The 107,230-nt window shown below is 42.8% G+C and overlaps 1 protein-coding gene across 4 annotated transcripts; it reads left to right on the forward strand.

Moving 5' to 3' along the window:
• The first annotated feature begins 2,476 nt into the window (after positions 1 to 2,476).
• HUS1 (HUS1 checkpoint clamp component) lies at positions 2,477 to 74,710 on the forward strand. 4 transcript variants are annotated; one of them, XM_073630623.1, is made up of 10 exons: positions 2,477 to 2,658; positions 2,893 to 3,020; positions 18,490 to 18,666; positions 28,791 to 28,973; positions 30,921 to 31,028; positions 31,926 to 32,000; positions 44,319 to 44,418; positions 53,562 to 53,681; positions 58,641 to 58,772; positions 74,424 to 74,710. In XM_073630623.1, the coding sequence occupies exons 1-10, from the start codon at positions 2,607 to 2,609 to the stop codon at positions 74,504 to 74,506; spliced, it is 1,158 nt and encodes a 385-aa protein (XP_073486724.1). In that variant the 5' UTR covers positions 2,477 to 2,606; the 3' UTR covers positions 74,507 to 74,710. The 4 variants fall into 4 exon arrangements, with proteins under 4 accessions (XP_073486724.1, XP_073486725.1, XP_073486726.1 ...); XM_073630624.1 differs by lacking the exon at positions 53,562 to 53,681; XM_073630625.1 differs by lacking the exon at positions 28,791 to 28,973.
• Positions 74,711 to 107,230: the final 32,520 nt, after the last annotated feature.

The following is a 107,230-nucleotide window of genomic DNA, read 5'->3' on the forward strand; positions in this document are numbered from 1 at the left end:
CCCAACTTTTTGAGATGGGAATGAGGGACACCTATCAGCAAAAGTATGCAGGCATTGGACACACCCCTTGCCACGCCCCCTTAAAGGAGAATTGTACAAAAACAAGATTGGTTAAACCCACAAGTGCTTTTTTTTACCACTACTATTCCTTTATATTGGCTTTTGGAATTTACAAATGCAGCAATTTAGAAATCAGATTAAATGTTTAGCGCCGGGAAACACTTTTTTATAGATAAAAAGTGCATTTTATATACATTGTTATAGATCAGACCAAAATGAGGGACAGATGGGGAGGAATGAGGGACATTGCTCCAAATCAGGGACAGTTGGGAGCTATGGCCATGTATGACTCAGATCAGTGTTGCCAACCGCCCGTTAATTTACGGGCAGCCCGTAAAAAGCACCCCATTTTCGGGGCGCCCGTGAATGCCCGTTACGGGCAGCCGGTGCCCGTAAAAAATATGGCTGCGGGCCGGCCATGCAACTGCGCATGCGCCGTTCCGAAGCCTGCAGGACTCGGGAGAGATCGTACGAGCTCGGCAGGCCGGCGCATGCGCAGTAATGTAATGACGCCGCCTGGCGCCATTTTTAAACAGAAGCCGCCGGCCGCCGCTCGTTCTTCAGTTCTCGGCGGTTCAGCGGGGCGAGCAGGAGGAGCCATGTTACCGGGTCCTGCTTCGGCTGGACGTCAGTGAGGGACAGAAGTGACAGCCTCTGACCATCTCCTGTGCCCGCAGCCTCTGCTCTGACCATCTCCTGTGCCCACAGCACAGCCTCTGCTCTGACCATCTCCTGTGCCCACAGCACAGCCTCTGCTCTGACCATCTCCTGTGCCCACAGCACAGCCTCTGCTCTGACCATCTCCTGTGCCCACAGCACAGCCTCTGCTCTGACCATCTCCTGTGCCCACACAGCCTCTGCTCTGACCATCTCCTGTGCCCACACAGCCTCTGCTCTGACCATCTCCTGTGCCCACACAGCCTCTGCTCTGACCATCTCCTGTGCCCACACAGCCTCTGACCATCTCCTGTGCCCACACAGCCTCTGACCATCTCCTGTGCCCGCAGCCTCTGACCATCTCCTGTGCCCGCAGCCTCTGACCATCTCCTGCCCAGTGCCCGCAGCCTCTGACCATCCCCTGCCCGCAGCCTCTGACCATCTCCTGTGCCCGCAGCCTCTGACCATCTCCTGCCCAGTGCCCGCAGCCTCTGACCATCCCCTGCCCACAGCCTCTGACCATCCCCTGCCCGCAGCCTCTGACCATCTCCTGCCCAGTGCCCACAGCCTCTGACCATCTCCTGCCCGCAGCCTCTGACCATCTCCTGCCCGCAGCCTCTGACCATCTCCTGCCCGCAGCCTCTGACCTATTCCTACATCATGTCTGCAGTCTCTGAGGGGGAGTTGGGAAAGGAGTCAAGAGTGGGAGCGCCACCGGGATCATGGGGTCACGGGAGAAGTCAGTTGTGTGTGGACTGTGGAGAGGAGACCATAGGAAAACCAGAACCACCAAGCTGGAGCCATCTGACTGAGCCCTGCACGATGCACCTGAGAGGTCAGTGACAGCACCGACAAGTCAGTCTAGGGGGGTTGCTGATATAAGGGGGAGTGAATACAATAATGTAAGGGGCACTGATAAAAAGGTTTCCCCCTAAATTAGTAACTCCCCTTACCTTAGTGTATTCACTCTGCGGAAGGTGGCCTCTGGTCACCAGAGTGCCCACCACATCAGAGTTTCTGGCATTCCACTTTAAATCAAAGTCTTCAGGATTGCCCCTTACAGTGCAAAGGGGAACTCAATCTGCGGACCCTGATGTAATTGGGAACTCTGATGTAAAGGGAACACAGTGGACTCTGATATAAGGTGGTCTCTGGTCACCAGAGCCTCCCCTTACATCAGAGTTCCCCCTTAGATCATGATCTGCAGCGTTCCCCTTTACATAAGAGTTCCCTTTCACTGTAAGGGGGATCCCTGCAGACTCTGATGTAAGGAGGGAACCTAGTGCTAGCTGGGTTATAGTAACCTAACCTTCATGTCAATGGAGAAATATGTTTTTTAACTTTTGTTTAGCTTAAACACATTGCTAATAGCACTAGCTATATGTTTATAGTTCAAATATGTATCCTTGCACTGTTTAGCACTGAAAACAGTAACTTTAGGTACTTTTTTGCACCGCCAGTAAAAAATGCGGATCTGTCAGTAATTTTCATGATTTTTGCCAGAAAAAAAGTGGTGCCGTTTGTAAATTTTGTCATCCTGACAGTAAATTTCACTTCAGTGGGTTGGCAACACTGACTCAGATACACATTGAGAGCCAGCACAGTACTACTACCTCTCATACCCTTTGTATCATATACTACAACTCTCTATAGCAGCTCTTACCAATACCCCATCTCCAGCATCCCTATCATATGGCGCTTCACAGGATTCCTATTCCCTCTACTGCTCACACAGGATAACAGGAGACCACGTGGTCTCTGCTGAACTTGGTCACACGGCAGTGACGTCATCTCCACTTGCCGCTCACGCAAACCTTAGCATTGTTTTGGATGTAGTGAAATGTACTGGCGGACAGATACCTGTGGAAGAAGAAGGGGTTAATGCCGCCATGAGGTTCCGCTGCAAGATCGTAGATGTCAGCTGCCTGAACCACTTCACACGTGTGTATCCATTGCTGGGACCTAGAGTGACTTGTTCTCCCTAGTAATCTATGAGGAGCCCTGCAGCTTCTATTGCAGATCCCCTCACTTGTTGAATATATGGCGATGTCTCATACTGATTACTAATATGTGGGATCTATAGGAAGGAGATGAAGGGAATGCGCTCATTATGTGTAGAAAGAAGAGCAGTGTGTTGTGAGGATTTTCATTTCCCTTTCACTCTTTCCTGTACAGGGGTTGTGAACACCATTACGAAGCTGACCAAGTCCTGCACCTTACGACTTACACCGGACAACCTTTACTTCATTCTCACTGACAAGGTGGCTAATGGAGGCGTCAGCATGTGGTGTGAGCTTTGCCAGGTAATCCGCAAACAAAATATTTTCACCTGAAGGACTCTGCTATTTACTTTTACTCTTACCCAATGAAAGTTTCGCTTTAACTTGATGCAGATCTCAGAGGTTTGCTGATTTGTCAGAACATCGCTGCTTTTCTTATTCAACATCAAGCAAGTCTGATGGATTTTAAAATACTGTATTTCACTATATAAGCTCTGTGTACTGTTCCATGCAAAACAATGTACCGCTGTGACATTCAAAAATATTTACGTAATCAGACCGCCAGGAAGGTTAATGGCCATTTTTTGCGATACGACACTGCATCCCTTTAACTGACAACTGCGCAGTGACTTCTAGATTGTAAGCTCTAACGAGAAGGGCCCTCTGATCCCTCCTGTATTGATTTGTATTGTAAGTGTACTGTCTGCCCCATGTTGTAAAGCGCTGCGCAAACTGTTGGCGCTATATAAATCCTGTATAATAATAATGCGACGCTGTACCTAAATAAAATTGATGTGCTTTTTTTCCCACAAATAGAGCTTTATTTTATAGTTTTTATTTTATGCGCTATAAACAAAAACAAAGAAAAGCGTCAATTTAAAAAAAACAAAAAAAAAAAACAATATTTTTTTTACTTTTTGCTATCGTAAATATCCCAATTTAAAAAAAAAAAAAAAATTCTTCCTCAGTTTAGGCCAATATGTATTCTTCTACATATTTTTGGTAAAAAAAAAAAGCAATAAGCCTATATTGATTGGTTTGCGCAAAGGTTATAGCATCTACAAAATAGTGAATAGATTTATGGCATTTTTTATTATACATTTTTTTTTTTTTTTTTTTACTAGTAATGGCAGTGATGGGACTGCGGCAGACAGATCAGACACTTTTTTTTTTTTTTTTTTTTTTTTTTGGACCAGTGACATTTATATAGCGATCGGTGCTATAAAAATTCACTGATTACTGTATAAATGACACTGGCAGGGAAGGTGGTTAACTAGGGATCAACCGATTATCGATGCGGCTGATACTCACTTTTTTAGAAGTATCGGTCAAAAAACATACCAATAATGCTTCAAGGGGTTTTACCGGGGTGATGCATGAAGCTGTACCATTCTTTAGAGTGGACGGTCGGCTTTATTGTAATAACAACCGATGCGGCTAAGCAGCTGCTCAGCTGTTATTACAAGCAGCGGGAGGGGAAGTTTCCCTCCTGCCACCGCCTTCCGCCGCTCGCCTGGTCTCTCCCGTCCCACTGGGAGGCCCGAGCAACCAGCCGACACGGCTGCCGGCTGGCCGAAGACCCAAACAATGCCGATGCTTCATTCGGGTCTCAGCTCTAGTAATCCGGAAGCAATGTCATGACATCACTTTCCGGATTACTGGTAACTTAAAGGCGCCAGTTTTTAAAAATAAAGTATTCAAAAACGCAGATCTTGATGTTTTGAATATTTTTAAGTGCAGAGGAGGGGTTTGGGGTGTTATAGACCCCCGATCCCTCGATCAAGAGTACCTGTCGCCTATTACTGTCGCAAGGGATGTTTACATTCCTTGTGACAGCAATAACTGTGAAAAAAGACAAAACAAATTTAAGATGACAGTGTAAAAAATCTTTTTTTAAATGTAAAAAATATTGGCAGTGAGGTGGCCGAAATATCGGTATCGCGTCGGCATCGAAAAAACCATATCGGTCGATCCCTAGGGTCAACACAGTTGGTGATCAAGGAGTTAAATGTGTTCCCTGGGAGGTGTTTCTAACTGGGGGGATGGGGCTGACTAGGCGTACAGAGAGATTGCTGTTCCTAATCACTAAAAACAGACAATCACTCTGTACTTCCCTGTCAGGACGGGGATCTGTTTATTTACTTTGACAGATCCCCACTCTGGCTCTCTGTGGAGCGATTTGGGGAGGCCGCGGACATCGCGGCCGCCAACCACACGCATCAGCTCCCCATGCCGTGCAGCGGGCGTGCCTGCTATAGCTGTAAAAGGGACCGCCGTACTGGTTCGGCAATTCGTGGGAAAAAAAGCTGACCTGTCACAGTATAATGATGGCAAGCAAGCGGTTAAAGTGATACTAAAGTGTCAGTTTTTTTATTTTCTTTCTTTAACCACTTTCAGCGCGGTCATGCAACACTGTACCCAAATGAAATTTTATGATTTTCTTCACACAAATAGAGCTTTCTTTTGGTAGTATTTAATCATCACTGGGTTTTTTATTTTTTTGCTAATAAAAAAAAATAAATAAACCAAAAATTTGGGGGGGGGGGAAGTTTCTTAGTTTCTGTCAAAAAGTTTTGTAAATAAGTAATTTTTCTCCTTAACTGATGTGCGCTGATCAGGGTGGATTTGAATCAAGTAAATTTTAAAGAGCTGATGTCATCTCTGTCTCGCAGCAACTCCTCCTCTGACCCGCTGTTGACTCACCGACAGTCCCATTCACTTAAATGGAATGGCTGGCGATGCAGCAGTGACACAACAAGGTGAGGGATGTGGCAGCAGCAGGTGAGTGGATGCCCGCTAACAGGCGCTGCCATGATGGATCTGAAATGACAGGTGCTCTTCAAATGTAAGGACTCATTCTTGCTGGTAGTTAGAATCTTTTAATATTTGCAAACAAAATGAAGGTGGATGTTCAGGGTAATATGAGCAGGAGGTATACACCTCCTCTTTTATTGTATAAAAGAGCCTGTATTTTTCAATAAAAGAGATTCCTGGTTGAACTTCCATACAGCCTGCCCGGTGTTTGTTCTGAGCTACACAACTGGATTAGAACGGCACATAGCTGTAGTTCTAGTCCCGGAGCATCGGATGACCGAACCATCAGATGTTGCGATCTGCAATCTGATTCTATAGCTGCAGAGGAGTGTCAGGAGAGTGGAACCGAGCGAGCAAGGGCTCGTTACATTGGTTGGCAGCTGTGGGATTTGCTCTCCAGTTACTGGGACACTCCAAACCAGCCTGCAGGAGAGCCATGCTGAAAGACTTACTTGAGAGCCGTGGAGGGAATGGTGGGATCGTGCTTCCTTGCCGTGAACACATCCAAACCATCACCTGGATCCAAGGTCCAGATAGCAGGAGAGGAGAGATACCAGCCACCATGGATGAGGAATTCAGAAGGAGGTTGCGAGACATGCAGATACAGCACAGAGGACCAGTATCAGAGCAGGTCCTGCTAGGATGGTTTGATTCTATCCGCTGCGAACTCTGGAAGGAAGCCCTAGCCCGTGAGCAGCGAAACCAGGGAAAAGTTCTCCCCTCCATCCATGTAAGGTACTGGTCACAGTATGAAGTGCGAATGCTGTTATTGGGGGAACAGCCGAACCAGGAGTGGACAGCCGAGTTAAGCAGGCTGATCCAGGCAGAAATGCGGTTGGACGAGAGCTACAGAGCCCTCCAGTGGTATGTAGCCCAAGTGTGCCCGTGGACAGCGGATGACAGCCCCACGGAAGGCTTTGACTATGATGGCCTGGGATTGTTATACTGGAGGCTGTCCAGGGACACTGACTTTGGGAGTGATCGGGAGTGGCGTTTGGAGGAAATAATGGAGCACAGAGAGCGAAGACTGAATGTCTCAGAAGTGCACTGGGCACAGGAAGATTTGGAGTTTCTGGCCGTTCAGGAATGGGAGCTTGAGATTGCCTACAGACAGCTGCTAGACTCTGCTTAGCAGCAGGGTAGGGCTCCCTTTGCCTGGGACCATCAGGAAATACCAGTTGACAACTCTGAAATCCTAGCTGAAGAGTTGACAATGTGGCAGAGTAACAGTGTGCTTTGCCAACCTGCCCCCGCAGCTATGGAGGCGGAGGTCTTATGGCGGATGCAGCAAGTGCTGACTGACCTTGATGATCCTGTTTCTGCATGGGATGATCTTGGATGGAGGAATGTGCCTGTCCAGCATCATGCTAGAGAATCGGCATTGGAAAATCTGAAGATTGCCATCCCCAAACCTGAAGTGCTGACAACAGGGCAGAGCTCTGCTAACCTCTGCCCAGCACTGATAGCATCTCTGGGTTCCACGGAGAGGAGATGGTGAACCTTTATCCCCAGACACCAGTTGCAGAGAAAGAGGATTTGATAGACTTTTCTGCTGAGGAAGAACAACCTGGTGAGCCTCCAGCAGAAGAAGAGCTGTTATTAGGGCCAAACTTCACTGTGCTCTGCCCTACACCCACGGCGGTTCCGTAGGCTCAGGGTGAGAAGGAGGTGGTCACTTCCCAGCAGCAGATCAGGATACAGGGGTAGAAGGGAGAGGAGGTGTTTGTCGTCCCTCCCCAACAGGGAGAAGGAAGTGGTCTTTCCTCCCCAGCAAAGATCCGTGCACCTGGGAGACAGTACCACAGACATATCGTCCCAACATCCAGATGAGGGAATGGAAAAGGAAGCAGCCAGCTCACCTCCCCAATGGCAGCTACACAGTTTGGGAGTGGAGGAAGCCAGCCTCCTGCCCCAACAGTTAGCTGGAGCAGATGGTGTGGGGTTTCCAGCAGAAGGGCCGAATACTGCTGGACTCTGCCCTCAACTAACAGAGGATGGATTTCCTGTGAAGGTGGATGGGACTTCAGTCTCCACCTGTATACCCCAGGGATGCTGGGCAGTCGGCCCAGATCCCCAACAGCATGACGGAGTGAGCCCAGACACCCTGTCCTCTCTCCAGCGGCAGAAAGGACTCCAGGGAGAAGGGCCAGTCCAGGCCTCTCCCCAGCGGCAGATATGTTCTCTGAGAGAGGCAGAGGTTGGCTGGGTGAGTAATGCTTTGTTTGGAACAATTTGTTTGGGGTACTGTGTGGGTACAGGCATTAGAGGACTGGAACTACTGACTAACTTCAGAGTCAACCCGTCTGGGGTCTCCTCCTGTGTTAGTCTCCTGCCGAAAGGGGAGAAATGTGACAGACCTAGCCGGGAGAGAGACTTTTGGAATGGATTGAATGCTTGCCTCTTGCCGATCAATTGCGGGCCCTGGCATTTGGGGGGATGGTGCTCTTTGTGAGCTGTAGGCCTGGGGACCCTTGAGGTGGTATTACTGTCTGGGGACCCTGGATTTGCCATATCAGAAATAGTGGCTGAGTCATAATGCTGGGACAAATACTGTTAGGAGATGCTGATGTCAATTCCAGCCACCTGTCTGTCTGTTGCCTGCTAGAATGTGTATTGTAAATAAGTCTCTAGTATGGGATCTAAGAGTCATTAGATCCCCATTGTTGTTTGTGTTAATTAACTCTGCTATTGTGATAATGTTGATTGGGTTTTCTGAGCTACAAGACGGCCAGTCTGGCCTAAAGGTCATGACTGAGTCATCTAGGCTGTCTAAAGGGATTAGTTAATTAGCCCATGTTAATTAGGTTTCTGGTCACAGTTGTATGTTCAGAGTAATATGAGCAGGAGGTATACACCTCCTCTTTTATTGTGTAAAAGAGCCTGTATTCCTTGCAATAAAAGAGATTCCTAGTTAAACTTACATACAGCCTGCCTGGTGTTTGTTCTGAGCTACACAACTGGATTAGAACGGCACATAGCTGTAGTTCTAGTCCAGGAGCATCAGATGACCGAACCATCAGATGTTGCAATCTGATTCTATAGCTGCAGAGGAGTGTCGGGAGAGTGGAACCGAGCGAGCAGGGGCTCGTTACAATCCTATTTAGAATAATAAGCTGTCAGGTTAGTAAAACGGCGATATCCGAACCGATTCAATCATACAGTTTGTAGTGTACATAGATTTGCAAAAAAAATGGGATAAAGGAATATTCCTGAACTTTGTTTTATCTTATGGTTACTGTGAAATGCAGTGCATTTTATCTCAGCTTGCAGAGCTTGGATTCATTGAATGAGTTTACCAAAAATGTTAATATTGCAGAATATACAGCTTCATGCTACATAACTAAGCTCCATTTGAAGCTCAATAAACTAAATTATATTAATGTATCTTAAATAGAAAACTATCTTTAGATGGATTTTTACTCCAAAAGCATTTTATTAAAATCCGATTTTAAATTTAAAAAAAAAATCTGATTTAACCACTTCAGCCCTGGAAGGATTTACCCCTTAATGACCAGGTCATTTTTTTTGTGTTAATTTAGCTGACAATTGTGCGGTCGTGCAACGATGTAACACAAATAAAATTGGTGTCTTTTTTTTCCCACAAATAGAGCTTTCTTTTGGTGGTATTTGCTCACCTCTGCGGTTTTAATTTTTTGCACTATAAACAAAAAAAAGACCGAAATTTTGAAAAAAAAACTATTTTTTTATTTTCTGCTATAAAACATACCTAATAAAAAATTTAAAAAATCAAATTTCTTCATTAATTTAGGCCAATTTGTATTCTGCTACATATTTTTGGTAAAAAAAAAAACCCAATAAGCGTATATTGATTGGTTTGTGCAAAAATTATAGCGTTTACAAAATGGGATAGATTTATGGCATTTTTATTATTATTTATTATTATTATTATTATTATTATTTTTTTTTACTAGTAATGGCGGTGATCAGCGATTTTTAGTTGGACTACATTGCGGCAGACAGATCGGACACCTAACTGACATTTTTGACACTTTTTTTGGGAACCAGTGACATTATTACAGTGATCAGTGTTAAATATATGCACTGACAGTGTACTAATGGCACTGGCCGGGAAGGGGTTAACATCAGGGGCGATCAAGGGGTTAAATGTGTTCCCTGGGTGTGTTTACTAACTGTATGGGGGATGGACTGCCTGGGACAACACACAGATCTGTCTTCCTGCATAGCAGAAAGGCAGGATATCTGTGTCATCCCCTGACAGAATGGAGATCTGCCTTGTTTACTTTGGCAGATCCCCGTTCTGTCTCTGTGGGGAATGATCGTGGGCGGCCGGCGGACCCGCTGATTGGCTCCGCCACTGGCCAGTTGGCGCGTGCGTGCCCACAGAAAGCAGTGTATGAGCCTGACGTATACCTACAGCGATTTGTGCAGCCGGGACAACCTTTTTTATTTTTTTTTTTAAATCGTAGATTTTTATCCACCCTGGCGCTGATGGGTAATGATAGGAGGCACTGATGGGCACAGAGTGGCATCAGTGATGGGCACTGTTGGGGCTGCATTGTAATCAGGGCACTGATTACCTTTATACGTCTTCCCTGTGAGGAGATGCTGCTGATCAGCTCTCCTGACCTCACACTCTCTGTGTGAGGCGAGGGGCGCTGATAAACAGCACTTCCTTGTTTACATGTGATCAGTTGTGATTGGACACAGCTGATCACATGGGTAAAGAGCCGCGGCTCTTTGCTGAGATCAGGGTTGCACCGTGTCCCAGGGCGGGCGTTCGATCATGGCTAAACTGGGCACTGTCATATGACATTGTCCCAGAACGAGAGCGGACGGGAAGTATTTAAAAATAACAAACATGTTATACTTACCTGCTCTGTACAGTGGTTTTGCACAGAGCAGCCCAGATCCTCCTCTTCTCGGGTCCCTCATCGGTGCTTTTGGCCCCCTGCCAAGTGCCCCCACAGCAAACACAGCTATGGGGGCACCCGAGCTGTAACTGTGTGTGTCCATTTAGACATGGAACTACAGTTTGGCCCCGCCCCCCCCCCCCCCCCTCTCCTCATTGGCTCACTGACTTTGAAAGTAAAAGTAGCCACGCTGCCGTCTCAGCCAATAAAGAGGGAGAGTCCCAGGCAGGCAAGACACTCCTGCATCATCGCTGGATTGAGATGGGGCTCAGGTAAGTTTTGGGGGGGGCTGCTGCACACACAAGTTTTTTTATCTTCATGCATAGAATGCATGAAGATGTAAAACCTTCTGCCTTTACAACCACTTTAACTGTAAGGAAGTATGTCCTATGATTTGCAGACAGCTGGATCCTGGAAAAATCCTCACTGCAGGGAAGCTCTATCCTCTTCCTGGCTCTGAACTTTGCAAAACTTAACCACTTGCTGACTGTGCTATAGCCAAAAGACGGCTACGGTTTTGTACTGAGCGGCCCCGAACATTTTCTTCTGGGGTCCCCTGCCAGCGATCTTGGCTTTTCTTCTTCTTGGAGTGCCCCCAGGGCAAGCAGCGGGAGCATTTGTGCAGGCTCGATCCCAAGCTGGGCTGTGTTTATTCATAGACACCCAGAGCACATCACTGGCCCATCCCCCTTGCTCCTTTCTCACAGGATTTTACTGACAGCAGCAGGAGCCAATGGTTTATGAGCTTTCCGTGAGAAGAGAAAGGGAAGAATAGCTGTTGCAGACAGGCACAGCACTGGATTGGGATCAGGCTCGGGTAAGTACAGTATTTGGGCGAGGGGAGCAAATCAGAGACAGGAAAAGGATGGGGTATCCCATCACATACTGTATCTGTATATATATTTCCACATTGAATTTCAATTATTACTAGCCTATTCCTATTAATCTGAAAGACGTTGAAGTTCGTAAACTTTGTAAAGACCCACACACAATTACTTCCTTGAATTCTGTGACATCTAATCCCTATGCCCTGTGAATATGCACTGCAGTGTCACACATTTCACAGATCCTGCATTCTGAACTACAGAGGTGCTGAGATAAGTAGTTTTTGTGGCAGTCAGTACAGGAATCATTGCTTGCAGGCAATCGGAATGGGCAAACGGTTTGACGCAAGCATAAGTTCGGAGCGAACTTTGGTTGTTTGAACGTTCGGCGAGCAACAAACATTATGCGTTGTTCGTGGCAAATTCGAAAGCCGCGGAACTCCATTAAAGTCTATGGGACACTAACATGAAAAACCAAAAGTGCTAATTTTAAAAGCTTTTATATGCAAGTTATTGTCCTAAAAAGTGTTCGGGGACCTGGGTCCTGCCCCAGGGGACATGTATCAATGCAAAAAAAAGTTTTAAAAACAGACATTTTTTCGGGAGCAGTGATTTTAATAATGTTTAACCCCTTCCCGCCGACCGTACGCAGATATGCGTACTCGGCTTTCGGGGGTTATACCGGGATGATGCCCGCAGCTGCAGGCATCATCCCGGTACTGTTGTTTAGAGCCGGCGATTGGCTACCCGTCTATAACAACCAATACGGCTAAAAGCCGCTCGGCTGTTATACCGGAGCAGCGGGAGGGGATGTCTCCCCCCCCCCCCCCCCCCGCCGCTCTTACCGAGCCTCCCGGTCGATCCGGAGGCTCGGTGACCAATCCGATGCCTCCGGCGGCTGGGGGTGGGCTGGAACGAAGCTGTGGGCGGCTTCGTTCCAGCCTCCAAATTGTAAACGCGGAAGCGACGTCATGACGTCACTTCCCGTTTACTCGGCTGCCAATGGCGCCGGTTTTTAAAAAGTACACAGTATTCAGAATCGACGTTTTCGGCGATCTGAATGCTTTGAAGTGTAAAGGAGGGATCGGGGGTCTTTTAGACCCCCGATCTCTCCATAAAGAGTACCTGTCACCACCTATTACTGTCACAAGGGATGTTTACATTCCTTGTGACAGCAATAAAAGTCATCAAAACTTTTTTTTTTTTTTTAACACAATTTATGAATGTAAAAGTAAATAAAATAAATAAGAAAAAAAAAAAATTTTAAAGCGCCCCTGTCCCCGCGAGCTCGCGCAGCAAAGAAAACGCATACCGAATTCGCGCACGCATATGTAAACGGTGTTCAAATCACACATGTGAGGTATCGCCGCGATCGTCAGAGTGAGAGCAATAATTCTAGCACTAGACCTCCTCTGTAACTCTAACCTGGTAACCATAAAAAAAATTTAAAGCGTCGCATATGGAAATTCTTAGGTACCATAGTTTGTCGCCATTCCACGAGTGCGTGCAATTATAAAGCGTGACATGTTTGGTATCTATTTACTCGGCGTAACATCATCTTTCACATTATACAAAAAAATTGGTAACTTTACTGTTTGGATTTTTTAAAATTCATGAAAGTGTCCCTTTTCCAAAAATTTGCGTTTAAAACACCGCTGCACAAATACCGTGTGATATAAAATATTGCAACGATCTCCATTTTATTCTCTAGATTCTCTGCTAAAAAAATATACATAATGTTTGGGGGTTCTAAGTAATTTTCTAGCAAAAAATACGGATTTTAACTTGTAAACACCAAATTTCGAAAATAGGCTTAGTCGTGAAAGGGTTAAAATGAAACAATAAAAATAAAATATTCCTTTAAATATTGTGCCTGGGGAGTATCTATAGTCTGCCTGTAAAGTGTCGCAGTTTTCCTGTGTTTAGAACAGTACCACAGAAAAATTACATTTCTAAAGGGAAAAAAAGTCATTTAAAACTGTTCACGGCTGTAATGAATTGTGGGGTTTTGGCAATATAGATAAAACTCGTTGAAAAAAACGTCATGGGTCTCCCCCCCAGTCCATTACCAGGCCCTTTGGGTCTGGTATGAATATTAAGGGGAACCCCGAACCAGAAATGGAAAAAAAAAAAAAAAATTGTGTGACCCTTCAGGTCTGGTCCGGATATTAAATTATCTGAGCACGCAACCTGGCAGGCCACAGGAAAAGAAGGGAGGGGGCGAGAGAGCGCCCCCCTCCACCCTCCTGAACCGTACCAGCCCACATGCCCTCAACATGAGGAGGATGCTTTGGGGTCCCCATGTTGATAGGGACAAGGGCCTTATCCCCACAACCCTTTCCCGGTGGTTGTGGCGTCAGAGGGGGCAGGGTCACCAGTTTACACCTCAGCTATATAACAGCTGTCACCGAGAAGAAGCATCACTCTGTAGGAGCCTCCAATGGAGGAGGAACTGTTGGGGCTTTTTTTTTTTTTTTTTGTTAGGATCTGTCAGGCGGCGTGAGATGGATCTACATCGCGGGATATTTTTATTTTTTAATAAAGAACTTGTCCCAAAGTGTCTCCTGTCTTTCGTAAAACTGCGCCACTTTACAGGCATACTATAGACACCAACAAGACCTGGGGAATGCCCAGGAAAAAATCCAAGCCTACTTACCACCAGCTCACAGACAACCAATTAACCTGTCTAACAGTATGCGTTAAAAACAGGGGTTTAGTCCACACGCATTTGCAAACGCATGCATAAGCCACAGAGCCTCGTCATGGCACCCTGATATCTGTGGTTCTAACACTAAAAATTTGAGTGTCCCCACAGTGGAGGCACATGCATTCTATAGACACCCCCCAGGCACGATATTTAAAGGAATATTTCATTTTTATTGTTTCACTTTAAGCATTAATAAAATTACTGCTCCCTAAAAAAACGGACGTTTTTAAAACTTTTTTTTGCATTGATATATGTCCCCCGGGGCAGGACCCGGGTCCCCAAACCCTTTTTATGACAATAACTTGCATATTAGCCTTTAAAATTAGCACTTTTGATTTTTCATGTTCTTGTCCCATAGACTTTAACGGTTTTCGTATGAATTTTTTGCCTGTTCACAAGTTCTGGTGCAAACCGGGGGGTGTTCGGCTCATCCTTAGCAGGCAGCAAGGTACCATGGGATATGCAGTCCTTAGAAATAGAAAGCGAGCAGCAGAGGAGTAGCTGCAAAGCATGCCAGGGAGTCCACGGAGTTGTGGAATGAGATGGCCAGCAGGCAGGCAGCACTCACAACATGAAAGGAGATTTATCAACAAGGCTCATATTGGATTGTCAAAAATAACTACTGATTGTAATGTTATAACAATGCTAATGTGATAACTAGAAAGTGTATGCTGTGACTATGCAATGCCTTCAAAGCCCAACTCCGAGCTCTGTCTAGGTCAGGAAATGTTAGTGGCAGAATCACAAAATTAAAAAAAAGTCTGAAAAAAGAAAGTGATGCAGCCACCACATCTAAGGACTGATACAGTTCTATAGTTTACAGTATGTTTTGGCTCTTAGGTTTAGATACACTTGAAATTATGCCAGAAATGTGTAATGATGCTGGGCCTCAATCCTATAAGAGAAGCTGGAGCAGTGAGTCTGCAGGTGACAGCAATTGAGATCAGGGTTGTTTTTCAGCTGGAGCTGCTGATTTATTTTTAATATGATGCAGGCAACAGATTTTTACTGTAACTGTCCTAACTTGGATTGGGGTTTAACCCTTTAACCACCACCTACAAGGGTTACAGGAGAACAGAACTGATTGCAGCACACCATGTCAGCAATCTTTACCGCTACTGCGTTCCCTTAGGCTATAAGCTTGTGGTTCTACAGCGACCATGAACCTTGGTCAGAGTGGTACCCGAGACTCTGCAAGTTCATGAATGGCTTTGATCAGGGTCTGACAAGCTGCTGATCACCTCTATTAATGAAAAATGTGGATGCTCCCTCTCCGCCATATAATGCCCGTCCCCTGCTCTCCACCTTCCACTTTCTCTTTTCTGCTACCCATTCTGTGATCCCCAGCTGCTGCCTCTGATATAAGGTGCATCCTTTCTCTATGCTGGTCTCATCAGCCGCTTTCTTTCAGGAGTGTGAGCAGGAGATCGGTGAACATGGTAAGTGTGTTTTGTGAATGGATAGGTAGTTTATTGATGCTATTGGAGGTATGGGCAGACGGCTACACTGGCAGTCTGCAGGAGCCTGAGATTGCACCCGTGATCTGCTGATTTCTGCTGGTTTACAGGTTGTTAATAAAAATAAAAAATAAATACACTTTACAAAGGTGAACTTCTCCTTGTAAAAGGGGAATATAATCACCATTCATAAATACATAAGTGTGCCGTGAACCTGGTGTTGATTTATTCACTTTGAGATTTTTACAGAGGAAAAGGGGGCATGCTTTACAGCTGGAGGAAAAGACATTTCACCTCCATATACGGAAAGGTTTCTTCACAGTAAGTGCTGTGAAAATGTGGAATAGAATCCTTCAGGAACTAGTTCTGGCCAGCTCAGTAGCTTGTTTTAAAAAAATGTGTATGTAATCCGACCAGATGTGCTACCGGCACATGTGAGTTTAACCATGTTTTTAACTTTTTTAATAAAATTAAATGACATACTATACCATGATGGCTATACATATGTCTTTATGAGCACTGAATAGAGCAAGAGATACTAATACATTGCTTGGAAAGGCTTATTGGACCCATCGCAAATGGATTATCCTTAACCCTTTCATGACTAAGCCTATTTTTGAAATTTGGTGTTTACAAGTTAAAATCCATTTTTTTTGCTAGAAAATTACTTAGAGTTTCCAAACATTATATATATATATTTTTTTAGCAGAGAATAAAATGGCGATTGTTGCAATATTTTATATCACACGGTATTTGTGCAGCTGTGTTTTAAACACAAATTTTTGGAAAAGGGACACTTTCATGAATTTAAAAAAAATCCAAACAGTAAAGTTACCCCAATTTTTTTGTATAATGTGAAAGATGATGTTACGCCGAGTAAATAGATACCAAACATGTCACCCTTTTATAATTGCACGCACTCGTGGAATGGCGTCAAACTACGGTACCTATGAATTTCCATAGGCGACGCTTTACATTTTTTTTTACGGTTACCAGGTTTGAGTTATAGGAGGTCTAGGGCTAGAATTATTGCTCTCGCTCTGACGATTGCGGCGATACCTCACATGTGTGATTTGAACACCGTTTACATATGCGGGCGCGACTTCCGGATGCGTTTTCTTCACTGCGCGAGCTGACGGGGACGCTTTAAAAAAAAAAAAAAATTTTTTTAATTTATTTTATATTTTTTTTTATACTTGTAAATTGTGTTTAAAAAAAAAAAACACTTTTTTTTTAATTTTATTGCTGTCACAAGGAATGTAAACATCCCTTGTGACAGTAATAGGTGGTGACAGGTACTTTTTATGGAGGGATTGGGGGTCTAAAAGACCCCCGATCCCTCCTCTGCACTTCACAGTATTCAGATCGCTGAAAATGGCGATTCTGAACACTGTATATTTTTTTTTAAACCGGCACCATTGGCAGCCGAGTAAATGGGAAGTGACATCATGACATCGCTTCCGCGTTTACATTGATAAGGCTGGAACGAAGCCACCCACAGCTTCATTCCAGCCCGCCCCCAGCCGCCGAAGGCGGCCGATTGGACACCGGGCTTCCCGATCGCACGGGAGGCCCGGTAAGAGCGGCGGGAGGGTGGGGACGTCCCCTCCCGCTCCTCCGGTATAACAGCCGAGCAGCTTTTAGCCGCATCGGTTGTTATATACGGGTAGCCGATCGCCGGCTCGAAACAACGGTACCAGGATGATGCCTGCAGCTGCGGGCATCATCCCGGTATAACCCCGGAAAGCCGAGTACGCAGATGTGCGTACTGTCGACGGGAAGGGGTTTTAATGAACCAAAGGCGTTTATTCTTATTACATCTGGTGAGTGGCCATTGCATGAGGTGGTGGTGAAGTCACGGTAAGTGATGAATAAGGAGCACAATATACTAAAAAGGAACGTCATTGCACAGAAGTGATCACTCACTGAAGACATCCAGTGTACTGTGGTGTTTTTACATATGTCAAGGGCATTTATATATTTTTTTGCACTATGTAGTACATATGCATGTTGATATGTGATATTTTGTTAGTAATATTGGCACATTGCTTAGTATTAATATTTTTTTTGATATTTTGTAGCACTAGCACTTTAAGTAGCTTTTGGTAGCACCTAACGTCATTGCACAGAAGTAATCACCCACTGAGGACATCTAGTGGGTTGTAGTGTTTATGCATATGTTGAGGACATTTTTTGCAGCATTTAGTATATATATGCATGGTGATATGTGATATTTGATGGTCACTAAGTAATATTGGCACATTGCACATTTTTTAATACTTTATCATATTTTGTTTTTTAGCACTTTAAACAGTTTTTTGAAATATTATTTTGTCACTACTAACACTATGTGGACAGTATATTTTTGACACAATATTAATTGATACAGAAAAGCACGCTACATAGGATAGATATCCTATTTTTGCATATTTCAGCAGTGGTATCATCACAGAAGTAAGCGCAATCCACTTTTATACTATTTTTTTTTTTTTAAAAAGCTGGTTGCATTCCTAGATGCACAAAATATAGCTGGCTACTAGCATTTATAGCTAATAACACCAGGGCTAGTTGATCCAGGGGAAATACGATTGCCCCCTGAGGGATCAGAAAGGAATTTCTTACCCTATGGAGCAAATTGGATCATTCTTTTTTGTTTTCGCCTTCCTCTGGATCAGCTGTGGTTCTAGATTGCATATATGTTTTCTATTAGTGTGTTTTTTAGGTTTTTTTTTTTTTTTTTTTTTTTTTTTTTTTTTTTTTTTTCACATTGGTATTTTTATTTTTAATTTTTTTTAATTTTTAAGCTTCCTAACTAATTATGTAAATATCTGCTGAATTTACAGCAACTGCCAGCAGTCATTTTGACAGCAGGGAATTGTGGGCAACTGCATAGAGGGAAGCGGCAGCGGGGCAAAGGGACAGGACATGCTACACATGCCCTGTGTATTTTGATTATTATTTTTTTGGGCACGTGCAGCACTCCCACTGTCAACAACTTATTAAACCTTAAAGTAAGCTCTCATTGTTTGCAGAAGCTTGTCAGGCAATGGTTAAAATTCACTTCTTTTCCTTTTTCAGGCAAATTTCTTTGACGAATATCAAATGGAAGGAGTATCCCAGGAGCAAAATGAGATTTATTTGGAACTGGTACCTGAAAATGTTTCTCGAGCTTTAAAAACAGCGCAGAATGCCAAGGCTGTAAAAATCAAGCTTACAAATAAGCATTGCCCTTGTCTCACAGTGGCAGTAGAGCTGGTAAGCAAACTAACTTGCTTTCAAGGTATTTACTGTTTTAAATGTACTGAATATAGGTTATGACTGCATTCTGACTTTTAATGCCATGTTTGTTGGAGGCAGCCATCTTTCAGAGCTTTGTTTCCTGATATTGGAGCTACCGCTGAAGACAAGTAGGGTAATTATCAATACACAGCAGGAGAGGCAGGGGAAGCACAGATCCACAAAATATAATGAAGCAAAAGCTGAGAGTTCTCTGCACAACAGGTCCATAGGTACTGTTTTCTCAATTCCAGCAAGCCCTTAGGAAAACAGTCCTGCTACTAGTAATAGCATCAACAAATGTGAGTCCTAGTAGCAGCCTAGCTGCTGCAGTCAGAGGTGCAGTGTCTTGGATGATGTCACACAACATTTATACAGATGTTCGGCTACAGAAAGGAGTGTCTAAACAGAGTAACATGTCAGGGAGTGCACTGCTGTTTAAGGCAAATGGTCCTTCTTACTTGCAATAAAAGTAAAAAGTTAAAGCCTCAACGAAAATGTGAGCTGAGAGGTGAAGAGAATTCATTTTTAAGATAGTGGATGGAGGGGTTCGCCAGTGACTTTATATAAAACAAGCACATTAAATCTTTTTTAATCTTTATTCAGTCTAAAAAGAAAAAAACAAATTAATAACAGGGCACTTACCTGTCCAGGGATCCAGTGCAGTCCTCGCCCGAGCCGGCTCTTCGGCTGTCTTCGGGTACAGGCGCTCGCATGTTTACTTCGGGAAGCTGGCCGTGACTGCTTGTGGCCTCACAGCTGGCTTCTCACTGCGCATGCACGAGCTGCTCTGCGCTTTGTGAATGGTCCTGCAGCTTTCTGGGACCTGTGGCGTGTCCCAGAAGGCTGAAGGGGGGGGGTCTGAACTTGCAAAACCAGGTACACACTCCTCCACAACAAAAAGAAAGTGCCAAAAGTGATAGAGGAGGGAGAAGACAGCAGACAAGTGGAACTTTCCCTTCTGGGTGAAGTTACGCTTTAAGTTAAACGTCAAGAGGTGACAGATTTAGGCAAGCATTGATGTGGGGGACACATAAAATTTGCATGCAGTGGAGTCACAGTGGTGATTGATTTTTGTTGTTTGTTGTTTTTTATGGGGAGGAATAAAGGGACACTGCACAGTCACTTAAGAGAGGATTTTATCAAAGCGGACCTTTACCCTAAATGTCATGTTGTGCTACCCTTCCTCCTCTCCCCTCTGTCCCTAACAAATGGACATTTATTTATGTGTTTATTTTATTGCATTTAAACTTTTATAAAGCAACACTTCCACATTTCTCGCCATGGGGAGATTTTTTCTCTCTGCCCCCTGCATGTGCGCTAATGTGCTGCAGGGCTTTAACCCTGAGAGAGACCCGGGGCATTTCTGCGCATGTGCCAGTTTCCCCAGCCACCTGCGCACACACGTAGGGTTTCCCATGCATGAGCCAAACCTTCTGTGTGCTTGCACATGGGTGGAAAACTAGACAGTACTATGCCAGGATTTAAAGGCCGGGCAGAGCCTGTGGCCACAGAATTAGAAATCTTTGTGTAATATAGTTCATACATGTGTATTTCAACTGCTTGTCTAGAGTTCAGCTTTAAGCCATCTTGTTTAGATACGTTATGGCGGTTTAAATTGCCTTTATAACTGCAACACAAATAAATATCAGGTCTAAGCTTAAAAGCTATTTAAGTGGAAATTTTGGTCAACAAACAAAAGTTTAGCCTTAATACAACTAATTGTCTGCACAGTCATGTTCATTTTAGCTTATGAGCTATTTTGAGATGCGCAGTACTGCTTTGTGGCCTTCTTGTCCAACATCAGTGCTTGACCTCACAAATGCTCTTCTGGAAGAATGGTCAAACATTCCCATAGACACATTCCTAAATCTTGTGGACAGTCTTCCCAGAAGAATTGAAGCTACAAAAGGTGGGCCAACTAAATATTGAACCCTATGGACAAAGGCTGGGATGGCATTAAAGTTCATGTGCGTGTAAAGGCAGGCGTCACAATGTTTTTGGTACTATAGTGTAGGATTTTATCAACGTTTTTTGGCAGGGGAGTTTTCTGGCTGGAAAAAAAGCCCAGAACCTAGTAGGTTTTAAGAGGAGTTTTTTCAGCTGTAAAAATGCTAAACTCAGAAGAATGCAGCCATTTATAAAAAAAAAAAAAAAAAAAAAATACCCGTTTAGAATCACTTTAACCACTTGTCGACCGCTGCACGCCAATATATGTCGGCACAATGGCAGCTGTAGGCAAATGGGCGTACCTGTATGTCCCCTTTAATTGGCGGGGCTAGTGGGCACGTGTGCGCCCGCCACGTACAGCATGACCGTGCCTGCGGGACCCGCAGACTCAATATCCGCCGGTGTCCCGGCGATTGTGTAATGGAGCCGCAGAATGGAGAAATGCCTATGTAAACAAGGCATTTTCCCGTTCTTCCTAGTGACATGACAGAGATCACTGCTCCCTGTCAGGAGCAATGATCGCTGTCATGTGAGTTGAAGCCCATCACTCCCTAGGACACGCTTAACCCCTTGATTGCCCCCTACTGTTTAACCCCTTTACTGCCAGTGTCATTTATACAGTAATCAGTGCATTTTGATAGCACCGATCGCTGTATAAATGACGATGGTCCCAAAATAGTGTCAAAAGTGTATGCCATAATGTCGCAGTCACAATAAAAATCGCAGATCGCCACCATTACTAAAAAAAAAAAAAAAAATGTAAAATTCCATAAAACTATCCCCTATTTTGTAGCTGCTATAACTTTAGCGCAAACCAATCAATATACGCTTGTTGCAATTTTTTTTTACCAAAAATATGTAGAAGACTACATATCGGCCTAAACTGAGGAAACATTTTTTTTTTTATATATATTTTTGGGGGATATTTATTATAGCAAAAAGTAAAAAATATTGCTTTTTTTTTCAAAATTGTTGCTCTCTTTTTTTTGTTTATAGCGCAAATAATAAAAACCTCAGATGTGATCAAATACCACCAAAAGAAAGCTCTATTTGTGGGAAGAAAAGGACATCAATTTTGTTTGGGTGCAGTGAGGTATGACCGCGCAATTATCAGTTAAAGCGATGCAGTGCCGAATCCCAAAAAGTGCTCTGGTCAGGAAGAGGGAGTAAAATCTTCTGGGGTAGAAGTGGTTAATGTTACATGAGTGTACAATAACTATACTTCTAGAAGCCATTTATCAAATTCGGTCTCCATGGATAGAAATAAGTCCGCTTTATTGTCAGATTATTGGTATAAAGCAAGTACATCCAGTATAGAAGGATGGGAGCATGTAACAATAAAACTACTGTATAGGTAAAATACATCAGAAAGTAGGTAAATAAACCAGAGGGAAAAAAATCAAGAGACTTTCTAGAATTGGTGAAGAACAGGGGAGAAAAAAGACAGCGTTAAATGAGGGAAATAGAGCTATAGTGGAAAAAGAGGAAATATAATGCTAGGATAAGGCGAGAACGAAAAAATTTAAGGGGGAAGGTGGAAAGGGAGTTGAAGGCCACTGAGGGGAATGTAATTAACTATTGTAACTGAATGGGGGGAGACTACAACAGCTGTACAGTTGCCGAGTTAGGCAAGCTATACCCAGTCACCTCCTGCTAGCAACCTCCAATCCCCAGAGAATAGGAACACGTGCCAGGTTCTCAATGCTTTATAAAAGATATCCAGGGTGTTTTATTTGTGAATGGATTAAGTCTTCTGTCCTCTTCCTGTTTTAGCTTTAACACCGGAATGATGGCCGGGTGGGGGCTTTCCCATTCTGAGTGGACATCATAACATTTAGAATGAGGCGCAGCGCGGCAATCTGTGGTGCAGGATGCCCCTTGGACACGCCACATCACTGATCTCAGTAAAGAGCTTATGACATAGGGTCTTTACCATGTGATCAGCTGTGTCTGATCACAGCTGATCACAGTGTAAATAGGAAATGCCGGTTATAGGGATTCCTCTCCTCGCACTGACAGCACTTGAGGAGATGAGAACCGATAAGCAGCTTTTCTCAAAGGTGAGATCTGCCTCATCAGTTCCGCCTTTCAGTGCCCATTAGTGATGCATGTCATTACCCATCAGTGCTGCCTATCATGGTGCACATTGGCACCAATGACAAAGTCAGTCAGAGGCTGATGGAGTGTCCTAAAGAACGATTTTAGGGACTTGGGAGCTAAATTGAGGAAAAGGACCTCCAAGGTAGTATTCTCAGAAATATTGCCAGTACCTCGAGCCACACCAGGAAGGCAGAGGGAGATTAGGGATATAAACAAGTGGCTGAGGGGTTTGGGTTCCTGGAGAACTGGGCCGACTTCTCAGTCGGTCACCAGTTCTATAGAAGGGACGGACTGCACCTAAATGAGGAGGGTGCAGATCTGCTAGGAGTGCAGATGGACGAAAAGTTAGAGGGGCTTTTAAACTAGGCGACGGGGGGGAGGGTCCAGAGGTAGAGATAGTCAGCGCAGAACATATTCCAGAAGGTAGTATTGGGGGCATTAGCGGTAGGTTGACAAAAGCACATAAACCCAAGGTAAATATAGTAACAAGTCCTATTTGCCTTCTCAGAACACCCAATAAGAGGACAGTATATGACCGGTCTAAACTACGTGTCATGTTCACAAATGCCAAGAGCCTGGCGGACAAGATGGGAGACCTAGAGATACTGTTGTACGAGGAGGATTTACAGTTGCAATAAAAAGTATGTGAACCCTTTTGGAATGATATGGATTTCTGCACAAATTGGTCATAAAATGTGATCTGATCTTCATCTAAGTCACACCAATAGACGATCACAGTCTGCTTAAACTAATAATACACAAAGAATTAAATTTTACCATGTTTTTTTTGAACACACCATGTAAACATTTACAGTGCAGGTGGAAAAAAAATGTGAACCCTTGGATTTAATAACTGGTTGAACCTCCTTTGGCAGCAATAACTTCAACCAAACGTTTCCTGTAGTTGCAGATCAGACGTGCACAACGGTCAGGAGTAATTCTTGACCATTCCTCTTTACAGAACTGTTTCAGTTCAGCAATATTCTTGGGATGTCTGGTGTGAATCGCTTTCTTGAGGTCATGCCACAGCATCTCAATCGGGTGGAGGTCAGGACTCTGACTGGGCCACTCCAGAAGGCGTATTTTCTTCTGTTTAAGCCATTCTGTTGTTGATTTACGTCTATGCTTTGGGTTGTTGTCCTGTTGCAACACCCATCTTCTGTTGAGCTTCACCTGGTGGACAGATGGCCTTAAATTCTCCTGCAAATTGCCTTGATAAACTTGGGAATTCATTTTTCCTTCGATGATAGCAATCCGTCCAGGCCCTGATGCAGCAAAGCAGCCCCAAACCATGATGCCCCCACCACCATACTTCACAGTTGGGATGAGGTTTTGATGTTGGTGTGCTGTGCCTCTTTTTCTCCACACATAGTGTTGTGTGTTTCTTCCAACAACTCAACTTTGGTTTCATCTGTCCACAGAATATTTTGCCAGTACTGCTGTGGAACAGCCAGGTGCTCTTGTGCAAACTGTAAACGTGCAGCAATTTTTTTTTTGGTCAGCAGTGGATTCCTCTGTGGTATTCGCCCATGAAATCCATTCTTGTTTAGTGTTTTACGTATCGTAGATTCGCTAACAGGGATGTTAGCATATGCCAGAGTCTTTACCTGACACTCTCTAGGATTCTTCTTCACTCACTGAGCAGTCTGCGCTGTGCTCTTGCAGTCGTCTTTACAGGACGCCCACTCCTAGGGAGAGTAGCAGCAGTGCTGAACTTTCTCCATTTATAGACAATTTGTCTTCATGGACTGATGAACAGCAAGGCTTTTGGAGATACTTTTATAACCCTTTCCAGCTTTATGCAAATCAACAATTCGTAATTGTAGGTCTTCTGAGAGCACTTTTGTGCAAGGCATTCTTCACATCAGGCAGTAAAAGAAAAACCAGAACTGGTGTGTGTTTTTTTTTTTTTTTTTATAGGGAAGGGCAGCTGTAACCAACACCTCCAATCTCATCTCATTGATTGGACTCCAGTTGGCTGACAACTCACTCCAATTAGCTCTTGGAGATCTCATTAGTCTAGGGGTTCACATACTTTTTCCACATGCACTGTGAATGCTTACATGGTGTGTTCAATAAAAACATGGTAACATTTAATTCTTTGTGTGTTATTAGTTTAAGCAGACTGTGATTGCCTATTGTTGTGACTTGGATGAAGATCAGATTTTATGACCAATTTGTGCAGAAATCCATAATTTCAAAAGGGTTCACATACTTTTTATTGCAACTATAGATTTTGTGGGAATTCCAGAGACTTGTTTCAACAACTCTCATGATTGGCTGGCAACCATTCAAGGGTTAATTATGTGGGGGTCTTGTGAGCCAAAGATGGACTGATGCCTCTGTGAGGTGAAACAAATATAGATAAGCTGCAAACACTAACCACCTTTCATTGCGTGCATAAACCAAAAAATATAAATAAACGTGCCTGCACTGAAAAAACAGATATATCCCAATAGTTGGGAGGTGCATATATAGTGTAAAACTATACTACAAAATTTCAATATGAAAAAAAAAAAAAAAAAAATGCTAGTAATATATAAATTATAGAATGAATACAATCCTTATATAAAAGTATTCCATAAAGTGTAACATGCAAAAAAACAATATATATATGTGGTTATAAATATAAGATCAAAGTGCAAAATCAAGTGTCAACATTTAAAAAGTTCAATTCATTGATATCAACACATAAAGTGCAAGTAAGTGGTGTCCACAAAAAACAGTGTTCCTCATGCTCCTCCTTAATGGTGTTCACAATCCAGCATGCTTCAGTGCTCTCCTGTGACCCCCACTTGTGCTTGCGCTCACCTCTGAGCGTGTGACACGGTAATTAAACGGTGTCTAAACACGCATTGGAGCCACCCCTTGGGCTCATACAGGGTATGCAGGTATAAACTCCACCACTCTCAGATGTCATCAGATAGTCTCACATACAAGAAAGAAAAAGCTCCATAGTGTGATACAGTAGGGATTTATTTAAAATATATTAAAACTTCCCTCCAGAAGGGTACTCACAATATGTAGGTGCGTGAGTGCACCAATCTTTCCAGAGAGTGTTTGTATAAAACAAGCATTTGTATGGCGTGCAGTGTGTTGTTCCTCATCTACCTCTGTTGCTGACAGCTCCGTCCTACCCCTCCCCAACGCGTATTCGGCACAGGGATCACGTGCCTTCCTCTGCTGGATTGTGAACACCATTAAGGAGGAGCATGAGGAACACTGTTTTTTGTGGACACCACTTACTTGCACTTTATGTGTTGATATCAATGAATTGAACTTTTTAAATGTGGACACTTGATTTTGCACTTTGATCTTATATTTATAACCACATTATATATATATATATATATATATATATATATATATATATATATATATATATATATATATATATATATATATATATTGTTTTTTTGCATGTTGCACTTTATGGGATACTTTTATATAAGGATTGTATTCACTCTATAATTTATATATTACTAGCATTTTTTTTTTTTTTTTTTTATATTGAAATTTAGTAGTATAGTTTTACACTATATATGCACCTCCCAACTATTGGGATATATCTGTTTTTTCAGCGAAAACCATTCAAGGGTATTCCCTTTATCGCAGGAATAGAGAGGGTAAAGAAGGGGGGTGATGCCTGTATATCAAGAATAATGTACAAGTTAATGTGAGAGATGACATCACTAAGGGAGCTTCGGAGGAGGTGGAATCCTTATGGGTAGAGCTCCAAAGGGATTAAACTAAGGAGAAAATAATACTGGGAGTATGCTATAGGCCCCCTAACCTGAGGGAGGAGGGGGAGATGGAACCTCCTATTACAATTTGGATTAGCAGCAAGTATGGGAAGTGTCGTCATAATGGGGGATTTTAATTATCCAGACAGACTGGGTGGAAGGAACTGCGCATTCGTCTAAGACTCGCCAGTTCCTAAATGTTTTGCAGGACAATTTCATGGGTCAGATGGTAGACGTACCAACTAGAAACAAAGCGTTACTAGACCTACTGATTACCAACAATACAGACCTGATCACGGATGTGGAAATAAGGGGCACTTTAGAAAACAGCGATCACAGGTCAATTCGCTTCAGTATAAATCACACAAATAGAAAACATAAGGAGAATACAAAGACACTGAATTTCAAAAGAGTCAACTTCCCTAAACTACGAACCTTGCTAGAAGATATAAATTTGGATAAAATCTTCTTAACAAAGAACATGGAGGAGAGATGGGTTTTCTTTAAGGGCATATTAAGGGCATTAGCCAGTGCATCCCATTGGGAAATACATTTAAAAGCACAAACAGAAGTCCTGGATGGCTTAACTCCAATGTAAAAATGCATATAAAAGCAAAGGAGAAGGCCTACAAGAAATACAAGGCTGAGGGATCATCATCAGCATTCAGACTTTACAAAGAATGCAACAAGAAATCTAAGGGTGCAATTAGGGCGGCTAAGATAGAACACAAAAAACACATAGCTGAAGAGAGCAAAAAAAAATAAATAAATACTGACAGTAGCAGTAATGAGAAGGGAAGTAAAAATTGTGCAAAGTGAATGGTAATGTGAAAACTATCAAAAGGGGGTGTGCATGAAAATAACACAAGTGAGTGTGCAAGGAAGGGAAAAAGAGTGGGAGAGAAATTGATGAGTGTGTGTGTATCATGTGATCGAAGGAAAAGTGCATGATGTTACCAGGTATCTAAATCTGCGGCATCAAGAGCCGATGTGCACATAAATCAAAATTAAATGTAGGTAAAAATGTTGTTCTGTGTGATCTGACAAAACATAGATAATATATAATAGTTTCATACTCACTCCTACAAATAGAGAGGAGAGTCTGGCCGTCCAAGGAAGAGGTATGAGGGGATCACAACCGGATCAACCCTCATTATATAGTGTCCTTAATTAGTACTAAATTAGCGATAGGTGTTGTTACTTCCGCCCCCCAGCCCTGGTGTGTGGAGGAAGGCTGTGGCCGCCATTGACAGGCCTCGTGTGGCTCCCTCGGCGTCCCTCAAGGCCAAGCCCCGACCACTGTCGTCACCTCCCCGGTAAAAAACGTGACGTCACGACGTCGCACGCACACGCGAACCAGCACGCGTGCGCACATCTGTCTTTTTGGAACAATAGTGAGAACCTATTTTTGAACTGGTGTTTTTTCATGATGCTGCCTGTGGACCTGGTTGGGGATTCTTCATATATGGTGACTGTTGAGGAAAAAATTCTCTTCTGTCCACCCACCTACTATGGAATAATAAGGTTGTCACATAGTTAATATAATGGACACCTACCCTCCTCTCCCATTCTCTCTCTGAAATATGTTCATGAGCTGAGATCGGGATGAGCTATAATTGACTAATATTTAACTTGAATATTGATATACTCCATCCAGCCATATATGTGAAGATCCCCTATTAATACCCCTGTGTTCTGTGTTGTGTTCTGTGTTTTGTGCTTTGTTCTCTGCTTTTCGATTGGATGGCCGGAATCCACTAGTTTAATTATTTTTGGACTTAATTCACTGTTCCCCTATGGTCCCCTATCAGCTGATTTCTACTTAGGGTAGACTAGGGGAACCTGTGTTCATTATAATCTAGATAAAATTCCCTTTATCTCCCTTCTGACTGGCTATTTTGTTGCATTCGCTTTGATACAACTTTATCCCAATTGAATGCCTTTCCTCTGTCAAGAGTCAGGGATAATCTCTGCTACTTATTGGGTTAAACTTTGACTGCTCATCTGAGTGTGTTTGTTTGTGCACGGGTGAATGATACCAATAATGAACCAAGCGCTATGGGATATCTTCCAGATGTAATTGATTGATAACTGATTAACTGGTGATTTAAACCTGGCAGATGCATATTATACATTAGTTATACCAACACAGTTATCTTATCAACATCATTATTATAAATTCTACATGATGGATACACCTAACCTGTAATAGATCATTACAACACTTTCTGACCGCCCTATATATAGATAAATCCAATCATCAATTAACATGGGTTTGTCCATGAGCTAACGCTCTGATAATTGTCGTAGGTTCTGGCCCCACCTCCCTTGTGGTATGTTGGTGGGGAGGCAACTATACATGTGACTCCTTGCAAGCCACATCAAGTGGATTCCTGTTCCCCTCTTTCCGGGGTGCTGCTACATGTGGGCACACTGGATGGCCTGGCTGCTATGTGGGGAGGCTCTGATCGAGGGGTACATCCAAACTCAGTGGTAATTATGTACATTATGTTACTCAACAAACTTGCCTATGCTATAACTCTTTAAAATGAACTGGATATGTCATAATTTTTCTTTTTCTTTAGCAAACTCATCCTCTGAAGAGACCCCAAACTTCATGGGTCGAAACGCGTCAGTATTGTTGTGCAATGGCTTTATCACATGCTATATATAACCTCTATGTTTGCTATTGTCTGTATTTGGTATGGGTATTTCCCCACTTGAGCTCACAATTTATATTGGTATATTGTTATACTTATTTATCACTTTTTAATAAAAATTCCAATGTTTTATATCAATGTTTGGCTCATATCTATAGTTAGCTGCCAAAAACCCCCGCTGGGGGACTCCTTTCCATGATGTGGAAAAATCTAAAATAATGCATTTGGGTGGCAAAAATCTGAATACAATCTACTCACTGGGGGGAGAACCTCTGGGGGAATCAAGGATGGAAAAGGACCTGGGGGTCCTAGTAGATGATAGGCTCAGCAATGGCATGCAATTCCAAGCTGCTGCTAACAAAGCAAACAGAATATTGACATGCATTAAAAGGGGAATTGACTCAAGAGATTATTATTTTATTTATTTCAGGTACTTATATAGCGCCGTCAATTTACGCAGCGCTTTACATATACATTGTACATTCACATCAGTCCCTACCCTCAAGGAGCTTACAATCTACGGTCCCTAACTCACATTCATACATACTAGGGACAATTTAGACAGGATCCAATTAACCTACCAGCATGTCTTTGGAGTGTGGGAGGAAACCGGAGTACCCGGAGGAAACCCACGCAGGCACAGGGAGAACATGCAAACTCCAGGCAGGTAGTGTCGTGGTTGGGATTCGAACCAGCGACCCTTCTTACTGCTAGGCGAGAGTGCTACCACTACACCACTGTGCCACCCAAGAGATAAAGTGATAATTCTCCCACTTTACAAGACTCTGGTCCGGCCTCACCTGGAGTATGCTGTCCAGTTCTGGGCAGCAGTCCTCAGGAAGGTTGTACTGGAAATGGAGCAAGTACAGAGAAGGGCAACAAAACTAATAAAGGGACTAGAGGATATTAGTTATGAAGAAAGGTTGCGAGCACTGAACTTATTCTCTCAGGAGAAGAGATGCTTGAAAAGGGGATATGATTTCAATTTACAAATACCATACTGGTGACCCCACAATAGGGATAACACTTTTCAGCGGCAGGGATTTTAATAAGACATGTGGCCACTCATTTAAAATTAGAAGAAAAGAGGTTTAACCTTATACTGCATAGAGGGAGGGTTCTTTACTGTAGGAGCGGCAAGGAGGTGGAATTCCCTTCCACAGGCGGGGAGCATCGATGGTTTCAAAAAACTATTAGATAAGCACCTGAATGACCACAACATACAGGGATATACAATGTACTACTGACATATAATCACACATATAGGTTGGACTTGATGGACTTGTGTCTCCTTTTTTTTTTTTTTTTTTTTCAACCTCACCTACTATGTAACTATGTTTAGCAAAAAATAAAAAATCCAGTGGTGAATAAATACCACCAAAAGCAAAGCTCTATCTCTTAAAAAAAAAAAAAAGAACATTTTTAGTTTGGGTACAGTGTTGCATGACTGCGCAATTGTCATTCAAAGTGCGTCGGTGCTGAAAATTGACCTGGGCAGGAAGGGGGTGAAAGTGCCTAGTATTGAAGTGGTTATACCACATTTGGACAGACAAGGTGGTAATGTTTAATTCATTCGCTTTTTAAGTTTATATTTAAAGCAAAGAACACAGAAGAAACCAATGGCAATTCCTAAAATTGCATCTACATCTAGTAAGTAATTGCAAAAACAATTTTTACGTTAACCAAAGTTCAGAATGCTCTCAGGCTTTAAAAGTCATCTAATGTTATAAATATTGTGAAATTGTTTAATTTTCCATTTTTTTTTTTTCTGTCTTTGTAGCCTTCTTTATCACTCAACAGTCGTATTGTTACACATGACATTCCTGTAAGTGTCATTCCCAGAAGGCTGTGGAATGACTTTAAAGAACCTACTGTACCAGACTTTGATGTGAGTACCTTTTTTAGGTTTTCTTACTGTTACTTTATTTAAATTTCATGCTTTCTTTTATCAATTTACTGTGATTTAAATAATCTAACTGGTCTTCTGTTCGCATGTTCTCCACATTGTCCCAGAAGGCCTCATCTGATGGTAGCTTCACATGAAAAGTTCCTTCAAGCCTTGAGCTTTAGGTGATCCCCAGTTTTTTTTTTTTGGCTTGTTAGCATTGTTTGCTGTATTATCCACACGTTCAATAGACTGCTCCTGGACATACCAATATCTCTGAATCCTGTGTCCCTGAATTAATGTTAAACAAATAGGATTTTTTGTACTCCTTTCTTTTCTTTGAGTTCATTGAGGCACACAGGTCCTACTCCTTGTATAATTGTTACAAAGCTGAGTCATGTTGGGAGTAGAAGGTGTTGTATCAGATTAGTCACGTTTTTTTTTTTTTTTTTTTTTTTTTTTTTTTTGCCATTGTCTAAATCTTCCTATAGTCCATTGACACGATGCGCCACTGACATCGATGATGACCCTAACTTTTTCTTCAGTTTGCATTGCGGTATGTTGTAAAAAAATGCAGCAGGACCACAGTTTTAGGCTGTTGAGGTGCTGTAAAACTCATTCATTTTGAATGGGCTACCTAACTAGAAGCAGTACACCCCAACGCACAGAGGCATGGCTATTGTGTGGCACCCTGGAAGTGTCAGGTCGCCGTACTTGAGGCCCTCAGTTGATTTCAAGTTGACGACCACAAATCTAATCCAACTTAGTATGTACTAAACAAAACAACAAAAAATTAACAAAGTTGGACTTTAGGTTTTGAAAGGCATTTAAATGAAACCATTTTTAATGCTATATTTTACTGTATTGACTACATTAATATTTTGGTTTTCATCTACTTAGGTAAGCATATATTTGCCAGCAATAAAAACTATGAAGAGTGTTGTTGAGAGAATGAAGAATTTAAGCAATTTTATAGTAAGTTCTGCTCACTTGGTGATGATTTTCAGTTTTAGGAATTGGAATACAAGCATATTGTTTGTTTGAAAAAGGGTATACATCCATCAGTCGAAAAAAAAAAATGCAAAAATTGCTATTTTTTTTACAAATATTAACACTATTTTTATGCTTTTAAGACTACATCTAGATCTATTTATGAAGCAGCCTACTGAGTCCTCTAGAAGCAGTTCATTTGGAAGACTAAAGCCAGCCATAGATGGATCGCAGTTTGATCGGTTGAGCAGGGACTGGCCAAATTTCAATCCATCTATGGGCAGGCTGGTTACACCGAAGTCAATCGAGCGGTCAATCAGCCTGTTAAACTTCCACTTGACCAGTGCTGCCAGCTATAGCCCACAGTGCTGATGAGTGTATTTTGATGGTGGGAAAGTATACCCGTTGTCAGAATGCAATGACAAGTGAACTTTTAGTTTAACCACTTCCCGTCCACAGTATATTTATAAACGTCCTTGGATGGGAAGGGTGGTATCCTAGTCATCGCTGCAGCTATGATCAAGATATCCTCATTTAGGGCCAGTGATTCTGCACAAACTAAAAGTGGCTAACAAGCTACTGGGTTACCTTTACAGGCGACGGACGGGGGTCCCACCCTCCTCCTGCAGCTTTAACTGGGCTATCCAGTGCGATCAGAGAGCCCGGTAAGGATGCGACTGGCGGCATCCAGCTCTAGGCACAGTGAGAGAAACGGATGTTGTTCCTCCCACTGTGTGATGTCACTAACAGAATGCAATGAGGATTTAGTCACTACCTGTTTCAGGTCTTTGTTTACCTGGAAGCAGCCAATCAGACTGATCTGTGTCTGATCAGCTGCATTGGAGGCCAGAGGAGACCGCAGTACTCTCCATAAAGAGGACCTGTCACGCCCCATGCTATTGGAAGGGATGTGATTGTAACAGCAATAAAGTTGGGGGGAAAAAAAAGTTATAGTTAAAAAATAAAAATTAAATAAAAAAAAAATAAACTGCCCCTGTTCCCCTGTGCTTATGCACATTTACGAACATGCATGTAGGTCCCACCCACGTATGTAAACAGCGATTGCACCACACGGGAGGTATCGCCACAAACGTCAGAGCGAGAGCAATAAGTTTAGTGCCAGACCTCCTGTGTAACTTTCAAACTGGTAATTTTAAAAGCCTTTTAAAGTGTTGCCTATGGACATTTTTAGGTACCGTAATTTGGCACCGTTCTACAGGCGGACCCAATTTTAAAGCATGACATGTTTGGTATCTACTTGGCGTAACATAATTTTTTTTTTATTCTACCAAACGGTGTGGTATTATGTGTTTTTGTGTATTAAAATTGATTAAAGTGTATTTTTTCAAAAATAATTGCTTTTCAAAAACTGCTGCACAAATGTCGTGTGACATAAAAATATGCAATGCCCACCATTTTATTCTCTAGGGCCTCTGCTAACAAAAAAAAATGTTTTATAATGATTGTGGTTCTAAGTTGTTTTCTAGCAAAATAAGATGTTTTTTTACATGTAGGAGAGGAGTGCCAGAATTGGCCCAGACTGGAAGTGGTTAAATCGGCCAAATACATTCCCGATGCATCTAAACAAAATATGTTTAAAGTATTACAGTTTATTTTCTTTATGAACAGCCTCAGCCTGCTACACCTAGAGTAGTAAAGCCTGTGTCCTGTCGACATGCTGCAAAATGAGACATTTGCTCTTCATAGGGAGACAGTGCTCTCCTTTGAAAGTGTCCAACACATTCCCTGTTGATAGCAGAATTAGGCTAATCATACATTATACAATTTTCTTGTACAATTTTCCTTCAGATTTACTGAAACCATATAATATAAAGGTCAAACCTAAACATTTTAAATTTGTGTGTAATTGGGCAGGCCCTTGCACTACATACCATAGTTGAAGATAAATCTAAAGCAAACTGAACAAGAAAATTGTATAATGTAGTGGTCTGACTTAGCAGGGGTGTGAGACCATTCTTTCTACACAGAGTGTAAGGGTTCTAGTCCTACACTGTAGCATGCTGGCAGGGAATATGCTTTTTCTATCTTAATTGATCTGAGAAATGTATTTTTATAATTGTTTATTTAATTTACAAAGATAAGTGAAAATTCACTTTGCAAAGTAAATTCCTTTAAATGCTCTTATATCTAAAGTGCTGCGCAAACTGTTGCTGCTTCAGTGCCTTGAAAAAGTATTCATACCCCTTGAAATGTTCCACATTTTGTTATGTTACAACCAAAAACGTAAATGTATTTTATTGGGATTTTATGTGATAGACCAACACAAAGTGGCACATAATTGTAAAGTGGAAGGAAAATTATAAATGGTTTTCCAATTTTTTTCAAAAAAAAATCTGAAAAGTATGGCGTGCATTTTATTCAGCTGCCTTTACTCTGATACCCCTAACTAAAATCTAGTGGAACCAATTGTCTTCAGAAGTTGCCTAATTAGTAAATAGAGTCCACCTGTGTGTGTGTGTGTAATTTAATCTCAGCATAAATACAGCTGTTCTCCGAAGCCCCCAGAGGTTTGTTAGAGAACCTTAGTGAACAAACAGCATCATGAAAGCCAACGAACACACCAGACAGGTCAGGGATGAAGTTGTGGAGAAGTTTAAAGCAGGGTTAGGTTATAAAAAAAAATCCCAAACTTTGAACATCTCACGGAGCACTGTTCAATCCATCATCCGAAAATGCAAAGCGTATGGCACAACTGCAAACCTACCAAGACACGGCCATCCACCTAAACTGAAAGGCCAGACAAGTAGAGCATTAATAAGAGAAGCAGCCAAGAGGCCCATGGTAACTCTGGAGGAGCTGCAGAGATCCACAGCTCTGGTGGGAGATTCTGTCCACAGGACAACTATTAGTCGTGCACTCCACAAATCTGGTCTTTATGGAAGAGTGGCAAGAAGAAAGCCATTGTTATAAGAAAGCCATAAGAAGTCCTGTTTGCAGTTTGCTAGAAGCCATGTGGGGGACGTAGCAAACATGGTGAAGGTGCTCTGGTCAGATGAGACCAAAATTTAACTTTCTTTCTCGAACATCACAGGACACAGAGCCACAGTAATTACTGATGGGTTATATAGGTATCACTGGTGATTGGACACTGGCACACCCTATCAGGAAGTTCAACCCCCTATATAATCCCTCCCCCTTGCAGGGATACCTCAGTTTTTTACGCCAGTGTCTTAGGTGATGGACGTGTAAAGATGTCCTGTGCTGAGCTCCAAAGGGAATATCCTGATATCCTATACTGGGGCAAGCCAGGCGAACCGGATCCATTCAAAGTGTCTTTTAATGGCCGAATTGAATGGTACCCGGGCCTCGTGTCCGAAGAAACGAGGTTTTACCCGTAATGCTTCTCTTTTTAGAGAGCTGGACCCCGCAGATCAGAAAATGGCTTTAAACTTCCTAGTTTCTGGCGAGGTGCTTTACGGTCCCAGAACTGATGGATCCCCCTACTGATGGGGGCCCCAGTCTCTGACTGTTTTTTCAAACGGAGCCCACCGTGAGAGGTGAAGATTGGGTCTGTGTAAACAGCACCCTGCGGCTGGATAAGGTAAGAGGAGATTCCACAGAATTTTTGAGTTCTAGTGGCTTTTCTCCTTTAAGGTAAATGCATGCTATGCCTATTGTGGCCACCGGGGGCTGCAAGAGCACAAACCTACACATGCTGATAGGTCTGTCTCAGGTGTTGTAATCGCTGTTTATGTCCCAGCGTATCAAGCAGGCTGCAAACGGGTAAGGTGGAAAGGGGGATTTCTCATGTTTGAATGTTCCCCCCCAGGCTAGAGAGGGGCCGCAGGGGTCTAGAAAGTGGTTATACCACCCGGACTCTGCGGCCTAATGGCCACCATCTCTGAATCTAGCCGTTCAGGCAGATCTTGTACCAGTCCCTCCCCCCCCCCCCCCGCCCCCCCCCCCCCCCCCCCCCCCCCCCCCCGCTCCCAGCCTTCCTCCAGAGACATGACAGGAGAGTCGGCCAGCGCGGGAAGCGCCTGTTTTTTTCAAAACTCAAAGGGGGGGCGGTAGAGGGGGAGGGGCGGGACGTCAGCACTGAGTGCTTAGACTCCCCACTCAGGCCAGCTGCAGGCTATTAGAGGCACTCTGTACAGGTGCACTCAGCCTTCTGAGAGACACAGAGCTGACGGTCGCATGTAAGGTGGGACACAGGCATTCTCCTAGGCAGCATTTACTGAAGTAACACCAGACTGAGCATTGGGTAGCAAGGCTTTTAGCCAGACTACATCGCTCAGCGGGCAGTGTTCATTTGTATACCTCACACCTTGTTGCTTTGCACTATGGGTAGAAGAGGTTCAAGCACCCCAGGAACCAGAGACACTAGGGGATCTCGTTCAGGTTCTGAGGGCCCCCTGTCGGCAGCATCCTCCCCCCTAAAGATGGGCCAGGGACGGCTAGCCAGGGAGAGCCATCGGGGTCAGGGGCTACACCTGCTTCTGGCACTTCAGCCCCTGTATATATTACACAAGAGGTTTTTTCCTCAACCATTAATGGTCTAGAGGAAAGATTAATGGCTGTGATTACGTCTTCACTCAGTGGAAGAAAACGCACTAGGCTTTCCTCTGTTCCCCAAGACCCTCAGACAGAGGAGCTCTGGGATAAAGGAGACAAATCCCTTTCAGAGGATCGGGATGGGATGGATGATTCCTCTTCGGAGGATTCAGGTGGAGAGGGACCCTCTGCGACTTCCCAAGAGGAGAAAGTCTTAGTGCAGGTCCTCACTGGATTGGTCCGCTCCACATTTAAGTTGCCCATACCTGAAACTGCTAAAGAATCCTCTTCTGCTTTGGGGTCACTGAAACCTTTCCAAGCAGCACATGCTTTTCCTGTTCATACTTTACTTGAAAAGCTTATTTGTTCTGAGTGGGATCACCCAGACAAACCTTTTTTTCCGCCGAGAAAGTTTTCAACACTTTATCCGATGGAAGAAAAGTTTATTAAAATGTGGGGAATACCGGTTATTGATGCCGCCATTTCCTCCGTAAATAATAGCCTGACTTGTCCTGTAGACAATGCTCAGATGCTCAGGGATCCTGTAGATAAAAGGATGGAATCCCTATTGAAGGATGGTTTCTCCTTAGCAGGATCAGTGGCCCAACCTGCAGTAGCAGCGATTGGAGTCTGTCAATACTTAAGAGACCTTGTTAAGCAGGTCATCAAAGTATTACTTGAACAGCAGGCCTAGGGGTTTGCTAACCTTCCAGTGGCCTTATGCTTTGTGGTTGACGCCATTAGAGATTCTATCGTGCAAACCTCCCGTCTTTCACTGGGGTTGGTGCATATACGTAGAATCCTATGGTTGAAAAATTGGTCAGCTGAAGCACCATGTAAGAAGCTACTGGCTGGGTTTCCATTTCGTGGTGCAAGGTTGTTTGGAGAGGACTTGGATAACTATATCAAGAGAATCTCTTGTGGGAAAAGCACTCTCTTACCTGTCAAGAAGAAGAGTAAGCGTCCCTCTTTCAAACGGACTCTTTCTCCAGCGCCGGGGGCTTCAGCCTCCAGGCAGTCTCGACGGCCGCCTCCATCGGGGTCCAGAAACAAGAGTCAACCCCATGGACAAAAGAGGTCCTGGGGAAAGAAGCCTACTAGGCAAAACACTAAGACCTCTGCATGAGGGGGCGCCCCTGCTCACTCGAGTGGGGGAAGACTGCGACAGTTCTCAGAGCTCTGGCAGGAGGACTTCCAGGACAGATGGGTAATCTCCACGGTAACCTTAGGGTACAAGCTGGAGTTTCAGGAATTCCCCTCTCCTCGGTTCCTCAGATCAGGTGTTCCAGAGACCCAGAGAAGTACCAGTCGCTCCTTCTAGCGTTAGGGTGACTTTTGTCGCAGGAGGTCATTATGATAGTTCCCGCAAAGGACCAGGGATTGGGCTTCTATTCCAACCCTTTTACGGTCCAAAAGCCAAATGGGGATGTCAGGCCCATTCTGGACTTAAGGGATCTGAACCGATTCCTAAGGATTCAATCCTTCTGCATGGAATCAATTTGAACAGTAGTTCCCACCCTGCAGGGAGGAGAATTTCTGGCATCAATAGACATCAGAGATGCATATCTGCATGTGCCCATTTTTCCTGCTCATCAGAAGTTTCTGCGCTTCGAGGTAGGAGGGCGCCATTTCCAGTTTGTGGCTCTGCCTTTCGGGATAGCCACTGCATCTCGAGTGTTCACAAAAATCTTGGCTCCTCCTCTGGCCAGATTAAGGGCTCAGGGTATAGCTGTCATAGCATACCTAGACGACCTGCTCTTGATAGACCGGTCGGTAGCCTCTTTGAATGGAAACTTGAGGACCACAGTCAGGTATCTAGAACACCTGGGTTGGATCCTCAACTTAGAAAAGTCTTTCCTAAAACCAGTAAGAAGACTGGAGTATTTAGGTCTGATTATAGATACAAGCCAGGAGAAGATATTTCTACCCCAGGCAAAGATCACTGCTTTGAGAGAGCTGATTCTGACAGTAAGGACCAAGAAGGGTCCCTCAGTCCGCCTTTGTATGAGGCTACTAGGGAAGATGGTGTCTTCATTCGAAGCAGTTCCCTATGCTCAGTTTCACTCAAGAATGCTGCAACACAGTATTCTGTTGACCTGGAACAAGAAGGTTCAGGCATTAGACTTTCCGATGCGCCTGTCGCATGCGGTGCGTCAGAGCCTCAATTGGTGACTCATACCCGAGAACCTGCAGAAGGGGAAATCCTTTCTACCGGTTACCTGGACGGTGGTAACAACAGATGCCAGTCTGTCAGGTTGGGGAGCAGTTCTGGAACAGGCTGCGGTCCAAGGGATATGGTCCAAGACAGAGAGGACCTTACCCATCAACATTCTGGAGATCCGGGCGATACATTTAGCTCTAAAAGCCTGGACTATCAGGCTACAGGGTTGTCCGGTCAGGATCCAGTCCGACAATGCCACAGCAGTGGCTTATATCAATCATCAGGGAGGCACCCAGAGCCGAGCTGCTCAAAAGGAGGTGAACCAGATCTTAGTCTGGGCAGAGATGCATGTGCCATGCATATCGGCAGTTTTCATCCCGGGAATAGAGAATTGGCAGGCGGACTATCTAAGCCGCCAGCAGTTACTTCCAGGGGAATGGTCTCTGCATCCCGACGTCTTTTGGGCCATATGCCAAAGATGGGGGGTTCCAGATGTAGATCTCTTTGCATCCCGATTCTACACAAAGATAGACAGATTTGTGGCAAGGACAAAAGATCCTCTTGCATGCGGGACGGATGCGTTGGTGATTCCGTGACATCGGTTCTCACTGATTTATGCATTCCCGCCTATTCTGCTACTACCACGACTCCTTCGCAGGATCAGGTAGGAAAGGAAGTCGGTACTTCTGGTGGCCCCCGCTTGGCCCAGAAGGACTTGGTATGCAGAAATAGTAAGGATGACGGTGGGTTCCCCGTGGACCCTACCGGTACGCCCAGACCTGTTATCTCAAGGTCCAGTGTTCCATCCTGCCTTACAAACGCTAAATTTGACGGTTTGGCTATTGAGACCCACGTTCTGAAGAGTCGTGGGCTCTCGGGTCCTGTCATATCTACCTTGATTAATGCAAGGAAGCCAGCTTCCAGGATGATTTATCATAGAGTCTGGAAAGCTTATATAACCTGGTGTGAATCCAGAGGTTGGCATCCCAGGAAATATGTCATAGGTAGAATTCTTGATTTTCTACAATTAGGATTAGAGATGAAGCTGGCCTTGAGTACCATCAAGGGCCAGGTCTCTGCTTTATCAGTATTATTTCAGCGGCCACTTGCTTCGCATTCTTTGGTCCGAAATTTTATGCAGGGGGTGATGCGTCTTAATCCTCCGGTTAAAGCGCCCCTAAACCCCTGGGACTTGAACTTGGTCCTGGCTGTGTTACAAAGACAGCCTTTTGAACCAATAAGTCAGATTCCTTTGGTCTTGTTGACAAGGAAGTTAATTTTTCTGGTGGCCATCTCTTCTGCTAGAAGAGTATCAGAATTAGCAGCTCTTTTCTGTAAGAAGCCTTATTTGATTATACACAAGGATAGAGTGGTACTACGCCCTCATCCTAGTTTTTTACCGAAGGTGGTTTCTGATTTTCATTTAAACCAAGACATTGTTCTGCCTTCCTTTTTTCCAGATCCCTGTTCTCCGGAAGAGAGATCTCTACATTCGTTGGATGTAGTAAGAGCAGTTAAGGCCTATCTAGGGGCAACTACTCAGATCCGCAAGACGGATGTTTTGTTTGTGCTGCCAGAGGGTCCCAATAGAGGACAGGCAGCGTCAAAAGCTACCATTGCTAAATGGATTCGACAGTTGATCATTCAAGCTTACGGTTTGAAACAGAAGATTCCTCCGTTTCAGATCAGGGCACATTCCACAAGGGCTTTTGGTGCTTCTTGGGCAGTGCATCACCGGGCCTCTATGGCTCAAATCTGCAAGGCCGCAACCTGGTCTTCAGTTCATACATTCACCAGATTCTATCAGGTGGATGTGAGAAGGCATGAGGATATCGCCTTTGGGCGTAGTGTGCTGCAGGCAGCGGTACAGGGTCCTCAGGTCTGATTGCACCCTACTTGGTCGTGGTTCCCCCCCCTCAGGTAGCATTGCTCTGGGACATCCCATCAGTAATTACTGTGGCTCTGTGTCCCGTGATGTTCGAGAAAGAAAATAGGATTTTTTAAAACAGCTTACCTGTAAAATCCTTTTCTTTCGAAGGACATCACGGGACACAGAGGTCCCGCCCCTCTTCTAATACACTATATTGCTTGGCTACAAAACTGAGGTATCCCTGCAAGGGGGAGGGATTATATAGGGGGTTGAACTTCCTGATAGGGTGTGCCAGTGTCCAATCACCAGTGATACCTATATAACCCATCAGTAATTACTGTGGCTCTGTGTCCCGTGATGTCCTTCGAAAGAAAAGGATTTTACAGGTAAGCTGTTTTAAAAAATCCTATTTTTTGGCCTAAAAGTAAAACACTATGAGGTTAATTTACTAATGCTAGACAGGGCGAAATTAGTCACAATTCTGCAGAGAAACCAATCAGCTTCCAGGTTTTATTGCTAAAGCCTAATCAAACAAGCTGAGGTTAAAAGCTGATTGGTTTCTTTGCAGAACTGTGACTAATTTTGCCCTCTAAACCCCTATGTCTGGTGGAAAACTAACGCTGCACATCACCCTGAACACACCAACCCCACCATGAGATGGTGATGGAAGCATCATGTTGTGGGGATGCTTTTCTTTAACAGAGACAGGGAAGCTGGTCAGAGTTGATGGAAAGATGGATGGAGCCAAATACAGGGCAATCTTAGAAGATATCCTGTTAATGTTACATAGTAGGTGAGGTTGAAAAAGAAACAAGTCCAGCCTATGTGTGTGATTATATGTCAGTATTGCATTGTATATCCCTGTATGTTGCGGTCGTTCAGGTGCTTATCTAATAGTTTTTTTAAACTATCAATGCTCCCCGCTGAGACCACTGTAGGGAATTCCACATCCTTGCCGCTCTTACAGTAAAGAACCCTCTACATAGTTTAAGGTTAAACCTCTTTTCTTCTAATTTTAATGAGTGGCCACGTGTCTTGTTAAACTCCCTTCCGCGAAAAAGTTTTATCCCTATTGTGGGGTCACCAGTACTGTATTCATAAATTGAAATCATATCCCCTCTCAAGCATCTCTTCTCCAGAGAGAATAAGTTGTGCTCGCAACCTTTCCTCATAACTAATATCCTTCCAGACCCTTTATTAGCTTATTTGCCCTTCTTTGTACTCTCTCCATTTCCAGTACATTCTTCCCAAGGACTGGTGCCCAGAACAGGACAGCATACTCTAGATGCGGCCGGACCAGAGTCTTGTAGAGTGGGAGAATTATCATTTTATCTCTGGAGTTGAACCCCTTTTTAATGCATGCCAATATTGTGTTTGCTTTGTTAGCAGCAGCTTGGCATTGCATGCCATTGCTGAGCCTATCATTTACTAGGACCCCCAGGTCCTTTTACATCCTAGATTCCCCCAGAGGTTCTCCCCCCAGTGTATAGATTGCATTCATATCTTTGCCATCCAAATGCATTATTTTACATTTTTCTACATTAAACCTCATTTGCCATGTAGTTGCCCACCCCATTAATTTGTTCAGATCTTTTTGCAAGGTTTCCACATCCTGCGGAGAAGCTATTGCCCTGCTTAGCTTAGTATTGTCTGCAAATACAGAGATTGAACTGTTTACCCCATCCTCCAGGTCGTTTATGAACAAAATAAATAGGATTGGTCCCAGCACAGAACCCTGGGGGACCCCACTACCCACCTCTGACCATTCCGAGAACTCCCCATTTATCACCACCCTCTGAACTCGCCCTTGTAGACAGTTTTCAATCCATGTAAGAAGGTTAATAGATTGGTTTGGCAAGAATGATTCTTTATGAATCCATGCTGATTACTGCTAACGATACCGTTATCGTTACTAAAATCTTGTGTATAGTCCCTTATCATCCCCTCCAAGAGTTTGCATACTATTGATGTTAGGCCAACTGGTCTGTAATTCCCAGGGATGTATTTTGGGCCCTTTTTAAATATTGGTGCTACATTGGCTTTTCTCCAATCACCTGGTACCATTGCAGTCAGACTGTCAGTATAAATTAAGAACAATGGTCTGGCAATTACCTGACTGAGTTCCCTAAGTACCCTTGGATGCAAGCCATCTTGTCCCGGTGATTTATTATTGTTAGGTTTCCCAAGTCTAATTTTAATTCTGTCCTCTGTTAACCATGGAGGTGCTTCCTGTGATGTGCCATGAGGATAAACACTGCGGTTTTGGTTACTGAAGCCCCAGATTCCCTCGTGAAGACCGAGGAGAAGAATAAATTCATTACCTTTGCCATCTCCCCATCCTTTGTAACCAAATGTCCTTCCTCATTCTTTATGGGGGCAATATGGTCTGTCCTCTATTTTTTTACTGTTTACATACTTAAAGAATTTCTTGGGATTTTTTTTGCTCTCCTCCGCTATATGTCTTTCGTGTTCTATCTTAGCTGCCCTAATTGCACCCTTACATTTCTTGTTGCATTCTTTATAAAGTTTGAATGCTAATGATGATCCCTCAACCTAGTATTTTTTGAAGGCCTTCTCCTTTGCTTTTGTATGCATTTTTACATCCAAGTTAAGCCATCCAAGACTTTTGTTCGCTTTTTTAAATTTATTACCCAATGGGGTGGATTGGCTAATGCCCTTATTTAATATGCGCTTAAACAAACCCATCTCTCCTCCTTGTTCTTTGTTCCTAAGATTTTATCCCAATTCATGCCTTTTAACAAGGTTCGTAGTTTAGGGAAGTTGACTCTTTTGAAATTCAGTGTCTTTTGTATTCCCCTTATGTTTCCTATTTGTGTGATTTATACTGAAGCCAATTTACCTGTGATCGCTGTTTCCTAAATTGCCCTGTATTTCCACATCGGTGATCAGGTCTGTATTGTTGGTAATTGGTAGACCCAGTAACTCTTTATTTCTATTTGGTGCGTCTACCATCTGAACCATGAAATTGTCCTGCAAGACATTTAGGAACTGGCGAGCCTTAGACAAATGCGTGGTTCCCTCTGCCCAGTCTATGTCTGGATAAGTAAAATACCCCATTATGATAACACTTCCCATTCTTGCTGCTAGGTACACCTTCCAGCAGGACAATGACCCTGAAAATACAGCCAGAGCTACAAAGGAATGGTTTAGATCAAAGTATATTCCTGTGTTTAGAATGACCCAGTCAAAGTCCAGACCTAAATCCAATTGAGAATATGTGGCAACACTCGAAAATTGCAAAATTGCTGTTCAGACACTCTCCATCCAATCTGACAGAGCTTGAGCTATTTTGCAAAGAAGAATGGGCAGAAAGTTCATACTCTATAGATGTGCAAAGCTGGTAGAGACATACCCAAAAAAAAAACTTGCAGCTGGGGGGGGGGGGGGGGTGCTGAATACAAATGCATGCCAAACTTTACACATATTTATTTGTAAAAAAATTGTAAACCATTTATCATTTTTTTTTTTTCTTTTAACTCACAATTATGTGCCACTTTGTGTTGGTCTATCAAATAAAATCCCAATAAAGAAAATGTTACGTTTTTGATTGTAACATGACAAAATGTGGAAAATTTGCACTTGGTGCACTTGGTATGAATACTTTTTCAAGGCACTGTATATAAATCCTGAATAATAATGTTCTTTAGTAAATTAACCCCAGTATGTGATCCTACTTAGAAATTGCAGTACTGGTTATCGCAGGTTACAATATTTGTTATATTTGTATTTTCCAAAGGTAATTGAGGCAAATAGAAATGGAGAAATGAACCTAAAAATAGAAACTGACTTGGTATCTGTTTCAACTCACTTCAAAGATTTAGGAAATCCTCCTTGGGGTAAGTGATTTAATATTAATCTTCTCTCTTTCAGACAATGTACACTGTTTCTTTCTTGTGGAGATGGGAAAGTACTATTAAATATTCATCCGAACTTCATTAAAGGATAATTCAACAAAAAGCTTTATGTGCAGAGTGACTAGGGGAAAAAAGTAAAAAAGCCAATTATCCCTGTTACTCCATTGCCTTGGTCTACGGATTTGACAGTTCTGCCGTAAACCCCGATGCCTAGTATGAAGATTACTTGATTCAAGTCAATGGAGAAACTATGTTCCGGCAACTCATACTAGTTATGGAGGAAGAACAGTGTCAGATTTAATCTGTCCGCAGCATTGCAAGGGGATAAAGATTCATTTTAGGTTTGCTTTAAAGTGGTTGTAAATGCATCACCTTTTTTTACCTTAATACATTCCCTGCATTAGGGTACAAAATGTCCTAGTAAATGTATTGCTTCCCCTCCCTGTTTACTTGTCTTTTTTGATCCAGCACTGTTTCTGGCTACGCCGGGGCTGGTCTGTGTTCCTTTCTTCACAGAACACAGAGGCAGCAGCTGGAGCCATTGGTTCCTGCTGCTGTCATTCAAATCCTGTAAGAAGGGAGTGGGGGCCACGCAAACAGCCCAGCTTTGGAGCAAGCCCACAGGTTTACCCCCATAGCAAGCTGTTTGCTATGGGGGCACAAACGGAAGAAGAGCAGCCAAGAGGGACGTCAGAGGATGAGGTTCGAGGCTGCTCTGTGCAATTCTATTGCACAGAGCAGGTAAGTATAACATGTTTATGAATTTAGAAAAAAAAAGCCTTTACTACTGCTTTTGAGTGATTCCCTTTTTTTAAGAAAAAGCCCCCAGACTTCTAAAAACTTTATGTAGCTGTATATTTTATTTTATTTTTTATTTTTTTTTTAGAAATCACTTAAATTGTAAAAGAATGGAAACATGTATAAAGAAAGACATGGCACTTTGTGCAGATACATATACACAAATCAACCCCAGCCCTATCTTCTAAGTAATTATTCAATAGGCAATTATTTCTTCAAAGCATATCACTTATTTATTTAAATTCATGAATCCCCGGCAATGTTTTAAAATTGCACAGGGATAGCAACATTTTGTCCCAGAGTTGCCCCAGCACCATTTTAGCATAGTGTCTGGTCCTAGTTTGTGTTGCCTCTGCAGGCTTTCAGTGATAGCCAACGTCTAGCACTAAGGTCAGGAGCTGAAGTGATCAGTTCCTGGTCTTCCGATCCTGCTGCACTGTTCTCCAAGAAGAGCACATGTTGCAAGTCACTGTGATCACAATGCTTCCATATTGTCTTGACATTGGTAGAGTGGTAATTAATTGACTGTCCTTAGTCTGGCCCAAGGTTCATTAACCACTTCAGCCCCGGAAGCTTTTACCCCCTTAATGACCAGAGCATTTTTTTAAATATGGCACTGCGTCCCTTTAACTGAAAATTGCACGGTCATGCGACGCTGTACCCAAACAAAATTCTCATCCTTTTCCCACAAATAAAGCTTTCTTTTGGTGGTATTTGATCACCTCTGCGTTTTTTATTTTTTGCGCTATAGACAAAAAAGGACCGACAATTTTGAAAAAAACACAATATTTTTCACTTTTTGCTATAATAAATATCCCCAAAAAATATATTAAAAAAATTCTTCCCCCGTTTAGGCTATGTATTCTTCTACATCTTTTTGGGAAAAAAAATTGCAATAAGCGTATATTGATTGGTTTGTGCAAAAGTTCTAGCGTCTACAAAACAGGGGATAGATTTATGACAGTTTTATTATAAAAATTTTTTTATTAGTAATGTCGGTGATCTGCGATTTTTTTTTTTTTTTTTTTTTTTTCTTTTTTTTTTTTTTTTTTTTATCAGGACTGCGACATTGTGGCAGACAGATCGGACACTTTTGACATTTATACAGCGATCAGAGTTAAAAATAGCCACCGATTACTGTATAAATGTCACTGGCAGGGAAGGGGTTAAACGCTAGGGGGCGATCAAGGGGTTAAGTGTGTTCCCTCAGCGTGTTCTAACTGTAGGGGGGATGGGCTACCATTGATATGACAGAGATCACTGTTCCCGATGACGGGGAACAGAAGATCCCTGTCATGTCACTAGGCAGAACAGGGAAATGCCTTGTTTACATATGCATTTGCTTGTTCTTCCCCTCCTCTCCGAGTTCGTGGGCCGCTGGAAGACATTGAGTCCATGGGACCCATGAGCACGCTCCGGCGGCGCGCTATTTTGCTTTTGCGATTAAGGTGCTGTATAACAAATGTGTATAACAAACAGCTGTACCCATTTTTACATAGTTACATAGTTAGTCAGGTTGAATAAAGACACAAGTCCATCCAGTTCAACCATAAAAAAAAAAACCCCCCCCCCCAAAAAAAAACACCCAAAAAAATATCGTACAATCCAATATACCCAATTCTATACCCACAGTTGATCCAGAGGAAGGCAAAAAACTCCAGCAGAGCATGCTCCAATTTGCTACAGCAGGGGAAAAAATTCCTTCCTGATCCCCCCCAAGAGGCAATCGGATTTTCCCTGGATCAACTTTAACTATAAATACTAGTACCCAGTTATATTATGTACATTTAGGAAAGTATCCAGGCCTTTCTTAAAGCAATCTACTGAGCTGGCCAGAACCACCTCTGGAGGGAGTCTATTACACATTTTCACAGCTCTTACTGTGAAGAAACCTTTCCGTATTTGGAGATGAATTCTCTTTTCCTCCAGTCGTAAAGAGTGCCCCCTTGTCCTCTGTGTTGACCGTAAAGTGAATAACTCAACACCAAGTTCACTATATGGACCCCTTATATATTTGAACATGTTGATCATATCTCCCTTATTCTCCTCTTCTCAAGAGTGAATAAATTCAGTTCCTCTAATCTTTCCTCATAGCTGAGCTCCCCCATGCCGCTTATCAGTTTGGTTGCCCTTCTCTGCACTTTCTCCAGTTCCCCGATTATCCTTTTTGAGAGCTGGTGCCCAAAACTGAACTGCATATTCCAGATGAGGTCTTACTAATGATTTGAACAGGGGCAAAATGATATCTCTCTCTCTGGAGTCCATACCTCTCTTAATACAAGAAAGGACGTTGCTCGCTTTGCAAACCGTAGCTTGGCATTGCATGCTATTATTGAGCTTATGATCTACCAAAACCCCCAGATCCTTCTCCACTACGGACTCCCCCTAGTATGTATGATGCATGCATATTCTTAGCCCCCAAGTGCATAACTTTACATTTCTCAACATTAAACCTCATCTGCCACATAGACGCCCAATCTGACAGTGCATTGAGGTCGGCTTGTAAATTGGAGACATCCTGTAAGGACATTATTCCACTGCATAGCTTGGTGTCATCTGCAAAGACAGAAATGTTACTTTTGATCCCAGACCCAATATCATTTATGAAGATATTAAAGAGTAAGGGTCCCAGCACTGAACCTTGGGGTACACCACTGATAACCCTAGACCATTCAGAGTAAGAATCATTAACCACTACTCTCTGAATATCTATTTACAAACTGATATTTCCAAGCCTATAGACTTTAACTTACACATGAGCCGTGTGTGCCGAACTGTACCGAACGCTTTTTCAAAATCCAAGTATACCACGTCCACAGCCACCCCTCTGTCCAAGGTTTTACTTACCTCTTCATAAAAAGAAATCAGATTTGTCTGACAACTTCTGTCTTTCATGAATCCATGCTGTCTGTTGCTTAAAATGTTTTTTTCCAGCAAGAACTCATCTATGTGGTCTTTTATTAAATGCTCCAGTATCTTCCCGACTATAGAAGTTAAACTAACAGGTCTATAGTTACTTTTGGTATAGACTTTGATCCCTTTTTAAATATAGACACCACGTTCGCCCTGCGCCAATCCAGTGGTACTATTCCCGTCATTAATGAGTCCCTAAAAATATGATACAATGGCTTTGAAATTACAGAGCTCAATTCTTTTAGGATCCATGGGTGGATGCCATCGGGTCCAGGTGCTTTATCCACCTTTATTCTGTCTAAATATTTCTGGACCATATCACTTTTGAGCCATTGTGGATCATTTGGGGCTGTGTCAATACCACCCCCATTATGGACATGAGTCCCCCCATGCTCTTTTGTATACACAGAGCTGAAGAAAGTAATAAATTAGCCTTCTCCTTGTCCCCAGTCACCCACTCTAGATTATTTTGTAAAGGGCCTACATGCTCAGACCTGATCTTTTTACTATTAATATATTTGAAGAATTTTTGGGGGTTTATCCTACTATTTTTTGCGATCTGTTGTTCATTTTGAATTTTTGCATCCTTGCTGTCCTTTTTACGTATTCTGTTAAATTCTTTGTAGCATTTAAATTACACTAGTGTTCCTTCATTTTTATATTTTTTAAAAGCTCTTTTCTTATTGTTTATAGCTTTTCTAACTTTGACCGTGAGCCACATAGGTTTTATTTTTAGCCTTTTAAACTTATTGCCCATGGGAATATACTTTGCAGTGAGGTCCCAAACCGTCTTTTTGAAGAATTCCCATTTCTGTTCTGTGTTTATCAATGCAAATATTCCCTCCCAGTCTAAGTCCTGGAGAGCAGCCCTCATCCTTGGAAAATTTGCTCTCTTGAAGTTAAGTGTTTTTATGTTTCCCGTATGTATTTCTTGTTTACAGCTAACATCAATTGAGATCATGTTATGATCACTGCAACCCAGGTGTTCCTTTATCTGAACATTAGTAATAAGCTCTGCATGGTTTGAGATTACCAGGTCCAACAGATCTTCATTCCTAGTTGGGGCCTCAATAAACTGGACCATAAAATTGTCCTGTACTAGGTTTATAAATTTTTGCCCTTTAACTGTCCCAGCAGTGCCATTACTCCAGTCAATTTCTGGGTAGTTAAAATCCCCCATTATTATCACCGCCCCAGCCCTTGCAGCCCTTTCCATCTTTGCAAGGAGCTGAGTCTCCACCTCCTCGTTAACATTGGGTGGTCTATAACAAACTCCAATGATTAACTTTGAACTACGCACATCTATATGCAGTTCCACCCATAATGCTTCAGACTCATCACACTCTCCATCAATCAGGTCCTCTTTCACACTTGCTTTGAGATCACTTCTCACATACAGACAGACCCCCGCCACCCTTCCTTTTTACCCTGTCTCTCCGAAAGAGTGCATAGCCAGGAATATTAATAGCCCAGTCATGTGAGGATTGAAGCCAAGTTTCAGCAATACCAATTACATCATAGTTCACCTCATGCACCAGAGCTTCCAACTCACCTATTTTGCTTGGCAGACTTCTGGCATTGGTGAACAAACACTTTAATGCATTATTACATTTTGCTCTGGTGTTTTTCATATAATTTTTAGTAGTACAAATGGCACTACAGTTTCCAATTGCTGTTTGCAACATGGGAAATTTCTTGTCACCTGCCATAACCCTCACCCCATCTATCCCCATTCCACCCTCCATTAATGTCTGACCCCTAAACTGACCTGTCTTCTTGATGTAATTCTAGTTCACCCTCCCCCCTCAATCCTAGTTTAAATAGTCCTCCGGCCTTCCCATAAACCTCTCCCCCAGCACAGCGGACCCCCTTCCATTCAAGTGCAAACCATCTTTAGCATATAAGGTGGAACCCCAATGAAAAGTCAGCCTAGTGCTCTAGAAACCCAAATCCCTCCTCCCTACACCAGGTCTTTAGCCATGCATTCAGCTCTCTAATCGCCCCCTGCCTTTCCTGTGTTGCGCATGGACCAGGCAATATTTCAGAGAATATCACCTTGGAGGTCCTTCCCTTCAACTTGCAGCCTAGTTTTTTAAATTGATTCTTAAGGAGCCTCCACCTTCAATGTATACTGTCATTGGTTTCAACGTGGACCAAGACAGCTGGGTCATACCCAGCCCCTCCCAGCAATTTATCCACCCGGTCCACCACATGCCAAACCTTAGCACCAGGGAGACGGCAAACCATTCGGTTGAGGCGATCCTGGCAACAAATTATTCTATCAGGCCTTCTGATTATAGAATCCCCTATTACCACCAACTGTCTAAGCATACCTGCACTCCCCTCACCACTTCTACTAGATGGGCTGCTCTCCCGGCTGTTAGGGGTAGCAGTGACATCTAGGGCTGCCACCTCTGTGTTTGCCACCTCCACATCTTCACCCAACTTGGCAAATTTGTTTTGATGCACAAACACAGGACTGGCCTTCCTATTCTGCGAGCCCCTTCCACTCTCTCTAACTACATTAACCCATCTTCCTATCTGATAATCCTGACTTGCCCCTCCACATCAACCCTACTGACCACCTGCTCAGCGAGCAGAGGACCCCCTTCAAGGTTGTCCTTTCTGCCCAGTGTTGCAACTTGCTCCTCCAGATCTCTAATGCGAGCTTCCAGAAGGGCAACCTGCTCACATCTGTCACAGCGGTATCCATCCTGGAGCTGTTGCACCAATTTAGCATACATGTGGCACACTGTGCACAGAGCAAAACCTTCAACCCTGCTAGCACTCATTTCCCAGTTACAATACAATTACTTAAGGGAAGTTTAAGATGTTACTTACAGATTAGACGACTCCTGTTTTAACTCCTGTTTTCAACTCCTGGTTTTTAACTCTCCACTTTAGTTAGAAATTCCACTTGTGTTCACAAAATCCACATGCAAGCCACCATCAGCTGGGAGCAAGCTCCAGGGGAGTTTGTATAGACACTTTTATACACCTGTGAACAATTAACCACTCCCCTTAATTAGCAGAAAAAAAAAGGTGTTTAAAAAGTGTCAGAAAAAAGGAGGGAAAATAATATTTTAAAAACTGATTAGCAAAGGGGAAAAAAAAACCCAAAAACACCTGCAAGCAGAAGCAGTCAAAAGCACAGCTCCTGGTTTTTAACTCTCCACTTTAGTTCAAAATTCCACTTGTGTTCACAAAATCCACATGCAAGCCACTATCAGCTGGGAGCAAGCTCAGAGCATTTCTCTGAAATGATACAATAATATAGCATTGAAGGCTGAATAAAATTAATTGATTATAAAGTAGATTCAGTAATTGTAAATGATATGATATATGAAACAATAAATCTACAGTAATGTACTACATTACTGTTCTGCCTTGGCTCATAAAGAACTACAGGGTGAAGCCATGATTAAGAAATCAGAACATGTAGCATGTAAAGGTTGCAGAAGCCTAGGAATTCATGAAAGTGCTAAAAATAGATGAAGGAAATGTGGTTATAGAACGGCTTTAAAAATTTCAACACATATTTCAGTGTCTGTTTTGTAGGTGGATTAAAATATAGGAGTGAAGCCTGAGGGAGAAAACAGTTCTGTCTTTTTCATGTCGTTTCCTTGATTCATAAGATTATGACATGTGCAATGATAGGTGTGTATAACTAAATTAATATTTTCAGTGAATAACTGCTTAAAGAGGAAGTAAACCCTCAGCAAAAAAACAAAAAAACCCTGCAAGACAAAGGCATAATTAGCTAGTATGCATAGCATACTAGCTAATTATGTATTACTTCAGATCGAAGCCCCCGCACCGGTCCACTTCTCTACCTCCAACCGCCGGTATGTTGTTCCGGAATGACTTCCGGGTATAGCGGCTCCGGCGCTGTGATTAGCCTCGAGCCACGATGAAGTCGGCACAGTACAACTGAAGCAACAGCGTATAGCGACATTGCTTCAGTTGTCTTAAGTGCGCATGTGCCGCATGACGTCGGCACATGCAAATACAGGGATATCTCCTAAACCATGCAGGTTTAGGAGATATCCTTGTTGGCTACTGGTAAGCCTTAATATAGGCTTATCTGTAGCATAAAGTTGTAAACAAGGGTTTACAACCACTTTAAACTTAAATGATTAAACATTTTCTGTAGCTGATGACTGGAGTGACACATTGCCGTGGAGAAATTTGGCCCACTCTTCGGTGCCAAACTGCATACCGCTGTAACATTTGCCTTAAAGCCCAAATTTAATTTAATGGATAATTATTCAGATAAATATGGCATTAATATTAACTCCTATTGATTTAGTTTTACATCCACTTTCCTTAATGTGGTTACATAGTCAGTCAGGTTGAAAAACGACACAACTCCATCTAGTTCAACCAATAAAAGGGGGAAAAAAAAAAAGCTGTGGAGGGGCGGGGATTGGCCGTCTCAGCAGCTCACTGTGAGGCTGAGACGGGTATCAGTCCAGGCACCTAGCGGATCCAGACTTTATTGTCGTGATGATGCAGTGCTTAGACTGATTTCTGTGACGCCAGCAGAGAGCGGACTTCAGACCGCTCTTTGCTGAAAACTGGTCACAGGAGCGTAAAACGTATTGCACTCCTGTGATCCATAGGAGAAACCCAGCCAAACGAGCTATGGCTGGGCTTCTCCTTTAACCACTTGCGACCCTGCCACAATACATTTACTGCAGCAGGCTCAGTCACGTATATATAAGTATTTATACGTGATTCTGCCTTTCCAGGTTAGGAGCGCACAGCACACCCGGTGGGGTGCGCAGCATGCTCCTCCTGTGACTGCTACTGTTACCGGTAACTGGATATCATGTAATCGCTATGATTGGTCATAGCGATCACATGATACAAGTGTAAACAAGCTGTCATGAACGGCTTTCTATTCATGAACAGCAAATTGTTCTGTCCTGGCATTTTACGGTCCTCAAGGGATATGCTATTGGTAGATAAGAACTGATCAATTTTCAAATATACATACCATAGTTTGTAGATGCTATAATTTTTACACAAACCAATTAACATACACTTATTGGAATTTTTTATTTTTAACAAAAACATGTAACAATACATTTTGATCTAAATCTATGAAGAAATAGAATTTTATTGGATATGTTTTATAACAAAGTAGAATAGTAGTTACTATGTGGGTTATAGGCCACCTTCAGGTGATGGACACTGGCACACCCTAAGACAGGAAGTCCACTCCCTGTATAACCCCTCCCACTACTTGGAGTACCTCAGTTTTTTTGCCAGTGTCTTAGGTGTTGGTCATGAGTAAAGACGTGCTGTGCGAGGTTTTGCCTGTAACGCTTCCCTTTTTAGAGAGCTGGACCCCGGGATCCAGAGCTTTGGTTTTTTCAGCCTTAAAGTTTTACTGGTGGGGTGCTTTACAGGTCCAGGAGTGTGGGTTCCCCGAGGGTCCCTGGTTCCTGAAGGTTTGGTAACAGAGCCCACCGTGAGGGGTGAAGATTGGGTCTGTCGGTTTTACCACAGAAAACCCTGCAACGGGAAAGGTAAGTGGAGACTTCTAAAAATTAAAAAAAAATACAAAAATCTTATGAAATGTCTCCTTTAAAAAAGTAAATGTTGTCATGCCTAAGAGTCGCCACTGTGGGCTGTATAGAGCACGTACCTTGCCATGCTTTCCTCCGCTGTGCAGCAGAAACAGCAGGCTTCCCTCCGGCGAGCAGCTCAGACCTCCGGTAAGATTGGGGGGGGGGGGGGGGGGGGTCTTCACTGAATCAACCCCCACCTGGTCCAAGCTTCCCCTCTTCTTAGAAAGAGGGAAGCCAAAAAAACGATCGGCTATGCCGCTCCGTTTGTTTCACCGCCCCTGCACAGCGGAAGGTCTCGGATCTTCTCCTCGCCATTTCCCTCCCCACACAAAAGCCGATCCCATTAGATCGGAGGCCCTCTTTCAAAAAAAAAGAGGGGGGCGTGATGTGACGGAAGGGGGCTGAGCTTAGCGCGGCGTTGGCGTCCTGCAACGTCCGCGGGCGTTTGTTTAACAGCTCCATTTTTGCTGGCTGCAGATGGCAGAGGGACAAAGAGCAAAAAGGGGCATGTAAGAGGTTGGTGACACAGGAATTCCCTTGGTACATTTACTAAAAGCATCAGGCTGAGCGTTAATAGCAGTGGCAGTGGCTGGACTTTTGCTCAAGCAGTGGATGCAATTTCTTCTGGTAGTACCTCTGCATTTGTGCATCAGGCTATAGTCAGAAGAGGGCATTGAAACAACCTCAAAAAAGAGCTAAAAGGGTCTCCCTCAAGCTCTGGAAAGCCTACTCAACTCTACAATGGCATCCTCCCCTGAAAGGGGGTGGCTGGTCAGAGTGAGCATCGGGGCCATAAAATGTTTTCAATTGTTTTCAACACTGCAGCCCCTGTCTATTTTACTAAAGAGATTTTTTCCCCAGCCATAAAAAGTGTGAAAAAAAAAGGTTAGCGGCTTTAATCACATCCCAGTGTGGGACGAAATGCGGCAGGTTCCCTTTCATTACCCAGGACCCTCAAACTGAGGAACTAGGGGCTGGAAAAGATGAATTTCCCTCTGGGGACCGTGGTGAGGCTGATGACTCCTCTTCTGAGGAGTCAAATGCGGGGGGATCAGCTTCACAATCTGTAAGATTGATGGTGCAATTTTTTACTGATGGTCCGCTCCACATTTATGTACCCTTAACTGAGTGTTTGGGTTCGCTAAAGCCTCCTCAAGCTGTGCATGCCTTTCCTGTCTATTCATTGCTGGAAAAGCCTTTTGCATCTCCGTGGGATCACCCAGATAAGCATTTTTCCCTCCTAAAAAGTTTTTTCACACTTTATCCTATAGAGAAAAAAAAATTCAGGTGGGGATACTAGCAATTGATGCTGCTATATCCTCTGTGAATAAAAGTTTGACTTGTCCGGCAGACAATGCTCAAATGCTTAGGGATCCAACGGGTAAAAAGTTGGAATTCCTATTAAACACTTTTTTTTTTTTTCTCTGGCAGGTTGTGATTCAGCCTGCGCTGACAGTAATTGGTCAATCCTTGAGAGACCAGTTTAAACAGGTGCTCAAGGTTATCCTGTTCAGCAGGCCCATGATCTGGAAAGCTACTAGCAGCTTTATGTTTGCAATAGTCACTATAACCCTTTCATGACTAAGCCTATTTTTGAAATTTGGTGTTTACAAGTTAAAATCCGTATTTTTGGCTAGAAAATGACTTAGAACCCCCAAACATTATATATATTTTTTTAGCAGAGAATCTAGAGAATAAAATGGCGATTATTGCAATATTTTTTATCACACGGTATTTGTGCAGCGGTGTTTTAAACGCAAATTTTTGGAAAAGTGACACTTTCATGAATTTTAAAAAATCCAAACAGTAAAGTTACCCCAATTTTTTTGTATAATGTGAAAGATGATGTTACGCCGAGTAAATAGATACCAAACATGTCACCCTTTATAATTGCACGTACTTGTGGAATGGCGACGAACTACGGTACCTTTGAATTTCCATAGGCGACAATTTAAAAATTTTTTTACGGTTACCAGGTTTGAGCTACAGAGGAGGTCTAGGGCTAGAATTATTGCTCTCGCTCTGACGATCGTGGCGATACGTCACATGTGTGGTTTGAACACCGTTTACATATGCGGGCGCGACTTCCGTATGCGTTTTCTTCGCTGCGCGAGCTCGCGGGGACAGGGGCACTTTAAAAAAAATTTTTTTTATTTTTTTTTATTTAATTTATTTATTTTTGTACTTTATAAATTGTGTTTAAAATTTTTTTTTTTTTTTTTACTTGCTGTCACAAGCAATGTAAACATCCCTTGTGACAGTAATATGTGGTGACAGGTACTCTTTATGGAGGGATCGGGGGTCTAAAAGACCCCCCCATCCCTCCTTTACACTTCAAAGTATTCAGATCGCCGAAAACGGCGATTCTGAATACTGTGTACTTTTTTAAATTCGGCGCCATTGGCAGCCGAGTAAACGGGAAGTGACGTCATGACGTCGCTTCCGCATTTACAAGAAGAAGGCTGGAACGAAGCCGCTCGCAGCTTCGTTCCAGTCCGCCCCCAGCCGCCGAAGGCAGCCGAACGGACACCGGGCCTCCCGATCGCACGGGAGGCCCCGTAACAGCGGCGGGAGGCGGCGGGATGTCCCCTCCCGCTCCTCCGGTATAACAGCCGAGCGGCTTTTAGCCGCATCGGTTGTTATACTCGGGTAGCCGATCGCCCGCTGAAAACAACGGTACCGGGATGATGCCTGCAGCTGCGGGCATCATCCCGGTATAACCCCGGAAAGCCGAGTATGCATATGTGCGTTCGGTCGGCGGGAAGGGGATAAAGGATTCTATTCCTCAGGCTTCGTGCCTTTCACTAAGCCCCATGCAAGAAGCTCCTGGCTAGTCTTCCTTTTTGCGGTGAAACGGCTGTTTGTGAATGATTTGGGTAATACATCCAAAGAATTTCTAGTGGAAAAAGTACCCCTTTGCCATTTTAAGAAAAGGAGTAAACGTATTTAATTTTAACAAGCGCCTTCTCCAGTGCCAGGGGCATCAGCCTCCAGGCGGTCATGACGGCCTCCGCCGTCAAGTTCAAGAGGTAATCCTCAGGGTCAACCCCAGGGACAAAAGAAGCCTTGGGGGAGGAAACCTACAAAATACTAAAGCCTCCTTATGAGGAGGCGCCCCCGCTCGCTCGAGTAGGGGGAATACTCCTGCAGTTCTCAAGGATCTGGCAGGAAGATTGTGGAGACAGATGGGGGACTTCCTCAATAGCTCCAGGGTACAAACTGAAATTCCAAGAGTTCCCATCTCCTCGTTTTCTCAGATCAAAAGAAAAAGAAGAGAAAAAAGTCTTTCTTTCAAGCATTGGACCATCTTTTGGCAAAAACTGATCATGGTGGTCCCCATGCAAGAGCAGGGGTTGGGGGTTTTTTTCAAACCTTTTTTCACGGTGCCAAAACCGAATGGAGATGTCAAACCCATTCTGGATCTCAAAAATCTAAATCGGTTCCTGAATATCCGCTCTTTTTTCGCATGGAGTCAATCCAATCGGTTGTCTCCATCCTACAAGGAGGAGAACTTCTGCCGTCAATCGACATCAAGGATGCATACCTCCATGTGCCCACTTCCCCGCTCACCAGTAATATCTACTTTTTAAGGTAGAAAATCTTCATTTTCAGTTTGTAGCTCTGCTTTTCGGTCTAGCTACTGCACCTTGAGTGTTTACAAAGCTTCTGGCCCCTCCTCTAGCCTGTTTAAGGGCCCAAAAATAAATAGAGATTATCGTTTACCTAGAAGATCTGCTCTTGATAGACCAGTCGGTAGCCCGCTTAGACCAAAGTATGGTCACCACATTCAACTACCTGAAATACCTAGGTTGGATTCTCAACCTAGAGAAATTGTCCTTAAAACCATGAAGAAGTCTAAAATACTTGGGTCTGATCATAGATACGCCCAGAAAAGGGTATTCTTGCCCCAGGCAAAGATCAGCGCCATAAATGAACTGATTCAGGTGGTCAAAGCAAGATAAATCCTTCTATTTAGCTTTGCATGAGGTTGTTGTGAAAGATGGCTTCATTCGTTCCTTATGCTCAGTTTCATTCAAGACTGCTGCAAAACAGTATCCTATCGGCTTGGAACAAGAAGGTTCAAGATCTAGATTTCCCAGTGTGTCTGACTCCAAAGGAGCCTCAGTTTATGGTTAATAACCAAAAATCTGCAATGGGGAAAATCCTTACTACAGTTACCTGGGAAGTGGTACCAACATACGCCAGCCTTTTTTGGGTTAGGGAGCAGTCCTGGAAGAGGCAGCTGTCCAAGAGAGGAATCCAGATCAGAAATGACCTTGTCCATCAACATTCTAGAGATTGGGGCAAAGCTCTTGGTCCTGAGGGCCTAAACGTTCAGTTTACGGAATTGTCCTGTCAGGATAGAATCCGACAGTGCCACAGCAATGGCCTATATCAATCACCAAGGGGGCACAAGAAGTTGTGCGGCCCTCCAGCTCACGTATTTTAGTTGTAGATAGAACAGGTAAAGGCTAGAATCTCAGGTTTTTACTTTTTTGGAAGTTTTCCTGTTCTGACAAAAGTGGCATCAAGACCACAGACAAAAATAAAAACCTGGTTATTAAAAATAAATAAAATAGAAAAGGTTAGAACCCCGCCAGATTGTTTTGTCTGTGTTTCTTTTAAAGATTTTCCTTCATTTCCTGTCCAGATGACATCAATGATTGGACAGCAATGAAAAACCCGACTTATACTCTTTACCTACTTTTATACAAAACAAAAATAAATGAAAAAAGTTTTGGCTAGGGTAAAACTGTAAAAGTTTGGGGTTTATCTGTTAATATCATAAAAGCGGGCAAGGGAGGTTTTTACAGCTATATATTGACATCAGTAAAGTAGTTTATTATAAAGTCATAATTAACAATAAAAATACTGAATAACTTAACGGTTCCAAATCTCTATTTCTTTCTATTGCAGTCTCGGATGACGTTTCACAGAATAGCACTCCGGAACGAGACCCAGATCTCATGTCAGAAGCCAGATTTGACATTAAAAAACTATTGCAGTTTCTTGCAGGGCAGCAAGTAAATCCTAACAAAGCTATATGTAGTAAGTTATGTTTTCAAAATGTATACAGTCGTGCTCAAAGGTTTGCATACCCTGGCAGAAATTGTGAAATTTTGGCATTAATATTGAAAATATGACCAATCATGCCAAAAACTGTCTTTTTTATTTAAGGATAGCAATCACATGAAGCCATTTATTATCACATAGATTTTTGGATTCTATTTAAATCATAAATTATAGTTACATAGTACAGTAGGTGACCGCGATATTGTGTCAATCTCGCCACTGTTATTGGCAAGATTTGACACCTGCGAGCCCCGTCGCAGGAGCCAGCGCCGAGCTGGCTTGCTCATCGGGAAAGGAAAACTGCGTTTTTTTCCTTTCCCGATGAGCGACAAGCATTGCTGACAGGTGTCTGGTATGAATCATGAGGGGGAACGCCACGCCAAATTTAAAAAAAAAAAATGGCATGGGTTCCCCTCCAGGGGCATACCAGGCCCTTATCCGAGCACGCAGCCCGGCAGGTCAGAAAAGGGGGTGGGGACGAGTGCCCCCACCCCAAAGCACCTTGTCCCCATGTTGATGAGGACAAGGGCCTCTTCCCGACAACCCTGGCTGTTGGTTGTCGGGATCTGCGGGCGGAGGGCTTATCGGAATCCAGGAGCCCCCTTTAATAAGGGGGCCCCCAGGTGCTTTGGGGTGGGGGGGCCGCAGGGCGCCCCCCTGCCCCAAAGAGCCCACCCCCTATTTTGAGGGTTTGCGGCCTGGTACGGTTCAGGAGGGGGGGGGGGGGGCGCTCGCTCGTCCCCACCCCCTTTTCTGACCGGCCGGGCTGCATGCTCAGATAAGGGTCTGGTATGGCTTTTGGGGGGACCCCCACGCCGTTTTTTGGCGTAGGGGGTTCCCCTTAAAATCTATACCAGACCTAAGGGCCTGGTATGCCCCTGGAGGGAAACCCATTCTGGTTTTTTATTTAAAATTTGGCGCAGCATTCCCCCTCATGATTCATACCAGACACCTGTCAGCAATGCTTGTCGCTCATGGGGAAAGGAAAAAATGCAGTTTTCCTATCCCGATGAGTGAGCCAGCGCGAGATGTGCAGTACCCTGTTGCCGAGAACCAGCGCGATGGGATCACGCTGGAAACACATTCTCGCGGTCAGGTACTGTAGGTGAGTTTGAAAAAAGACACAAGTCCATCAAGTCCAGCCTATGTGTGTGTTTTTATGTCAGTATTACATTGTATATCCCTGTATGTTGTGGTTATCTAATAATTTCTTGAACTATCGATGCTCCCCCTGCTGAAACCAGCGCCTGTGGAAGGGAATTCCACATCCTTCCCGCACTTACAGTAAAGAACCCTCTACGCAGTTTAAGGTTAAACCTCTTTTCTTCTAATTTTAATGAGTAGCCACGTGTCTTATTAAACTCCCTTCCGCTGAAATGTTTTATCCCTATTGTGGGGTCACCAGTACGGTATTTGTAAATTGAAATTGTATCCCCTCACCCAAGCGTCTCTTCTCCAGGAAGAATTAGTTCAGTGCTCGTAACCTTTCTTCGCAACTAATATCCTCCAGTCCTTTATTAGTTTTGTTGCTCTTCTCTGTACTCGCTCTATTTCCAGTACATCCTTCCTGAGCACTGGTGCCCAGAACTGGACAGCATATTCCAGGGGCGGCTGCACCAGAGTCTTGTAGAGTGGGAGAATTACTGCTTTATCTCTTGAGGTAATCCCATTTTTAATGCATGCCAATATTTTGTTTGCTTTGTAAGCAGTAGCTTGGCATTGCATGCCCTTGCTGAGCCTATCATCTACTAGGACCCCCAGCTCCTTTTCCATCCTTGATTCCCCCAGTGGTTCTCCTCCCAGTGAGTAGATTGCATTCATATTTTTGCCACCCAGATGCATTATTTTACATTTTTCCACATAAAACTTAATTTGCCATGTAGTTGCCCACCCCAATAATTTGTTCAGGTCTACTTGCAAGGTTTCCACATCCTGCAGAGAAGTTATTGCCCTGTTTAGCTTAGCATCGTCCACAAATACAGAGATTGAGCTGTTCACCCCATCCTCCAAGTCGTTTATGAATAAATTAAATAGGATTGGTCCCAGCACAGAACCCTGGGGGACCCCACTTTCCACCCCTGACCATTCCGAGTACTCCCCGTTTATCACTACCCTCTGAACTCGTCCTTGTAGCCAGTTTTCAATCCATGTACTCACTCTATGGTCCATGCCAACTGACCTTACTTTGTACAGTAAACAGTTTGATGGGGAACTGTGTCAAATGCTTCTGCAAAATCCAGATACACCACGTCTACAGGCCTTCCTTTATCTAGATGGCAGCTCACCTCCTCATAGAAGGTTAATAGATTGGTTTGGTAAGAATGATTCTTCATGAATCCATGCTGATTACTGCTAATGATACTGTTGCCATTACTAAAATCTTGTATATATTCCCTTATCGCCCCCCCCAAGAGCTTGTGTACAATTGATGTTAGGCTAACTGGTCCCAGGGAGTTCCCAGGGATATATTTTGGCCTTTTTTTAAATATTGGTGCTATATTGTCTTTTCTCCAATCAGCTGGTACCATTCCAGTGAGTAGACTGTCAGTAAAAATTATGAACAATGGTCTGACAATTACTTGACTGAGTTCCCTAAGGACCCTTGGGTGCAAGCCACCTGGTCCCGGTGACTTATTAATGTTACGTTTTTCAAGTCTGTTTCTAATTCTGTCCTCTGTTAGCCATGAGGGTGCTTCCTGAGATGTGTCATGAGGATAAACACTGCAGTTTTGGTTACTGAAGCCCCCCGATTCCCCCGTGAAGACTGAGGAGAAGAATAAATTCAATACCTTCACCATCTCACTATCCTTTGTAACCAGATTCCCTTCCTCATTCTTTATGGGGCCAATATGGTTTGTCCTCCCTCTTTTACTGTTTATATACTTAAATAATTTTTTGGGGGTTTTTTGCTCTCCTCCGCTATGTGTCTTTCGTGTTCTATCTTAGCCGCTCTAATTGCACCCTTATATTTCTTGTATTCTTTGTAAAGTCTGAATGCTGATGATGATCCTTCAGCCTTGTATTTTTTGAAGGCCTTCTCCTTTGCGTTTATATGCACTTTTACATTGGACTTAAGCCATCCAGGACTTCTGTTCGCTCTTTTAAATTTATTACCCAATGGGATGCACTGGCTAATGCCCTTATTTAATATGCTCCTAAAGCAAACTCATCTCTGCGCCATGTTCTTTGTTCCTAAGATTTTATCCCAATTTTTATATAGGAGCACAATTCAACGATACTTGAACAAAAAAGAGCTGCATGGTTGAGCTGCCAGAAGGAAGCCTTTACTGCGCCAATGCCACACAAAAAAAAAAAATGAGGCATGTCAAGGTGTTGTTGGGCATATTGTAACCGGGCTTTTTTGTGGCACTTTTTCAGTAAAGGCTTCTTTCTGGCAACTTTACCATGTGGCTCCTTTTTGTTCAAGTATCATCGTATTGTGCTACTTAAAAACAAGCAGGCTGTATTTCTCCTGAGGTTACCTGTGGGTTTTTCTTTGCATCCTGAAAAGTTCCTGTGGCAGTTGTGGCTGAAAACTTTCTTGATCTACCTGACCTTGGCTTGCTATCAAGAGATCGCCAAATTTTCCACTTATTAAGTGATTGAACAGTACTGACTGGCATATTCAAGGCTTTGGATATCTTTTTATATCCTTTTCCATCTTTGTAAAGTTTCATTACCTTGTTACGCAGGTCTTTTGACTGTTCTTTTCTACCTCCTCATGGCTCAGTGTCTAGCCTGCTTAGTGCATCCATGTGAGCGCTAACAAACTTATTGACTATTTATACATGCACACTGTGACAGACTCACCCAGGATAGAGGCTTTTGGAGGGGACTGAATGTGAGCCTCTTGCCTACAGATTATGGGCCCTGGCATTTGGGGTACCCTTGAGGTGTTGTTACTTTGGCTTCGGGTTCTTGTCCCCCAGGACACACAGACTCTGGGGACCCTGTATTTGCCATAGTAGCAATAGAGACTGAGTCATACTGTTGGGACTCATACTGTGAGAAGATGCTAATGCCATCAACTCCACTCACCTGTCTGATGTCAGCTATAATGTGGTTAATGTAAATGAGTTTAGTCTCACAGGTTCTAAGGGTATTCTACTCATTGTTGTTCTAATTAACCCTGTGTTGATGTTTATGGTAATGTGTGTTGAATAGTCAATGTGCTAGGAGACGTAGTCACCTAGGCTGTATAAAGGATTAGATAATTAGCTCATAGTTACATAGTTACATAGTAGGTGAGGTTGAAAAAAGACACAAGTCCATCAAGTCCAACCTATGTGTGTGATTATGTGTCAGTATTACATTACATATCCCTGTATATTGCGGTCATTCAGGTGATTATCTAATAGTTTCTTGAAGCTATCAATGCTCCCCGCTGAGACCACCGCCTGTGGAAGGGAATTCCACATCCTTGCCGCTCTTACAGTAAAGAACCCTCTACGTAGTTTAAGGTTAAACCTCTTTTCTTCTAATTGTAATGAGTGGCCACGAGTCTTATTAAACTCTCTTCTGCGAAAAAGTTTTATCCCTATTGTGGGGTCACCAGTACAGTATTTGTAAATTGAAATCATATCCCCTCTCAAGCGTCTCTTCTCCAGAGAGAATAAGTTCAGTGCTCGCAACCTTTCCTCATAACTAAGATCCTCCAGACCCTTTATTAGCTTTGTTGCCCTTCTTTGTACTCGCTCCATTTCCAGTACATCCCTCCTGAGGACTAGTGCCCAGAACTGGACAGCATACTCCAGGTGCGGCCGGACCAGAGTCTTGTAGAGCGGGAGAATTATTGTTTTATCTCTGCATTTGATCCCCCTTTTAATGCATGCCAATATTCTGTTTGCTTTATTAGCAGCAGCTTGGCATTGCATGCCATTGCTGAGCCTATCATCTACTAGGACCCCCAGGTCCTTTTCCATCCTAGATTCCCCCAGAGGTTCTCCCCCCAGTGTATAGATTGCATTCATATTTTTGCCACCCAAATGCATTATTTTACATTTTTCTACATTGAACCTCATTTGCCATGTAGTCGCCCACCCCATTAATTTGTTCAGGTCTTTTTGCAAGATTTCCACATCCTGCGGAGAAGTTATTGCCCTGCTTAGCTTAGTATCGTCTGCAAATACAGAGATTGAACTGTTTATCCCATCCTCCAGGTCGTTTATGAACGAATTAAATAGGATTGGTCCCAGCACAGAACCCTGGGGAACCCCACTACCCACCCCTGACCATTCTGAGTACTCCCCATTTATCACCACCCTCTGAACACGCCCTTGTAGCCAGTTTTCAATCCATGTACTCACCCTATGGTCCATGCCAACGCACCTTATTTTGTACAGTAAACGTTTATGGGGAACTGTGTCAAATGCTTTTGCAAAATCCAGATACACCACGTCTACGGGCCTTCCTTTATCTATATGGCAACTCACCTCCTCATAGAAGGTTAATAGATTGGTTTGGCAAGAGCGATTCTTCATGAATCCATGCTGATTACTGCTAATGATATCATTCTTATTACTAAAATCTTGTATATAGTCCCTTATCATCCCCTCCAAGAGTTTACATACTATTGATGTTAGGCTAACTGGTCTGTAATTCCCAGGGATGTTTTTTGGGCCCTTTTTAAATATTGGTGCTACATTGGCTTTTCTCCAATCAGCTGGTACCATTCCAGTCAATAGACTGTCTGTAAAAATTAGGAACAACGGTCTGGCAATCACCTGACTGAGTTCCCTAAGTACCCTCGGATGCAAGCCATCTGGTCCCGGTGATTTATTAATGTTAAGTTTCTCAAGTCTAATTTTAATTCCGTCCTCTGTTAACCATGTAGGTGCTTCCTGTGTTGTGTCATGAGGATAAACACTGCAGTTTTGGTTACTGAAGCCCCCCGATTCACTCGTGAAGACTGAGGAGAAGAATAAATTCAATACCTTTGCCATCTCCCCATCCTTTGTAACCAGATGTCCTTCCTCATTCTTTATGGGGCCAATATGGTCTGTCCTCCCTTTTTTACTGTTTACATACTTAAAGAATTTCTTGGGATTTTTTTTTTGCTCTCCTCCGCTATGTGTCTTTCATGTTCTATCTTAGCCATCCTAATTGCACCCTTACATTTCTTATTGCATTCTTTATAAATTCTGAATGCTGAGGATGACCCCTCAAGCTTGTATTTTTTGAAGGCCTTCTCCTTTGCTTTTATATGCATTTTTACATTGGAGTTAAGCCATCCAGGATGTTTGTTCGCTCTTTTAAATTTATTACCCAATGGGATACATTGGCTAATGCCCTTATTTAATATGCTCTTAAAGCAAACCCATCTCTCCTCCGTATTCTTTGTTCCTAATATTTTATCCCAATTTATGCCTTTTAGCAAGGTTTGTAGTTTAGGGAAGTTGGCTCTTTTGAAATTCAGTGTCTTTGTGTTCCCTTCATGTTTCCTATTTGTGTGATTTATACTGAAACGAATTGACCTGTGATCGCTGTTACCTAAATTGCCCCGTATTTCCACATCTGTTATCAGGTCTGTATTGTTGGTAATCAGGAGATCTAGTAATGTTTTATTTCTAGTTGGTGCGTCTACCATCTGACCCATAAAATTGTCCTGCAAGACACTAAGGAACTGGCGAGCCTTAAATGAATGCGCGGTTCCCTCCGCCCAGTCTATGTCTGGATAATTAAAATCCCCCATTATGATAACACTTCCCATCCTTGCTGCTAATCCAATTTGTGATAGGAGATCCGTCTCCACTTCCTCCCTCAGGTTAGGGGGCCTATAGCATACCCCCAGTATTATTTTCCCCTTAGCTTCATCCCTTTGGAGCTCTACCCATAAAGATTCCACCTCCTCCCTAGCCCCCTCAGTGATGTCAGCTCTCACATTCACTTGTACATTATTCTTGATATATAGGTTAATTAGGTTACAGTTGTATTGTTAGAGGAGGTTCCAACGGCATATAAAGTCTTGTGATTTTGATTCTAAATAAAGTTAGTCCATGTTAGCAACAAGCAAGTGTCGCCTTGTTTTGTGCTCAGAGAGGTTGGAATATCTGATATCTGTATCCAGACTACAAGGAAGTGGTATACTAACGGAAGCACTCAAGCGGAGTGTGGGACGTTCTGTGACACACACTAATTGTGATTTAAAAAGCCACAAATGTGGGAAAGTAACCTTTAATTGGCATTTTAACCTGTGTGTGCCACCTTCTGTGTCTGTACCAAGGCCAAACATTCCAGGGTGTGTAAACTTTTTATCTGGGCCATTTGGGTGATTTCTGTTTATCATTATTATTTAAAAAGGATCCAAAAAACGATGTGATAATAAATGGCTTCATGTGATTGCTATCCTTAAAGAAGTTTTTTGGCATGATCAGTCATATTTTCAATATTGATGCCAAAATTTCACAATTTCTGCCAGGGTATACAGACTTTTGAGAACAACGGTATAGGAGCCTATTCTGTGTTTTTTTTGTTTTTTTTTTAACCTGTGTGCCTTATCCGTTTGTTCCTTTTCTGCCATCTGTTTACCGCCTCAAAATTCTTAAACGAGTTAGTGCAAAATACTGTGACTGATTGGTTGCTCTAAGTTACAGCATTCTGCAATGTCATATGACCCTTAGGCTCGGTTCACACTAGGACGACTTGTCAGGCGATCTAGTCGCCTGACAAGTAGCGCCCCGTTCTGTACAATGGAACCGTTCTAAGGGGAGCGACGCAAGTCGCTCTGACTTAGAAAAAGGTTCCTGTACTACTTTGGGGGCGACTTGGGGCGACTTGCATAGACTTCTATACAGAAGTCGTTTTGCAAGTCGCCCAGGCAGTCGTGTGCAGGTCGCCTCAGTGAGGCGACCTGCACGTCGTGCCGCCCCTAGTGTGAACCGAGCCTTAACCTCATTTAAATGCATTAAACTGAAATCCAACTGACAACTGTGGTTTGCAGTGCTTCTCAGTGTAGCACTATACTATGCACTGCCTCATTAAATAAGCCTGTTGGTTAGATTTACCAAAACTGGTGCACATGGAATCTGATGCAGCTGTGCATAGATAGAAACCAATCAGCCTCTAGGTTTTATTGTCAGCTTGATTGAACAAGCTGAAGTGAGAAGCTGGTTACTATGGACAGCTGCACCAGATTCTGTGTGCACCAGTTTTAGTAAATCTCCCCCCGTATACATGCAATTTAACAGTTATGACTTATTGTATATAGATTACATAAACCATATACTAGAAAATAAAAGAAGCTTTGTTCTGCATGAGAGGCCCTAGCACTTGTGATAAAACAGGTAGTTGCTTTGAGTGACTGAGGCACCAGAAGACCAAAAAGTATATTCGTATGTAGAGTAGTATTAAGGCTAGGTTTCCACTATCGTGACCCCAAAGTCGCGCCATTTACATTGTGACTTTGCAATGCGATTTTTGTTTCAATGTCATGCGACCATGCAAGAACAAGTCGCACCGAAGTCGGAACAAAGTAGTGCAAAAACCTTTTTTGGCGTCGCTGCGACTTGAGTCACACCAATTAGAACGAGGACCATTGAAATATGGACTTTGACTTGTCATGCGACTTCACATGCGTCAAGTTGTACAACAACTCGCAGTAGTGGAAACAAAGCCTAAATAAGTATTCTTGGCTTAAAGTGGTTCTAAAGCCTTAAGGTTTTTCACCCTAATGGATTCTATGTATTAAGGTGAAAAACCTTCTGTGCTGCTGTGCCCCCCTCCCTTCTGATTCAGCGATGTGCATGAGAGCAGTGGCTCCCGCCGCTGTCTCCCTCCTCATTGGGCAGATTGATAGCAGCGGGAGCCATTGGCTCCCACTGCTGTTAATCATATGCTGTGACACAGGGGTGGGGGCGAGTCTAGTTGTCTGTGTCAATGGACACAGCAACTGGGCTCAGGAGCGAGCATTCACAGGTGCCCTCATGGAAAGTGGCTTTCCATAGGGGCAGCAGCCAAAAAGGAGGGGCCCGAAGTGCTGGCAGGGGACCCCAGAAGAATAGGATCAGGGCTACCTGCTCACAGAGCAGGTAAGTATAGACATGTTTGTTATTTTAATTTAAAAAAACCACAAAAATTTAATATCACTTTAATGCAATAAGAGAAACTTACCCCAGTATAATTATTAAAATTCTTATCCCAGCACTTGCAGTTTGCAACTTTCAGTGCTGCTGGCTACTGCTCTCCCAGTGCTGCTTCCCTGAACTTCTGGTTTTCATTAGAAAGAGTTAACAGTAGGCCGTGCAGCCTAGAGCCAGTCTGTTATCTTGGAGAAGGGAGGAGGAGGGAAGAGCAAGGGATTGCCTTGCCATCTTTGGGGCTGTGTGTGTTTATTGATGCGCACAATGTAGGAAGACACAGCTCTAGTATCTACATGCAAGGGTGGCGCCAAAGGATGCTGCAAGAAAAAAGGAGCCAACCTAAAATGGGAAACCTAAGGCAGCAGTTATGGCACCAGCTTACACTATAGCATTAGCACTGATCACTGTATGATGTCAGTGTTCTTTCCCACCCAGTTAGTGTCAGATTTTCCGCCGCACTGTCACAGTCCCACTATAGGTTGCTGATCACCGCCATTACTAAAAAAATAAATACAAATTCCATCATATATACCAAAGCTTGTAGATGCTATAATTTTCACGCAGACTAATCACTTATACACTTATTGGGATTTTTGTTTTCACCAAAGACATGTAACAGAATACATTTTGGCCTTAATTTATGAAGAAATTTGTTTATTTACATTTTTATTGTATCTGCTTTATCGCAAAAAGTAAAATTTCTCAAGTTATCTTCCAGGACGGCACACCTGAGAGATGAGAGGCTCCTCCCCACAGGAAACACAATCAATCAACAGCTGTTTTAAGTCCACACCCTTCCCCTTGATCCTCAGTTTTTGATTGTGTTTCTCCCTACACAGCAAAACTCTTTGTTTTTTTCCAAATGACCCGAAGCCTGGGGCTGGTGGTCTCCCCCTGGGAGCCGGACTAAATGCCTGGGAAGCCTCTGGGTCTGGCCGGATATATTTATCCTTCCTTGGGGGGTTCCCATATCCTTTCCTCAGGGGGGGGCAGCAGAAACTGGAAGAGCCCTCCTGAGAGCTGAAGGCCCCTGGGTACAGTGGTGTCCCCAGAACTTCAGGGGCCTTTATCCTGTCTCCCCCCTTACCTGTCCGGGCGTCCGTTCAGACAGGGGTGCTGGCCGTCGGTTCTTTCCAGGGGGATCGTATCCTCTGACTCCTGGGCCCCTGGTAGCTCGCGTGGGCTGCTGGGGAGGGCGCCGCCTGAATGACCCGGTTTCTAACCCAGGAGGGAAGGCTGAGAGTCAGCAGGAGCAGGCGCCCACATCCTTCTTACGAGGAGGCACCAGTTCACTATGGTGGATGTCTGCCTAAACCACCTCAGATGAGAATGAGGAACGTACGGCATTGCTCCCCCCCCCCCCCCCCCATGTGTGTATATACTGACTGGTACAGTGCAGGACACAGCCTAACCTTGCAGCTCCCTACGGGGACAGCAGTTGGGGGGGGGGGGGGCACTTTGGCGGCTATCCTCCTTGCGTGTGGACCATAAGGGTGGAAAAGCAAGCCTGGTGGCTGTGGCAAAAGGGGAAGACTACAACGGTGAGTACTTTCCTTTACCTTGGGAATTTTAGCTGCAAAATCCCCAATTCCAGCCAGATGGTTTCTGGGCATTTGAGATAATCTCCCCTGGGGTCTGGATTCAAATAGCCCAGAAGCTTTTGCTAAAAACACCAGCTACAGCTCCCTCTTACATCAGAGATGCTGTATGGTGGTGCAGAGGAGCAAGTGTGCCTAAACCACCTCAGATGGGAAAGAGGTAGGTAAGGCATTTCTTCCCCTTCCCCCTGTATTTACTGAGTGGTGCAGTGCAGGACCTGGGGTCTGCATAACAAAATAGCCCAGAAGCTACTGCTAAAACTACCAGCCACAGCTCCGTTTTATAGCAGATATACTGTGGTTATCACAACAGTAGGTTGCCAGCCTCTCCCTACATGCCCGGTTGTGGTACATTAGTAGCGGTGAATATAGCAAAGGGGGGGACCTGGTAGAACAAAGAGTTCCTTACTGGCCAGGTATACCACTGAACAATTTATTAATGGTGCAATGGTTGAAGGATTCAGGAGTAAGCTCCCCTGGTCAGCAGGTGCACTAGGTTATATGGCCCTATTAGCCCAGCTGCTAGGAATCTGAAGTTGCTCCAAAAAGCTGACCTAACTTTCAACAATGTGGCAGGGACCAAGCTTCTGTGTGACACAGTAGAGGTTCCCTTGTGACAGATCCTCCTCTTGGGGGTTGCTTGCTATGGGTAACTTTTCATAAGCTCCAACCTCCCACTCCACCTTTACACTGTGGTTATATTATAGTGCAGGAGGTAAGAAAAACCTTTTTGTTGGTTTGGGCTACAGTCCACTCAGTGACAGATCTAAAGGCGATTTACCATAAATCGCTTCCTATATGCTTTAATTAAGGATTTTCTTTGCAAACATATGCAAGAGCTAGATAGCTACATGATTGCTTGTTTAAGGCCTGCAGGTGGCTATTTACCTCCAGGCTAAATTGGTAACCACCCTTTCTAGAGGTCTTAAATTGGTCTCTAGGGCTGGGCTCATTGAGACTTTAGTTACTGATCAGCCCCACCTGTGTATGAGCTGGCTAGCATTTGCTCAGTCTATGAAGGTAAGGTAGAACAGCTACTATAGTAAGGTGTCCAACCATTTTAGGATTTGTTCCTTCACTGGTAGTGAAGGGTTAGTATCTACAGCCAAGGCTATGCCTATGAAATAAATTGCCCCTGTTTGGTTATTTCATAAAGGGATACACCATGACTCCTTCTTGGCTGCTCACCAGTAGTCCTTAGTAGTGAAGGTTTGTCCTTGCTGGGGTGTTTGGTGGCACAACAAAAATACACATTGAGATTTGTGACATCTCTGCTCATAAGGGGTATATTGCTGTACATCAGAAATGCACTGCACTGAAGCTTTTTTGGTGTCCTTTATACTACAGATCAGAAAATTACAACAGGGAAGGTGGTCTGTACTTTCTGGTTTTGTGCCGCACGGCAGAAATGCACATAATTGAGTCTGGTGATGACATCTTTGCTCATATCTGTTATATTGCTGCACATAAGACCTACACAAGATTGAGGTCTGTCTGTGGGGTTTTTTTGTGTCCTGTATTACTACCTTATTGGTTGCTTATCAGAAAGGCAGCAGGAAAGATTGATGGTCCTGATTTGTTGGGCTCCATAACAGAAGTAAAAATTGAACCTGTGCCAGGGGTAGTACACATACTGCTTTTGGTAATCGGTGCAGCACCACAAAGTGACGTTGTGCCAATTAAGACAGTGCTATTAACGGCAATGGCTGCCGATTTTAGGCATGCGATTTGACATGTTGAGTCGCATGCCAAATTACTTGAATATGGATGTGCTATCTCTAAGAATTGTTGTTGCACATCGGACATATACAAGATTGAAGGTTGTCTGTCCTTTATGTCTTACACATATACTGCCTTATTGGCTGCATATCAGAAAGGACACAGCAGTGAAGGTTACTTGTCTTTTTCTGATTTGTTTTTGCTGCTCAGCAGGGAGACACATTGAGGATGGTGGCATCTCTGCTCAGTATTGGTATATTGCTACACATCAGACGTACACAAAGATTGAACATTGTTTGTGTCCTGTATGTCCTATATTTACTGCCTTATCATCCGTATATATGAAAGGCACAGCAGTAAGTGGTGTTTCTCATTGATCTTCCTTGCTGTTTCTTAGGGATACACAGCAGGGGGTTGTTGGCTGCACTCCTCCAGGGAGCCACAGCATGGGGACCCCTTGCTTGTTCGACCTGAAAATTGCTTTTCCTGCGACCTGTGTAATCTTGAGGTCTGTGAGCAGGGACGGCTGGAGTCGCACAGTCACGAATGGTACCCTTTGAAGCCATAGTATATGACTTCTCATGCGTCTTGCAGTCCCAAGTTGCAGGTTGGGTCGCACGGGTGTGGGAACCCTAAGCTTATCTGTCCCTTCTGGTTGAGGTTTTGCTACGCAGCAGGAATACTCATTGTGGAGTTGTTGCCTTATTTTGCAGTAGACCAGAAAGATTGCAGCTGTAAAGGCTGTCTGTTGTTTCTCTGTTTTTATGTTGCTGCACAGCAGAAATACTCAACATTGAAGCTTGTTGGTGCTTTCTGTTTCAGATTGCCTTACCTTATGGCACTTCAGAAAAACACAATGCTGTAGGTTGCTTGTGTTCTTTCTGTGTTGGTTCTGTGTAACTGCACTACAGAACTGCTTAACAGAAAGGATTGTCTTTTATAACTGTACTTGGTGGTTCATCATAAATTCACAACATAGAAGTTTGGGTCTTTCTGTCTTATCTTTACGGCCTTGTTTTGCTGTACATCAGTAAAACACCACTGTAAAGGGGGTTCCCGTTCTTTCTGTATTTACCAGTTATGACCTAGCTAGCTGCACTTCAGAAATGCGCAGCATTTAGGGTTTTTGTGTCTTAATGCTTACATATTGGCTGCACATCAGAAAACCAGACTGTGAGGATGGTTTGTCTACATGGAGGTTCAGATTTGGGTCTCTTCCCATATTTGATATGTTGGTTTAGCTAGTCACACAACATTGTTGTCTATGCTTGTGTCCTTTCTGTCTAAATCTATTGTGCTATGTCCACAATCTATGGTCTTTTTATTTGTGATATTAATTATACATGTATCACCTTTTTGTATTTCAGCCTTCTCTTCCGTGGAAGGGCCAGGAGTTCTGGCTGCAGACGTCACACGTCAGAAAGCCTCGACCCCTTACATTCAGGGATGCCAGAGCCATTTCCTAGGGTTGAAGCCCAGTAGGGTTATGGGTCACCGGAGGAAGGCGATAATGAATCGCCCTGTTTAATAAGAACTTAGGAAGTTCTGTTCAGAGGAGTATTATGGCCTGAAGATGAAGTATAAAGATGTATACCTGACCAAATAGGTTACAGCTCGGTGCATGGCCTTCATTTTGCCCTTCTAGCAAAACTAGATGTAGCAATATGGGTGTTCTACTCCTGCTATGGATGTTAATCTCCTGAGTAGGCTCTCAGGCGTAAGTAAAACTATAGATTGGGCATGCCTTAAACCCAGGGTTTAAGCTTCTGTTAATCTATTTCTCTTAAGTAGGTTTCCTTTCAGTCTTTGCTGACGTAAAGATAAAAACGAACAAAAAAAAAAAGGTTGTCTGTCAGGGCCCCCCCTTTTTTGGCAGTTTTATTTCCCTGGACAGGGTTGTGTTAAGACAGGCCCTCCTTATGGATCAATGTAGTGTCCTTGTCTTACAACACAGGTCTCTGATTAATCTTTTTAGTGGTTCTAAGCAGCACCTATAGGCAGAATAGGCCATTGTTGTTAGATGTGTGACAGGCAACATTGATAACCTACAAGTTTAACATGTTTTCTGATTCCATCTTTAAGATCCCACTCCACCTACATCCTGCATCCGAAGCAGAGAAGGCAGGGACATGGAGTAGACCGGCCGCATGATCCAGCTAAGATACCTTCATCAAGCATATGGAGTGAAGGTAAAGCTCACTGCAGAACCGAGGTTCGCCAAGAGGGTCTTGCAGTGGTTCCACCCTAAGGTAGGCCTGAGGTACTTGCTTATCCTCTCAGGTGTGCCGTCCTGGAAGATGACTTGAGAAAAGTACTAGTTACTTACCGGTAACTGTCTTTCTGGGAAATCTTCCAGGACAGCAGGCTTACTTCCCACCCGTTGGAGGAGGGAAAATTTTAGAACACTAGAAGGTGAGTGCCTATGAGGAATGATTTCTCTTGTGAACCTGGTTCAGGAGTTACTTCTCTACAAACTGAGGATCAAGGGGAAGGGGGTGGACTTAAAACAGCTGTTGATTGATTGTGTTTCCTGTGGGGAGGAGCCTCTCATCTCTCAGGTGTGCCGTCCTGGAAGATTTCCCAGAAAGACAGTTACCGGTAAGTAACTAGTACTTTTTCCGTCTTTTTCGTTTTATATAATAATAGATTAAAAAATGCAGTGGTAATCAGATACCACCAAAAGAAAGCTCTATTTGTGTTAAAAAAAGACATCCATTCAATTTGCGTACAGTGTTGCATGACTACGCAATTGCCAGTTAAAGTAGTACAGTGCCAAAAGGCAAAAAATGCCCTGGTCATAAAGGGAGTAAAACCTTCCAGAGCTTAGGTGCTTAAAAGATGAAGAAGCTGCATACTCAGTAGGTGATTCAATCAACTGCTGAAAGTGCTTAAAAAAAATGGAGATCCTTTTAATACCTACCATAATGGGTATCTATTTTCATATTCCAGTATTAGAATCGGTGATGCCAGCAGGGCACACCAGGGAGTAACATCCTCAATTCTCTGCATCGTAGCAACTGTTTCCTTCCCAGGAATTCTCTATTTTTCATGTTTGAGTTTGAGGGGAGACCTAGTGGGGTAAACTTTTTTTTTTTTTTGGTAAATTAAGACATAATACCCACAGTTTTTTGCATGCAATATTGGCATCACAGATTAATGAGTTGAGGCCATGTTTTAGTGTTTTCTAATGCATTGAACATACCAAATAGCTTTTCTGTCTTTCTTTTTTGCAGATATTGTTCATAAACGGATGGTCCACTTCATTTTACTTCACGACGATGCCACCTTACAGTATTTTATCCCAGCCCTTGCTTAAAAAAAAAAAAAAAAAAAAACTCATTTAAAACAGACAAATTATTTTTTTCATAAAGATGAGCAACAATAATCCTGGAATTATTGCCTTTTAAATTACATAAATAATGCACCAATTGTTGAATGTGACCAAAACACTTTTTTCTACATTCTGAGAATGTAAAATTACAGGAAATGTGCTGCATAATAAAATAGTTTTGGTAAAATGGTTGTGCCAATTGTGATTTAAAATACTTTACTATAAAGCAAAGTTTTTCATAATTTTAATATTTAATCTGCCTAGGTTTCCCAATCAGCTGAGGCTGATCCCAAACCTGGGCTTGGAATTGGTGTGACATTAGCAATATCGGTAGCAGCTCAAAAAGTTCAAAGGTGACAATTATCACAGGGGAGCCTGCAGATAGATTTAGAATGTAGCGTTGGGAACCATAATGTATAAAGAAAGAGACCTTGATGACAGTATTGTTCGGTTAAGGAAAGATTTATTAAAACACCAATGACCATTTGGGCACTTCCCGAGGGCATGGGGTCGGGGGGGGGGGGGGCCCATGAGAGGCTTAGTCCGACCCTGGAGGTGCCTGCAGCTTATAATGCAGAATAGAGGACGTTTATGTCCTGAGGAGGCAGCGAACTAGGGAATCTTTGCCAGGCTATGGAGGGAGCGAGTCTCTCAATCCTGTTAGTGTTACTCTTGGAGGAGTACTGCTAGGCCAGGTAATTTTCTCAATATCATGCACTCCTTACATGCCCTACAACCCCCTCCCTTTCTCTGCAAACCAAGCAGCCAGCTAGGTAGCACATTCCTATGTATAGTGTATACAGTACACAAGCATCAAAGGCACCCAAATCAGAGGCCAGGATCATAGAGCCGTGTGGGGATGATGGCAGTGACAGGTGCTCTGGCCACCTCTCCCCCTGAGGAATTCAGCTGAGGGGTGGGGCCACACATCACTGCTGTGGGGAACAGCTGGAGAGATTGCTGGAGGCTACAGAGTGCACAGAGCAGAGTCATCGTCTCGGAGCTAGTTAGCTACCACCACCCCGACTTGCCTTGTGTGCAGCGCAGCTGCAGGTCCGTGTGTAATATTGTGTTCAAAGTGGAATACTTGGGGCAGTGTTGGCAGCAAACAGATGTAAATACATGTCCAATACTTCCAGGACATCAACTTTTTCACAGACACTTGGAAAGGAAACAATAACTTCCCCAGCCCACCTCTATTAAATGTTTCATTAGCATGTACATAGTTGCGTTAATATAAAAAAAAAAGAATTATGTACAAAGTGCACTTACCCCTACAAAAATATAATCAGGTCAAAAAGCCCTGTAAATATTGATTGACATGGGTATGTTTTGTGCATTGCTTATGCTCACTGCACCCTAGGGCTCTGTTTGCACCAAACCACATAAGTAACAGGTGCGTTTGCAAGATGCATAGGGGTGCAACACAACAATGTGATTAAGGGCTCATACACACAGGACGTTTTAAAAACGACAGAGCTACAGTAGCTCTAAAAACGCCAGTTTTTTCACCTTTAGCCGCGTTTTTACATTAGCGTTATTGTGCGTTTTTGCACGTTTTCCCGCGTTTTTCATTTCATTTATAATGTAAAAACGTCAAATGCGGCTAAACGCTACTTGCCGCGTTTAGGCGCTTTTTTTTGGCAATTTTCATTTTTACTGCTCCTGGAAGCACGGGTTGTCTTTTTTTTTTTTTTTCCCTTCTACTGCCCCTAAACGCTTATGCCTCCAAACACCTCTAATGCCGTGTACACACGGGCGGACTTTTCGACTGGACTGGTCCGCAGACCGAATCCAGCGGATAATCCGACCATGTGTGGGGTTCATCGGACCTGCAGCAGACTTTTTCGGTCAAAAATCTGACGAACTTTAGATTTGGAACATGTTTCAAATTTGTCCGACGGACTCGAGTCCGGTCAAAAAATCAGTTTGTCTGTATGCTAGTCCGACGGACGAAAACCCACGCTAGGGCAGCTATTGGCTACCGGCTATCAACTTTCTTATTTTAGTCTGGTCATACGTCATCATGTACAAACCCGTCGGACTTTGGTGTGATTGTGTGTAGGCAAGTCCGTTCGTTCAAAAAGTCAGTCGAAAATCTGTCGGACCAGTCCGGTCAAAACGTCCGCCCGTGTGTATGCGGCATAACAGTTTGTGTGCATGGACACATAGGCTAACATGGAGGGACTTTTAGAGGCAGTTAAAAAAAAAAAAAACATCAAACGCCCCTAACAGCAACTGTAAGACTGTGTGCACGAGCCCTTAACTGATATTTCAGTTTTTGGTAGATGCTGAAAAGTTAAAACAACCTCACAATTTCTCTGTTTTGAGTTTCTGGGTCTGCACATCTACTGTAACCATTATGAGGGTGATAGTTTCATTATCACCATTATTTCCAATATATTATCTAAAACAAAACATCAGGTGATGGAATACACCAAAAGGATGGGAATGCCCAATGCTCCCACATGGACAGGAAAAGAGTAGAAATTATGACAGGGAGTCCTCACTGTTGAAGTATCTAAGGGTGGCGCACCCCCAAGGAGCCGCTGATGAAGTGGGATCCCCACCCTGCACAGATAGGCACACCAAATCAGGAAAACAGTTAGGAGTCAGGAAACATTCCAGTGCTTTGTTTTGTTTTATTGAGCGATTACAACTTGGATAGGGATTGGGAACTTATGAGATGCCCACTAGACTTCAAACAACTTCAGTAACAACTCTTCCTATATACAGTCTATATGCACTCCTTCTCTTCTTCCAGCACTAGCCTGTAAAACTCCAGCTGGCATGCTGATGGTTAATCTGATACATAGCACTCACTTTTCCCTAACACTGACATCTGTAGACTTCAGTGGGCAGTATGCCTCTTACATTGGTGGTCGGTAAGAATGTCATTACATTGGTGATCAGTGAGAAGAATGTATCTTACATTGGTGGTCTAGGAAGAATGTTCCTTACATTGGTGGTCATTGGGAAGAATGTCCCATACATTGGTGGTCAGTGAGAAGAAGGTCTCTTACATTGGTGGTCTAGGAACAATGTTCCTTACATTGGTGGTCAGTGGGAAGAATGTCCCATACATTGGTGGTCAGTTTGAAGAATGTTCCTTTACATTGGTGGTCAGTGGGAAGACTGTCCCTTATAATAGTGGTTGATGGCAAGAATGCCCTTTACATTGGTTGCTGGTGGGAAAAATGCCCCCTTACATTGGTGGTCAGTGAAAATTATATAAAGTAAATAAAAGTAATTCTTAAATGTAAAGCACACCCATGACCCCTGCGCACACACCCTTTATAAAAAAAAAAAAGCATTATGTAGGACGAGCACATGTATGTACAGTAAACAATGGCGCCACACATGTATAGTATCCTCGGGAACGTTGGAGTGTGAGCAATTCTAGGGCCATAATTCATAGTTAACTCTAAACTGATAACCTGATAAGGCTTTTAAGCATCTTCTTTGGAGAATTTTGGGCACCATCATTTTGTACGATTCCACATGTGTGCTAAATTTTAGGGCTTGACATGCTTGGTATCCATTTACTCGACGCAACCCACTCTTTTATACTTTACCAAATAATTGGGTACGGTGCGTTTGTGTGCACTAAAATTCTGTTTAACCACTTGACTTGCGGAAGCTTTCACCCCCTTCATGACCAGAGCATACTGTATTTTGCTACAGTGAGGGAAAAAGGTAATTGATCCCCTGCTGATTTTGTACGTTTGCCCACCGACAAAGAAATGATTAGTCTACAATTTTAATAGTAGGTTTATTTTAACAGTGAGAGTCAGAATAACAACAAAAAAAAAACACATTTCAAAAAAGTTATAATTTGATTTGCATTTTAATGAGTGAAATAAGTATTTGTCCCCTTCGCATAACATGACTTAGTACTTGGTGGCAAAACCCTTGTTGGCAATCACAGAGGTCAGATGTTTCTTGTAGTTGGCCACCAGGTTTGCACATATCTCAGGAGGGATTTTGTATTGCTCCTTTTTGCAGATCCTCTCCAAGTCATTTCGAGGCTGATGTTTTGGAACTTGAACCTTCAGCTACCTCTACATATTTTCTATGGGATTAAGGTTGGGAGCCTGGCTAGGCCACTCCAGGACCTTAATATGCTCTTCTAAATATGCCACTCCTTTGTTGCCTAGGCTGTGTGTTTTGGGTCATTGTCATGCTGGAATACCCATCCACAACCCATTTTCAATGCCCTGGTTGAGGGAAGGAGGTTCTCACCCAAGATTTGACGGTACATGACCCTGTCCATCGTCCCTTTGGATGCGGTGAAGTTGTCCTGTCCCTTTAGCAGAAAAACACCCCCAAAGCATAATGTTTCCACCTCCATGTTTGACGGTGTGGATGGTGTTCTTGGAGTCACAGGCAGCATTCCTCCTCCTTCAAACACAGCGTGTTGAGTTGAAGCCAAAGAGCTTGATTTTGGTCTCATCTGACCACAACACTTTCACCCAGTTCTCCTCTGAATCATTCAGATGTTCATTAGCAATCTTCAGATGGGCCTGTACATGTGCTTTCTTGAGCAGAGGGACCTTGCGGGCACTGCAGCATTTCAGTCCTTCACGGTGTAGTGTGTTGCCAATTGTTTTCTTGGTGCCAGCTGCCTTGAGATCATTGACAAGATTCTCTCTTGTAGTTCTGGGCTGATTCCTCACGATCATTGAAATGCCACGCGGTGAGATCTTGCACGGAGCCCCAGACTGAGGGAGATTGACAGTTATTTTGTGTTTCTTTTATTTGCGAATAATCGCACCAACTGTTGTCACCTCTCCAAGCTGCTTGGCGATGCGATGGCATCTTGTGGCCCATTTCAGCCTTGTGTAGGTCTACAATCTTCTCCCTGACATCCTTGATGTCAGTGACTATCTGAATGCTTCTGTGGACAGGTGTCTTTTTTTTTTTTTTTTTTCTGCACTAAAAAATGCATGCACAGTGTTTTTCATGTATTCCAATGGCTCTAGTTCACACCAGTGCAGTCAGTTTCCAGGCAGAAATTGACTGGAACTAACTGCATTGGTGTGAACTAGAGCCGTTGGAATACATGGAAAACACTGTGCATTCATTTTTAGGGCCAGTTCACACCACAAAATTGCACTCATACGTTCCGGATCAGTTTTTGCTTACAGTTCACACCACGCGCAGTTCCAGTGCGTTTTTGATACTATTTGCTAGGTTCCAGTACTGTTCTATGCAGAAAAAATGCAGCATGTTCTACTTTTTTTTTCTGCACCAGAAACTGACTGCACTGGTGTGAACTAGAGCCATTGGAATACATGGAAAACACTGCATACATTTTTAGTGCAGAAAAAAAGTGCACAGAACTGCATCTGCTGTGAACTAGCGCTTAGAGAGTGCTCCTAATCTCAGCTTGTTACCTACCTATAGAAGACACATGAAAGCCAGAAATCTTGCTGATAGGGAATCAAATACTTATTTCACTCCTTAAAATGCAAATCAATTTATAACTTTTTAGAAATGTGTTTTTCTGGATATTTTCGTTGTTGCTCTGTCTCTCTCACTGCTAAAATAAACCTACCATTAAAATTAGACTGATTGTTTCTTTGTCAGAGGGCAAGCGTACAAAATCGGCAGGGGATCAAATACTTTTTTCCCTCCCTGTATTTGGCCATGCGCTACTTTTTCTGACAATTGCGTGGTCATGCAACACTACCCAAATTTAATTTATATCATTTTTTTCACATAAATTGAGCTTTCTTTTGCTGGTATTTGAACACCACTTTTTTTATTATATAAACAAAAAAGACTGTTTTTTTAATTTTATTGTTTTCTACTTATAATATAAAAAAAATATTAAATATATTAAAAAAATAAAAAAAAAAGTCAAATTTCTGCAACCATTTAGGCCAAAATGTATTCTGCTACATGTCTTTGGTAAAAAAAAAAAATCATCCCAATAAGCGTATATTGATTGGTTTGTTTGAAACTTAGTGTCTACAAACTATGGGATACAGTTGTGCTTATAAGTTTACCCTGGCAGAATTTATGATTTTTTTGGCCATTTTTCAGAGAACATGAACGATAACACAAAAACTTTTATTTCACTCATGGGGGGTTATTTACGAAAGGCAAATCCACTTTGCACTACAAGTGCACTTGGAAGTACAGTCGCTTTAAATCTGAAATCTGAGGGGGTAGATCTGAAATGAGTGGAAGCTCTACTGATTTTATCATCCAATCATGTGCAAGCAAAAATGCTGTTTTTTTTTTTTTTTTTTTTAAGTTTCCTTATATGTCTCCCTCGGATCTACAGCAAGTGCACTTGTAGTGCAAAGTGGATTTGCCTTTAGTTAAATAACCCCCATGGCTAGTGTTTGGCTGAAGCCATTTATTATCATTCAACTATGTTTACTCTTTTTAAATCGTAATCACAACCGAAACTACCCAAATGACCCAGATCAAAAGTTTACATACCCCAGTTCTTAATACCGCGTATTGCCCCCTTTAACATCAATGACAGCTTGAAGTCTTTTGTGGTATTTGTGGATGAGGCTCTTTATCTTCTCACATGGTAAATCTGCCCATTCCTCTTGGCAAAAAGCCTCCAGTTCCTGTAAATTCTTGGGTTGTCTTGCATGAACTGCACGTTTGAGATCTCCCCAGAGTCGCTCAATGATATTGAGGGCAGGAGACTGAGGTGGCCACTCCAGAACCTTCAATTTATTCTGCTGTAGCCAATGACAGGTCGACTTGGCCTTTTGTTTTGGATCATTGTCATGTTGGAATGTTCAAGTGTGTCAACTTGTGTTCATGTTATTAGGCCAAAATCATCAGTGTATGTAAACTTTTGATCAGGGTCATTTGGGTAGTTTCTGTTGTGATTATGATTTAAAGAGTAAACACAGTTGATTGATAATAAATGGATTCAGCCAAACACTAACCAGGAGTGAAAGAAATTATTTTGTGTTATTCCTAGTCTCTGAAAAATGGCCAAGAAATCATAAATTCTGCCAGGGTATGTAAACTTATGAGCACAACTGTATATGCTGGAATTTATGCAGCTATATTGTAATGGTGATGAACAGCAACTTATATTGTGCCAGTAATAGTGTGGTGGGCAATCTGGTGCTAACAACACTGGCTGGGGGGGGCACTAACTGACAATATGGGGTTATAATTACTTATGAGGTGTATTCAGTAATAGATTTATTCACTGATTTATTCAATGAGGTGAATTGTTAAAAGATAAGATCGCCTTTTTCAGGTTTCAACTCTTTTATTGTTTTTAAGAAAAGATAAAGACAACATTTAACAAAGAAGAGTTTCAGCTTCAAAAAGAAAGTTCCAAAACTCATCCTATAAAAATACAATCATATTACATATTTACATAACACATTACATTTAACACTAACATTTAACATTCCTGAAATGTAAACTTCTACTCTATATTTTCCACTCCTTACATCCAACTCCTACAATCTATACCATTCCTGCCTAAACAAATGAAATGGGAAACAGAAGCAGAACAGTAGGGGGGATGGGAGGAGGTGGGGGGGGGGGAGAAAAGGGGGGGAAGGGTGAAAAAGGGAGAAGGGAGGGGGCAAAGGAGGGGAGGGGGGAGTGGGAAATTTGAGATAGAAAAAAGAAGAAAAAAAAAAAAAACACCCTAAAATCCCCAATCCCATTATCTCAGTGCTTCTATAATAAATTTTTAAATTAATCATTTCATAAGGGGTGGAACAATGGGGGATTTGCCTTACACCTACTTCACCCAGTCCATCCTATCTACCATGTATTTCTCCTACCCAAAGGCCGCGTTCACACCTATGCGGATTTCCCCGCATCTAATTTGCATAGCAGGAGAATGTGACTGGCTCCCTATGGAGTCGGTTCACATATCTCTGTTGCAGCTGCGAAGCGCACTGCACAGAAACACTGTGAGTCTTTGGCTCCGTTTCAGGGCCGAATTCAGGCATAGATTCGGCCCCGAAACGGGAAACTGGGACGCACATTGCTCATGTGCGATCCGCAGCGGATTCCAGTGTGAACCGAGCCTAAAACTTCAAATCTTATCTTAACCCAAAGTGTACTACTACAGTCAGGTCCATAAATATTGGGACAGCGACACAATTCTAATCTTTTTGGCTCTATACACCACCACAATGGATTTGAAATGAAACAAACAAGATGTGCTTTAACTGCAGGCTTTCAGCTTTAATTTGAGGGTATTTACATCCAAATCATGTAAACGGTGTAGGAATTACAACAGTTTGTATATGTGCCTCCCACTTTTTAAGGGACCAAAAGTAATGGGACAGATTAACAATCCATCAAATTTTCACTTTTTAATACTTGGTTGCAAATCCTTTGCAGTCAATTACAGCCTGAAGTCTAGACATCACAAGACGCTGGGTTTCATCCCTGGTGATGCTCTGCCACGCCTCTACTGCAACTGTCTTCAGTTCCTGCTTGTTCTTGGGGCATTTTCCCTTCAGTTTTGTCTTCAGCAAGTGAAATGAATGCTCAATCAGATTCAGGTCAGGCGATTGACTTGGCCATTGCATAACATTCCACTTCTTTCCCTTAACCACTTCCCGACCGCCGCACGACGATGTACGTCCTAAGTTTGAAGGGGTATATCGTTGTTATGGCAGCAGCTAGCTGCCATAACCCCGGTATCCCCGTTTTCGTGCGGCGGCCGGCTTTCAGATAAAAGTGGTCCCTGCGGCGGATTCGCAGCGAGATCACTTTTATCGGTGGTGGGAGAGGGCCCCCCCTCCCTCCCGCCGCGATCCGGCGCCCTCCGCCGCTTACCGGAGCCGTCGGTAGCGGCGGAGGCGATCGCGTCCTGTGCCGTTGTGTGTCTGAAGACGAGTGAGGCCAAGATAGCGCTCACTCGTCTCCATGACAGTGCTGGGCGGAAGCGACATCAAAACGTCACTTCCGTCCACGCCTCTTAAAGGCATATTTTTTCAAATGTCATTTTTCTAAATGACTTTTTTTTTTTTTTTATTGCATTTTAGTGTAAATATGAGATCTGAGGTCTTTTTGACCCCAGATCTCATATTTAAGAGGTCCTGCCATGCTTTTTTCTATTACAAGGGATGTTAACATTCCTTGTAATAGAAATAAAAGTGACACAATTTTTTTTTTTTTAAACAGTGTAAAAATAAATAAAATATTGTAAAATAAATAATAAAAATAAAAAAAAATAATTTTAAAACCCCCCCTGTCCCGACGAGCTCGCGCGCAGAAGCGAACGCATACGCGAGTAGCGCCCGCATATGAAAACGGTGGTCAAACCACACATGTGAGGTATCGCCGCGACCGGTAGAGCGAGAGCAATAATTCTAGCCCTAGACCTCCTCTGTAGTGCAAAATATGCAACCTGTAGAATTTTTTAAACGTCGCCTATGGAGATTTTTGAGGGTAAAAGTTTGACGCTATTCCACGAGCGGGCGCAATTTTCAAGCATGACATGTTGGGTATCAATTTACTTGGCGTAACATTATATTTCACAATATAAAAAAAAATTGGGATAACTTTACTGTTTTATTTTTTTATTCAAAAAAGTGAATTTTTTCCAAAAAAAGTGCGCTTATAAGACCGCTGCGCAAATACGGTGCAAAAAAAAGCATTGCAATGACCGCCATTGTATTCTCTAGGGTGTTAGAAGAAAAAACATATATAATGTTTGGGGGTTCTAAGTAACCTGTTTTAAACATGTAAACACCTAAAATCCAAAACGAGGCTGGTCTTAAAGTGGTTAAAAAACCCTTTGGTTGCTTTCGCAGTATGCTTCTGTTCATTGTCCATCTTCACTGTGAAGCGCCGTCCAATGAGTTCTGAAGCATTTTGCTGAATATGAGCAGATAATATTGCGCGAAACACTTCAGAATTCATCCTGCTGCTTTTGTCAGCAGTCACATCATCAATAAATACAAGAGAACCAGTTCCATTGGCAGCCATACATGCCCACGCCATGACACTACCACCAACATGCTTCACTAATGAGGTGGTATGCTTTGGATCACGAGCAGTTCCTTTCCTTCTCCATACTCTTCTCTTCCCATCATTCTGGTACATGTTGATCTTGGTCTCATCTGTCCATAGGATGTTGTTCCAGACCTGTGAAGGCTTGTTTAGATGTTTGGCAAACTCTAATCTGGCCTTCCTGATTTGAGGCTCACCAATGGTTTACATCTTGTGGTGAACCCTCTGTATTCACTCTGGTGAAGTCTTCTTTTGATTGTTGACTTTGACACACATACACCTACCTCCTGGAGAGTGTTCTTGATCTGGCCAACTGTTGTGAAGGATGTTTTCTTCACCAGGGAAAGAATTCTTTGGTCATCCACCACAGTTGTTTTTCGTGGTCTTTCGGGTCTTTTGGTGTTGCTGAGCTCACCGGTGCGTTCATTCTTTTTAGCCACTTAAGGACTAGCCTCGTTTTGGATTTTAGGTGTTTACATGTTTAAAACAGTTTTTTTTGCTAGAAAATTACTTAGAACCCCCAAACATTATATATTGTTTTTTTCTAACACCCTAGAGAATAAAATAGTGGTGAATGCAATACTTTTTTTCGCACCGTATTTGCGCAGAGGTCTTATAAGCGCACTTTTTTTGGAAAAAATTCACTTTTTTGAATAAAAAAAAAATAAGACAACAGTAAAGTTAGCCAAATTTTTTTTTATATTGTGAAAGATAACGTTACGCCAAGTAAATTGATACCCAACATGTTCCGCTCGTGAAATGGTGTCAAACTTTTACCCTTAAAAATCTCCATAGGCGACGGTTAAAAAAATCTATAGGTTGCATGTTTTGAGTTACAGAGGAGATCTTGGGGTAGAATTATTGCTCTCGCTCTACTGGTCGTGGCGATACTTCACATGTGTGGTTTGACCGCCGTTTTCATATGTGGGCACTACTCACGTATGTGTTCGCTTCTGCGCGTAAGCTTGTTGGGACTGGGAGCTTTAAAAAAATGTTTTGTTTGTTTACTTATTTATGTTATTTTATTTATTTTTTCACTGTTTTTTAAAAAAAAAAAAAATTTGGATCACTTTTATTCCTATTACAAGGAATGTAAACATCCCTTGTAATAGAAAAAAGCATGACAGGTCCTCTTAAATATGAGATCTGGGGTCAAAAAGTCCTCAGATCTCATATTTGGACTTAAATGCAAAAAAAAAAAAAAAAAAAAGTAATTTGAAAAAAATGACAACAAAAAAATATGCCTTTAAGACATATGGGCGGAGCTGACTTTATGACATCGCTTCCGCCCTCCTATGGTATGGAGACTGGTGGGGGCCATCTTCCCCTCACTCGTCTTCATACCACGGACGTGACAGGTCCTGATCGCCTCCGCCGCTACCGACGGCTCCAGTGAGCTGTGGAAGGGGGTGGCACCTTTTGCGCTGTCGATAACAGTGATCTTCTGGCGAATCCGCCGCAGAGACCACCATTATCGTACACAGAACCGCTGGCCCTAAAGATGAATACCTCGGTTGTGGCAGCAGCTGCTGCCGTTATCAAGCTATCCACCTTCAAAGAAATTACGTATATATACAGTGGCTGGTCCGTACGTGGTTAAGGATGTTCCAAACAGTTGATTTGGCCACACCTAATGTTTTTGCTATCTCTCTGATGGGTTTGTTTTGTTTTTTTCAGCCTCATGATGGCTTGCTTCACTGATAGTGACAGCTCTTTGGATCTCATATTGAGAGTTGACAGCAACACATTCCAAATGCAAATAGCACACTTGAAATGAACTCTGGACCTTTTATCTGCTCCTTGTAAATGGGATAATGAGGGAATAACACACCTGGTCATGAAACAGCTGAGCACCCAATTGTCCCATTACTTTTGGTCCCTTAAAAAGTGGGAGGCACATCTACAAACTGTTGTAATTCCTACACCGTTCACCTGATATGGATGTAAATACCCTCAAATTAAAGCTGAAAGTCTGCAGTTAAAGAACATTTTGTTTGTTTCATTTCAAATCCATTGTGGTGGTGTATAGAGCCAAAAAGATTAGAATTGTGTCGAAGTCCCAATATTTATGGACCTGACTGTAATTGTGACTATCCAACATTTAGAATATATCCCTCATCCCCTAATACCTCTAAAAAAAAAAAAAAAAAAAAACCCTCCTCCTCTCCACACCCAACCACACCCCCTCACTCTCCCATAAAGTTCCAATATGCTTCCGTTTGTTTAAAGCCCATCCATTCTTTCCAGATTCTATAGAATCTTTGTCTAGAGTAATTTTGTAGAGATATCAATTCTTCCATCAATCTGATTTTATCTACTTCTCTAGACCAATCCTTATTTGACGGAGCTTTATTTATTTTCCATTGTCTTGGTATTAGAGCTTTTGCCTCATTTAATAGATATGGTACTACTGCCGTTCTATATTTCTTCCTCGACTCCCCATATGTGGGCATGTGTGCCCTCCAATCTGCATTCCCTCCAGCATAGTGATGATATCTCTGGATTAATCTTACGAAGTTTTATTGGGACATAGTACCATTTAGTTAATAATTTATAGTTAATTTCTTTTATTCTCATATATATTGAAGTTGAATGTACATAGTCTATGAGTTTATGTTTAATTTGCTCTGGTATAGTTTGATCCAATTCCAGCTCCCAACTCTCTAGAAAGCGTTTTGGCTCCAAACCTGGAGAGTAGATCAACATCTTATATATAATAGATATTCCATGGCCCTTGGTCCAACAAACTTTCCCATGGGGTAGGCTCTTTACTGGAGCGAAGGGGTTTTGGAAGGGGATCTACAAAGTGTTGGAGTTGCCTATATCTCCACTTATCCCATGGTGATTCCTCCATATCTCTTGCGTAGTTCACCTATTGTACACAGGGCATTTCCCTCCATGACATCTTTTAATCTCAATCTATCCAAGAGTGTCCACCTCAGATATAGCTTACTCTCCTTCCCTGGGGGGAAATAGTTCGTACCTGACAAGGGCATTAATGGACTGTTATATTGCCATAGCCTAGTTTTAAATAGGCTATCCCAGGCTCTTAAGGTTTCTTTTGTCATTTGAGCAACATCACCAGGGATGTCCCTATACCTCCCGGGTACCCACATTATGTGACTTAAGTATCTTCCACACAAATTTTCTTCCAGTGCTCCTGTCAGACCGTGGTCTTGTCAGAGATCCATAAGAAATACATGCTCTCCTGTCCTTCCATATAAATCTTCTGACCAACCTCCCGAGGGCTTTGAAATAGGCCCTCGGGATGTTTATCGGAAGAGTCTGAAATACTGTATTTTTCAGACACACCCAGAAATATGGGGGAAAATGTCCCTGCGTCTTATGGTGTGACTATATGACAGGCACCGCCCCCCGCCGCCACTGGCACCGCTCGCATCACCTCCCGCCACCACCACCAGAAGAGAGGTAGGAGAGTGGGGGACAGACTTCCAAACACCCCGTGGGTGCTGGGCGATCTTCTGGCTGGTTCCTGAGACAGAAAACAGCATTCGGCCGCTCGGGTTGCTCTGTCTTCTGTTAGGTGGAAGGGATAACATCAGGTAAGGCTGCGTTTGTGGCAATGTTCTCTCTGCATTTCTATGGTAATGGTCGATCTGCATTTTCTATGGCAACGGTCACTGTGCATTTTCTATGGCAACGGTCACTGTGCATTTTCTATGGCAACGGTCACTCGGCATTTCTTTGGCACTGGCAAATATTTTAGTACACCATTTGGTTCAGAATATTTTTTTTCCTCGTTTTCCTCCTCTAAAACCTAGGTGCGTCTTATGGTCAGGTGCGTCTTATGGAGCGAAAAAATACGGTACATACAGACCCCTCGGCAATGTCACCATCTTAATCACGCTTATCCTACCAAACCATGACACTTTATTTGCCAGGCATGCCCTCAGACCTTGCTTGATTTTATTTAGTAAAGGTAGATAATCGTCCTGGTATAAATCTCTTTCCAGAGTAGACAAGATACCCAGGTAATTTAGGCCTCTGCGTTTCCAAGAAAACGGATACTGAGATTTAAGGTGTCTGCTGTCTGCTATAGGAGTGGAGACATTTAGTATCTCCGTCTTTTCTTTATTGATCTTCAAATTCAAGATTTCTCCATATGTTTCAAACTCTGACATTATGATTGGGAGTGATTTTCCTGGGTTGGAAACATACAGCAACACATCGTCCGCAAATGCAGAGACTTTGTGTTCCTTTCCGGCCAGTTATATCCCCTTAATTTCCTGATTTGCCTGATTAGTCGCCAAGAAGGGTTCCAGGGAGAGGACGAGCAACAATGGCGAAAGTGGGCATCCCTGTCGTGCACCGTTGTACAATGCAAAGGCGCTCGAGAGGGTCCCATTGATTCGTACCTGTGCAGTTGGTTCGGAGTACAACGCCTCGATCCATCTGTACATTCGTGAGATAATGCCTGCATATCTCAATGTTGCGAGCATGTACTCCCAATCAAATCTATCAAAGGCCTTTTTGGCATCTAATGATAGAAGTAGCATTGGTTGCTTTCCCTTTTTGGCTCCGTGGATCACGAGTAAAGTTCTTATTACATTATCTCTCGCCTCCCTCCCCAGAACAAAACCTGCCTGGTCCTTGTCTATCCACTCTGGCATAAGGGGCTTCAGCCTTTCTGCCAATATCTTTGCATAAATCTTTATATCTTCACTTATCAAAGATATTGGCACATACTGTTGGATCCTTCCCTTCTTTGGCTATGAGGGTTATATGGGCACGTAATGCCTCTCTATGAATCTCCTCACCGTCTCCTATTGAGTTCATATATGACAAAAAATATGGGACCAAGATACCTGAGAATTTTTTTGTAATATAATGAAGTAAACCCATCAGGGCCTGGGCTTTTACCCATTTTAGAATTTTTAATTGCCTGTTCTATTAAATTTTTTGAAATCTCCATATCCAGTTTAATGAGACCTTCTTCTAATAAAGCTGTGAATTTTACCGTTCCTAAGTATTGTTCTATTTTGTTTCTTCTACACTTTACATCCTTGGGGCTCTGTATATTATTTACTTTATATAGCATTTGATAGTATTCTTGCAGGATCTCTAACTTTTGTGGAATATTTTAATTCACCTTTCTTATCCTTCATTTTTACTATGTAATTTAAGTTGCTTCTGGGTTTAATTATTTCAGCCAATAATTTTCCTGGTTTATTCCCCATTTCATAGTATTTCTTACTTGTTTTATTAAATACCCATTTCGTATCCTGTTCTATCAAATCTCTCAAAGTTTCTTGTTTTCTTGTCAATGTAGCCATAGTTTGATCCTCAAGTGTTCTTTTATGTAACTGTTCCAGAGCCTGAATCTTTCCCAGAAGTGACTATTTCTGAGCTTGCCTTTGCGGAAGATCATCTTTTAAAGAAAAAATAATAAATGCACATTTTTTTGGAGGTAAAAAAAATGTGCATTTATTATTTTTTGTTGCAGGAGCCTGTAAAGCATTACACCAGTGATCAGCAGATTGCTAATGCCATGCAGGGCTCCTGCAGACTGTCAGTGTGAGCTGTCTGGCCGTACATCATACAGGCAGGCAGTTTCACACTGACAGGAAGACTCAATGAACTACCACAGAGCTCAACAGCACCATGTTAGTTTATTGAAAACTGCAAGCCGCAAAGGATGTCGGGACTTGTAGTTCATTCATACACAGAGCTCTGTGAATCAATGACGTGGTCGTGTGGGCTAAGTCCCACATGTCCGCGCTGTTTTCAAAAAGTGATAGCTAGTACATCGAACTTCTCTGCATACTGCTGTCACAGGGAGTGGGTCAGCAGGGAGCTGCTGCGGCATTTGGAACATGTTACATGTTCTACTCTTAAAACAGGTGGAACATGAAACAGGTTCCCAAAGGTAAACTTATCCTTTAAGGGAGTTATAAAATCTAGTCAAAGGCAGATCATTTAGAAAAAAAAAAACCTGAATGGGAGATTTTTTCAGTTTTGTCACTGTGGACTAGATATTCTATTCCACGATTCTTTATATGAGTTCCTGTGTAGTTTATTGTGCACTCCAGTGTTTTATATTTCCTGTCACTGGCTTATGTTTTTAACATCAGTGCAGAACCACCTATTCAGAGACAGGTGAAAACCACTTAAACTTCCAACATGGCAGTCTGTTAACCACTTGCTGACCGCAATACGTATATAGCCATAACCCTGGATACCATTTTTTTGCAGCCAGCGGGTGGCTTTCTCATGAATGCTTTCTCAAGCGGTGGTGTTTTACGGGCTTACCCTTTCACCAGTTCACCCGAGAAACGATCCGACGGTGCCGCCGGCTACTCCCATAGGCGATCAAAGAGTAGATACTCTTTGATCAACTCTATGGCCTTGGAGGACCGGAGCAATGTCATGACATCACTTCCGGTCCAAACTGAAAGTGAATACATTTTTTTTTTTTTTTTAAAGCAAAAGATCAAATTTTTTTTTTTTTTTGATCTTTAGCTTTTAAAGGTAAAGAAGAGATTTGGGGTCTTTTTGACCCCAGATCTCTCCATACAGAGGACCTGTGGTAAAAGAAGAAATGGATGCACATCCAAAGTTTCCAAAATAGCGTGCCTTTATTGAAAATCACCAGGATACACCAGGGACACTAGATATTTAGTCGCGTTTCACACATCCAACCTGTGCTTAATCATTACAATGACTATACTAAAAGCTGAAGCCTATATAAGACCGCCCCAACATCAACAGGTGTTCATTGGGCGGTCAGAACAAGCAGCAGCTACACAACATGATCAGTAATTGCATATATCAAAAAAAAAACGCTTGATCCTTCAAAAAGTGAACTGTGTTTAAAAAAAAATGCATATAAGCATATATATCAAAAGTAAATACATATAAAGAAAAGTGCAACTTTAATATATATACACATATGGATAAATACATAAATGCATTATTGAATAGAATGAAAAATGTAATTATTATTAATGTTATGAGTAATGCATAAACAAACCCACAAAGGGGCATAATCTATCATATATCGAGTTTACCCATATGTCACATCCAACATTGGCATACATATGTTAAAGAAATTGTTAATAAAGAAGTACCAAAAAGGAGATCATATAAAAACAAAAGAAAAAAAAAACTAATTAGTAAAAAAAAGTGCCATGATGGTAATGAACACAAAGGAACACCCAAACATGAACATAAATTAAATACCACAAAGTAATAAAGAGTATTGTACAAACACTATATGTGAATATGAACATAAATAAGAGAAACATAAGGAATAATAAAATGTACATGTATGACACAAACAGGTCAACATACATATATTAAATATGAACAGTCAAAAAAAGAACACACAAAAACGTGTATAAGGACCTGTATTCTTATTTCTATTACAAGGGATGTTTACATTCCTTGTAATAGGACTAAAAGTGATAAAAAAAAATATTAAAAAAATTTAACTTCAGTGTAAAAATAAATAGGAAAAAAAAGTAGAGTTTCCATCCCTCCGTGCTATTGTGCAGAAGTGTGTTCTCACCACACATGTGAGGTATCGCCGCCAACATTAGAGTGAGAGCAATAATTCTAGCGATTGACCTCCTCTGTAACTCTAAACAGGTAACCTGTAAAGACGTTTAAAACATCGACTATGGAGATTTTTAAGTACCGTAGTTTGTTGCCAAAAAGTATCTATTTACTCGGCATAACATCATCTCATATTTTACAAAAAAATTGGGGTATATAGTGTTTTGTTTTTTTTTTCATTGAATTGTATTTTTTTCCCAAAAGTATTACGATTGAAAAACCGCTGCGCAAATACTATAGTGACATAAAAAAAAAAATTGCAATGATCGCCATTTTATTTCCTGGGGCTCTGCTAGAAAAAAAAACGTATAATGTTTAGGGATTCTAAATAATTTTCTAGGAAAAAATACTGATGTAAATAAAAAGTGCCAGAAAAAGCTTAGTTGGCAAGTGGTTAAAGAATGTTGTAGTTAGTTTTTTTCACAACTGTCCATGACAAGGGATACTTGTTCCTTATTTTATCATCAGGTATGAAAAAATTGGCAAAGGGCTTGGCTCGCGATGCGAGCAGCAGCACACTAAGGGAGCTCCGCTAACCCACACGGCCGTACACAGCCCTGAACTGGACTAGCAGCTCACAGATGCCGGGAAAGAGGTTCCCCAACACCCCTCACACCCGCTCACGCCGTGGATCTGATGTGTACCCAGCTGGGAACATTCCTGAGCTATTTAGGAACACAGCAGCGGCCCACTGCAGCGGCCTAGGATCCAAGATGGCGCCGACCAGCCACGAGGACGAATTCAGTGAGGACTCACAGTCTGCACCAGAGGACTCAGGCAGGGGTAAGAAAAGATCTGATCTCCCCCTCACCTACTCCGACATGTCTGTAATCGCTGCGGATATTAAATGAACCTTCTCAGCAGCGCTCACTGACTTAAAGACGAACTTACTGGTCCTTAATGAAAAACTGCTTTCTGCTGAGGCCGCAGGGAAACACAGAGACAGAGCCATTGCTAAACTTGAAAAAGCTTCTTGTGCACAAGCCCAACATTTCATAGAACTGAATAGGCACATTGAAGATTTAGACAACAGGGGCAGAAGATGTAGAGTGAGAGGGATCCCCGAAACAGTGGAGCATGACCAGTTTATCCCAGCACTTCAGAGGGTATTCAATAGTTTGCTTGAAAGACAAGAAGATACTGAGAAAGACTTTGTCAGAGCGCACAGGGCCTTAAGACCGAAGCACCCTGATACCTCTCCACCGAGGGACATTATCTGTTGCCTTCAAAGCTTCAACCTAAAAGAAAATATAATGAGCAAGGCAAGAAGAAACGAATAAATAGTGTTTAATTGAGAGAGAATATAATGCTCTTTCAGGATCTTTCCCAAATCACCTTATAAAACAGACAAGCTTTACGCCCTCTGCTGGAGAAACTCAGGAACAGAGATCTGCGATATGCATGGCATTTCCCCTTTGCCCTCACTGTTTCTCACAATGGGCAACAACATGTCTTGCGTACACCTGCTGACCTGCCAGACTTCTGCACGGCCCTGAACCTAGGCCACACAGATCTTCCTGATTGGTATGCAGAAATCCTTCAGCCCCCTCCGGACTATGTTCCGCCCAGGTCCCCACTGCATACACCAGATAAAAGGCAAGCGAAGAAACAAAAGCAGAGTCGTGGCAGTGGTTCCGGATTTGGGACTACAGGGCCGCATATGGATCCTGTCGGGGATCAAGAAGATGATTGATATTCCTGCAAACTCTCTTCTCTATTGTTTTGGCGTTTAATGTCTCCCTGAAATGAACACCTACCAGCGGCTACACAATACCCACGGTGACAAGTTCCTAAACTTTTGTTCCTTTTTTTTTTTCCTTTTTTTGCTTGTTTTTGTGTTCCAGGGACCTGCCGGAGGACATTCATCATACTCTTTTTGATGTCTTTAGCCTAGTTTGATACCGCGGGACTTTGATTTCTATTATGGTGCCATCTTGTCCTACCTGGTCATACCCCGTTTGCCAGACCGAGCAGAATTCCCCCTACAACCCTCCCCTGATGGAAGATCTCGGTCTTTAAACACAATTCTGGCAGATGTTGTCCCTTAGACTCTCAGGGCACTCTGCGAAATAACGCCATTCCACCTCTTTTCAAGGATTTAATCCCATCTTTTAAGTCCGGTTCGCAAAGTTTTTAAGTTACGGAATTATTGTCGCATAAGTGTGCCAGTTTATATCTTTCACCGTTTTTTTTTTTGTTTTAGACCCACACTTATGTAAAGTTCAGATTTTCTTAATTCTTACATTTAAGGTCACGGGCACCAGCTAATTTCTCTCATACCTCACTTAGTTCAATCCTCCTTAGGATACGTTTTGGGTGGCTGCCGCCGTGTCGTTAGTGCCTCCCTTCTACCCCACAGAGTGACCTTGTGCTCTGATTTTCGGACACAAGGTACACTAAGATACAAACCACGTACCCTCTCCTGAGTGGGTCGCACCACCGAGGGGACGGCTCCCTGTTATATGAACACTTTTCTTCTCTACATATACTTGAACTTACTCTCATTCCTTATCTGTTTCTTTTCTTTATACACTTTTTATCTGTGTCCATCTCCTGCATATGAGAATAATCATTAATTGCCTCGATTTAACTCTAGTACTTGTGCTAACTTGCCTTTGTCAGTTTTGCCTTTTGCAGTGGGATCCTTGGAGCATCTCCTCCTGTGCCGCCCACATGGCCTACTCTTCCCTGGGACACAATCCTTTGGTGATATCGCACAATGTCAGAGGGCTGAACATCCCAGAACGCCGCTCGACCTTACTGCGGGAGCTTAAAAAAAGGTAGGCCCCACTTCGTATTCCTCCAAGAAACGCATTTCAAGACAAACCACATCCCCAAACTCACAAACCAATATTTCACAAGGGCATTTCACGCCACCAATAGAGACTCCAAGTCTAAGGGGGTCACTATACTAATCAGTAAAGATGCACCATTCCACTTATTGGAACAAAGATCAGACCTAAATGGCAGATTCATATTTTCAAAGGGTACATATGGAGACATTCAAGGAGCTCTCGCGATTGTATATTTCCCTAATAAAAAGCATGTCCCGTTCTGCCACCAAATTACTGAAGAGCTTCGGGGGTTCTCTGCAGGCTGTTTAATATTGGGGGGTGACTTCAATGCACCATTAAACCCTCTGACGGACTACTCAAGTCATGCCTCACCTACAGAATTCTTAAAAAGATAAAAACTATGTTACATTCCCTCCAATTGACGGATACATGGCGCTTTCTTAATCCCGAGGGTCGTGACTTTACTCATTACTCCACCCCCCACTCTAGATATGCCCAACTACTTGTTCATCACACAAAAAGACCTTACCTCAGTAGAAGCAGCGAATATAGGGATTCAGTCATTCTCGGATCACTCGCCAATCTCCCTGAAGATTGACATATCGCACCCTCCTTCCAGACAACCAACCTGGAGACTTAATGCGTCTCTACTAACAGACCCAACAATACTCCCTTCGATCTCCGCAGCCCTGACGGACTTTTTTAAACATAACGCTACCCTAGATGCAGACCCGCTTATGGTGTGGGAAGCCCATAAATGTACAATTAGAGAAGAACTGATTAAATGGGGCTCAAAACGCAAAAAAGAAAGGGAAGAAAACATTCTTAAATTGGTCAAGAGTAGGGATGAGCCGAACACCCCCCGGTTCGGTTCGCACCAGAACCCGCGAACGGACCGAAAGTTCGCACGAACGTTAGAACCCCATTGACGTCTATGGGACTCGAACGTTCAAAATCAAAAGTGCTCATTTTAAAGGCTAATTTGCATGGTATTGTCCTAAAAAGGGTTTGGGGACCCGGGTCCTACCCCAGGGGACATGTATCAATGCAAAAAAAACTTTTAAAAACAGCCGTTTTTTCGGGAGCAGTGATTTTAATGATGCTTAAAGTAAAAAAAAAAAAAAGTGAAATATTCCTTTAAATATCGTACCTGGGGGGTGTCTATAGTATGCCTGTAAAGTGACGCGTGTTTCCCATTTTTAGAACAGTCCCTGCACCAAATGTCATTTTTAAAGGAAAAAATCTCATTTAAAACTGCTTGCGGGTTTAATGTCATGTCGGGTCATGGCAATATGGCAATATGGATGAAAATCAGTGAGACAAACGGCATGGGTACCCCCCAGTCCATTACCAGGCCCTTTGGGTCTTGTATGGATATTAAGGGGAACCCCGCACCCAAATTAAAATAAGGAAAGGTGTGGGGCCACCAGGCCCTATATACTCTGAACAGCAGTATACAGGCAGTGCAAACAAGACAGGGACTGTAGGTTTGTTGTTAAGTAGAATCTGTTTGTAATTTTGAACATTTTTTAACGTGTTTAGCTCCAGCCAAAAAATCTTTTCTAAGCTTTTTGGAAAACATAGGGAAGGGTTATCACCCCTGTGACATTTGTTTTGCTGTCTTTCCTCCTCTTCAGAAGATTTCACCTCACTTTTTTGTCCCAATGAAAAATGTTTTTTGAAAATTTGGGTTTTTTTGTGGAACAAGGATTGGAAAGCATCAGTGGAAAGGAGAAATTGTTTTCCCATATTAATTCTTACAGGAGATAACAGGAACGGATCTAGCTGAACACTGTGAGCAGGACGCACTGCACTAAATGTAAATAGCAGGAACGGATCTAGCTGAACACTGTGAGCAGGACGCACTGCACTAAATGTAAATAGCAGGAACGGATCTAGCTGAACACTGTGAGCAGGACGCACTGCACTAAATGTAAATAGCAGGAACGGATCTAGCTGAACACTGTGAGCAGGACGCACTGCACTAAATGTAAATAACAGGAACGGATCTAGCTGAACACTGTGAGCAGGACGCACTGCACTAAATGTAAATAGCAGGAACGGATCTAGCTGAACACTGTGAGCAGGACGCACTGCACTAAATGTAAATAGCAGGAACGGATCTAGCTGAACACTGTGAGCAGGACGCACTGCACTAAATGTAAATTGCAGGAACGGATCTAGCTGAACACTGTGAGCAGGACGCACTGCACTAAATGTAAATAGTCTAGAAGATAACAGGAACGGATCTAGCTGAACACTGTGAGCAGGACGCACTGCACTAAATGTAAATAGCAGGAACGGATCTAGCTGAACACTGTGAGCAGGACGCACTGCATTAAATGTAAATAGTCTAGATAGAAGATAACAGGAACGGATCTAGCTAAACTGAATACAGTGTATATATATATATGCAACACCTGGGATGCATATATATACACAATACACTGTAAGTGCAGCTAACTGACTGACTGTTCTGCCTAATCTATCTAACTCAAATCAAATGACACTGTCTCTCTCTCTCTCTATCTCTCAGCACACCGGAACACACACTACACAGGGCCGCCGTGCAGGCGGCCTTATATAGTGTGGGGTGTGTACTAAATCCCCTGAGCCATAATTGGCCAAAGCCACCCTGGCTTTGGCCAATTACAGCTCTCTCTACTGACGGCGCTGTGATTGGCCAAGCATGCGGGTCATAGTGCATGCTTGGCCAATCATCAGCCAGCAATGCACTGCGATGCCGCAGTGAATTATGGGCCGTGACGCGCCACACGAATTTAGCGGAACGGATCTAGCTGAACACTGTGAGCAGGACGCACTGCACTAAATGTAAATAACAGGAACGGATCTAGCTGAACACTGTGAGCAGGACGCACTGCACTAAATGTAAATAGCAGGAACGGATCTAGCTGAACACTGTGAGCAGGACGCACTGCACTAAATGTAAATAGCAGGAACGGATCTAGCTGAACACTGTGAGCAGGACGCACTGCACTAAATGTAAATTGCAGGAACGGATCTAGCTGAACACTGTGAGCAGGACGCACTGCACTAAATGTAAATAGTCTAGAAGATAACAGGAACGGATCTAGCTGAACACTGTGAGCAGGACGCACTGCACTAAATGTAAATAGCAGGAACGGATCTAGCTGAACACTGTGAGCAGGACGCACTGCATTAAATGTAAATAGTCTAGATAGAAGATAACAGGAACGGATCTAGCTAAACTGAATACAGTGTATATATATATATATGCAACACCTGGGATGCATATATATACACAATACACTGTAAGTGCAGCTAACTGACTGACTGTTCTGCCTAATCTATCTAACTCAAATCAAATGACACTGTCTCTCTCTCTCTCTATCTCTCAGCACACCGGAACACACACTACACAGGGCCGCCGTGCAGGCGGCCTTATATAGTGTGGGGTGTGTACTAAATCCCCTGAGCCATAATTGGCCAAAGCCACCCTGGCTTTGGCCAATTACAGCTCTCTCTACTGACGGCGCTGTGATTGGCCAAGCATGCGGGTCATAGTGCATGCTTGGCCAATCATCAGCCAGCAATGCACTGCGATGCCGCAGTGAATTATGGGCCGTGACGCGCCACACGAATTTAGCGCGAACGGCCCATAACGTTCGCAATTTCGGCGAACGATCGAACAGCCGATGTTCGAGTCGAACATGGGTTCGACTCGAACACGAAGCTCATCCCTAGTCAAGAGTATTTACACTTTAGAAGCCCAGCATAAACACTCACTCTCGACACTCACGGCCGGAAAGCTGCTTGAAGCTCGGAAAGAACTCCAGCACATTCTTGACGCTAAAGCGAAACACATGCTCTTCTTTAAGAAGAAATTGTATTATGAATCGGGTAACAAGCCGGGCAGTCTATTGGCTAGGGCGTTGAAGGAACAAGTAATTTCAAATAACATTGCGGGCATAAAAAAACAAAACGGGGAAACAGCGGTAACTACGGAAGCGATTGCCGCACAGTTCCACGAGTTTTACACTAAGCTATATAACCTTCCACCGCAACACAGGCCTCAGGATATGGCAGGCGACAGGTCACGACTTATCCAAGATTTTTTGATTGAAAGCGGTTTACCGAAATTACAAGAATTAGATGTCTCCTCACTAGAAGCACCAATAACCCAATTAGAAATCAAACAAGCTATTAAACTACTGAAAATGGAGAAAAGCCCAGGCCCTGATGGCTTTTCGGCCATATATTACAAAACCTTTTCAAACATTATCACTGAACCATTCGCTGCTGCACTGAACTCCATGTCCACACCTAGAGAGATAACACCCGATTTCCTCTCCGCGCATATTGTGGTGATTCCTAAAGCAGGCAAAGATCCCATGGATTGTGCCAGTTATCATCCAATTTCCCTATTAAATTTAGATGCTAAACTTTTCGCGAAAATATTTGCACTCCGCTTAAGCCCCCTCCTTCCTGACCTCGTCGGTTTGGAACAGGTTGGTTTTGTACCTGGTAGGGAGGCAAAAGATAATGTCACCAAGGCCCAGCTTCTCATTCATGCAACAAAAGACTCGGACATCGAAGGCCTTCTCCTCTCTACGGACGCAGAGAAGGCCTTTGATAGGGTGGCGTGGGATTTTATGATGGCAGTGTGCGGGCACATAGGTCTAGGTCCCCATATGATGTCGTGGATTGCTGCTCTGTACCACAATCCCACGGCAAGATTGAAAATGAATGGCTCCCTATCTGAAAAAGTTCAAATACAAAACGGAACCAGACAGGGCTATCCCTTGTCGCCAATGTTATTCATCCTAACGCTCGAACCCTTTATCAGGACAATAAATCTGAATGATGCGATCAGAGGATTCACGATACGGGACAGGGAGTTCAAGTTGGCAGCGTATGCGGATGACCTCTTGTTCTTTTTAACAAGCCCAACAATTAGTATTCCTAACCTACTAAGGGAATTCTCTCTTTACGGCTTTTTTTTATCGAACTTAAAGAATAATTACTCAAAATCTGAGGCATTGAACATTTCCCTTTCAAACTCATTACTAGAACTGACCAAATCCAACTCATGCTTCAGATGGGACACTAGATCCATTAAGTACCTGGGAACGTGACTGACACCTCAGATACAGTCCATTTACGAATATAACTTCCCCGCTTATTAAAAAGTTGCACAGCAGATATTACAAACTGGCAAACAAAACGTTTCTCATGGTTTGGGCGGGCAGCAATCCTCAAAATGGTAATTCTACCCAAAATCATTTATCTCATGAGAACCCTTCCCATTAAAATTCCACTTCATTTTTTTAAAATACTCAATTCAACCCTTTTGAAGTCCCAACAAAAACCTAGATTAAAACTAAATAAACTGACCAATTCTAAAGAGATGGGGGGGATAGGACTTCCAAACATCAAACACTACTACTGCTCTGCCCACTTATCCAGATTAATTGTTTGGCACTGCCATGGTAGGGCGAAGGACTGGGTCTCGTTGGAAGAATCACTAAACGAGGCCCCGTTGAAATTTTCTCCTTGGACCCCAAGAACAAAGACCCCCGTTAACAATCAGATTCACCCACTCACAAACAATACTTTAAAGATCTTATGCCACATCGTTAACAGTGGGGTCATTACCTCCTCTCTTAGCCCCCTGACACCTTTGAGAAACAACCCGGACTTTCCCCCAGGCTTAAACACCTCAACATTCCAACCCACCCAAGGAGACGCATCACTTCTAGCAGGTGACTGTTATACTGACAGCAAATTCAAAGACCTATCTACACTAAAAGGTAAAGGTAATCTACCCCAATTGAGATGGTGGTCATATCTCCAACTCAGAAGCTACTTGACCAAACAGAAAAACACACAAAACTTTTACAGACCCATGACCGACCTGGAGTCGGTATGTCATGAGGGCTCCCCGTTACCTAAATCCACTTCAGTAGCGTACTCCTTGCTGCAACGCACCAAGTCCTTGGGCATGGAAGGGCACAGGAGGAGATGGTCGGAGGAACTTCAGGAGGAAATCACAGACAACCAATGGAGGTATGCGTGCATACTGGCACATAAAAGTACTATAAGCTCTAAGATGCAAGAAACAGGCTACAAGCTGCTAACACACTGGTACCATACTCCTGACAAGCTAGATAAGTGGGATGCTCCCAAATCAGCATTATGCTGGAGATGTCAGATGGATATAGGCATGTTGCTACATATTTGGTGGCAATGCCCCTTGATCATCCCTTACTGGAGCTATGTAAAAAACTTAATTCAAAAAATCACTAAGACTACTTTGAATCTAAACGCAGCTTGTTGCCTGTTGCACATCAATCACTTTACTCTCAAAAAATACAAGAATTCACTGTCTAAACACCTCCTGAACGCAGCAAAAACTTTGATACCACTGCATTGGAAATCTACTCGGGTGCCCTCCATCTCAGATTGGCTAAACAAGGTTAGAGATGTTTGCGAAATGGAGAATACCCTAGCACAAGACAATGGCAGAATAGAAAGATACTAGAAAACCTGGGAACCTTGGTTTACGTTCCGCTATTCTAAGGATCATGATGAGGCCAAATCCATACATTTTTAACTAATGCTACATATAGACACTCCTATGTCTACCTGTAACTCTTTCCTACTCTTCTTTTCACCCTACTCACTACTCCTGTTTCCTTTTGTTGATTATTGCCAACTGCAAAGTGTATTAGTGAACTTAACGCTTTTTAGGGTCATTCTTGGCATATTTAATTCACTCATCCTTTATATAATCTTTGACCGGTAAAGCTGGTGATACCACAATCCTGTATATCATTCATAGATAATTCTCATAATATAGCTGGTTATATCCTCTTATGAGCTCTCCACCCACTTATAAGTTACTCAAGATAATTTCTAACTACATGATTGCTGTATTGATATGTTGTATTCATTGTGCAGTTGTATCTGCGATTTGCGCATTGTGCATTTTCTCTTTTTTCTTCTTTATTTTCAATAAAACCAAATGTTTAAAAAAAAAAATTGGCAATGTCTGGAACTTATAAACATAAAAGTGGTGCTATGAAAAGAAAATTAAGTAGTCAAAGAGGGCAAAATGAGGTATCTACTAGCAAAATTGATCAATTCTTTGGTGAAAAAAAATAAAAAAAACGCACAACAGATGATGTTCCTCATAAAGATGCTCCTGTTGAGCTCAGTGATGAACCAATGGAATCTGTGGCAGAAGAAGATGTTGTAGATCTTGAAATAGAGACAAATGTTGAAATTGATCTAACAACTGGAGAAAATACACGGGAACCTCTGCCTGCCAAAATGCCATCTGGATTGGAGAAATCACCATTAAAAGAAGACTACTTTCTCTTTTCCCAAGACTTGCATAAAGCAGGAATCACCATGGAAATATTGCGCGACTTCCATCCTAACCAGCCCACAGAAAACATATCATTTAATGGTAATGTTGTTCATTACTGAAAAGGCATGCAAGCATTCAAAGAAAATGGGTCACTCTTAATGAGAAAAAAAACAGTATGCATTGTTCCATCTACTTATATTATGGCCAGGAAAAGTATAAGCAGACTCCGTTAATACAAGGTTGCAACGACTGGAGACACATCACAACAAGATTAATGGAACATGAAAACTCTCAATGCCATAAACTTGAAAGTGATGCCTTTTTTGTTAATATAAGTGGCACATCCATTAAGCACAAGTTAAGTAGTCAGAAGTCTCTAAGAAATCAGCAACTACTACAACATTGTGCTATTGTAAGGCACATAAATCGATATTGTTTTTTTTCATTAGTGTTTTGCTATTCAGAAGCAGTCATGTAGAGTCTGTGGCAAGTGTGTTTTAATGAGGATCTTCTTGATAATCAAGGTCATTTTTTGGAGATTGTGAAACTTCTTGCTGACTACAGTCCAGTCTTAAAAAATAACTTAACTAATATTGTAGAGAAAGCAAAGAGCCATGTTCCAGAGAAAAAGGGAAGTTTGTTATAGTAGATTTACTTAGGAAAGTTACAAAGTTATTTGTGATTATTGGTGACATGATAAAGGAGAAAATAGTAACAGAAATGGAGAATTCTGGACTATTTTCAATTCAAATGGACTCCACACAAGATGTGTCAACTCATGATCAGTATGCTATTGTTGTTCGGTATGCTGCTGGTGATAAAGTTAAGGAAAGATTATTACGTCTTTTACTATTGAAGATTCCAGCAGTAAAAACCTACATGCCTTACTCACTGAATCACTGTCTGCTTTAGGACTTAACCTAGAAAAGTGCATAGGTGATTCTTTTGATGGAGCAGCTAATATGAGTGGAACCTACTCGGGCTTGCAAGCATTAATGAAGGAAGTTCACCCTACGCACATTCACACGTGTTACGCACATGTACTCAACTTGGTTATTGGCGATGCAAGTACTGTGTGTGTTCCAGCAATTAGTCTATTTGGGCTCCTTAGAAACCTATCAACATTTTTCATGGATTCATACAAAAGGATGAAACTCTGGGAAGACCAGATGAAAAAAAAAAAAAGACTGATAGTTCTAAATTTCAAAAGTTGGAACATATTGGCAGAAAAGTGTGGTCAAGCAGAACTAAAGCACTTCGAAAGCTATTTGGAAGCTTTGATGATCATTCCAAAGAGTTCTGCTCTGGTCTCATAATTATCTTAAAACAAGTCAGAGAATCCCCTGATTTTCGAACCTCTGTTCGCCACGAAGCTCTGAAATTAATGGAGAATCTCTGTAATTTTGAAACCATCCTGGTATCTTTTACCTTTGTTCGCATTTTTGACATCACTACCCCTGTATCAGATTATCTGCGATCAACAGGCCTTGATTTTATCCAGGCATGGAGAATGGTGGATGATGTAAAGCGTTTGAATAAAATATGCAGAGACTTTGCTGGAGTTTTGCAATCAACAACTGAATTTATCAATTTTATAAATGAGAAATTGGCAAGTGAAAACATCTGTTTGATAAAGAGCTTCTCTGAACTAAGATCCACAAGAACTGCAGAAGGTACTGATAAGAAACATTTTGAAATTTCTTGTTACAATGTTATCCTTGACACTACATACAGTGTGAAGTCAAGATTTTCCACTCATAATAATATTGGGCCTATCCCAATTCTCACCCTGGATCTCTTGGAAAGCTTGTCCTAAACAACTGAAAAACCATCCAATAGTAGGAGCTACGCTTAAAGCTGTACAGAAGGTTATCAGAGATACTGACCTAATCTCATCACAGGGCCCATTTACACCGTTAACCCAGAATTTTTACCAGGCTTGAAAATACGATTAGTGGGGAGTGAAGATGGGGTAAAACCCCCACTAGCGACACACTATTTTACAAATGGCAAGGTTAAATCATTTTTAGAAATTAAAAGTAAGAGGAAAGACAGCTTTATCAAACTGGGAGTATCGCCAGATTTATAGCTTATCTGTAACGCCAATAGACGTAAACACTTCATAAGGCCTTTGTCACTATTTGAAGAGATATGCCTAAAAGCTGAAAAGGCTATCTCTTTGGCATATACATGGTTGCAGTCCTCGGGTCCCACGGAACTAAATAAACACAAAAGGTTTTGGGAAGATGCACTAAACGTCTTACTTACAATATTGCAGTCTAACTTACAATATTGCAGTCAATCATAAGCGATAGGGTGCAGCATGAAAACAGGTTGCGGTGTCTCCATCAGCTGCGCTTTACTTCCTATGTCCGTTTGTTAGCCCATCCAAAAACGTAATGACGTCACCGTCGCAGGCTCCTCCTGCGACGGTGATGTCATTACGTTTTTGGATGGGCTAACAAACGGACATAGGAAGTGAATCGCAGCTGATGGAGACACTGCGACCTGTTTTCATGCTGCACCTTATCGCTTATGATTGACTGCAATATTGTAAGTGCGATTCCTTTTTGGTTTTTAATAAATTATCTTTTATATACATACTGCACTATGGAAGTTTCTCGTTTTATGTTTCCGAGAATTACCTGCTCATAGTTGCTGTTTCAGTATTGTGCCTTGGGTTTTGGGGAGACAGATTTCCCTGCGCTGGGCGAGACTGCTGTAATAGCAGTCATCGCCATCTGGTAAGCAGACTACTTTACTCACCTTGGGTGTGAAGTCACACGGAGGATATTCCTTAAAATCTTCTTTTCCTGCATTTTCATGGATGGATGTCATTTCCTTGCTGATTCATGGACGTATTTTAATGGGACTTTTTTCCTCTATAATACTTCACTTGTAAAGTATTTTTTCACATATGTATTGCTTGTCCAGTATTGTTCACAATATTGGTCACATGATTATTTACCATTTATCTATGCTGGTATCCTAATGAGACCCTGCTTTAGTTTTCTTTGGTCTCATCCTGTGTTCAATTAAAGTATTTTTTTAATTTTACATGTTATTTTAGCGCTGCATCTTTTGTGTTTTTATTTTTGAAATATTTAAACCCCTTACGATCGCATAGGGAGCAGTCTGGTTCTTGGCAACTTTTTGGATTTCTTGAGTCTTCTTTCTTTCTTTCATACATGCTGTTTCCTCTATCTATCTTTCGTAACCTTAAGAGGTTGCATAAAACTAGAACTTTTACAGCTGGTATAACAGTTTTTAAAGTTTCAAACCATTTTATGAATAAAACCTACACTGTGTTGGGAGACTGGTCTTAGTGGCCAGGGAATCCTGCAAGGTTGAAGACTTTCCTTATAACAACGTTTAAACAAAAAGAAAATTCATATCAATATCAAAGGGTCTGCAATCTATTGCATATTCATCTGAATTCAGATACTTATTGATATGTTACATACAACAGAAACTGTATGTATAATTGTTATGCTCAAATTTAACTTCAATAAAACTTTGTGGGAAAAAAAAAAAAGATTTTCCACTCTTGGAGAACTGTATAAGCAAATTTCTTGCTTGGATCCAAATGGGTTTGAAGAAATACTGGCCTCTTCAGACAAAATTCAGTGGACTGTTATATCCAAAGTAATACCAGAACTAGACCCAGTTGCTCTACATGAGGAACTAAACTATTTTGCCTCCAGCTACAAAAATATTCCTAAAGGCCTGTTGAATGACAGTGATGATGAAGAGAGTGAAGAATTGGGTTCAGATTTGGAAGGGCAACACACCAGCTCTAGCGCTGAGCCATCCACCTCTACAGCTGCTGTAAAGAAGAACTCCTGCAAGAACTGTGTGTCCTGTGCTTTCACATTTCTCTATCAGTACCGACTGTGTTGAGTGGCCTTTGAGAATCTCTTCTTGGCATATGAGTATATAGTTACAATGAGCACTACACAGTGTACATGTGAAAGATGCTTTTCCAAGTTAAAAATCGTAAAGTCAAGAATAAGATCATCATTGTCCAGGGGCGTAACTATAGTTGCGACTGCAACCAGGCCCTGTGCTGCACCACGCGCACGGGCCGCTGGAGGTGGGGGGTGACTAGCAGAGCTCCATGCTCGACTACCGCACTGGCTGCTCTTTAGTTGCGCATTCCCCGCATGACCTGTGTCCTCGGCCGGCTCCTCAGGGTCCCCCTCTCCTGCTCCATGCAGCACCGCTCAGTCCGGTGTCTGTCCTCCCCAGCCAGAGTCCCATCCCCTGAGTCTGGCTCACACTGCACTGCATGCTTCTCCCGGGCAAACAGACTTTAAGCACATAGATGCAGTGCAGCCCTATGAGAACCGGCTCCCCGGAGGATACCACAGATTTGCCAGCCCCCCTCCTCCCCCATCCTCCCCTCTTACACTCCTTCCCGTCGTACACAGATGATGACAGATCTTTGTGGGAGATATGCTGATCTCCTGACCAGCACGCTGGAGGGAGCCCAGGCCACCATGGATGAGTGCCCGGCCTGCAGCTTGGTCATGTTGACCCCATCCCCCACACACCATCACATACCCCCTCCATCTCCCCTGGGGACAGGAACCCCATCTCCCCTGGGGACAGGGACCCCTTCTCACCTTGAGAAAAGGACCCCATCTCTCCTGGGGATGGGGACCCTATCCTGCCTAGGGATAGGAACCCCATCTCCCCTGGCAACGGGGACTCCATCTTACCTAGGGACCAGGATCGCACCTCCCCTAAGAACAGGAACCCCATCTACAGACTATGCTGGCTGGCAGAGCTGGTGTCAGCCACCCTAGGATGCCTGGATGGAGGAGGGGGCAGAACACACAGAGGAAATCTGAATCCCCCAGCCATTTGGGGGTGTACCAGCAGGGGTCACTGGACACCAGGGGAGGGTGAGGAGGTACAGCAGTACCAGCGTGGGGAGGTTGGAGGACAGACAGGGGTCCATCAGTTCCAGCGTGGGGTCACTGGAGATGGGGATGGGTACAGCAGTACCAG

Source organism: Aquarana catesbeiana, linkage group LG05 (genome assembly GCF_042186555.1).
Source record: "Aquarana catesbeiana isolate 2022-GZ linkage group LG05, ASM4218655v1, whole genome shotgun sequence".
Lineage (NCBI taxonomy): Eukaryota > Metazoa > Chordata > Amphibia > Anura > Ranidae > Aquarana > Aquarana catesbeiana.

Excerpts from the sequence above, each read along its gene's own strand:
- HUS1 (XM_073630623.1), top strand. The coding sequence starts at position 2,607 with ATGAGGTTCCGCTGCAAGATCGTAGATGTCAGCTGCCTGAACCACTTC. Across the intron at positions 3,021-18,489 it reads TGTGGTGTGAGCTTTGCCAG|GCAAATTTCTTTGACGAATA; the intron begins GTAATCCGCAAA and ends TTCCTTTTTCAG. Across the intron at positions 18,667-28,790 it reads TCACAGTGGCAGTAGAGCTG|GTTCTGGCCCCACCTCCCTT; the intron begins GTAAGCAAACTA and ends TAATTGTCGTAG.